This window comes from Pelophylax lessonae, assembly GCF_965119305.1.
Source record: "Pelophylax lessonae genome assembly, chromosome: 11".
Classification (NCBI taxonomy): Eukaryota; Metazoa; Chordata; class Amphibia; order Anura; family Ranidae; genus Pelophylax; species Pelophylax lessonae.
In genome coordinates this window covers 168,655,998-168,766,310 of record NC_138778.1, presented here as the reverse complement: position 1 = coordinate 168,766,310, position 110,313 = coordinate 168,655,998, and the positions used below count along the sequence as shown (strand labels likewise).

The window sequence follows — 110,313 nt, the reverse complement described above, 5'->3', positions numbered from 1 at the left end:
ATCTCCTGCAGCAGAGGGAGAAAGACAGACGGCTGTTGTAAAAACAGCCATCTGTTATTCTCACTGAAGTGATCACAGAGGCTATGTGATCCTGCTATATAGGATCACATGTCTCTGTGGTTACTTCACTAGCCACGCCCCCCGCAGTTAGAATCACGTCCCTAGGGATACACTTAACTCCTTGATCACCAGTAAAGTTAACCCCTTCCCTGCCAGTGTCATTTTTACAGTAACAGTGCATATTTATAGCACGGATCACTGTAGCAATGTCACTGGTACCCCCAAAAGTGTCAAAAATGTCAGTTAGGGGACTGATCTGTCCGCTGCAATGTCGCAGTCCTGCAAAAAAAAAAAAAACGCAGATCGCCGCCATTACTAGTAAAAAAAAAAAAAAAAATTACATAAATCTTTCCTGTAGTTCGTAAACGCAATAAATTTTGCACAAACCAATCAAAATATGCGTATTGCTATTTTTTTTACCAAAAAAAAGTAGCAGAAAACAAATTGGCCTAAAATGTTAAAAAATTTAGATTTTTGAAATTTTTTTGAGAATTTCATATAAAAAAATGTGAAAAATATTGTGATTTTTTCAAAATTGTCGCTATTTTTTTGTTTATAGCACAAAAAATAAAAAATGCACAGGTGATCAAATACCACCAAAGGAAAGCTCTGTTTGTGGGGAAAAAAAGGACGTCAATTTTATTTGGGTACACCGTCGCACGACAGCGCAATTCTCCGTTAAATTCACACAGTGCCGAATCGCGAAATAGGGCCTGGTCATTGAGCAGCCAAAACCTCCGGGGCTAAAGTGGTTAACATACCAACGTAATAAATACATTGTTTTTTTTATAAAGACAAACAAGGCTTTCTGTTTGTGAAAAATTGTCTTGCAACAATAATTTTTTCCCTTCCGGGTCACAGACGCCGAGATAATTGGCGGCACGCATTGCACTATATAGAGGGCTAACCAACCACACACAACAGGCAGCAGAGCGGTCCGCACGGGCACACAGAGGTATGGAACCAATCATTTTCTATATACTTCACAAATGTTAATAGGTCTTTATGGCTGGATACCAGAGGTAATAATATTATATATCTTTATACTTCTCAAGGATTGTCCCCTGAAAGGAGCTCATAATTACTCCCCATGACATCCTCTGTTTTCCTCTCCCTTCCCCACTATGACTAAGGGATTGGGTGCTTGCCCAGGAGCATTATCCAGATAAATACCTGCCTGGTTAATTACACAAGATCCTTAATGAGGTAATCCATTCTCTGCTATTGTAATGCAATGTGTGCTACATCCTTTACATCCATATAATGCCATTTTGTGCTTCCCTTCCCTTTTTCTTTTTTTCCACTAGGATGAAATACATCATCTTATTGATGTGGATATGGTGATTTAATGCTAATATTGTTATAGCATTGGGGCATGACAAATCTATATTAATACAGCGTGTGCTCTACATATGCATGCACATGCACCCTAATACTTTCTTTGTACATACACAATATAAAGAGATGTATACACTATCCCATCATTACTGCATTTATACATAAAGTCAACGCCTGCTATACAACTTGAGTCTACTCACGGAACTGTCTTCCGCCCCATGATTTTACACACGAGGGGTCAGTATACTTATCGATATTTATCGATCATTATGATTTGTTATATATATTACACAGCATGACGCCATATATTTTGTTATACGATAATTATATACTGTATATTTATTGCATTATTTTCTCATATACCTTATAGAACACTAGTTGGTTTCTTGGTCTCTTAAGCCCTGAAAAAGCAAAACCAAGCGAAACGCGTTGGATGCACTGGGACCATTTTCCACCTTCTCTTGTTGAGACCCACCACTTGGTTATCCTAATTTGTGTTCTTGTTTTTTATATTATATGTTATATGTATGTATGTCTTTAGAGCATGCTTGCACATGCCTTTTTATGAGAAAGAATTTGACTAATAAACATGCGTTTTTTAACAAACTTGCTGTGTACCATATTATGATCATCTCATTCTGGCCTACAAAACCCCACTTTTTTCTTTCCTTTATTTATTTTTTTGATACACTTAACCCCTTGATCACCAGTAAAGTTAACCCCTTCCCTGCCATTTTTACAGTAACAGTGCATATTTATAGCAATTATACTAAACAAATGGCTTTTTTTTTTTTTTTTGAGCAGTGTTCATTTAAACATAAATCAGGTTTAAAAAGTGTGCATTTTATTCTGCACTTATATATCAAAAAGGTGCCAACCGCTATTTAAACTCCAAACCTATCAATAACTGCTGCCCCTTTAAATGTGGTTCACACAAAAAATAGATGTCTAGTAAAGTAAGGAGCGGTTATAAGCAAATACGTATGTAATATCTTACTACGTGCTCCCCAAAAAACATAATTCCCTTAGATATTAATGGGAATACCAAAAAAGATTAAATAAACTTCATGCCAGCATACCTATTATAATCAATGTAAATATTTGAAATATTAAACTTATTCCTTAACACAAGTGATTTTAAAAATTTATACATGCCATAATCATGGCCTCAGTTGAGATCAATAACATATATACGGTGAATCAAAATAAAGTGGATCCAAATAAAACAAGAAAAACCAAAAAACCCCAAGAAATCTAAAAAAAAAAAAAAAAAAAACACAGTATAGTTCACTGTAAAATTGTGACAGTCTTTGAAGCCATTCTCTGTGCTGTACAATATACATGCTCTTCTTCATATCTATTCAGTGCTTTACCACGGGCAAATATATTGAATGCACTCACCAGAACCCCCAGGTCGCAAGGACCAATCTCGCCTTTTATAAATTCAAAAATGTATGGGTTTTTGGACTCTTCCGCAGGTAATGGCAATACTCCTTTAGAGGCATAACCCCCTCAGGCAATAGATGGCAACTGGCATAAAAAAAAAAAAATGAAATAAAAGTTAACAACTCAATATTTATGCTTACATTAAAAAGTGCCCCAGCCCGATAAACCTGCACAATGCCCCTGGCAATCTGGACCTGGTAAAACTCAGGACTTACTCTCTCTCTCTCCCTGCTAGCTATGGTTCCCCAGCTCGCGTACATTTCAATGCTATTTGGAAATTATGTCAATGAATATTCACAAAGTTTAGGCAGCAACCCGATCTCTATGCATTTCGCCTATAAAAGCATCATTAGGAAATCGGGTTGCCGCCATTTTTCCAAAGACCTAAACAGCTGCTGCCCTCTTCCTATTGGTGGATAACCATTTACCCATGATGCCATAAGAATTAATAATAAACTTCTCATATTTTATTCTGTAATTTGTCCTGTTTAAAACAACACTAAAATTATGATTTTGGTACAAAGCATTGCAAAGTTCTTTACAAATGAAGTGAAGTGGATCTTTTTAATTTTGCCTTTTTTTCAGTGTGATATGTGTAAATATATGTAAAAATGTGTAAAAGTATGAATGAATAAAGCAAACAAAAACAGAAAAAAATTTAATTATTAATTAATAAAATAGAAAAAAAAATACCAGGAAAATTACACTTGAATGGGGAAGGAGAATATGGAGTTAATTAGTGCTGATTAGAGTAAACTAAGGGGTTAATAAAGGGCTCAACAGAAGAACATTTAATTAGAAAAAACATTTTTCTTTTGCTTGTCAAGGTTGCTTTAACGCTCTTCATTTGCAGATTGAAGTTCATCTCTTTGATCTGTAAATGAATAAACAGGAAGTCACAATGTATCAATGTAACTTTCTGTATTCCCATCTGAGCAATGTTGTTGATAAAAATTGCCAGACTGCTTTTTTTTTTTTTTTACAGTTCTTGCTGCCAACCTTCTCTGTGTACTTTGCAATGCAGCTGTGCTTAATCACAGCTTAAAGAGAATGTAAAGTCAATTTTTTTTCTATTAAAATAACAAACATACTATACTTACCTGCTCTGTGCAAACGATTTTGCACAGAGTGGCCCGCATCCTCCTCTTCTTGGGACCCCCTTCTGTGTTCCTGGCCCCTCCCTCCTGTTGAGTGACCCCACAGCAAGCAGCTTGCTGCTGTTCGGACAACACCCGCTCTCTCTCCTGATTGGCTAATTGAGTTTGAGTGACAGCAGCGGGAGCCAATGGCGCCGCTGCTGTGTCTCAGCCAATCAGGAGAGAGAGAGTCCCAGATGGCTGAAACACTTGTGGACATCGCTGAATAGAGAGGGGGCTCAGGTAAGTATTAGAGGGACTGCAAGAATGCATTAGGATAAAAAATCTTCTGACTTTACAACCCCTTTTTATTGCATTGTACTGGGACAAGGGAAATCCCAGCAGCAGAGCAGAAGAACTGGATATATTAGACACGCCCTGTGTATGATGACATGTTTTTGGGCATGTCTAGTGCGCCCAGAGTCTGCAGAGTTCCGGCCTCGGAAACGTTTTTTCAATAAAAATCCCCCCGGGACAGTCAGGGCTAGTACATTCATAATGGATAGCCTCTAAACTGTCCCAGGTCGCACTTACCTTTTAGAAGAAATACTTACCTTGAAAATTTCTTGTCCAGCGCTGCCATATCAGGTGTGGGCAGCTGAAGCCAGGGCATCCTCTTCCATGTCCTCTTTGTCCCAGAATGCCCTGCACCGGCCCTGCTCGTCACTTCTGAGGCAGGCGTGTCATTCCCTGCTTAACAGCTTCTGGGCATGCCTGCCTTGGAACTGACGAGCAGGGCCGGTGCAGGCGCATTGACTCCTGGGAGCGATGACGTTCAGCTCCCAGGAGTCAATGCAAGCAGGAAGTGACGGCGCGGGCCGCGGCCGCAGAGGGAAGAAGTAGAAGAAAGGGGAGTATATTTTCTTCCATATCAAGGTAAATAATTGAAAAAAAAAATCTGGACTATCCATTTCTTTTTTAGGCGACACTGAACAAGCGGATGGCCCAAAGTGGATTTTGAGGCCGGAACTCCGCTTTAAGGGGACATGGTAGGGGTGTGGCATATGTCAACATACTTTTGAGAATAGGTGTTCCTCGTTCCTATCTCAAAAAGTTAGGAAGTATGTAAATGGTATGTCTCTTTCTTCTGAAAAGATGCATCTTGCAGCTAATCTACCGAGGAAATTACCCCCAGTTTAGGCAAACTGGATTTCCCATTTTCAAAAACTAGATCCAGATGCATAGATAACAGAATTTTTTTATCCTGCGCAGAGGAGAAATGTTTTATTGCGGTTGCTGTAAAAATGTGATGTTACTAGAGTTGCTGCCTCCCCGTCTTCTTCCCCGAAGAGAAGTATGGGTGTGTATGGTGTGTTATGGGGTTATGGAACTACTCTGTATAGACTAATGAGAGGTGAATAAAAAAATAATAGTTAAAAAAAATATATATATAAAAATAAAATATAATAAAAAAAAATATAAAAATAAAATATAATAAAAAATATTTTTTTTAAATATTAAAAAATGTGTATGTGTTTCCCAATGCTATGTGTATAAAAATGTTGAAAAAATCACAATATAACCATAAATATCACAATTTTGTGACCAGTGCTATATTTACCATCCAGTGCTTATGCGGTGCTGTGAATTGTGTCAAATAAAGAGATATGCCAATCCACCACTAGAGGGAGTGCTATATCTTTTAAAATGCACTCCTATAATAAATTATGCAGTGATGGTATAAGAATCCAAACTCATAGAAGTGCAAAATTAATATGAAGTGCCAAGTGTTAAATACATAGATAAAAATTATATAGATCAATAAATAAAGTGCCAGGCGTTGAATATCCTCGATATTGATGCTCAGTCCAATGACACCTGTGTGCCAGTGGCAATAAACAATGCAGACAAATTTAAGAAAATATAAGGTGCTCTGTGCTGTTTTGTGCTCCTCAGTGCTCAAAAGGCTGTGCTGTGCTCTCCCCCAATGGTGTTGCACTAACCACAGATCCATCCCCATTAAGGGGTATCAGGCTTTTCAGCAATAGGTAGTTCCTGGGTCTCTGCATGTCCCCAATGAAGCAGCAGTAAAGATCTCAATGGCGTTCGCGCTGGATTTCCGGGTTCCGTGCGTTCTGTAAACCAAGCAACCAAAAGGGGCGCAATGAAGCACAAGTCCCGCCCTATGGGTCGTCAGTCTGACATCATCAGGAGCGGTGTATTTAACCACTTAAGGGCCGAGCCCATTTTTGACACATGTTGTTCACAAGTTAAAATCAGTATTTTTTTTCTAGAAAACTACTTAGAACCCCCAACCATTATATATATTTTTTTAGCAAAGACTCTGAGGAATAAAATGGCGTTCATTGCAATATTTTTTATCATGCGATATTTGCGCAGCGGTCTTTCAAACGCCATTTTTTTAAAAAAAATTACATTTCACTGCATTTAAAAAAAACAGTAAAGTTTGCCCATTTTTTGTATATTTCGAAAGATGATGTCACGTCAAGTAAATAAATACCCAACATGTTATGGTTTAAAATTGCGCACACCCGGGGAATGGCGACAAACTACGGTCAATAAAAATCTCCATAGGCGACGCTTTAAAATTTTTTAACGGTTATCAGTTTAGAGTTAGAGAGTAGCTTTTTTTTTTAATTATTGCTCTCGCTCTGGAGATCGCAGAGATACCTCACATGTTTGGTTTGAACAGTGATTTCATTTGCGGGTGTGACTTCCGTATACGTTTTCTTTCGTGCGCAAGCTCACGGCGACGGGGGGTGGCTAAATTTTTTTTTTCCTATTTATTTTTTTTTCTTTTTCCCCATTATAGCACAGGATTTAAAAAAAATAAAAAATCTGATCACTTTTATTGCTGTCACAAGCAATGTAAACATCCCTTGTGACAGCAATAGGCAGTGACAGATACTCTTTATGGAGGGATCGGTGGTCTAAGGACCCCAGACCCCTCCACTACACTTCCATGTATTCAAAATGCCGAAAATTGCATTTTTGAATACTGTCACTATTAAAATTCAGCGCCTTTAGCAGCTGAGTAACCCGGACGTGACGTCATGGATGTTACGCCATCAGAGACCCGATCAAAGCTTCATCCGGCTGGTTGCTCGGGTCTCCCGGTGGGTCGGGAGACCCAGGCAGAACTGTAGGAGGGGGGGGGGCGTCCCCTCCCGCTCGCTGGGGTAACGATCGAGCAGGTCCCGAGCCACGTCGGTCATTACCGCCTGAAAGCCAACCATCGGCTCTAAAAAATGGTACCAGGATGATGCCTCTAGCTGCAGGCATCACCCCGGTACAACAAATGCAGCTGACGTGAAGTCAGTTTGCGTTAAGTGGATAACACTTGGCACTTTATATTAATTTTGCACTTCTATGAGTTTGGATTCTTATACCATCACTGCATAATTTATTATAGAAGTGCATTAAAAGATATAGCGCTCCCACTAGTGGTGGGTTGGTATACTTGTTTTTTTTTTATACAATTCACAGTACCGCATAAGCACTTTAGGGTGGATGGATGGTAAATATAGCACTGGTCACCTTGTTTTCACATTGTGATATTTATGGTTATATTGTGATTTGTCAACATTTTTAAACACATAGCATTGGGAAACACATACACATTTTTTAATATTTAAAAAAAATATTTTTTATTATTATAATATATATATATTTTTTTTTTATTATTTACTATTATTTTATTCACCTCTCATCGCATTAGTCTATACAGAGTAGCGCCATAACCCCATAACGCACCATATATATCCAGATGCAAGTTAAAAGAAACAGGTAACACACATCTATAATATAACATATTACTACTCTGGATATGTGGCCAACCTTCTCTGTGTATTTTGCAATGCAGCTGTGATTAATCACAGCTTAATTGCACTGTACTGGGATGGGAAATCCAGGTAGCAAAACAGAAGAACTGTATATATTAGACATACCCTGTGTACAATGATGACATGTTTTTGGTTATGTCTAATACGGGTGTGGCTTGTGTTAACACACTTTTGCTAATTAGTGTCCCTGGTTCCCATCTCAAAAAGTTGGCAAGTATGTAAATGGTATGTCTCTGTCTTCTGAAAGGTGCTTCTTGCAGCTAATCCACAGATTACAGGCCGGAAGAAATTAACCCCAGTTTAGGCAAACTGATTCCCATTTCTAAAAACGATATCCAGATGCAAGTTAAAAAACAGGTAACACACATCTAGAATTTAAAATATTATTACTCTGGATGCCACTAAGTGCATATAACCGCCTTGTGTATCTCCCCATATCAGCACAATCAAACAATGGAAAATAATAGTCACAGTTACTTACAATGGTCACAGTCATAAAGGTGTCACGGGGAAGGCTGCTATTTACTTTATGTCTGGGAAAGAATTCGATGTTGACATATAACTACAAAGTGTGCAAAAAGACATCAGTGGGGGACATCTTGTGATTTCCAGAGGTTATAGAAAGTGCAAAATGTAGTAACCCATAGAACCCAACCAATATAGTGTACATCTTTCAGTCATATTACTTTTTTAACCACTTCCGGACTGCTTACGTTATATTTATTGCGGCAGGCTGGTTAGTACAGGCAAAACGACGTAGGTCCTGGAGGCAGCTAGGGGGCAAGCACACGCCGCCGCCAGCGTGCTCCTGCCCCCCTTCATCAGCGGGGAAGCCGATGCGGGTGTAAGGTGGCTCCGATTGCCGCCTGACACCCGCGATCGTTCCCCGCTGAGAAAGAAGGATGGTCGGCTGTTGTAAACACTCCCTTGAATGATCACAGAGCCCATCTGATCCTTCTATATAGGATCGCATGTCTCTATGATCATTTCACAAGCCACGCCCCCCCCAACATTTAGAATCACTCCCCTAGGCTCACACTTAACCCCTTGATCACCCACAGGGTTAACCCCTTCCCTGCCAGTGTCATTATTACAGTAACAGTGCATATTTGCAGCACTGATTACTGTAGTAATGTCACTGGTCCCCCCAAAAGTGTCAAAAATGTCAGTTAGGGGTCTGTCGCATTCCCGCAAAAAATCACAGATTGCCGCTATTACTAGTAAAAAAAAAACAATAAAAATGACATAAATCTTTCCCGTAGTTAGTAGATAAATTTTGCGCAAACCAATCAAAATATGCTTATTGTGATTTTTTTTTACCACAAATATGTAGCATAAAACAAATTGGCCTAAAATGTTAAAAAATTTTGATTTTTAAATATTTTTTTGGGGAATGTCATATAGTAGAATGTGAAAAATATTGTTTTTTTTTTTTCCAAATTGTCGTTCTTTTTTTGTTTATAGCACAAAAAATAAAAATTGCACAGGTGATCAAATACCACCAAAAGAAAGCTCTATTTGTGGGGAAAAAAAAGGCAAAAAAATTTGTTTGGGTGCAGTGTTGCACGACTGCGAAATTGTCCGTTAAATAACGCAGCGCCGAATAGCAAAATAAGGCCTGGTCATTAAGGGGGCAAATCCTTCTGGTCTTAAAGTGGTTAGAGCAAACCAAATGACCGACTTTGCTCTATTGCTCTTTGCTTGTCTGTCTCTTGGTTTAATATTTTCTGAGTCACTGACCAGGAACAAGTCTGTAGGAAGCATTTTGCCGTCATAGTTGGCACTGTTATGGTATAGTTGCTATTGGTGTGCTTCATGGTGTAGTGAAATGTCAAAGTATGGGGATGTCAAAATGGGTTGGAAGATGCAGAAGTCAGGATAATGTCATGATAAAAGGGAAGATAAGCAGCCTCATCTGAGTGTAGTAGGTCTAAAAAGCAGTTTATCACCACAAAATTGGCAACCCATAGAGAGAGAGCTTGTACAGTGCTCACCAAGCATGTAATCACAGCGGTAATGGACACTGTCCCGCTGTGTGTCAGGCCTAATGAAGGAGCACGCTTGCTACAAACACGTGCCATGCCCACCGCCAGGACTTTCGAGGAGTGAGGTCATAGCCACTAGTGGAGAGTACTCGCACCAACTGGGTTGTTCTGGAGCCACTACAATGGCCAAGGCTGGGAATCGTTTCATGAAGACACACAGCGGGACCGGACTTGTCCATTAGAGCTGTGATTACATGCTTGGTGAGCACTGTACAAGCTCTCTTTATGTGAGTTTCCTATTTTGTGATAATAAACTGTTATTTAGATCTACTACACTCAGATGGCGCTGCTTGTTTTCCCTTTGTTTTGAGTGCAGAGTTGCTTCTATCGCTTTCATTCGGCAGCCATTGAACTGTGCATTTGGATCTTATCCTATCGGATTACTTTGAGGACTTTTTTTTAGGACGGTTTTGTACCATCATATATTTTATTGCCATAAAAGCTCCCCCTTCTCAGTGCGCCACAGTCTCTAGTCAGTTGATAATGTCATGTTGAGTATTATGATGCAACAGAATTTTGAAGTCATAGCAAGAAAATATCAAGGTCAGTATTGTAAGGACATATGAAACATTGCTATGTCAAAGCAAGAATTGTAACGTTATTTACTACTAAGATGACATTTTATGTAAAACGACACATCAACATGTTCCAGGCATAATATACAAAGAGAAGAACCATAATGCATGGATTCCTCAAAGAGCATTAACTGTTAACTAAACAATAACCACAATTTAGTTAGAGCTTGTACCTCGGCATGAATTCTTTAGGCAAGATGCGCCAGTAGACCCCATGTAGCTTGATAAAGAACCTACAATTTTGAGATCCAAACCAATTTCTTTTCCACAGCCACTATCTAAACATAAAGGGATGCCTCTCTAAGTGTATCCCTTTATTGGAACAAAAGGTGGTTTCCCCACAACAGAGAGAACTGATCTAGATAGGATGTTGGATCATACATTTATACACAGCGGCATTTAAGGTTTAGTGATTAAAGCTTACACGGTTTTCCAGGGTCATTTCTGAATAAAAGAAGAAAAAAAAAAAGGAAAAAAGGTTTAAAAAATGTAATTAAAGAAGAAAAAAAAAAAAGGAAAAAAGGTTTAAAAAATGTAATTAAAAAATGTTTTTATTTTTATTTTCATGCTGTTAGCAGTCAGTATCCCTGAACACTTCCACACCAGTCATATGATAATGCTGTATTGCACAGAAAGAAAAATCCAAAGTTTATTTCATTTTGGTTTCCTAAAAATTGTGACGAAAAAAATTACAACTTCAAAATACTCACCATACATAGTTGCATAGTTAGTTGGGTTGAAAAAAGACACAAGTCAATCTAGCTCAACTAATAACAAAACAAGAAAGAAAAAAGAAACAAACAATGCCATTTACACAATCCTATACCCACTGTTGATCCAGAGGAAGGCGAAAAACCCCAGCAAAGCATGATCCAATTTGCTCCAGCAGGGGGGAAAAAATTCCTTCCTGATCCCCCGAGAGACAATCGGATATTCCCTGGATAAACTTTACCTATAAATATTTTTACTTAGTTATGTTATGTACACCTAGGAAATAATCCAGACCTTTTTTAAGCAACCTACTGAGCTGGCCAGAACCACCTCTGGAGGGAGTCTACTCCACATTTTCACAGCTCTTATGGTGAAAAAGCCTTTCCGTATTTGGAGACTAAATCTCTTTTCCTCCAGACCAAGGGTCTTCAAACTATGGCCCTCCAGTTGTTTAGGAACTAGAATTTGTATCATGCCTAGTCATGTTTTGAATGTAAGAGATTTACAATGCCTCATGGGATGTATAGTTCTGCAACAGCTGGAGGGCCGCAAAAAGTGCCCCCCTTGTCCTCTGTGATGACCTTAAAGTGAATAAATCAACCCCAAGTTCACTATATGGACCCCTTATGTATTTATACATGTTGATCATATCCACCCTTAACCTCTTCTTCTCAAGAGAGAATAAATTCAGTACCTCTTACTAAATACCTTGGACTGTCTACTTTCCAAAAAGGGGTAATTTGGGGGGCATTTGTACCGTCCTGGCATTAAAGGGCTTCAAGAAATTAGAAAAGCCATTAGTACGTTGATCAGGATTGATCAGTTTCCAAGTATCTATACCATAGTTTGTAGATTCTGTAACTTTCACACGGACTAAATAAAACACTAATTTGGGTTATTTTTTCACCAAAGAAATGTAGCAGAATACATTTTGGCCTAAATGTATGAAGAAATAATATTCATTTGCAAAATTTTAAAATAGAAACTAAGAAAAACTTGATTTATTTTCAAAATTTTTGGTATTCGGTTTATATACCAAAACATAAAAAAACCCAGTGGTGCTTAAAAACCAACAAAAGAAAGTTCTGATACAAATTTGATTTGGTTACAGTGTTTCATGCCTGAGTAATTGGCATTCAAAGTGTGACAATGCTGAAAGCTAAAAAAATGGCCTGGGCAGCAGGGGGTGGTGAAAGTGTCCAATATTAAAGTGATTAAAGCGGGTCTTCACTGTATCTCAGTAACACAAACCAAAAATACTATTTAATTCATTTTTATTATTCAAAACAAAATCCCCCATCCATCCATGTCTCCATGCTTTATTTTGGTGAGAAATGACTTTGGAAAAACATCCCTAGCATTTCAGGCTGTGGCCATGTTGAGTAAGGGCAAATGATACATGTAGCATTTACTTCCTGCCCTTAGCTTAAGTATGCATGCAGGAGAGTGTGCTTAGCTGAGAAAACCCCTCCTCCCCTCCTGAAGACTATGACATCATTCGCCTAGGCAGGAAACCAGGAAGTAATGGAAGACAATTGAAAAAAGAAAGTTTAAAAACAAGCAAATATGATTTACTTTCCTATCTATTTATGAATGCCAACAGCAATAGGATAATAGTCAATGTTGGTTGGGAGAGTGAAGACTAATATAATTTCCTGTACAGTAGATTTCAATGTGGGAAGTGGAAGGGCAACAAGACAAACCATTTGGGAGTGCTGAAAGCACATATACTGACATGGAACATGCTGATAACAGAAGAGGGCAGAGTTAGGAGGAGAAGGCCATCCTGTCTGATGATGTCCCTTCATTGTCCAATCACAGGCAGGGGCAGTAACGTGACCAAACTGTAGTGCATATCTGTAGTAGAGAAAACTGATTTCACCAACCTTGCTCCCCTGTCTCACAGGGCTTTGTAAATCGAGAATGCCTAGGTAAAAACACAAATCCTATAGCAGATAAAAGCCATATACTGTACAAACTATGTAAGTGTGTTTGTCAGGAATTCAACTTTAAATATAAAAACAATTCATATGAAAAGTACAACATATGTAAAAAAATATTTAAACTCGAAGTATGGCCATAGTTTTTGTTCACTGTACTTCTCTTTAGAGTCACATGAGTATATTCACTTTTGTTCTCCTGTAATCCCAAGTAAGCTTATAGCGGGCGGTTCCCGCCCAGAGTTGAGCAGGCTTAGGAAGGATCCCGACAATTTGGTAAAGATTCACATTGCTGTCTGATTGACATCTGGCTCTACTTTTCATCCCACAGCTCAGCTGCACCCACCTCCTCCCCAGCCTGGTGTCCTTGTAAACTCTGGAGGAGCACAGCAGACAGCGGTGACTGACTGCTCTGCCAATGCACTCTACACATCCCATAGTCCATCTCGGGGGTGAGCAGGAAAAGGTTCCTGCATACAGTGGGACCATGGAGAATGAACATAGCCACCCTCTAACAGGAGATCAGATCAAAGAAAAAAATAAATAAAATAAATATGGAGATTTGGAGGAGGCTGAGAGCAATGGAAGGTTTTTTGAGGTGAGAATACATACTTGAATAGAATATAAAAAATTTTTTAACCACTTGCCGACTACCTCATAGCACATTTACTGCTACAGGGCAGCCGCTATATATATATATATATATATATATATATATATATATATATATATATATATGTAGCACCCTCCTAGACAGGCATCTATTTTGCTCCTGCTGCTTATCAGGGGAGCTGATCTGTTAGTTTTGCCTGTCACATGTTTCCAGGTGTGATTCACTGGGTCTGAGGGAGTGTCCCCACTATATCCAATGAGGGAGCTTGTTAGACAGTGGAGGAAACCCAGCCAGTGATACATGCTGTTTCATGGCAGTCCCAGTGGGAGGGCATGTGGCAATGCATCCTGGGATTGGCCATAAATAGGGCGTGAGCATGTTACAGGGCGTCTTTTAGCGGGAGCAAAGTCTCAGGAGGAGGTGGACGGCTGTCTCTCCTCCTGCAGAGTGAGGAAGGTGGTCCAGGCGAGCGGCCTAGGGACCAGGAGTGTAACTGGGCTGCAGAGGATCCAGTGTGCTGACCAGTGGAGCTGCTGGGCAGAGGACTTTGGGAAAAACAGTATCGTGAGTACCAGGGGATCTGCCTAGGGGTCTGCCTAAGAGGGGGGACCACTCCAGAGAAGTCAGTGGATTAAGGTGCCTGCTCACTCAGAGTGTTACAGTAAAGGGGGTGCCGTGTAGTGAACCTTGAAGATTAGGAACAAAGGGGGTGCCAGGAAGGGCCCTGAAGTTGTTCAGAAGTACAGTTCAGTTGCTTCAGAGTACAGATTACTTCAGAGTACAGATTACTTCAGAGTACAGATTACCTCAGAGAATTACTTCAGTTCTGCGACACAGCTAGTGACAGACTGAAACCAGCGGCCTAGCCGTGACTACTGACTAGCTCAATTTCAGTGTTACTCAGCGTTGCTCAGCGTTAACCAGCATTAACCAGCATTTACTCAAGTCGTCCCTGCCTATTGTGCATAGTTCTGTTCAGTTGAAGTATCCCACTCATCCCTTCTCCTATCCAAGTTCCTAATAAAACATAAAAACCAAAGAAACTGGACTGATTCTTGTCTGAGGTAAAAACACTTGGAAAATGCCAGATTGTTCTACTGTTGCTAATGGTAACCCAGGGGGACCCGTAACCAGCAGCTCCCTTGGGAGTAGTGCTATATATATATGTGATTCTGCATTTCCAGGTATCGGGCGCACATGCGCACTACTGGAGGCTCGTTCCCGCTGTGTTTGTGCCCAGCAGGAGCAGATCAGTCGATGTCCACCAGCACCCCGCAATCCTATGTAAACAAGCCCGAATGCTGTTCTGTCAGTATGGAAAGTATCAGTTCTGTGTTCCTGTAAACTTGGATCAATGGAAAAATGCAAGAAATGTTGGACCCGGCGCTACCACTTTAAAATAGTATTTGTGCAAATATGTGCTATAAAAGTGCATGTGTTGCAATAAACAAAGTAAAAAAGTGCTACGTGCCGTTTAAAACCATCAATAGGTATTAACCTGGGCTGTGCACAGTGTACCACATTAAAATGTCATATATCATATATTTATACAAAGTGCCAAGTGCTGATAATACCAAGTGCCACGTGTTGTGATCCGTGCTAAAACAATATATGGCGCCGGCGGATGGTCCACCAAAAAGCACCGCTGCTTACCGCACTCTTAAGCCTTTGACTCGACACTTCTTGGTCACTACAACTCCAGATGACGTCGTATGACGAAACGCGTAGGACGTGGCTTGTGTACGTCAATACGTCACTTCCGGTAATGGTGGTTTGAGCCAGTGGAACGCGGAAGCGACCCGGCGAACACCATTCAAGCTGACAGTGAACTCCCCAAACTGTGAGTGGATGCTAAATATTTTCGCTTTACACAACAAATGCTACGCAGTGGAGGTTTATTCTTTGTTGTAGTGACCAAGAAGTGTCGAGTCAAAGGCTTAAGAGTGCGGTAAGCAGCGGTGCTTTTTGGTGGACCATCCGCCGGCGCCATATATTGTTTTAGCACGGATCACAACACGTGGCACTTGGTATTATCAGCACTTGGCACTTTGTATAAATATATGATGTATGACATTTTAATGTGGTACACTGTGCACAGCCCAGGTTAATACCTATTGATGGTTTTAAACGGCACGTAGCACTTTTCACTTTGTTTATTGCAACACATGCACTTTTATAGCACATATTTGCACAAATACTATTTTAAAGTGGTAGCGCCGGGTCCAACATTTCTTGCATTTTTCCTAACTCTACTACCTCAGAGGTAGGTTGGAGGCAGCTTACACCACAAAAATTGATTTTGTATTGAAACTCCATAGCGCTGGTATATAACCCCCTTTTTTAAACTTGGATCAATGCCTTCCATTAGTAAAAGCACCTCCCACACAGTAGTAAAACACTGATCAGAGACACAGTTAACCCTTTTTATTGCCCCTGATGTTAACCCCTTCCCATCCAGTGTCATTAGTGCAGTGACAGTGCATATTTTTAGCACTAATCTTTGTATCAGTGTCACTGGTTCCCAAAAAAAGTGTCAAAAGAGTCAGTTAGTGTCCGATTTGCCCTTCGCAATATCGCAGTCCCACTAAAAGTCGCTGATCGCCGCCATAAGTAGTTAAAAAAAATTCCATAAATCTATCTGATAGTTTGTAGACACTATAGATTTTGCGCAAACCAATCAATATACGCTTATTGAGATTTTTGTTACCAAAAATATGTAGCAGGATATAGATAGTGATTTTTGGGACTTTTGAGGCGCTGATAAAATAGTACCAACTGATGGAGAAGAACTCATGAATTATATGTAAAAAAACTTAAATCTTTTATTTAAACAATGTAACAAACATTTAAAAACATATAAAAGCAATCAAACACTTGTGGTGGTATCAGCTCTACATGTTTCGCCATGTGACCATAGCTTCTTCGGGAGACTTAAGAACCCCTTAGTTACAAGTGATATTCTAAATATAATGAAAAAGATACATATAAGAATTTTAGGTTTGATTTCAATTATACAAAATAGCAAACAGATATTACAACACTTTAGGAAGGTATACAATACAAAAGAAGGAGCAAATGCATACCTCAATTCAAATTCTAAATTCAATATTGTGCTTTGTGTCAGTGAAAAAGCTGCAAGGTCTGGACTTGGGGATCTCCTAGGCTGTTCCATTTTTTTGTGAGACTCCTTCCATCTTGCAGCTTTTTCACTGACACAGAGCACAATATTGAATTTTCTGAGGTATGCATTTGCTCCTTCTTTTGTATTGTATACCTTCCTAAAGTGTTGTAATAAAATCTGTTTGCTATTTTGTATAATTTAAATCAAACATAAATTTTTTATATGCATCTTTTTCATTATATTTAGAATATCACTTATAAATAAAGGGTTCTTAAGTGTCCCGAAGAAGCTATGGTCACATGGCGAAACATGTAGAGCTGATACCACCACAAGTGTTTGATTGTTTTTATATGTTTTTAAATGTTTGTTACATTGTTTAAATAAAAGAGTTAAGTTTTTTTACATATAATTCATGAGTTTTTTTTACATATAATTCATGATTTCTTCTCCATCAGTTGGTTCTATTTTATCAGCACCTCAAAAGTCCCAAAAATCCCTATCAATATTGTATTCACATATAGGGGATGTGGTGCCCGTTCTTTTTCACTCTCTGGCAAAGGAAAATTAAAAAATGTAGCAGAATGTATATTGGCCTAAATTCATGAATATATTTGATATTTCAAATTTTTTCATTGGATATGTTTTATAGCAGAAAGTAAAAAAAAATGTTTTTTCTTCAAAATTGTCATTTTTTTGTGTATAGCACAAAAAATAAAAACAGCAGGGGTGATCAAATACCACCAAAAGAAAGATTTATTTGTGGGAAAAAGGAAATAAATTATATTTGGGTACAGCGCCGCACGACTCCTCAATTGTCAGTTAAAGCAACGCAGTGCCGTATCGCAAAAATTGGGCTGGTTGGTAAATCTTCCTGAGGTCAAATGGTTAAACCAGAGTTTAGTGTCACTTTAACTCTCCACCTGATCTAACACCTGTAACATCTAGCTTTATCTCGCTTCGTAATGCTTAACCTTAACCTTTAAGAGCCACTGTCACGATGCAAGGGTCCACCCAGCTGCCTGCTTGACAACTGGCTCTGCCTTGCAGCCCACAGCTGAAAAAAAGAGCGCTCCTCCTTCCTACCCTGGCACTCCAGTGAGCTCTGAAGAAGCAGAGTGGACAGTGGTGACTGACAGTACCTGCAAGCAGACCTGAGGGCTGAGTGGTCAGCGATCATTTGATCACGGAGAGGTGGCATTGGACAGTTGCCGTGTAACATGGATGCTGCAGCATAGAGGCGAGTATGCATTTTTTTTTCTTTTTAACTGAGCCAAAACTTCTATTTTAACAGATATAAGACAAAAACAAGTTGATCTGACTCTTAACCACAGGCTCCGGTGGATGGGGGTTTCTAGAGTCAAATGCTGTGGTCATGTCCCAAGCGTCTATCATCCCAACATTAAGTCCACTAAAAATGTCCTTTAATAAGAGGTATTGAATATAACCATGAAAGTTACTGAATCGCTCCACAAAGTCCACATCGCGATTAAACTCCCTGGTATTCTCAGTCTTTATGACAACTTTTGTATCAGGACTTCGTAAAAACAGGCTCTCTATGGCCCTTCGTATGTTGAGAAGCCTTTTAATGAAAAGGGGAAAAGGAAACGGGCGGAAGTGCTGTCCTACACCTATCACAATGATTGTGTTGGAGCCACCAGCAAGCCGGTCAAGTTCATTGCTAATGTAGGAGTGATCTCTGACGTTGTAGAAGGTGGGAGCTACAAACGGATGTCCATGTTTCTTCCACTGAATGTAGATGTTGTTTTGTAAGTCGAATGCCATGTGGGTCTTGTGCCAACCAGGTCTGTGGGTGTTAAAAAATGCCAGGTCTGAAAGATATCAAAAAGCATTTTTTTGGTTTTACATAATACCAGTATTAAACATCAACAAGAACAATAATAATCTGAAGTAAAAAAAAAAAAGAAAATTCAGTTCGATTGGGATGAACTTGCATTTATTTAAATAAAAAAATTCAACTTATAATTTGCTATTTTGACCATTCTGTTAATGGTACATTGCACTTTAAAATTACTAATGTTTGGCACGGGGTTTTAGAGTCAATAAAAAAGCACTCCAATCTCACCTCGAATCTACCTTTTATGACCTGACATAGTCCTTAACCTAACCCCTAAAATTATCCCTCACCTCTTCCCCCTGACATTCTCGTCTTGACCCTTACACTTAATGCTTAACCTGATCTAACACCTAACCTTACATCTAACTTAGGCTCACTCCCTAAAGCCCAAACCTAACCTCTTAAGCTTTAGGAGATGCCATCACCTTGCCCATGCAGGACCCCCCCCCCCCCTCCCAATCTGGCTCCCTTATACTCCTATAGGTTACCACACCAGACTCATGCACTTCCTCTCCACTCCTTCCTCCATTGCAGCCAGCAACACTACCCTGGTTCTTCTGGGTATGTGGGGGCATAGAACTTCCTTCCCATGACAGTGTTCACACGTAGCAGCCAAGTGCATAATGGCACTGCTCCCTCTGGCAATGCAAATTTCAGTATTGGCTGCAACGGTGGAAGGAGTGTTGAAGGGTGCAGGTAAGATAAATATACAGCTTCCCTAATTATGTGTATACACCGGATTCCACACTGGATTCCAGTGGCAAGAGTCGAAACAGCTGGATGCGCAAATACATGTAAACAGCGATGTCATCTCGGCCGCTAGAATCCACTGATTCTTGCCTCTGGAATCCCATGTATGTATAGTGCCTTAAATAAAGTATTCATACCTCATGAAATGTATAACATTTTGTCATGTTACAACCAAAAACGTAAATGTATTTTATTGGGATTTTATGCGATAGATCAAAAAGTGGCACATAATTGTGACGTGGAAGGAAAATGATAAATGGTTTTCAAAATTTTTGACAAATAAATATCTGAAAAGTGTGGCATGCATTTATATTCAGCCCCCTTTACTCTGATACCCCTAACTAAAATCTAGTGAAACCGAGCGTCCATCTGTGTGTAACTTACCGGTAGTCAGAGTATAAATACGGCTGTTCAGTGAAGCCCTCAGAAGGTTTGTTAGAGAACCTTTGTGAACAAACACCATCATGAAGGCCAAGGAACACACCAGACAGGTCAGGGATAAAGTTGTGGAGACATAAAAAGCAGGTTTAGGTTATAAAAGAATATCCCAAGCTTTGAACATCTCATGGAGCAATGTTCAATCCATCATTCGAAAATTGGAAAGAGTATGGTACAACTGCAAACCTATCAAGACATGGCCGTCCACCAAAACTGACAGGCTGGGCAAGGAGAACATTATTCAGAGAAGCAGCCAAGAGGCCCATGGTAACTCTGGAGGAGTTTCAGAGATCCACAGCTCATGTGGGAGAATCTGTCCACAGGGAAACTAATAGTTATGCACTCCACAAATCTGGCCTTTATGGAAGAGTGGCAAGAAGAAAGCCATTGTTGAAAAAAAGCCATAAGAAGTCCCATTTGCAGTTTTCGAGAAGCCATGTGGGGTACACAGCAAACATGTGGAAGAAGGTGCTCTGGTCAGACGAGACCACAATTGAACTTTTTGGCCTAAAAGCAAAATGATATGTGTGGCTGGAAACTAACACTGCACATCACCCTGTACACACCATCCCCACTGTGAAACATGGTGGTGGCAGCATCATATTGTTGGGATGCTTTTCTTCAGCAGGGACAGGGAAGCTGGTCAGAGTTGATGGGAAGATGGATAGAGCCAAATACAGGGCAATCTTAGAAGAAATACTGTAAAGCCCCGTACACACGTACCAATCGTCGGCCGAATGATCGGCCGTCTTTTGTCCAGGGCTGTCGTGTCTGTTGAAAACTGGAAAAGACTGCACACTAATTTTGTCGGCCAACAACAGCCGACTGCAGAAGTGATGTCATGTGATGGTTAACTTTCCTTGTCTTTTTTCTTTTCTGAGCATGCCCAGTCTTGCAAATCTGCTGTCTGTCGGTCGAAATCTGTACTGACTGGCGAACAATCGGCCGTTCTGGTTTTGGCCAACAAAAATTTTAATGCCTGCACGACAGATTCTGTTCGGCCGAAAATGCGCTGTCGGCTGTCGGAAGCATCATACTAACAAGCCTACAATCGGCCGATCGGTCGTTGGCCGAATATTTACTTCCGACAATCGGTACGTGTGTACGGGGCTTTAGAGTCTGCAAAAGACTTGACACTGGAGCGGAGGTTTACCTTCCAGCAGGACAACTATAAACATACAGCCAGAGCTACAATGGAATGGTTTAGATCAAAGCATATTCATGTGTTAGAATGACCCAGTCAAAGTCCGGACCTAAATCCAATTGAGAATCTGTGGCAAGACATGAAAATTGCCATTTTGCAAAGAAGAATGGGCAAAGATGTCAGTCTCTAGATGTGTAAAGCTGGTAGAGACATTCTCAAAAAGACTTGCAGCTGTAATTGCAGTGAAAGGTGGTTCTACAAAGTATTGACTCAGGGGGGCTGAATACAATTGCATGCCACACTTTTCAGATATTTGTAAAAAAATTTGGAAACCATTTATCACTTTCCTTTCACTTCACAATTATGTGCCACTTTGTGTTGGTCTATCACATAGAATCCCAATTAAACATATTTACATTTTTTGGCTGTAACATGACAAAATGTGGAAAATGTCAAGGGGTATGAATACTTTTCTGAAGGCACTGTACATAATGTGCAATATAACAAGCCTTTGTTGGTAAGCATGCCTTTTTTTTTAAGGTTGCTGTTTAATATTGTTTTATATACTGTAAGTGATAAATTCATGTTCTTGTAAGGCAATTAGACTAGAGAACCTGCCAAAACCCCTTAAGGTTAAACTACAAACATAAATTAAGAATTACAGTTCTTGCAAATAGTGACTTGCAGAACAAGATTATGCAAAATAAGGGATGCGAGGTGTGAGATGCTCATTATTATTAATGAGTGAGCTGTCCTTCATAAATATATCTTAACAAAAGGTTTGGCATTCCCTTTCCAATGGAAGGTGGCTTTGGCAACTGATAAGTAGGCAATCTGACTGGACATTGGAATAGAAATTATCAGGGGCCGGGCTTTAAGCCATGAAGACAAGGAAAGACAGGTTTCAACAAAGTCAAGAGAAAAATTCAGTGAGAATCCAAAAGGGTTTTTCTGGCCAAAAAAAGCAGTAGCTGCAATGTTGTTTACTCTTAGGCAGATAGACTTTTAAAATGGATTAAAACGTTCACTTTAATTGAGCAATTCTTTTTAATCTCAAAAAATAAGAGGAAAAACCTTGTATTAATTTACTAGAATTTAAAATGTTTTTGGAGCCAGTTAATGGATAGTGCTTTCCCTTTCCTTATTGTTAATACAGGGTAAGTCATTTAGCGTAATGTAAAAAAAAAGAAAATCAGAAATCAGGATAAGGATCAGCATGATCTTCCCAAGATGTCTACCTCTCCTCTGGTCACAGTGAGTACTCCCCCCACTGCCATTAGATGCTGTCATAGAAGATCCTGAAGCAGAATCTACGGAGTCTACACTGAAAGATACCTCAACTGCTGTTCACACTGATGGATCTTCTCTTACACACTTGTCCATGGAAGTTAAAAGCATGAAGGAAGATGTGCTTCACCTTAGGGAAGGCATGCAAAAGGTTAGGGAGAGGGCCACAGCTCTGGAGGGTAGAATGAGCATGGTTGAGGATGAACTACCTCCACTAGCACAAGATGTCCACGTGGTCTCTGCTAAAGCATCTAACAATGTGACCAGGGTTGAGGACATGGAAAATAGATATCCTACGCATAGTAGGCATGCCTGAAAAAGCTGAGGGTAAGAGCCTTGTTGGTTTTATTAAGCACTGGTTAGCAGAAACTTTTGGGAAGGATAACCTTGCAGCTTTTTTCTCTGTGGAGAGGGCCCATAGAGTGCAGTCTCGCTCCCCACCACCAAGGAGCCTTTTTTACTGAAACTTCTGCACTACAAAGACAGATAATATTCTACGTCTTGTGTAGAGTGGGCGCCAGTGGTTGGGCCCTGAAGAGCTAAGTGTACAGTGTTAAGAGTTGCAGCAGCACAAGCAGTTACAAGGAGTTACCTCAGTCAGTGAAGGGCTGGAGGGAGCCGTTTGCAGGACTTTTGAGCTAAACAGAGTGCCAAGAGTCAAGAGTTACTACAGTCCTGGATCTTCTGATTTAACCCAGGAGTTAAAGTCGAAGTTTCAGCACGGTTCAGCAAAGCAGTATTTTCAAGCACCAGGAAGCGTTGGTCGGCATTCAGCTGCCGTCAGGACAGCGCTAACAGGCATTTTCTACAAAGTGTCCCAGTTAAACCCAGTTGAGCCAAAGGAGTATCCCACTCATTCCCTTCTCCCATCCCCATCACAAAATAAACAAAACAAAACAAAGATGTCGGAATGGTCATTGTCTCAGCTCTCACACTTGGGTTTTCAACTTAAATGTGTTGGAAGTGTTACCGGTAACAATGGCAGACCCACATCAGGCCCAATGCCTGGAAATCCTGCTACTTTTGTTTCCTTGGAAAGCAGGGAATAAAAACCAGCACATGCAGCGTCCCACTCATGACACGTGGGAACTGCAAATGTATTATTTCTTTGTCATCGCTGTATTGCATGTCATTTTGCATTTGACATTTGTTAATCCCTGTTCATAGGTTGGTCAAGTGTGCTTCATACTTCCCACCACAAGATGGGGATAGCACCACTTTGGGATATCTATCCCAGCTCAGGTGTATCTGTGGTCAGTGTTGAGTTCAGGAAGTGAGTGTACAGAGAAGAATGCAGAATGTAGAGGTTAGTGAAGGTCAGTCCAGAGAAGGGACAAATTGGAACTGCTAAAATCAAAGGGTAAAAGCCACCAAACGGCAAAAGACCTTTGAGAATAAAGGTGAAGGATTTCCTTAGCCACTGGCAACCTCACCAAAATTTCACTGGATTCTAAAGGGACCAGGAACAAGCATTATACTGAACCACAGCCTGAGACAAGACCTACCAAAACCTATTAACAGTGGATCAGCAGAATTCCTCTATTTACCCAGAGACTGTATTCTATCTGGATGTTTGTACTGCAATCAAAACCAGTCACAGTAAAAGTTGTGAGTTGTATTCTACCACTGTCTACCTCATTCTTCACTATTGCTATTACAACTGGTTGTACCACCATTAACGGTACTGGCGTCACGACAAATACCATCAAGGGACCCAGCCACCACAAGCACTCTAAACACCCCTGTCATCACGGGCACCTCAACCACCATCTTGGCTGGCGTTTCCCTATCACAGAGCGTGCCCCGGAGGATTTCGTGCTGTCTTCCTCTTCACTGTGCGACCAGCCCAGGGAGGCTTTCTGCTAACCGTGAGTAAACCGATGAACTGTATTATTGCTGTCTCTCATCGGCCCACCGTGCACCTCACGTGTCGCCCCTGCGGTTCTGGCTCGTCGCATAAAAATTTGGCGTCACGAACAGGATATTAACCCCTGCGCCTTATCTAAAAGACTGTTGCATCAGAATAAGCCCCTTTGCTTTATTGAGAGACTGTTTACTTGTTGCACACTGTGTGGGGCCACAGAACTGTTTAAACTGTTTCAAAGTCGCATGGAAGTGTTTTCCCAGTTATCAGCATAAAAATCGCAGCATCCAAAGTGAGAAAGTCAGACGTTTGTGTGTCAACAAAACTGCTTGCTGTATTTGAATTGACTGTTTCTATTCACTTAAAATGGCTGCCGGAGACCTTCTTGTTCAAAAATTTCTGCGCCATCACTGTGGATAAGTTAGTGACACCCCCTGAAGAGCGGGAAAGTTTGGTGCCACCCATTTATGCAAAATTGTCCAGCCAGCCCGCCTTACCTTTGCTGTGTCAATCCTGGGAGGAGAGTGCGACAAGCGCACGCCCCAGAAGTCGCGAGACTTCGCATGCGAGCAAAAGAAGAGAAAATAATCGCATTGCTTGCTGTCCAAGCAGTAATCACAACTTGTCAGCTGCCTCTACTAACTATAAGGAGCACTAATAGCAGGAACTCTGCCAGAGACCCAAAATCAACATTGCTGCAGCATTGTATTCAGCTGACATTAAATTCTTAAAGGGCCATACACCCGCAAGACAGCGGTTGCCCATAGCAACACTGCACAAAAAGTGTCTAAAAACGCATTTGACTTACCTAACTAGAATTCACCTACTGTTACCATGTCTGTGCATGAAGATGACGTGCAGCCTGACCTCAGCAGACCCCCTGCAGCAGCCGCAGTCGGTCCCAGTACAATCCCAACCGCTGCAGCACCAAGCTTAATGCCTTTAACCATGCCTTATTATTTTGGGGCCCCCTGGTTCCCACGATATTCTGGAGAAATTCATACTTTAAGGGACTTTAAAGAAAAAATTCTTGCTGTGTTCAGATTGTACCCTGTATCCCCAGAGCAACAGATGGAGATTCTTCTGGCGCAATTGGAAGGAGCTGCTCTCAGAGAAGTGAAATCTTGGCCGAGCTCAGAGAGAAAGACCATGGAGCAGATTTTTGAACGTCTCTACACCACCTTTGAACCCAGAACCGTGTCAGAGGTCAAGATGAGGTTCTTCAGCAAGAAACAGCAATCTGGTGAGTCACTCAGAGACTTTGCATTATCTTTGCAGGAATCCCTTAGAGCTGTTGTCCAAGTAGACCCCCGTGAGGCAGAGAATCAGGACAAAACCCTGAAAGAACAATTTATTGAAGGCGTCCATACAGACAATCTAAAGAGCCAACTAAGAATGTTAGCCGCCCAACATCCAGGAGCTACCTTCTTAGATTTTAAAGAATTAGCTATCAGCATACTGGGAAAAAGCCCACCAACAGAACCTGTTAGATCTGTTGAAGTGCCTGTATCACAGCTGGTTACCCCTGCAAAGTCTTTACCTATAGTCAGTCAGGCAACCCAAGCTCCAGTTCCTGATGCAGTTGCCGCCTTGACTGAGCAAGTCCATTTCCTGACTAAAAGTCTGGAGAAAGTCCACCAAAAGTTGGAACAATGGGAGAAACCATTAATGCTAGAGGATGAGAAACCTGTGTCCAGAAGACTCTTCCCCTCTAATTATGGAGAGACTTATTCCAGAAATTCTGGCGGACGCCCCCCTGACCGCACTAGTACCCCTAAGCGGCCAATCTGCATGTACTGTCACAAACCAGGCCATACAGAAGCAACCTGCTGGCAGTTAAATAGGGAAACCCCCGAGGCCAAGGACCACCCCTCGGGAGGTAAACCAATAGGTCCAGAAGATCCCCACTGGATGCCAAGGTACGTTGGATCCCGTCCTGAAGTGGCACTTCAAATAAATGGAGTTCCTTTTGTTGCCCTAGTTGACACCGGATCCCAAGTCACCACCATTCAACAAGCAGCCTTTGAAAAATACTGGGATCAAAATCAGCTTACCCAGCCTCCAGAATCCTGGCTGAGTCTCATAGCCAGTAACGGCAAACCCGTACCAGTCCATGGTTATTGGGAACCTACCATTCAAGTAGGAGGAACTACACTACCTCGACAAGGCCTTATTGTGGTACGAGTCAAAAGCAATAACCCTAACCCTCCAATAGTCCTAGGAATGAATGTCCTCAGGAACTGTTATGTTGAGATGCTAGAAGCCTTGAACCAGTTAGTGCCTACTGCCTCTCCTGATTCTAAGAAGGTGATCCAACAAACCATCCGTGTACTAAATGCGCAACAGAGATTCACCAACGAAAAAGGAGAAATTTGCTGTGCCCGCATCCGGGATAAGCAACCTGTGATCCTCAAACCCAACACCGAAACTCTCTTGTGGTGCCGAGCCGTAGTCGGAATTCAAGGTCAAGACTACCAAGCCCTGGTAGAGCCAGTTGTTTTGGAAGACTATCCTCTAGTTAGAGCTGCAAGAAGCCTAGTAACCGTCTCTGAAGGTAAAGTGCCTATACGACTCCTAAACTTGAGTGATAGCAGTGTAACACTAACAAAACACCGTCCTATTGCACAGCTAATCCAAGTCACTTTTCAAGATGTCATCAGTGTGGCTACAGCTACCACAGAAGAAATTACCAAGAGACAGAACCCACAGGACCAAAATGTAAACACATCCTGGTGGAAAGAACTTCATGTGGGAGATGCTTCTACACCGGCAAACCAAATTGAGGGAGTACTAAAAATTGTGAAGGAGCTTCACCGTGCCTTCAGTAAGCATTCCACAGACTATGGAGAAGTGGATATCATCAAGCACTCCATCCCTACAGGTTCACACCCACCGATCAAGGAAAGGTATCGGCCTATACCACCAACTATGTACCAATCAGTAAAGCAAATGATCCAAGAGATGAAGGACTCCAATGTCATTAGAGACAGCCATAGTCCATGGGCTGCACCTCTAGTCCTTGTCCGTAAAAAGGATGGTAACATCAGATTCTGTGTGGATTACAGAAAAATTAACCAAATCACCCACAAGGATGCTTACCCTTTACCACGCATAGAGGAATCTTTGACCGCTTTAGGATCTTCAGCCTACTTCTCTACCCTTGATTTAACCAGTGGATACTGGCAAGTACCAATGGCACCTGAAGATCGTGAGAAGACTGCATTTACCACCCCTATGGGCCTATTTGAGTTCAACTGCATGCCTTTTGGACTTTGCAATGCGCCCGGAACTTTTCAAAGATTAATGGAGCGTTGTTTAGGACACAAAAATTTTGAAACCGTCCTGTTGTACTTAGACGATGTCATCATCTACTCCAAATCTTATGAAGATCACTTGAAACATTTGGCCGAAGTTTTTCAAGTCCTCATTAAACATGGACTCAAAGTCAAACCATCTAAGTGCTATCTACTGAAGTCAGAAGTCAAATACTTAGGGCATATTGTAAGCTCTGAAGGTGTTAAACCGGATCCAGAGAAGATAGCCGCAGTTCGAAATTGGCCTACTCCTACTACAGTGAAAGAAGTGAGGAGTTTTCTCAGTTTCGCAGGATACTACAGACGCTTTATTCCTCATTTTGCCCAAATTGCGGGGCCAATACTAGAACTTCTGAGAGGACATCCTAAGAGGTACCAAAAGTCTCCAATACCAGTTGATTGGAACACAGAAAGAGAAATTGCCTTCCAGCTCCTGAAGAAGAAGTTAACAGAACCACCAATCCTAGGCTATCCAGATTACCAGCAGCCATTTCATCTTTACACAGATGCTAGTAAGAAAGGTCTGGGAGCTGTCCTGTCGCAAGTACAAGAAGGAAAAGAAAGAGTTATTTCCTACGCTAGTAGATCTCTTAGAGGTACTGAAAGAAACGACCAAAACTATAGTTCCTTCAAATTGGAATTCCTCGCACTCGTGTGGGCTGTTACAGAAAAATTTAAAGATTACCTTGCCGCAACACCATTTGTGGCCTTCACAGATAACAACCCGCTAGCACATCTTAATACCGCCAAGTTGGGAGCATTGGAACAAAGATGGGCCTCACGCCTAGCTAACTACGATTTCACCATAAAATACAGAACAGGAAAAGCAAATGAAAATGCGGATGCATTATCCCGTCTGCCTACCCAAGAAGACCCTACTACACAGGAAGATGTTTGGGAAGAGGTAGAAATGCCAGCTTTTTACAAAAATTTTGCCAAACAAGACATTATCACCATCAAAGGAAGAAAAGTCCTTAACCTTCAACAACAAGTGGATCTAAGATCCCAAGTGGACAAAGAAAAGTGGATCAAGCTGCAAAATGAAAGCAGAGTGTTGGGAGAACTGCAAGATTTCTTCACCAGCGGAAGAACCCCTGAAAGAATTCGCAGAAGAAATGCTGATCCAGAATTGTCAAAACTTTGGAGACACAGAAAACATCTCTTCCTACAGAAGGGCCTACTATTAAGAAGAACTTTAGACCCAATTACCTGGGATCGTCTATACCAAATCTTAATACCACGCCGAGATGCAAGAATCATTCTTGAAATGTACCATGACCAATCGGGACACTTTGGTGTGCAGAAGACAGAAGCTACCATCCGTAGAAGATTCTATTGGATTGGGATGAGAGGAGACATTGAACAGTGGTGTCGAGAATGTTCCACCTGTGCTGTTGGAAGAAATGAAAAACATGACCAAAAAGCACCCTTACACCCTATTGTAAGCCGAACACCGCTAGAAATAGTTGCAATTGACCATGTGAAGCTGGAACCAAGTCGCTCAGGTTACACATACGCCATGACCATCATTGATCATTATACCAAATTTGTTGTAGCCGTACCTGTCAAGGACTTGACTGCTAAGACAACTGCAAATGCCTTCTGGAAACATTTCCTATTGCCATATGGATGCCCAGAAAAAATCCTTACAGATCAGGGATCTGCCTTTGAGTCACAACTCTTCAAAGAACTGTGTACACTTCACAATTGTCAGAAAATCAGGACCACAGCCTACCACCCCCAAGGGAATGGACTTTGTGAGAAAATGAACCAAACTTTAATTGAGATGTTAAGAGCAGTACCGCCTGCTACAAGAAGTGATTGGCCTACTCTATTGCCTCAATTGATGTACACCTACAATAACACCATTCACTGTTCTACTGGGTATACACCTTACTATCTCATGTTTGGCCGACAAGGTAAACTACCTGCTGACCATACTTTGGGCGTACAAGTGCCTGATGCAATCAACCCTCTACCAAAGACTGATTGGGTGAGTGAACACCAAAGACGTTTAATTGATGCACAAGAAATTGTCCAACATCGCATGGAACATGCTCATGAAAAGCAACAAAAAGATTATAACCAATCTGCCAAAGCAGAACCTCTCAAAATAGATGACCATGTATGGTTAAAAAATGACCATCGCACCAGCAAGTTAGATAGCAAATGGGAGAGAGAACCTTACACCATTACAGCTATTCTCAATCCAGAGACTCATACTTATGAGATCACTAAAGAGAACAAATCACGTGTAGTACATCGCAATCGCCTTAAGTTATGTCTCAAGGAAAGTACTCAAGAAGAAACTCTTCAGGAAGAAGCTGTCCAAGAGGAAACACAATCCATAGAACCAGAGCCTACAAAATCATCTGATTCAGAGGGTCCACTACAGTCTTTTGGAAAAGCATTATTAGACTCTGATCCTTTACAATGGTTCCTTACACCGTGGCTCAATATCTTAGTGCCTGCCAAGACCAATACAACCGCACTTCAACCAGAGGAGCTATCTCAAGAAGTGTCTACTACAGCTCAAGAGACACCAAATTCCCTTGAAACAAGACCTGTAGAAACTCAGCCACTACGAAGATCTGACAGGACTACAAGAGGACAACCACCTGTCCGTTTTAAGGATTTCCTACACCAGCAGCCGAGAAGACAACTACCAGCCCTGCCATCTCATCGTTGAGTGCATCCTTACATCGTCGGAAGTTCCAGAGTGAGAAGAAGACTTACTTGTGATATGTTCATTATCTTTAAAGGACTTTTTAAAAGGACTACTTACCTACTGTTTTGCAACGTTCAAGCCTGCACCCGGAGATAGACTTTCACGTACCTGAGCCTCCGTGATATTCATCTGTTGACATTTTCCTGTGCCCAGGGAACGGACTCATACCCTGTGAGCCTCCTGAGATGTTATTTTTGTTTTGTTTTCCTTTTTCCATCTCATCACGGACTATTCTGGTTTTGCCATACATCACCAGCCTTCAGAGGAAAAACTACACCCCTTTTTGACACATTTCGTGGTTGCCTGAGATATGTTTGCCTAACCCATTTTACTTTCAGATACAAGAAGTACAAGAATGGGGTTATGTTGTTATTTCCTATGCATGCATGCTTTTCCCTTTCTCTTATATCTTACAGGAAGACACAACATCGAGTCAAAAATGTGTCGAGGTCGACACACGTTTTACCATGGGGGTATGCAGCGTCCCACTCATGACACGTGGGAACTGCAAATGTATTATTTCTTTGTCATCGCTGTATTGCATGTCATTTTGCATTTGACATTTGTTAATCCCTGTTCATAGGTTGGTCAAGTGTGCTTCATACTTCCCACCACAAGATGGGGATAGCACCACTTTGGGATATCTATCCCAGCTCAGGTGTATCTGTGGTCAGTGTTGAGTTCAGGAAGTGAGTGTACAGAGAAGAATGCAGAATGTAGAGGTTAGTGAAGGTCAGTCCAGAGAAGGGACAAATTGGAACTGCTAAAATCAAAGGGTAAAAGCCACCAAACGGCAAAAGACCTTTGAGAATAAAGGTGAAGGATTTCCTTAGCCACTGGCAACCTCACCAAAATTTCACTGGATTCTAAAGGGACCAGGAACAAGCATTATACTGAACCACAGCCTGAGACAAGACCTACCAAAACCTATTAACAGTGGATCAGCAGAATTCCTCTATTTACCCAGAGACTGTATTCTATCTGGATGTTTGTACTGCAATCAAAACCAGTCACAGTAAAAGTTGTGAGTTGTATTCTACCACTGTCTACCTCATTCTTCACTATTGCTATTACAACTGGTTGTACCACCATTAACGGTACTGGCGTCACGACAAATACCATCAAGGGACCCAGCCACCACAAGCACTCTAAACACCCCTGTCATCACGGGCACCTCAACCACCATCTTGGCTGGCGTTTCCCTATCACAGAGCGTGCCCCGGAGGATTTCGTGCTGTCTTCCTCTTCACTGTGCGACCAGCCCAGGGAGGCTTTCTGCTAACCGTGAGTAAACCGATGAACTGTATTATTGCTGTCTCTCATCGGCCCACCGTGCACCTCACGTGTCGCCCCTGCGGTTCTGGCTCGTCGCACACATCCCTTAGTAAAAGCAACACACTGTAAACATAGTTAGGCACACATTTAACCCTTTGATTGCCCTAGATGTTAACCCCTTTCCTTTCACTAGTACAGGGTCAGTGTATATGATTAGCACTGATCACTTTATAAGGCCTGGTTCACACCTATGCAGGTTGCAGTTTGCTTATTCCAGGTTTATTTTGCATTTTTCAATTCAAGTTTTTGATCCATTGAAGTCTATGGAACCAAAAACCAGAAAAAAGTCCCTGGCCCTTTCCATAAAATGGACAGACGTGAACGTGACCCATAGGAAACCATGTTAAATGGACTAAAGTGTGTTTCTGCAAAAAGGAAAATGCACTAAAAAATGCATAGGTGTGAACCAGGCCTTAGTGTCACTGGAGATGTCAGTGGCAGTTAGCCAGTTCCCACAAAGGGCCAGCTAGTGTCAGCTTGCCCACCGTCCTGCTAAATGTTGCTGATCCCCGCCATTACTAGTATAAAATAAAAAAATAAAAATTCCAGTATATATCTCATAGTTTGTAGATGCTATAACTTTAATGCATACCAATCAATGTACTCTTATTGGGATTTAGGTTTTTACCAAGGTCATGTAGCAGAATACATTTTGGCCTAAATGTATGAAGAAATTTGATTTTTAATGTTTTTGTTATTGGTATAACACAAAGTAAAAAATATTGTTTTTTTGATCAAAATGTATGCGCTTTTTTTGTTTGTAGCGCGCAAAAAATAAAAAACCTAGTGGTGATCAAATATCACCAAAAATAAAGGTCTATTTGTGGGAAAAAATTGTATATATTTTTAATTTTTTTTTTGTACAGCATTGCATGACTGCTCAATTGCTAGTTAAAGTAACTGTATCAGTTGTGGATTTTTTACAAATGTTCCCAATACATGTGTAATAATAATAATCTCTCACCCACAGGTGGTTCTAAAATGGCTGCCGCATATTTAATGAACCATGTGCTTGTGGGGGGGGAGGTGCAGCCATGTGTGGATGACCTCACTCAAAATGACCTGTGAGTGGACAAGAGGTATGACCACATCCTGTGGGCGGTCTCTTGTGCACAGTACTATAAAAAAAGGGTTAATTTGCATGAGAAAGCTCTCTTTTCCATCACCCTCACTCCTTGGAGGGTCACACAGAGAAAACATCCATGATGTAGCCTTGCTTGTTTGTTCGTTTGGAAGGTTGGCTGTTGGGAAACATGCGGCCAAGACCCCTTTTTGTTGCAGAGATCTATTGGACGCTATTACAACTACCAAAGCTAAGTATTCAATATTCTTGGGAAAGAGGGTTGTATGTTTAAAGTGTATTTGTTCATGGTAACATTTATGTGTAAGGAAGCTTTATGTATTATGATGTCCAGTAATGGTAACTTTTAAGATGTTTAAGGAAGCTTTGTGTTTATGATGTCCAGTAAAGTTTTGTTTTATGCTTTTTAATCAAAACTGCTCTTGGTGCCTGCTTTCATTCTAAATATTCACGAGATATGTCAGTGGCTGTCCAGTATACCTGAATCATAAATTTTGTTGTTATCCACCATTTGATACAACTGGCGTAGTCGGCAGGATACTGCATGGTCACTAAATATAGAATATTTGGATGAAATACAATGTTATATAAGGGTGTATGAGTAGTGTCCATTAAATTGCTGCTAGTGTGAGCAGTTTAGTGGATAAGCCCCTAAGGACAGTGTTATAGAGGGTGTGTGAGCATCCATCAAATTGCTGCTAGAGTGAGCAGTTTAGTGGATGAGCCCTAAGCACAGTGTTATTCATTGGATTGCTGCTAGAGTGAGCAGTTTAGTGAATAAGCCCTAAAAACAGTGTAATAAGAGGGTGTATGAGTAGTGTCCATTAAATTGCTGCTAGTGTGAGCAGTTTAGTGGATAAGCCTTGAGCACAGTCACCTTGAGCCAGGACAATACACTAAGATTGTGATTGATTTTGCATTTGTGTTCCCCCTGAGAGTAGAGATGCATAGTCTTTTTAAGAAAAGCAAGAAAACAGGAGGGAAGGAATCAGTTTCTAAATACGGGGAGATTCCTACCTGGGTCTGTTCTGGGTACTGGAAACCCATTGCAGAGGAATTGATTAAATATGCTGCTCCAATCTATCCAGACCTTGGTACTGAACTGGGTACACAGGCTTTGCGTTTAGATTTGAGCGTATATTCAAAAAAGGAGCGGAAAGCCGCTGCCACTACGGGGTGGCTGGTCCTGCAGGCCTTTTGCAGCGAGGTGCAGAAGAATGAAGCGCTTGAGAAAGAGTTGCAGGAAGTGAAAGAGATGTTGGTTCAAAGTAATGCACGTTGAGTAGTTGCTAGAGAGGATGTGTCCTGTTCTGATGGTAGTGGTGATCTGAATGAGTGTCATGCACGTCCGATAATCACACATCCGAGAGGGGGAAAGTGAATTGTGAGCATGGTGGAGAGAATGGTTTGCGGAATAGTGCTTGTGATGAACTGAATGAAGTGGAAAAGGGACCTACTCAAATTGAGCCCAAGGAGCAGCTTGCAGTGGTGACCTAAGAAACTGCAAGCGAGGTAAAGTATTTAGGTAAAGTTAAACCTGCAGTGGCTTTGAAGTGTGTTCAAACTTCTTTAGGCAGAGATGCCACAAAGGACAAAGGCCCTAAGCCTGCAAGGAAGACAAGGCCTATGGTCTCCAGAAGAAACATGTGGACTGATTTACTTAAGGCGGGGGTTCCTAGAGAGAAAATAGATGGGCTCCCTACACAAGTAAATGGGAATGGTTTATTCAGCCACATTAAGTGTTTCTGCTGTCATAGAATGGGGCATTTTGCTAGGTACTGCCATGCTGTGACGATTGGACAACAGCAGGCTAGTATTCGCAGGACAGCACGGAGAGACACGCAAGTTTATTCCTTTCGTTGGAAGTCAAAGCCTTTCAGTGAAAATGTAACCAGGCAACAGTGGGCACCCTATAACAGTTTTGCAGTTAAATGTGAGCAGTGAGCTATGTTTTTTGGCACAGGTGGAAGGAACATATAATCCGCTTTGTCTCTAATTCTATTAAGGTACCGAGCATCAAGAGGTGGACCAGGACCAAACCGGATGGGATGGGACAGACCAGAAGATGAGAGCCGGAGGAAGATGCAGATGATTTCCTGATGGTGGCTTAATTGGAGTGGACTTACATCTGAGCATTTACCAGGAGGACAAGGAACTTTCATCATTTACCAGGAGAAGGACAAGGAACTTTCATCATTTACCAGGAGGAGGACAAGGAACTTTCATCATTTGGGATTTTCTTTCCACAGACTGCCAAGGACATTGCTAACCCTATTTAAAGTTTGAAGATTCACATGCTATAGTCAACAGGTGGTATGTGCTGCCATGGTCTATTTGTAGTGACTTTATTGCCATAATATTTTCAGGCCATAGATTCTTGCAAGCTATGGCCCTCCCCATTGATATGCAAATAAACCAGTCTGATTGGTTTAGGAGCAAAAGGAAAAGTCTAGTTTTACTTTCAATAAATTTTTATTAAAGCAAGTTATTCACATGCACAAATATAATTAGCATAAATCAAAAATAGAAATACAGACATCAGGCAACCACTCACAGGGGCGTTAGCCCGCACCCGATGCCATTAATACACAGAGTTGTACATACATCGCACAAGAAAGTATAGAGTACCTTAGTAATCTAACAGTTAACTTACTTCAACCATAAACTGGGGGGTATAGGGGGAACTGGGGAGAGTCGAGTCTGGGAAGCACCACCAGTAGATACCGTGAACTAATATCAGCACAGCTACGCTATCTTGTAAGCCATTCCAACCATGGGGCCCACATCCCCTCGGCTGTCTCCAGTCTGTTATTGGCAGAGGCAAACATTCTCTCATACGTACAATATTCCGCACTTCATCCATAGTCGGGATGAGAGGAGACTTCCATTTCCTCAGCACCAGCAAACGAGCCGCTAGAAGGAGATTAGTCGTCACATTTCTGAAAGGATGAGGGGTTTTATCTATCCCCAGATTTAGCAAGGCCAAACCCGGATCTGGGGTCGTAGGGGTTGACATGATTTGACTAAGGAGACTAAATAATGTGCGCCAGAAAGGGGAAATCATCTTACATGCCCATAAGATATGGTACAGAGTACCTACCTGGCCACAGCCTCTCCAACATAGGCCAGAGGTGTGGGGGTAGAATGTGGATAACCTAAAAGGGGTTAGGTACCATCTATGCGTAATTTTATACATCATCTCCCAATGGTTGGCATTCCTTGTGTATTTATGAACAGAGGAAGCTGCCTCTCTCCACTGGTCCAAAGAGTAGGTCACCCCCATGTCCAACTCCCATGCAAGCATGGTTTTGGCCTTGACAAAATCTAATTTACTGCCCAGTAGCGAGTAAGCCAGGGAAATACCCCCCTTCGCCACACCAGGGCGCCGGAGGTATTGCCAGAGCCTGGACGGGAGTTTATATGTTGTGGGTGTGGGGTAACGCAGAAGGGAAGTTAATCGCAAATAAGCAAAGAGTTCCCCATCAGGTAGGTTAAATTCATTTTGGAGGGTTGTGAAGGGTTTAAGTCGGCCTTTGGAAAACAATTGCCGAAGCCAATGAACTCCCCTCATATTCCATTGGAGCAGGGATAGGTCAGGTGTAAAGACATTACATACTGCCAAAGGAATGGGAATATCACTCAAAGGACCTGTTTGCTGGTGTAGGAGTACATGTTTCCACGCGTGCAAGGTGGCCGCGACCGTGGAGGGGACAGTCCCCAGCACTGCTTGCGGCAGAGCCTGCGATGCGAGGAGAGCCAATAAGTCTTTCCCAGGGATCGCCGCCGCTTCCAAAGAGGGCCAGCGGTGTGGTTGCATAGGAAGGAACCAAAGCCTAACCTGCGCTAGTAGGGAGGCGAAATAATAGTCCTGGAGGACAACATGTCCCAGGCCACCTGCTTTATGTTTGACTAATTTGGTAAAAGCACACCTGGACCTCCTATTTTTCCATAAAAATGCGTTAACCAAGGACTGAGCTTTTCTAAAGAAATGGGCAGGGATAGGAATGGGAAGGGTTCTAAACAAGTATATCAACTTTGGGAGAACCACCATTTTGAAGGCGGCCAGCCTACCTAACCACAAGAATTCTGTTTTAGATATTGCCGCCAAAGCAGAAGGTAGGGACTGCAGAAACGGGGCATAATTTGATCTGTAAAGATCTACGGCACTGCTCGTAAGCGTAATGCCCAGATATCTAATTCCGCCGTCCCACCATGTGAAGGGAAATGTACTCGACAGTGCCCTGCAGGTGCGATCCGCTACCCCCAAATCCAAGACATAGGACTTAGTGGCATTCACCTTATAGTATGATACAGCTTGAAACATGGACAACAACTTGCAGACAAATCAAAAAACGTGCTGCGCCAGAAGTGCACAAAAATAATTAGTGATTACATGAATCAACAAGTGTTATCAACAAAATATGGTGTCCATCATATGTGCTCTGATGAAACATAAATGTTCATATAAAGTGCTCCAAAGTAATGATTAGTATATCCAGGTGATGACAGGACAGCCTCAATCCCTTGTGAATCAAGCAGGAACCACACTGGTGGTTCCTGCTTGATTCACAAGGGATTGAGGCTGTCCTGTCATCACCTGGATATACTAATCATTACTTTGGAGCACTTTATATGAACATTTATGTTTCATCAGAGCACATATGATGGACACCATATTTTGTTGATAACACTTGTTGATTCATGTAATCACTAATTATTTTTGTGCACTTCTGGCGCAGCACGTTTTTTGATTTTTATGTTTTTGTTGTGAGGTGTGGACACAATTTGTGTATGCAGCCGGATTTATATATTGATTTATTCTAGCACATTTTATACACATTTGAATTTCACTTAGTCTTGCGCTGATAGTTTTTTCACTATAACAACTTGCAGACAGCCGGAAGGGAGGAGGCCACATTGGATAACATCAAGATAATATCATCAGCAAAAAGACTTATAACATGTCGGGAGCCCTCCACCTCCACCCCCGAAATGGCTGGGTGCATGCGGACGGACGCCGCTAGCGGCTCCACTGCCAGGTTGAATATTAGTGGGGACAAAGGACACCCCTGCCTGGTGCCATTCGTAATCTGGAATGGTTGTGAGAGCAAGCCGTCCACATACACCCTGGCCGAGGGACCGGAGTACAGGGCCATGATTGCAGACAATATGTTACCCTGGAAGCCAAACCTCCGAAGCACCGCAGATATGTAGTCCCAATGTACCCGGTCGAACGCCTTCTCCGCATCCAGAGCCAGAAGCAGAGAAGGTTGGCCCGACCGGGCCGCATGGTGAACAACGTTCAGCACCCTCCTGGTCGCATCAGAGGTCTGTCTGCCTTTTGTAAATCCTGACTGATCTGCATGAATCAACGTAGGCAATATATCCATTAAGCGCATAGCAAGTAATTTGGCATATATCTTCAGATCGATATTAAGCAGGGATATCGGCCGAAAATTTTGCGGGACATCTGGGTCCTTCCCCGGCTTCGGGGGGGTGACAACCAAAGCATCTAACATCTCTTTGGGGAAAGAGGAGGAGGCAGCCGCAGCACTGAAAACATCCAACATGAAGGGAGCTAGAGTATCACTGAATTGTCTATAATACTCTCCGCAGAAACCATCAGGGCCAGGAGCCTTATTATGAGGTAGGGTTCGAATAACCGATTGAATTTCAGGGATGGAGAACGGGGAATTGGGAAAAGCAAGTTGGTCTCCAGATAGCTTAGGTAAGGAGACCGCATCTAAAAATTTGTCTATTGCGCTTGAACTAGGTTGTTCTGTGGATGGGTCTTCTTGCAAATTATACAGCGCACCATAATAGGAGCTAAAAGCGTCGGCTATGGCCTGTGGGTTGAGGAGCTTTTCTGCCGTGCAAGGGTGAAAAATATGGGGAATTTTAGATTTAGTTCTAGGGCCCCTCAATCTGCTAGCCAGGAGTTTCCCCGCCTTGTTACCACACGTATAGTAGTGCATTTTAGTTCTTCTAAGGACCCTTTCGTGTATCTCCAAGAGCAAAGCTCGTAATTCTGCCCGTAGAGATAGTAGCTGAGCGCCCAGGGAAGGGGATGGGTTAGCCTTGTTCTCCGTTTCCAATGCCCGTATCTCAGAGAGCAAGGCATCTATGCGTTGCTGCCTCCTCCTCTTAAAACTGGCCCCCTGCTGAATAAAAATACCTCTGATAAAGGATTTGTGGGCATTCCATAAAGTATGTGGGTCAGATACCGAACCCGAATTTAGCTCAAAGAAGTCCTGTAAGTGTTTTTCCAGTAGGGCTTTTGTCTCCGGGTTTTGTAGCAAAGCTGCATTCGACCTCCAAATGTGGGACGATCGGGGAGCCAGAGAGTCCGCAATAGACATAAGCACAGGAGCGTGGTCCGACCACGTAATATCCTTGATTTCCATGGCTTTAACTTTTGGCAAGAGCCATTGGTCAGAGAGGAATAAGTCTATTCTCGTGTACGTTCCATGGGGAGCTAAAAAGAAGGTATAACCCCTCTCCGAGGGGTGTAGGCACCTCCAGGAATCAAACAGATGGTTGGCGTGCAAGAAGGGTTGCAAGGCCGGAGAGGATCTTTGACGTGTAGTCGTAGAGTCCATGTCAGGGTCTGGGACCAAGTTGAAATCTCCGCAGATTAAGAGCATACCCTGTTTGAGGGCATCTAGTTTCCTGGCAAGTTTGTGGAGGAACTTGGTGGCAGTTAGGTGCATACACGTTAACCAGCGTGAATCTAGTAGAGTTAATGTTGCAAATAATAATCAGGAATCTACCCGCAGGATCTGCAATTTCTTGGATCAGTTGAAAACGCCAGAGTGTCCCTGAATGCCAACCATCACTCCGCGTTTCTTTTTGGTGAACGATGCCTTAAAAATATGCGGAAACTTAGGATGAGAACACTGCGGGGCCTGTAGGTCAGCGAAATGAGTCTCCTGGACGCAGACCACATCTGCGTGAAATTGCAAAGCATCGCGCCATAGAGAGCGGCGTTTCGCTGGGTGGTTCAGGCCTTTCACATTATAGGACAGAACATTAATGGCCATGGTAAGTATGGTACTGAAGCTTGATGTTGTGTAGCCGCCACAAGACAGTGGCACAGAGTGCCGAGTTCCCTCGAGGCGGGTCAGTAGAGGAACAGCTGAATGATAGCAAGTTGGTACAAGGTATAAGTATCATCATGTGTGGGGGTAGGCCTCCAGACTCAACAAATTCAACAATTGTCCTTGACTGGTATAATCACAGTATATCTTAATGTACTGCAATTGATCATAATACTATGCTATTAGAATCTTCCCCAGCAAATTGTTTCTGTTCCGGTTGGTGCCCCTCCTTCCCTGGACGTCCCGGCACGGGGAGACATACACCGCGCTTCGCGTGTGGTAATTTGGTCCCTTCCTTCCATCGTCTGTCCCCATGTGGTTCAGCCTGGACCAATCAGCAGCCGCAGTGTGTTTTCACTTCCGGCTCTGATCTCCGTGCCGGTGGAGCGCAGATGCCGCTCCCGCCCACACCGCCCACACCGTGTCACGTGTGGCACACGTCGTTTGGGGGCGGGTCCGGCACCAGCGTTCCGGGAAGCCCTCCCCATGAAGCCAGCTGACAGGTATCTTTTCATCAATCGGCCAGCACTCTTATAGTGCACCTCTCGCAACACACAGCCAGCGCTAGTGTTTGCTGGCTGTGGTGCAGAGAGGACGCCGATTACTACATCATCTCCAATATACAGGTATTGTCCTTCTTCTTCCCTAATAGACTTTCCTATTGTGTAGCAAGCTCAGGTGATCCTCCTGGCTCTTATGTAGCCGTTATGATATATACCTTTTCTAAATCCCCTCCTCTTGTTGGGCCATTCACGGCATACTTTCCTGCTAAATGCTACAAATAAAATTCCCCTCTGTTCCCAAATATATACTAATTAGCCCTGATCTGCCTATTGTTTTAGATCGGTGATACCTATGTTTCTGACATATACCTATGGTAAAAGACTGTCCCTGGCTTCTTCAATTTGAGGACTTCAGATGCCCAGTGATTGCAGGTCGCACATCTAACCTAAACAGCTGTGGTCTACTAACCAGTACATTTTACTTACCATCTACATTGCATTTTGTCGCAAGGACACTCGCACCCATCAGATGTTTTTAAACTGTGCAGGCTACCTAAGTACAGTCATGTTTCAACCCTGTGAGTACTCGCCAATGTTATTGTATTTATTATGTGAACTTTTATAGTCACTCTGTAATGTTTAAAACCTTTAAAAAATTCATGGTTTTTTACATGTTAATTTATCTATTCACTAGAGTACCGTTTGAACCATCCCCTGAAGAAGAAGCAAATTTCTCTGGCTTCGAAACATGTCGGGTTTATAGTTCAGACTATATGTGGTTGATCTACCTGTCTGTATTTGCTTGCACTCTGATTTTAACTTAATCATTTGTGTTGATAAAATAAAAAATATTTTTCTAAATTATTATTTTTCATATAATTTTATGTGCCTATAAAGTCCCAATAAGGGGAACCTCATTTTCTGTACATTGTTACTAGGGATGTGGCACACAAAGTGCTAGGCTTAAGCACCTTTCATAAGGTGGTAAATAGATCCAAGGCATATGTGCGCAACTCCGCTGGCTGAACGCTTTCAGGGACGCCTCTGATTTTTAAATTATTGCGCCTGGAGCGGTCCTCCAGGTCTGCCAATTTCGCCTTTATCCAATTCAGATCGTCCGATTTTTCCTCATGGGCATCCACCAGATCGTTGATTGTCCCTGCAAATTCCCCCATTTTGTTCTCCACATGATCTATCCTGGTTCCCAGGGAGTGAACTTCTTCCCTAAATTGCCTGGTCAAATGCTGGATATCTGAGTGTATGGTACTGCGGAGAGACACCAGCATGTCCTTCATAGTAGTCCCCAGCAGGGGCTGATCAGTGGCAGGGAAAGCTAGGATCGATTCAGGCAGCTCTCTGGTTATGTTAAGGGAGTCTATGCTGGAATAGGACTCACCATGAGATGTCAGGACATCCAGTCGAGGCTTGGACTTCACTGGGCTTCTGCTCTGTGGCGTGGATGTTTCCTGCCCGGGAGACGGTGCAGGGTAGCCCCGAGGTGTTTCCCCCCCCCACCGGGAGAGTCAGAGCTGCTGTGCTTCGTCCCGCGCGAGCGGGATGGACCGGCGCCATCTTGCCTGTCCCCGCCGGCCGACTGGAAGAAAGACGTTAATTTCTGTGGACGGGTGTTGTCTTTCCTGCGCCGGGACATGATGCTCCGAGGTGTAGGGAAGCTGTGGAGGTAAGAAGCGGCTCAATCCGGTGCCTTGATCTGTAGCTTGGGACCTTTGAAACCCGCGGCGTGGAGGAGCCCTGAGATTAAGCTACCATCCGATGTGCGCGCAAACCACGCCCCCCAACAAGTCTAGTTTTAGATTTGATAGAATTTTAAGAAGTTTTTTTTTATTGCATACACATTGTACATGCTTAAGATAATTAGCTTGTGCATGTTGTAGGCATATTTTTTGTAAAGAAGTAGAAATGTATGTAATTGTTTGTAATGTTGGTAATTATTGCAAATGTATGGGATCAACAGGTGGATTGTATCAGTTGTGGATTTTTTACAAATGTTCCCAATACATGTGTAATAATAATAATCTCTCACCCACAGGTGGTTCTAAAATGGCTGCCGCATATTTAATGAACCATGTGCTTGTGGGGGGGAGGTGCAGCCATGTGTGGAGGACCTCACTCAAAATGACCTGTGAGTGGACAAGAGGTATGACCACATCCTGTGGGCGGTCTCTTGTGCACAGTACTATAAAAAAGGGTTAATTTGCATGAGAAAGCTCTCTTTTCCATCACCCTCACTCCTTGGAGGGTCACACAGAGAAAACATCCATGATGTAGCCTTGCTTGTTTGTTCGTTTGGAAGGTTGGCTGTTTGGAAACATGCGGCCAAGACCCCTTTTTGTTGCAGAGATCTATTGGACGCTGTTACAACTACCAAAGCTAAGTATTCAATATTCTTGGGAAAGAGGGTTGTATGCTTAAAGTGTATTTGTTCATGGTAACTTTTATGTGTAAGGAAGCTTTATGTATTATGATGTCCAGTAATGGTAACTTTTAAGATGTTTAAGGAAGCTTTGTGTTTATGATGTCCAGTAAAGTTTTGTTTTATGCTTTTTAATCAAAACTGCTCTTGGTGCCTGCTTTCATTCTAAATATTCATGAGATATGTCAGTGGCTGTCCAGTATACCTGAATCATAAATTTTGTTGTTATCCACCATTTGATACAGTAACACAGTGCCGAATAGCAAAAAATGGCCTGGTCATGAAGGGGGTAAAATCTTCCGGAGCTGAAGTGGTTATACTCCTCTAACAAACAGGAGGGTGACACTACTTTCACTGTTAGAATTATGAATTACAGTGTCCTCACCTCCTTCCCAGAACTAGCTAGTGAAGCAACAATACACCAGAATTATCTTGGCCCATGCTACTCTCTCCACCTGTCAGCATGTTCCCTGTCAGCACATGTGCATGCAGCAGAGTCTGATTGGCTCCTTAGGCTGCCACTTTCCCTTCCCAGTCTGAGTGCTACTTTGCAGAAGATGACATGCTGTAGGTTGACTTCATGACAAATTTAGGTAGTTTTACTGGTTGTAAGCAAAATGCATATAACTACTTCTACTGTAATGCAAAATTTTTATTTTTTTTCCTAATTTGCTTGGAATTCAGCTTTAACCACTTGCCGACCGCCGCAAGTACATTTACTGCGGCAGTCAGCCCCTCCTGGGCAAAGCGACGTAGTACTACGTCGCTCGCCCAGGAACCTGTAGGGGGCGAGCGCGTGCCGCCGGAGGCGCACTCCCGCCCCCGCTCGTTCACGGCCATCCCCGCGCGAGTGACTGGCAGCTCCGATGTCCGCCAGCCACTTGCAATCTCCCGCTGGAGAGGGAGAAAGGCAGGCGGCTGATGTAAACAAAGCCGTCTGTCATTCTCCCTGGTGTAACAGCAGAGATCATATGATCCTGCTATGTAGGATCATATGTCTCAGTGGTTACATCAAAAGCCATGCCCCTTGACAGTTAGAAGCATGCCCCTAGGGACACACTTGACCCCTGGATCTATAATAAAGTTAACCCCTTCCCTGCCAGTGTCATTTTTACAGTAACAGTGCATATTTATAGCACTGATTACTGTAGTAATGTCACTGGTACCCATAAAAGTGTCAAAAATGTCAGTCAGGGGTCCGATCTGTCCGCCGCAATGTCGCAGATCGCCGCCATTACTAGTTAAAAAAAAAAAAACAATAAAAATGACATAAATCTTTCCCTTAGTTAGTAAACACAATAACTTTTGCAGAAACCAATCAAAATACGCTTAGTGATTTTTTTACCAAAAATATGTAGCAGAAAACAAATTGGCCTAAAATGTTAAAACATTTTGATTTTTAAATTTTTTTGGGGGGGAATTTCATATAAAAAAAAAAATGCGAAAAATAGTTATTTTTTCAAAATGTATGCTCTTTTTTTGTTTATAGCGCAAAAAATAAAAAAAAAATTGCACAGGTGATCAAATACCACCAAAAGAAAGCCCTATTTGTGGTAAATAAAGGACGTCATTTTAATTTGTGTACAGCATCGGACGGCCGCGCAATTGTCCGTTAAAGTCACGCAGTGCCGAATCGCAAAATAGGCCCTGGTCTTTGAGCAGCCAAATCCTCCGGGGCTTAAGTGGTTAAGGGCTTGTTAACACTTGTGGCTGTCATTTTCAGCCAACTGAAAAGTGATCAGTGATGGATTGCTTTTTCAGAGGGCAGTTGACAGGCAGCAGGGAGGCAATACGTTGCCTCTTCAATGCATGTTTTATTCCGCGAAAGCCCACGTCACTGCTCCAGAACTGCATGCATTACAACAGTTGAGGGTGATTGCAGTGCTGCTCCATTCATGTGAATGGATCATGTTTGGCAGTTGCTCACTGAGTGCAATCTGTGGTATACATTTTGCCGTGAAGCAAAGCATCCTGGCCCTACCATGTATGCAATCTCCTCCAGCTGCCATATTAGATTCACAGTTACCAGACTACCCCCCTGTTCACAATTACCCGTCTGTCAGTATGCTGGTGCTCTGGGGGCCCATTTACTCTGTTGTATTTTAACCATTTCAGTTCCAGAAGGTTTTACCCCCTTAATGACCAGGCCATTTTTTTTATGCGATTACTTTAACTAACAATTGCGCAGTCATGCAACACTGTACCCAAATACTAAAGGTGTCCTTTTTTTGCGCTATAAAACAAAAAAAGAGCGACAATTTTGAAAAAAAAAAAATACATTTTTTACTTTCTGCTATAAAACATTCCCAATAAATAAAATTAAAAAAATCTAATTTTTTTTATCAGTTTAGGCCAATTTGTATTCTGCTGACAGGAGAGCCGCCTGCTTTGTTTACATAGGCAGACGGCTCTCCTGTCAGTTTCCGCGAAGATTGTGGGAAGCTGTCGGCGATCGACCCCGCTCCTCCCTCTGGCTTCCGCTGTGTCTAATCATAGATCTACGTGATTATGCGCAGCCGAACCGCCCTGCTGCAGTAGATCTGCGTGGGTCGGTCAGCAACTGAGCAATGCATGTGTTACAATTCCCTTAAATACCTATGTCTTGGTTCTCTATAATATTTTGCCTAGAGACCATTACAAGCTTACTATTTAAGTCGCATGTTCTCTGGAGTTATGCTTTCAAATTCCCATCCCCAACACAACATGATACTTACTCTTTAGGACTTTTGGGAAGAACTCTATCCATTGGCGAATTGTTGAATCGCCCATCAAATATATCATTTTGCCAGCCAAACATTTATTTATGTTTAACAAGGGCTCAAAGGAAGAAAGACTGCAATGTGAAGGAAACCATTGGTTCTTCAAGAAATAACCACTAGGGAAGGGAAGAGAGGTCCCAATTTGGCATTTTGAAGTCACATTCATAGGAGTTTCTGAAAAAGAATTGCGTTAACATAAGTTTTTAGGTTCAAAAAGTGCTTTTCTTTTTTTTGTTTCTTTTTTAGTACACCTTAATATCACTATGAATTTTAACAAGGGAATCTATAAAGAAATATGAAAGTGGAATTGCAGCAACATTTTTTGGTTGTTTTGAATAGCGTAGAGCAGGGGTCTCCAATCTTTCACGTATAAAGGCCATATAGTATATTTTACAAATATTCGCTTGTCGAAAAAAAAAGAAACATTTTTTTTTATAAATAAATCCCCCCTTTTATATCTGGTTCCCTCTTTCATCAGGGCCCTCACCAGAGTCCCCCCTTACATCAAGGGTCCCCATTAGAGTCACAAGTTACATCAGGGTCTCCCATTACATCAGGGTTCCCATCAGGGTCCCTCTTATATTTGGGTCTCCATCAGAATCCCCATTACATCAGTGTCCCCTCTTACATCAGGGTCCTCATTAGGAGTCTCGCCTTGCATCAGGGTCTCCCATTAGACCCAGCACGCCGGACCCTACGCGTTCGTCACAAATGTTCTGTTCTGGTAGCAAATGTGCAATTTTTAGATTTTTCACCCATTTTCCATCCTGGAACAATGTCCACAAGAAAAAATAGTGATGGTGAATCTTTCTGCAGTGAACATGGACAGAAATTAACACCTGACAAGGGTTTTTGACACTTTCACCAACTATTTTTAAGGTTTTCTTTTTTAGCAAGGGACATGTGAATTGATACAATTACACAATACAGAATAGCTCAATATCAGTATTTATATCAACATGCAGAAGTTACATGGATTTATCCGACGTGTTTCAGAGTCACTTGGCTCCTTCCTCAGGGATATCTCTGCATCTGCATTTCTGCAAGTGTCCCCAAACTATAGCACAGCAAATCACGCCAAATAAAAATAACAGAGTTGTTAAACTGTATAACACCAGTGTATAACCGCGCTAATGGGGCCAGAGATCATACAGCAGCAGCTTATAGTGAGATTCCACCAAACATAAGTAAAGAAAAAGCTGCGCTTATCTGAGGTGAAACAACCAAATGTCCCAAAAAATGAATAATTGGAAAACTGTAATCAATCATGGACAATAACCACAAATTGTCACAGATAAATATAAATCACAAATAAAGTGAGAAAATATTAACAAATATTTAAGTGAAATCTCTCTTCAATGAAGTGTGAATTATCCCAATTATTTGCACGGAATAGATACAGGTCACAAAAAACAAATATATTGAATAAATCACAAAGGTTATAACAAAAAAGAATGAAATATTGAACAAATAACTCAATTGAGTGAAAGTCCCTTGTAATTGAGAGTCCCAAGATGGTGAATTGTAGAAATAAAGGTGAATAATGATTTTCAGCAATACTGGCTTCACCACGGTGCTCCAGTTAAATTATCATATTCATGAGCTTACCAGAAATCAGAGGAAATAGGCTTGTGTAGAGCAAAATATCATCCTTAGGAGAGATCGTTTTCTCTAGCCAACCAACTGGGACAGTGATGTTCCAAGGCACTACTCCTTAATGATATGTCCGGTAATCTCAAAAAAACATGATAGGCTCCATAGTGTTAAACCGTAAACAATTTATTAAAATATATGGTAAAAAACTCACATTATGCAGGAAATAAAACCGCATGAAACAAATAAGCCGGCCGGCGGCTCATAGACTAGCCCGTCCTTCCGGGAAGCGAGGCGACGTCAGCACGCTGGACCCTACTCGCTCGTCACAAATTACCTTTATTGCGGGTGGCGTGCTGACTCCACCAATAAATACATGACAATCAAAGCCCCGCCTCAGTCTGACCTGCAGTTCAGACTGAGGCGGGACTTTGATTGTCATGTATCCCCAATAGAAGTAATTTGTGACTAGCGCGTAGGGTCCGGCGTGCTGACGTTGCCTCGCTTCCCGGAAGGACGGGCTAGTCTATGAGCCGGCCAGCTTATTTGTTTCATGTGGTTTTATTTACTGCATAATGTGAGTTATTTACCATATATTTTAATAAATTGTTTACGGTTTAACACTATGGAGCCTATCATGTTTATTTGAGATTACCAGACATATCATTAAGGATTAGTGCCTTGGAACATCGTTGTCCCAGTTGGTTGGCTGAAGAAAATGATCTCTCCTAAGGATGATATGAGCTTTTGCTCTACACAAGCCTATTTCCTCTGATTTCTGGTAAGGTCATGAATATGATAATTTAACCGGAGCACCGTGGTGAAGCCAGTATTGCTGAAAATCATTATTCACCATCTTGGGACTCTCAACTGCAAGGGACTTTCACTCAATTGAGTTATTTGTTCAATATTTCATTCTTTTTGTTATAACCTTTGTGATTTATTCACTATATTTGTTTTTTGTGACCTGTATCTATTGCATGCAAATAATTGAGATAATTCACACTTCATTGACAAGAGATTTCACTTTAATATTTTTTAGTATTTGCTCACTTTATTTGTGATTTATATTTATCTGTGACAATTTGTGGTTATTTTCCATGATTGATTACAGTTTTCCAATTATTCATTTTTTGGGTCATTTGGTTGTTCCACCTCAGATTAGCGCAGCTTTTTCTTTTTCTTTAGAGTTGTTAAACTACCATCACAACCAAAAAAGAAACTCCTTACCACCTACTGGAACCTCGGGAGCCTCAAACCAAATGGAAAGTCTGTCAGCATGCACTGAGACCACCCAGTATAGCTGTGCCTGCAATGTCCAGATAAAAAACTGGTCGTAGTATCCAAGTGCCTACACCCAATATGGCTAGGTCTATAATATCTAGATAGGGAACTACTCAGAAACAGGGTTGATCATTTATTGTTGCCCACTAGTCAGCAGGGGTATGTTGGTACACCAAAATTTATCTAGCACAGCTCTGTTACGCGGGCTCCATATTATACCATGCATGTAATGGACAGTCTAACAGATCTCTGCTTGGTTTTAGGCTCCTGCTCACTTCACAACTTCGCCTGTCTTCCAGTAGGATTGGAAGAAGTTTCTTTTTTGGACATGATGGCAGTTTAACAACTGTGATGTTTTTATTTTTTGAAAATTTTTATTTAAATTTTCACAATAAAGTTACGAGACAGATTCTACATTCAGCACTACAACGCATTAGCACCAATAAACAAAGCGGTTCCCAGACCAATAATATTGACAATTTTTTTGTAAAAAGGCACAAGAAAAGTAATAAAGTAAAATTTACAAAGGCAATACCACATCACCCCAGAAATACCAACAGTAACTGAGTCAGGTGCCCATCAAGGCCTACATATATTCAGCATCTTACCCACAATACAAACCTTTAACCAAGGAACAATTACTGATGTTTTATTTGGCGTTACTTGCTGTGCTATAGTTTGGGGGCATAGGAGATATGCCTCAGCAAGGAGCCAAGTCATGGGTGTCCGCAAGGGGGGGGCAAGTGCCTCCCCGGAAATCTGAACTTCTGCTTTAAAGTGGTTGTTAAGCTGCTTTATACCATCCTGTCTGGTCTGTTTAATAATCCTGTGTGCCCTGCCCTGTGTCTGTGAATGCATTTTAAAAAAATAAGCCATTCTATACCGGTTTTCAGAGCGACGATCACCACTCACGTGAACCACCAGCTCTCTCCTCTCCCTGTTTGACAGCTGCCTGCAGCAGGCGGGGCTGAGAATTCCCCGCTGTCGTCAGTCGGGAGGAAGGGCTGAGAGGAGGAGAGAGGCGGCGGGTCACGTGAGCGGCAAATGGCGCTCTGAAAACTGGTAAAGAAAGGTTTATTTTTAAAACACATACACAGGGGCACACAGGATTATTAAACAGACTGTAGACAGGATATGTAACTTTAAATGAAACTACAGCAGCAGGAGGGGAGGGGTCGGGCACTGACACAGGAGTAGACAGGCAGGGAGGAAGGGAGGAGAGAGGACAGAGGAGGACAGGAGGGCTGCGGATAACAGAGGCACGTAGACTGACCACGGTGTTAGGGCTCAGCAGCCGAGGTATACCGTGGTCAGTTTACAGAGGAGAGGACATAGCCAGGCAGGATCAACCAGGTATTTTAGGTGATAGAAGGGGCCAAATTACACAGCACAAGCACTGTGCTCTATAACATGCAGCACAGGGAACAGGATAATTTTTTTTTTTTTTTAGGTTAACAAACGCTTTAAAAAAACAATTCTGACGTTTCCCCTTTAAAAATAAATACTTGCAAGTCGCGGCTCGCACGGTGACTGACGTTGCCTTCATGACATTGTCAAAAAGGGGCGGAACATGGGTGAACTTAAAATTATGCCCCCGCCTGTGAAAAAAATTCTGTGGACGCCCATGAGCCAAGTGACTCCAAAACGTGTCAGATAAATCCATGTAACCTCTGCATGTGGATATAAATACAAATATATTGTGTGATTCTGTTTTGTGGATTTGTGTACCACTTATTTTTAGTGCCGGTTCACACTACTCCGACTTGTCTGGCGACTTGATCGCCTGACAAGTCGTGCTCCATTCTGTGTAATGGGAACCGTTCTAATAGGAGCGACTCAAGTCGCTCAGACTTAGAAAAAGGTTCCTGCACTACTTTTGGCCGAAGTCGGAGCGACTTGCATTGACTTCCATTATGTGAAGTCAGTGCAAGCCGCGCCGAAGTTGCGGTGCACGGCGACTTGTTCAAGTTGCCCCGAAGTCGTGTCGCCATAGTGTGAACCGACTCTTACTGTGAACCACTTTTGCTACATTTATTGCTTTTTTTGTATGTAACTGTTTTTAAAACTAACATTTTTAAATATACGTTTACTCTCTGAGCCTTTAAAGAGAAGTAAACTCTAAGCTATAATTTCTACCTATAGGTAAGCCTATACTGAGGCTTACCTATAGGTATTGTAAATATCTTGTGTACCTTTTAGGAGATATTTACATAATAATCGTAATTGGCTCGTGCGTTCCTTCAGATTCCTGTCCTGTGAATGGCGGCTTCCCCTCGCATGCATGGGAGTGACTTCATCGCTGCTCCAGCCTGTCACACAGCCCGAGTCTGCGGACCCCGAATGAAGACCAGGAGAAAATGGATGCTGCCTCCAGCAATTACATTGCATCGCTGGAGGGCTTTGTTTTCAGGTAAATGTCACGAAATTTGCTAGTTTGCAATGGAAAGCCTTTACCTTGCAGGTCCAAAAAATAAAAAAATAAAGAAAGCAACCAGCAGTTTACAATGGCTTTAAAGTCTCATTGAATGGGGGGAAAAACCTCTTTTCCATAGTTATATAGGGATGTGGCTATATGTAGCAAAATTGAACCGGTTATCTATAACGTGAAATGCTAGGTATGGTTATTTAATAGCTATCACTTGTAGCCAGCAAAAGGGCCATGCATAGTTTGTTAGACAGAGACAGCTAAGGCCTTTTACGCACAGGACTGTCTAGGAGCATTGTGTCCCTCTCATCATTTTATTGCGCCCGGTTGGACATATGCACTGTCCAGCTCTGCTGCAGACAGCCTTTAAAAGTCTATGTCAGGCAACAGTTGGATGGGGCTGAATGCTGCACCGAGTAGTACCAGCATATAGGGCCCTGTGTGCTCAGGGACAAAGGTCCAGGATGCAAGGGACCTGATAAAAAAGGGAAAAGGTTGTAGCCTTTTCCCACTCTATGGCCAAAAAATACAATAGCTTTGGTTGGTGTCCCCCTAACCACTTCTCGCGAATTGTCGTACCTATACGTCGGCTCGGAGAAGTGGTTGTACCAGGATGATGCCTGCAGCTGCAGCCATCAACCAAATACCGTTCTTTAGATCTCGGGAGCCACTTGGCCATTATACCAGCGAGCGGGAGGGGACGCTCCTCCCGCCGCCTTCCACGGCTCTGACCGGGTCTCCTGTCCCACTGGGAGACCCCGAGCAACCAGCCGGCACATCCGCTGACTGGTTGGAGTCCCGAACAAAGCCGGATTCAGCTTTGATCGGGTCTCTGATGTATTAACCCCAGAAGCGTCGTCATGACGCCCATTCCTGTTTACTCGGCAGCTAACGGTGCTGAATTTAAAAAAACTGTCAGTATTCAAAAATGCAGAAGTGCAGTGGAGGGGTCTGGGGTCTTTTAGACTCCCGATCCCTCCCTAAAGAGTGCTTGTCACCGCCTATTACTGTCACAAGGGATGTTTAAGTTCCTTGTGATGGCAATAAAAGTGATCAGATTTTTTTTTTTTTTTAAACAGTGCTAAAAATAAAAAATATAATAAATAAATAGAACATTTTTTTTTTAAAGCACCCCAGTTGCAGTGAGCTTGCGCTCGAAAGAAAACGCATAAGTAAGTTAAGCCTGCAAATGAAAACGGTGTTCAAACCACACATGTGGGGTATCGCCACGATCGGCAGAGTGAGAGCAATAATTCTAAAAAAAGACCTCCTCTGTAACTCTAAACTGTTAACCGTTAAATTGCTTAAAGTGTCGCCTATGGAGATTTTCAAGCACCGTAGTTTGTCGCCATTCCACAAGTGTGCGCAATTTTAAACCATAACACCGCTGCGCAAATACCACGTGACACAAAATATTGCAACGACCGCCATTTTATTCTCCAGAGTCTTTGCAAAAAATATATATATTTTGTTTGGGACTTCCAAGTAGTAGTAGGTGTAAAGCTGGCCGCAGACATTACATCTGACTATACAATCTCTTTTCGATTTACCAACAATAAAAAATAATATAAAAATGCAGACTTACTTTGGCATTTTAAAACGTCAATACTTCCAAATCGTTTGGGAATTTCAATGCCAATGTTTGACCTTTAATTAAAAATAATGAAAAAATACAGTTACTATTTCAGTGGTGCTGATATGTTTTCAATGTATGTTCATACAATGGGTCCTCCCAGCCCCACCCCCTAAAAATAAAAATGGTGGCTACATTTCTTGCAGTTTTCTTTTACTTTCAATGCACTGCCTGTCCTAGGGTCAAAATGCTTACCCTCTGTACTGTATATATGGAAGAGCAGTGTTGTCGCCCTAGACCAGTGAAGGCAAACCTTGGCACCCCCAGATGTTTTGGAACTACATTTCCCATGATTCTCAACTATGATGCAGAGTGCATGAGCATCATGAGAAATATGGTTCGAAAAAATCTGAGGTGCCAAGGTTCGCCATCACTGCGGGCCTAGACCAACCATTCTCAACCGTTTTACCCCAGAGGAACTAAATAAGGTATCGGAGAACCCTTGCTCAAACCAGTTCATTGGGGGTCAATGAGAAAAAGGCTCCTTTAGGGATCATGCACACTGCAGCTAAAAAAAAAAAAAAAAAAAAAAAAAAGCTTGTACTTTTTGGGCTCTTTTGCACGTTTTTATTGAGCTTCTTTAACCGCTTGCCGACTGCGCACAGTATATTTACTGCGGCAGTCGGCCCCGGCCAGGCAGAGTGACGTAGGTCTACGTCGCTCGCCTGTCACTCCTTCCAGAGCCAATAGCGGGCGGGCGCGCGCCCGCCGAGGCGCGCGCCCGCCTCGGCTCGTTCACGGAGGAGTGCGGGAGTGTGACTGGCGGACCCGATGTCCGCCGGTCACACTACGATCGCCGCTACAGCGGGAGAAAGACAGAGCGGCTTGTGTAAACAAGCCACCTGTCAGTTCTCCCTGTGTAAAAGTGAAGATCAAACAGTTCTACTATGTAGAACTGTTGATCTTTGTTTTTACACTAGTAGACCTGTCCCTGCACAGTTAGAATCACGCCCCTAGGACACACTTAACCCCTCCCTGTCCAATACTGTTAACCCCTTCCCTGCCAGTGTCATTTTTGCAGTAACAGTGCATATATATAGCACTGATTACTGCAGTAATGTCACTGGTACCCCCAAAAGTGTCAAAAATGTCAGTCAAGGGTCCGATCTGTCCGCCGCAATGTCGCAGTACCGCAAAAAAAAAATCGCAGATCGCCGCCATTACTCGTTAAAAAAAAAAACACCAAAAATGACAAAAATCTTTCCCTTTGTTAGTAAACGCGATAACTTTTGCGCAAACCAATCAAAATACGCTTTTTGCGATTTTTTTTACCAAACATAGGTAGCGTAAAACAAATTGGCCGAAAATTTTAAAAAATTTTGATTTTTACATTTTTTTTTGGGGGAATTTCATATAAAAAAAAGTGAAAAATATTGTTGTTTTTTCAAAAATTACGCTCTTTTTTTGTTTATAGCGCGTGATCAAAAAATCGCACAGGTGATCAAATACCACCAAAAGAAAGCTCTGTTTGTGGGAAAAAAAGGACGTGAAATTCGTTTAGGTACAGCGTCGCACGACCGCGCGATTGTCCGTTAAAGTCACGCAGTAAAAAATCGCAAAATAACCCCTGGTCTTTTAGCAGGAAAATCCTCCGGTGGTAAAGTGGTTAAGCTTTTTTGAGTATAAGCGTTTTTTTTTCCCCACAAACCCTTCAGTACACCCTGACACTATTCTTTTGTGTGGTTTTTGGGCTTCTTTGAGCTTTTTCATGCTCATTCGCTCTTTTTCGCACATTTTTGAGCACTTAGGCATCTTTTCTGCTCAAAAACTGCTCTCAAAAACGCTAGTTTGGTGGGGTTTTTTTCTGTTTGTAAGAGAATTCACCTGTAAACTCCTGAAAAAGCCATAGTGTGCATGGGCACATTGGCTAACATGGAGGGGAGTTTCCAGGCAGAAACAAATAGGAGCTCAAAAAAGCTCAAAAGCCTGCAGGAGCCACTTCCTTTGAGCTGCAGTGTGCATGAGCCCTTACCTGTGGTGCTCAGAACCCTACCCTTACAGACAGCCAAAAAGGTCAATGTAATTTGCTCTTCAAGTGGAATTGACACTTGAACTATTCAGACACCATCAAATGGAAGGTCAATCAGCCACAGCTTAAGGAACCCCTAGCAACATTTATAAGAACCCTATTTGAGAATAGCTGCCCTAGACTAATCTTCTAGACTAGGTAGAAATCTAAGGACTACATACATTTCCTTATCTCCATAACAGAGGGGAGGGGTTTTGTAGTTTACAGGGGAGAATTGGTGATCAGATTTCTATTCATTGCATAGGATGTTATAAGCACAATGGATTTCTGGTAGGATAAACAAATATATCTGTACTTGCAGAAAATGCTTTTAGCCTAAAAAAAAAAAAAAGAAATCTAAGGCAGTCGCAGGATCAGAGTACTGGTAAGCTGCAATATATTCCATTTTGGTATTGGATTTAGAAAGGCTTTAAAGAAGTTGTAAACTTTGCGAAAAAAAAAAAAAAACCCTGTAAGACAAAGGCATAATGAGCTAGTATGCATTGCATACTAGCTCATTATGAAATACTTACCTTAGAACAAAGCTGTCTCAGTGGTGCCCGCACACTGCTGAGGCGGTTGACAGCTTCCCTGGTGTTTCTTCGAGGTTTGCAGGCTCTGGCTCTGTGAGAGGCAGGAGCCACAATGACGTTACTCCCGCGCATGCACACCGGACCTGCGATGACATTACTTCCGTGCATGCGCACCGGAGCCACTATTTGCGGCACAGGCTCTGAAGGTCCCGGCACAGTAAGCCAGACCTTCAGAGCGCATGCACCAAGACCTTATCAGCTGCATGCACTCGCAACATCTTCTAAACTTGCACCGTTTAGGAGATATTCACAGTACCTACAGGTAAGCCTTATTATAGCTTACCTATAGGTACAAGTACAGGAGAAGACTTTACTTCCTTTTAAAGGACAGGTTCGGTTTAGGAATACATTTTCTCTTCCCTCATCCATAGTCTCCTAACCAGTGGCAAAACTATTGCCATATATGGCTGTACACATGTCTGCCACCATTATTTGCGTGACTGCTAGTGTTGTTCTTGTAGCCTCTCTCTCCCTCCTCCTTGGTTCGTGCAGGGCTTAGGCTCTGTTCACATACTGGCGTCCCGGATCCAGAATCACAGCTACCCCAAGTGGGGTGCGATTTTGCTGCGATTGTCACCCGACAAATCACAGTAAAATCACAGGATCACGGGGCGCCTGTCACCCAAAAGAAGTTCTATTTGCGTGATTTTACATTGAATAGTTGGGCGTCAATCGCGGCAAAATCGTGCCAGGTTTGGGGTGCCATTGGAAATGACGGGAATTGCATGGTCCCGCAATATGTGGTGATTTGGGATTGCAGGCAGAATCGCAGCGATTCTGCCCACGATCCGGGCGCCAAAATGAAATTGAAGCCTGAGAATGATATGGATTGATCTCCTTATTACTTGCTTGATAGTTCCAGCTCTCATGTCAGAGCCAGCAAATGCCAAAGAGGAGAGGAGGGAGCGCAGGCATAAAGCCTGCCTTTGAGGTACTGCCAGTATATTTGCCACCAATTACCCTATGCTTGGGACAGCAGGGGGCCCAGTGGGGGGTGGGGGGGGGGCAAAGAGTGAACTGTGACACAGTGCCCAACTTCACTGAATCTGGGAGTATAATCGTTAACACTGCACTGAACTGAAGCTAAATAGTTGGTGGTAAATTAAATTGCTGCTTTCACCGATGAAGCTGGGGAAAATGGGGGTTCTAATCAGGGCTGGAGAGGGCAGGAGCATTAGGACAGTTTTTCTCTGTTTTAGGCGGTGGTGGGGGGTGGGGTTGAAACCTTTTGTCACATGTCTCGGCCATCCTGGGACTCTCCCTCCTGATTGGCTGAGATACAGCCGCCGTGCCATTGGATCCCGTGGCTGTCAAAGCCTGTGAGCCAATCAGGTGAGACAGGAGGCGGGGGCCGAATTGAAGCTCCATGTCTGAATGGACACACGGAGCAGCTGCTTGCTGTGGGGGCACTCGATTGGAGGGAGGGGCCAGGAGCTGCAACCAGGGACCCGAATAGAGAAGGATTGGGGCTGCCCTGTGCAAAACCAACTATTAAGTATAACATGTTTGTTATTTATTTATTTATTTTTTTAAGAACCCAAGACTTTACGATCACTTTAAATATACTAAAAAAAAAAAAAAAAAAAAAAACAGTAATATGTCAGCTCCTTAATTATAACAGCAGCATGCGAACAGTGTGCATATACAAACACCAACGTAATACAGTATAAATAAATGAGGTTGCAATGCCATATAAATGACTTATAATGTAAACTTGATCAAAACCACATATGTGAAATAGCTAAATCAATCAAGTCCACAAAAGATTGTGAGTCCATCAAAGTAAATCCATAAGGTGAATCCAAAAAGCGTGATAATAATCAGTGTTAATGTGGATTAAACTGTCACCGCCATGTGATCCTCCACCAAAGAAAGAATGCACATTCACCAGACCAATATGCTGTCTTTATTAGGACAGCTAAAGCGTATTGGGTATAAGTGTCAGATACTGAACCATGCCAGACTGATCAAGCTGAATGCGATCGATATTCACAAGAAGGATGACCACTCTTCAGGTATTCCACTCAATTGGGTGTAGTAATTTTTGTGAGATACTGTATGACTAATCAAACCAGGTAAATTGAGGAGCGAGACTTTGGCATCTTCACCTTTGTTTATAGAGGACCTCACAGTTAGCAGGGCACAGGGACAGGACCTGCTGTTAAAAATTACATACGGCATTTAAATTATATGCACCTGTCATACAAGTGCAGAAAAATTAGGCCTTGGGCGTTGGTAGTGACCTAAACCAAAAACATTGTTGGAAACTAGCAGAATCAAGGTAGAGGAATAGGATAGGCAGCATATGCAGTCTTCAAGGGATGACAGACCCCTAGCAAATTCAATCTGTTACATCAGCATCAAGGGCCTGATAGCGCTTGTTGATCCAGGACTTCATTTTGATGAAAGTCAGCCGGTCAACAGAGTCTGCAGACAGACCCACTCTTTTGTCCGTCATAAAACCTCCAGCAGCACTGAACGTCCGTTCAGAAAGCACGCTGGAAGCAGGACAGGCCAGTAGCTCCATTGCATATTGAGCAAGTTCTGGCCAGTGGTCCATCCTCAAGACTCGGTAAGCCAGTGGATGCGCAGCTGGAAAGGTCTCCAAGTCTGCTCTTGCGCCTAGATAATCATGCACCATATGATGGAGACGCTGCCGGTGGTTGCTTAAACCTAACAGCCCTGGGTGCTGCTGAGGACAAAAGAAATGTTTAAAGGCATCGGTTAGCCGCCCGCCTAGTGTCTGGAAAGGTGGTATACAAATTTTTTTTCAAGGCCTCCTCAAGATGTTTCATCCTCGGCTCCCTCTGCGAAGGAAGGATGAGCTCTGCAACTTTACCCTTGTAACGTGGATCAAGAACGGTTGCCAACCAGCAATTATCCCTCTCCTTGATCACACAAATCCTAGGGTCCTTTTGCAGGCTTGCAGAATCAAGGAGCCCATGCAACGTAAGTTGGAGGAGGAATGAGCTTCTGAGTCCTCTGGATCACTAAGGATGACATTGTCAGCAGAAGCAACCTCTCCCCAACCACGTACAACTCCTGGGGTTTCTGGAGAATCAAAACCATCCCTTGAAGACTGCTGTATGCTATCCTCTTCCTCTACATCCATGCTGCCAACATCCTCCTCCTCCTCCTCCTCCTCTTCCTCCTGTGTGTTTTATGGCCCTGCAGGAATGATATCTGCTTAAATGGGGGCCTTGTGAGGAAAGGAAGTTCTGCCTCAAGTGCCCTGTCCATGATTCCACGCAGCGTGTGCTCCAGCAGGTAGACTAGCGGGATAGTGTCACTGATGCATGCAGCGTCCCGGCTCACCATCCTTGTGGCCTCCTCAAATGGTGAAAGGACGATGCATGCATCCTTAATCAAAAGCCACTGGCGTGGTGAAAAAAAGCCAAGCTCCCCTGACCCTGTCCTTGTGCCATACTTACACAGGTACTCATTGATGGCCCTCTGCTTTGATGGCCCTCTGCTGCGTGTGCAGCCGCTGCAGCATTGCCAACGTTGAGTTCCGCCTGGTGGGCATGTCACAAATGAGGCGGTTGGTGGGCAGGTTGAATTCCCCTTGTATGACAGATAAGCGAGCACTGGCATTGAACGAATGGCGGAAATGGCCACAGACTTTTCTGGCCTGCCTCAGGAGATCTTGGAAGCCCAGGTATCTGGTCAAGAAATGCTGTATCACCAGATTCAGAACATGTGCCAAGCATGGAACATGTGTCAAGTGTCCCTGTCGGAGGGCGGAGAGAAGGTTGGTGCCATTGTCGCATACAACCATTCCTGGCTCAAGCTGTCGTGGCATTAACCATCTCTGAGCCTGCCCCTGCAGAGCTAACAGAATCTCTGCACCGGTGCGACTCCTATCCCCTAGACAGACCAACTGAGGCACAGCATGGCATCTTTTAGCCTGACTGCTTGCGTAGCCCCTTGAACACTTAGGGAGCACTGCTGCTGCAGAGGAGAATTGAGCAGAAGAGGACATGGAGGAGGAGGTGGTGGAGTAGCCAGATGTGGCAGAACCTGCACAAGCTTTTTGGAGGCGTGGTGGCAAAACAAGCTGCAACACCAAACTCTGTCCTGCATCCTTTCCAGCTGCCAGCAGAGTTACCCAGTGCGCCGTGAAAGAAATGTAACGTCCCTGTCCATGCCTGCTGGACCAAGAGTCAGCAGTAATGTGCACCTTCCTGCTGACCGCTTTGTCCAACAAGGCCAAAACACTACCTTCCACTTGACGGTAGACAGCCGGAATGGCCTTATGCAAAAAGAAATGCCTTTTTGGGACCTGCCACTGTGGTGCAGCACATTCCACAAATTCGCAAAAGGGAGCCAAGTCTACCAGCTAAAAAGGCAGCAACTGTAATACTAGCAATTTGGCCAAGCTAGCATTAGGACAATGAACATGTGGATGGCTGGGACAGTGTTTCTTTCCTCAGTTCAGCAACTGGGGTAGTGAAATTTTCCTGCTGCTCAAGTCAAGTGGTGGTGTACTTCTAGCAGATTGGGTGCAAGTCTCTGTGCCACTCATTGCTATACCATCATCCCTCTCAATGCTGGTATTTGAGAAGGCATGAGGTATAGTAGGGTTAGAGATCGTAGATGAGGAGCAAGGTGATGTATGCTTTTTTGATCTGGTGCCTCTTTCAGGAGCTGTTGCCAACGGACTGCATGGCAGGTCCTCTAATGCCTTGTCAAGCAAGTGCTGCCCAAGCAGCTGGTGTTCTGGCCACGTTTGATCTGCTTTAGACAGATGTTGCAAACAGCAACACTGTGATCTACTGCACAGATGCTGAAAAAAGCCCACACTAATGAACTTTTTGGAGTCCACTGGGATTTTGCAGCACCCTGCACCTGTGGAGCTCTGTGCTGTGACGCAATAGGTTGGCTACTGCTATGATGGCCCCTGGAGCACATCCTGCCTCATTGGAGTTGTGCTTCCTCCTCATCCTCCCCCTCCTCTATCCTGTCAGGCACCCAAGTACAACAAAATAAGGCAGATCTCTGTGACAAAGATGGATGTATGGAGTCCCTCACTTTGATGGCAAGGTCTATGATATGGCCAATACATATGGATATATAAAGTGTACTCTGTGAAGCATCTGCCTCATGTATACAGTGGTTTTAACAGAGACCCCATTTACGTTGATTTAATATTAGACGAGGAACGTGTCTGGTGCCTGTAATTTTGGGGTTCCCGTGATAATTTTGAGAGGATACTGACTGTGAATTCTTCCCCAAAATCTACATATTTACAGTTATTCTATTGCATATAACCCCTTGCATATATCTGCCTGCACTGATCTGCCCCTCAATGCATGTGTCTGCCAAGGTCTCTATTGCAGCTGGAAATATCGGTCTGCCTTGGTCTCTCTGGCCCTGAGGAAGCCCTGTTGCGAAATGCGACGGCTTGCTGGGGACCCTAGACCATGCTATCTAGAGACCGTAACATATAATGAGATACACTGTATCAGCATTCCCCATGGGAATATATTTCTACATATGCGTTTTTCTTTTATCCAGTCTTTCTATGTAGTTATAGTATATTTTGTGTTTTGTCTTTTTTATCTATATATGTCTGTTCAATAAAGAGAGCAATTTTAATTAATTATATGGTGTGATAATTGTGATCATCCTCTCTCCAATTACCCATACAAAGCACCATCTTTCTCTTAGTATTTTTTTGGTACACTATAATATAATAGGGGTTTGGGCACATTATCACTGCAACTGTTATTCGCACCCAAGTACAGTAAGTGACCTCATCATCAACGTCCTCCTCGTCACTGGAGCAAACTTGGCAATATGCTTCAGCTGTGGCAACATGACTGCTGATTTCTTTTTTTTTTTTTGAATATTATTTTTTATTGAGAAATTCAACATACAGGAAAGGTAAGTAGAACACAGTAGGCAAACTGTACCCATAAAAACAGGTTACATAAGAAACCAATGCATATATCAAGAGGGGAGGGAACGGGAGGGAGTGGGGGGGGGGGGGGGGGAATGTTCCGACTGCAAAAAAGTTGAAGGTATGCAAACATACAAAAAGCAAGCATCAACCACAAACAACAACTTTGACTTTAGCAGTACAGATCCACGGGGAGAACCAGGTCAGGACCAGTGAGTGTCTGGCAATTAGAGATAAACGAGAGAGAGAGAGGAGGGGGGAGGAGCGAGCCGGCACCCCTGCAGCTCCCAGTGGGAACATATTGCCACAGGGGTGTCGTTCCCATCCCCACCCTCATCCCCCCGCATACAATATCGAATCAAATTATCAGGAGGAGTATGTCCATTTATCCCAGGCAGACCTGAATTTCGGGTATGAAAGGGAGGCAAACGCCAAAGCTCTCTCCATAGTATAATTGTCATTAACCAATTTAACCACATCTGAGAAACTAGGGATGTCAATAGACCGCCAACGGCGCAAGATCAACACTCTGGAGGCTAGGAGAATATGTAGAACCATTTGTCTGTATTGAACCGGATAATCATCTAGGCCCAAGTTTAACAGAGCCAACCCTTTCTTAGGGGGGTTCAAAATACCCGTAACTTCAGCTATACATCTGAACACCCTATGCCAATAACTCGTTAGGGAGGGACAATCCCATAGTATGTGGGCCAGCGTTCCTCTGTGACCACAGTTCCTCCAACAGAGATCCTCTACAGTGGGGAAGAACTTAGCTAGCCTATCGGGAGTGTGATACCACCTATTAGCTATTTTCAGCATCATTTCCCAGTGTGCGGAACAGTGGGAATATTGGAAAGTGTAGGACAACGCTCGAGACCATTGCTCTGGGGTAAAATATTGACGCAGATCTTCTTCCCACTTCAGCATGGACCGCGTCTTGGAGGAGGCAGGTGTGTGGAGGAGGAGATCGTAAAACACAGAAATACCCTTAGCAGACCTCTGACTGGAATGGTAATGGGTCCAGACTGCAAGCGGGACCTTCCTAGTAAGCAAGGGGTGTCGTTTAAGAAAACTATAGATTTGAAGCACGGTCAGGAAAAGAGCATTAGGTATGTGAAACCTACACATCAAATCCGATGGGGACATCAGAGATTCCCCCATAAAAAAGTGGGCGAGCTCAGTGATACCTAGACGTGACAGATCCGACGTCCGAAGCTCAGGGAGAAAAGAAGATAAAAAGCTTAGGGGCAAAGAGGAAGAACGGTGTGGGGCCACTACGTACTGCTTCCCCCGGGCGTCCTCCAGAAGCCGCCATGCCATCAAGGAAACCTGAAGGGTCGGAGGGAGTTCAGGCAGAGACCAGGGGATCCAGAGGTCACCTAAGAGAAGCAACTGCAGATCCTTTGTAGGGGACAGGTTGGATTCAATAGAGACCCAAGGAGAGTCCTTGACTGGGAAGAACCAACGTTTCAACTGGTCCAGTCTAGTGGACCAGTAGTAAACCCGCAAGTCCGGTAGTTTGGCACCACCCAAGGCTTTCGGAAAAGCGAGAGTGGAGGTAGAGATCCTCGCCCGTTTACCACCCCAGATAAACTTGCGCATACCTGCGGAGAGAGCCTCCAAGTATTTGCCGGGGAAGGGGACAGGAAGCGCCCTAAACACATACAGCACTTGGGGAAGAATTGACATCTTATAGGCCGCCATCCGTCCAACCCAGGAAAGTTCAACTTTAGACATAGCAGCCATGGTGTGATCTAATTTTTTAATAAGGGGATCCAGATTAGAAGAGAGCAACCGGGACACACTGGAGGTGACATTTATCCCCAGGTAGGGAACACTCTCGTCAGTCCAGGTATAGGGGTAAAGAGACTTCAACCGGGACACCACCTGCCGGCTGATGCCCAGGTTGAGCGCCAGGGATTTGGAAGCATTAACCTTATGGTAGGTAGAGATGTATAGAACTGTTCGCCGGCGAACAGTTCCCGGTGAACTTAGCATGTTCGCGTTCGCCGCTGCCGGCGAACATATGCGATGTTCGGTCCGCCCCCCATAAGACATCATTGAGGCAAACTTTGACCCTGAACTTTACAGTCAGCAGGCACATTTCCAGCCAATCAGCATACCTCCCTCCCACACCCTCCCACCTCCTATAAATAAGCCAGGGCAGCATCCATCTTAGATCATTCTGAAGCAGTGTGTGTAGTGAGAGTAGGGAGAGAGCTGCTGCTGCTGCTGCTGTTAAGCTAGGGACAGTTAGTCAGTGTTCCTGGTCTTGCAGTGTTCTTGGTCCACTACTGCTGTAAGGACAGCACCCCAAAAAGCCCTTCTAAGGGCTGGTATTTGTGTAATTTTTTTTTTATATATTATATATATATATATATCTATCTAGTGTCCCCAAAAGCCCTTTTAAGGGCTGGTAATTGAGGTTTTTTTTTTATTTATATATATACATATATATATATATATATATAGCGTCCCCAAAAGCCCTTTTAAGGGCTGGTAAGGTAATAGAGTTTTTTCTATATATATATATATATATATATATATATATATATATATATATATATATATATATATATATATATATATATATTGTACACTGTGACTGCAGTTGCCTGCCCACTGTTTGTGAGAGGCCACAGACCTACCACAGACTGTACTGTGTGCACACCACACTCATTTCAGGTGGCACAGGCACAGTACCTGGCATTTTAAAAAATATTTTTTTTTTCCTCTGTCATAATTGCAGTGAGTGCTGTGTCAGGTCCACAGAGTGTACTGTACCCACTGCAGTGCACTGCCCACCACTGATATATATATATACGGTGGCACAGCATCTTGTTGCAATAAATTGAAAAAAAAAAAATATTTTTTATTATTGCAGTTGCCTGGGCTGCCAGTGACTGTCAGGTCCACAGAGTGTACTTTGCCCACTGCAGTGCCACTGTGTGCCCACCCACCACTGATATATAAGGTGGCACAGCAGCTTGCAAAGTAAAAAAAAAAATATATATTTTTTTTAAAATTGCAGTTGCCTGGGTGCCAGTGACTGCTGTCAGGTCCACAGAGAGTGTACTGTGCCACTGCCCACCCACCACTGATATATAAGGTGGCACAGCAGCTTGCAAAGTAAAAAAAAAATATATATTTTTTTAAATTGCAGTTGCCTGGGTGCCAGTGACTGCTGTCAGGTCCACAGAGAGTGTACTGTGCCACTGCCCACCCACCACTGATATATAAGGTGGCACAGCAGCTTGCAAAGTAAAAAAAGAAAAAGCCAGCCGCAGAGAAGCCATATTCCTGAAAATATAAGAAAAATGCTGTTTTTTAGGGGTTCTGAACATGCTACAGAGCTGAAACTTGACAGGTACACTTTTTAGACCCCCCAGACACTAAATACAAAAAATGACATGCCTGCCTTAAAAAATGCCCGCTAAATGCCTGCAAGAGAAAAAGCCAGCCGCAGAGAAGCCGTATTCCTGAAAATATAAGAAAAATGCTGTTTTTTTAGGGGTTCTGGACATGCTACAGAGCTGAAACTTGGCAGGTACACTTTTTAGACCCTCCAGACACTAAATACAAAAAATGACATGCCTGCCTAAAAAAATGCCCGCTAAATGCCTGCAAGAGAAAAAGCCAGCCGCAGAGAAGCCGTATTCCTGAAAATATAAGAAAAATGCTGTTTTTTAGGGGTTCTGGACATGCTACAGAGCTGAAACTTGACAGGTACACTTTTTAGACCCCCCAAACACTAAATACAAAAAATGACATGCCTGCCTAAAAAAATGCCCGCTAAATGCCTGCAAGAGAAAAAGCCAGCCGCAGAGAAGCCGTATTCCTGAAAATATAAGAAAAATGCTGTTTTTTAGGGGTTCTGGACATGCTACAGAGCTGAAACTTGACAGGTACACTTTTTAGACCCCCCAGATGCTAAATCCAAAGAAATTTTTTATTTTTATTTTTTTTAAATTTTTCCAATAATTGGCTCTCTATCAAAAAATTATAATTTTTAAGAACTTTTTTTTGCGTGATCCCTCTCCGGCATGCCACAGTCCAGGTGTTAGTCCCCTTGAAACAACTTTTCCATCACTATTGTGGCCAGAAAGAGTCCCTGTGTGTTTTAAAATTCGCCTGCCTATTGAAGTCTATGGCGGTTCGCCGGTTCGCGAACATTTGCCGATGTTCGCGTTCGCCGTTCACGAACGGCGAATTTTAGGTTCGCGACATCACTAATGGTAGGAGATTTCCCCAAAAGCCTGTAGTATGCGCTGCACGGAAGAGAGCGAACGAACCGGGTTCGTCAGGATAACAATGATATCGTCCGCAAAAAGGTTCTTGTGGACGGTATCACCCAGACAGAAACCCTCCACCGACTCGTCTGAACGAATGGCCTCCGCCAGGGGTTCAATCATCAGATTGAAAATTGTCGGCGACAGTGGACACCCCTGACGGGTACCATTCGTAATGTCGAACGGAGTCGAGGCGACACCAGAGTTAAGGACCTGAGCAGAGGGACAGGAGTAGAGTGCCAACACGGCCTCGAGAATACCACCAGTGAAGCCAAACTTCTCAAGAGCCATACGCATATACAGCCAGTTGACCCTATCAAACGCCTTCTCCGCATCCAATGTAAGGAGCAGAGAAGGCGTTCGGGTACGTTCTGCCAGATGCACCAGGTTAATGATGCGTCTAGTGGCATCCGATGTCTGCCTACCCGGCATAAAGCCCATCTGGTCACCCTGAATCAGACAGGGGAGAAGGGGTTGAAGACGGGCAGCAAGCACTTTGGCGTAGAGCTTTATATCACTATTGAGAAGGGAGATAGGCCTATAGTTGGCGGGGAGGGCAGGGTCCTTCCCAGGTTTGGGAATAGTTGAAATATAGGCGCTTAGCATGTCCCAGGGAAATGCAGACTTCTGGGCAGCTTGATTAAACACATCCGCAAGGTAGGGACTAAGGGTTTCATTGAACAATTTATAGTATTCGTTACACAAACCATCCGGGCCAGGGGATTTCCCAATCGGCAGGGAACGGATAGCTTTAGAGACCTCTGCACTAGAAAACTGAGAGGACAGGGTTTTTACTTGGTCATCCGATAGGGAAGGAAGGGTCAACTTATCCAAAAAGCTTCTAATAGCCTCAGGGCCAGGCTGCACAGTGGAAGGGTCATGGGCCAGGTTGTACAGCGAGCCGTAGAAGGTCGCAAACTCATTTGCTATATCTCTGGGGTGCGAGAGTTTAGCTCCCGTCTCGTGGTGAGATAAATGGGAAATCCTAGTAGAAGTCCTCCTTTGCTTAATCTTGGACGCTAGCCATTTGCCCGCTTTATTGGCGTGGGAGTAGTAACGGAGGCGCAGAGCCTTAAAATGGCGATCATAGCGCTCCATCAAATGGGACCTAAGGGATTCCCTCTTTAGGGATAGATCTGCGGTCACAGAGGAATCAGGAGAACGCTTATGGGCAGCCTCCAGAGTGTTGATCTCAGAGAGAAGGTTGACCAATTTTTGAGTATATGCTTTCCGTAGCCTAGCCGTTTGCTGGATGCAGATTCCCCTAATAAATGCCTTATGCGCTCCCCAGAGCGACCAGGGGTCAGAGACCGATGGGGCATTGTATTTAAAAAACTCACTCAGATGATCTGCAATTACCTTGCTAGTGGCAGGGTCTTGAAGTACCTTAGCGTCACAACGCCATATAGACGTCCGTTCCCTGGGACCGCCCTCCTCCACCACCATCTCCACAGCTGCGTGGTCTGACCACGTAATGTTACCGATGGCCGAGGAGGAGACCTTACCCAGCAAAGGGAGAGCCACCAAGAAAAGGTCTATACGGGAGTACGAACGATGTCTGGAGGAAAAATGGGAGTAGTCCTTCTCCGAGCCATGCAGGCACCTCCAGACATAAAGTTGCTCCTGGTGTAACAAGTGCTTGAGAGAAAGTCGTCGACCACGGGCGGGCACCGAAGTGTCAAGCCCGGGATCGACCACTGCATTAAAATCACCAAACATTACCAAACTACCATACACAAGTGGGGAGACTTTCCGAAGCAACCTGTGGAGAAAACGGTGCTGATGACTGTTCGGAGCGTACACCGCCACCAATGTTAGAGGCAAGCCGTTAAAGTCCCCCTGGAGGATCAGGAACCGTCCATCCGGGTCACTAAACTGGTTCTTCAAGGAGAAAGCGACCGTATCTCTGATTGCAATCAAAACGCCCCTTTTCTTTTCCTGGGCGCTTGCAAAGAAGAGGTTGGGGAAACTCTTGTGAGAGAAACGGGGTTGCCGGGAAGCCATAAAGTGGGTCTCCTGGATGGACGCGATGTCCGCCCGATTGTTACACAGTTCAGTCCATAGAGAGTACCGCTTTGCTGGATGGTTCAGACCGTTCACGTTCAAGGAGAGGAATTTGATGGTCATGGTGTGTAGAAGAAAAACAGTAAATCCTGGATGGAAGCAGGGTAGAGCAACGATGAGCAGAGCAAGTCAAAGTTGAGTGATAGTCCAGAGGTGGGAATCAACTGAGGACCATAGTGTGCAGTAGAACCGGAACAAGAAAGGTAGAGTAAAACAACAACTGCCAAAAGAGGCGTAAAAAGAAGTCTACGAGCAGGCAAAACCTGCAACCAAAAAAGGAGGGCCATAGGGGAAAATCACATCCTAGGCCAGGGACTGTGAAGGATACTGTGAGGAGACACGTTCTCCGCCACTGGAGCGTTGCCTGGAGTTGGAGCGCTTGCGGGACACCACCTGCCATTCCCCCTGAAGGGACAGGGGAGTAGGTAGAGCAGGGGCGACAGGTGAGCGGGGGGCATCTGTGATAATACCCCATCTGCGCAGTAGCGCCATACCCTCCTCCATGGTGGAAATGGTGACCGTAGATCCATTATGAGTGATAGACAAGTGGGCAGGGTGTTTCCACTTGTGCAAGATATCATGGTTTCTGAGAGCCTTCGTAATGGTGGCCAGGTTCCTGCGTTTCTGAAGTGTATGCCTGGACAGATCCGGGAGGATCTGAATGTGAGGGAACTCCCCCGGCATGGCTTGCAGTCGCCTCGACGCCATGAGTACCTTGTCCTTCGCCTGAAAAAAATGGACTCTGAGCAGGACGTCACGGGGTAGATCTTGGGCGATGAAGTTCGGCTTAGGGATCCTGTGGATCCTGTCTATCGTCAGGTCCGAAGCCGAAAGAGAGGGCACCAGGGCAGCAAATAAATCGGTAGCCAACTTTTCCAGTTGCTGAGGTTGTACGGACTCTGGCACACCCCTAAGCTTCAGATTATTCCGGCGTGACCGGTCCTCAAGGTCCGCAACCTTGTCCTTGAGCCAGGTTATGTCCTCTGCATGCCCATTGTGTGCGGCAACTAAGGTGTTAAGGGAGAGCGAGCATTCAGTCATGGACCGCTCCACAGAATCCACCCTGTCCCCCAACTGCTGAACCTCACGCCTGGTCTGTGTCATTCCTTGGACCATATCAGCATGCAGGGAAGCCCATAACGAGTGCATCATGTCCTTCATAAGGGTTGCAGATATCGGGTGGTCGCCCACTGGAAAGGCTGCAAAGGGGTCCGCAGCTGGCGGGGCCTGGGAAGGTGGACCACCAGATGCTGCCAGACAGTCCATCTGCTCTGTGGGGGCAGGAAAGGAGGGGGGAGACCCCCTCCGTTGCTTCTGCTTAGCAGGACTCCTGGATGAGGGTGAAGGGGGTGTAGAGGATCCTGAAGAGTTGCCACTGTCGGGGTTCGCCACTTGCCTGAGAATAGGTGCACAGCCAGCCTGTCCATGAGCTCCGTGAGAGGAGGGAGGAGGAGTCCTCTGCTGCAGACCGGCGCCATGTTGTGGAAGGCCGGCCGCGTGGGAGATCAGAAAGCCGTCCATCCGCGTGAGCTGCTGGGAGCCCTTCTTCCCTTTCGCCATCGGGGAGGTCACCGGTGTCAGTGGAGGAAGATGCGCCGAAGAACGGATCGTCCTGGCGGTCAGTGGAGGCTGAAGTCCCGGGTGGCCGATCGGAGCGCCGGAGCTAAGCTGCCATCCGCCGCGCCGTACGCCACGCCCCCCCATGACTGCTGATTTCTTGTCCGTCATTGTCACCCCCTCTCTCTAGGCTCACGTTATTCCCTTCAATAACCTGGGAGCCAACATCATAGCTTTCAAATTGCTGCGCATGCTCCAGAAGCATGTCACTGACACTATGATCGAATAGTTCAGGTGACTCCTTAATGCATGATGGTGGGGCAACTGAAGGAGTAGCTGTGGAGAAGGAGCCTGTGGAATGGACCGCTTTGGCAGCTGCGGTGGAAGGCAAACTACTGGGAGCGTGGGTGTCAGAGGAAGAGGAGGATGAAGACGGCTTATTGATCCACTCCACCAACTCTTCCATATGTTGTGGCTGAATAGCACGGGCAGCACCGGAAATAAAGGACGGTTGTGCCCCGCCTGCAGAGGATGCACTATGTCAACTGTGACCACCACTTTTCACAATGGACATAGAGGCTGCCTGCCCTTTTTTCATGGCCTGTGAGCATCGGCCTCTCCTTGTCGGCCTTTCGGACATGATGTGGATACAGATCAATATAGGGTATACGCAACTGACCAATAGATACTCAATGACCTGATATGATGTAATTGATAGCCCTATAGATGAGCTGTGGTGGTTATAGATGTACGCAAGTGACCGATTATAAATACTCTCACTGATATCTGATGTAATCTATAATCCTATAGATGGATGATCTGTGATGTCTATAGAAAGTTCCACAACTGAGCAATGGTTACTGTGGCTGATATCTGAAGTGATCTCTACTCCTAGAGGTCTGTGATCCCTATAGAAAGTTCCACAACTGAACAATGGTTACTGTGGCTGATATCTGAAGTGATCTCTATTCCTAGAGGTCTGTGATCCCTATAGAAAATTCCACAACTGAGCAAAGGTTACTCTGGCTGATATCTGAAGTGATCTCTATTCCTATAGGTCTGTGAATATTAAAGAAAGTTGCAGAAACTGACCGATGAACAATACTGTGACTGGTATCTGATGTAAAGAAAGACAGCTCTTGCTACCTCACAGAGGGACCTTGGCTACCTTGCTAGGAATGTCTCTCTGCACTGTCTGACTCAAAAAAAAAAAAAGACTCTCTGCCTGCCTGAATCGCGTGTCTGTCCCTGTCTCATCGCCCGCACAATGACACTACAAGCTGCGACTGTGCGAGCAGCCTTTATGTAGTGTGGGGCATGTACTTGGCCCCTGAGCCATGATTCACTAAAGGCAGCCTGCCTTTAGTCCAATCATGGCAGAGATCATTTGATTGGCCAAAGCATGAGGTCAGGGTGCATGCTTTGGCCAATCACATAATGCGTTGCATGCGTGGCGCACGTGCAGTGCATTATGGGAAACTCAAATTTCCCGCGAAGAAGCACATTTGTTCGTCATTCGATGAACGATCGAACGACTGATGTTCAAGTCGAACATAGCCTCGACTCGAACTCAAATCTCATCCCTATTCTACACAATCTGGCAATCGGTTTCATCTTAGGCCCCTTAAACACTTGTGTAACTTGTCCTACCACTTGGGACTGCAAAGTTGCATGACAAATCATACTCCATGACTTTCAATGAGTACCATTCATATCTGTGTGACTTAAAGTCACAACAACTTCAAAGTCATTCCTGCACTACTTTGGTCCAACTTTGATGCGTTTTGAGGCCTATAGTCATCCAGATTACACAGGTATTGCTTCAAGTCCAGACAAAATCGTGTGAAAGGGGCCTAAGTTTGCTTTACTCTTTGTTTGTTCTCCAGAAACCCCTTTAAGGGTCCTTTCACATGGGCTTTTCAGCCCAGCATGCTCCGTTTTGTTCAGCAGGGATCGATCCGCCAATCCCCGCTGAGTAGACAGATGACAGGTCTCTGCTTACTTTGCAGAGACAGACCTGTCAGATCCCCGCTTTCCTCTATGGGAGATCGGATGAAAAGGGACACCTTCTGGGTGTGCTCTCACCTTTATGCCAGTGACCTCACCTAAAATGTCAACAAATCAATACTCCCATATTCAGGGTACTAGTAGTGCACCACTCTGACTTTGCTTGATAAATCAATGCAATATGTTGCCTCCATGACACCAGCTGCTCATCTGCAAATCCTCCCTCTAGGGGTACCCACAGTACCGTCCTCCTTTCTCCTCCCCTACTCGTTATGCCACAGGGTTACCTGGCTTCCCTAAGGAAGCCAGGTGACCCTGTGGCGTAATGCATAGGGGAGGGGCAGATGAGTGGCTGGTTTTACAGAGGAAACCTACTGCAGTGATTTATCAAGCAAGGTCAGGGTGGTGCACTACAAGCACCCTAAATATGTGAGTAGTGATTTGTTGACATTTTAATAAAGTGTTGGCTTTAAATGATATAAGCACTATAGGAGTCATTTTCTTGCATACATGAATCCTATGGTAAGAGACATCGCCACAGCCAAAGAGGATTGAAGGGAGACAGAACATCCTTACTCATTAGTCCTCTTGTGACTAAAAGCGAGCACTTACTAAACTTAATTGTGAGGTCACTGGCATAGAGGCAAGAGCACACCCAGAAGGGGAGCACGAGTCGGGTGTTATCACTTGTAGTAGATGAGCACTTTTAAGAATTGCACAGAAGAAGGAGTGGTGACCACTAAGGATGATCGAACGGTTCGGGTCGACCATCGGTTCGACCCGAACATTGGATGTTCGATATTCGGCCGAATACCAAACTTTTTGCGGTAAAAGTTCGGTATTCGGCCACCAGAACCGCCCAAAATGCACTGGGACAGGAACTGGGCTATAAAAGCCCGTGATTGGCCCAGAAACGTCTGCAAAAGCCAATGAGGGGGCAGAAGACTCCTAGGAACGTGATTGGAGTGACTACGGGGACCAGAGGCCAATCAGGAGTGAATACGCCCCACACTATATAAGATGGCCCCGCCTAACCCCTAGCACAGTGATCCAGAGCCTGTTGAGAGTTGAAGCAGTTCTCTGACTCCTGCTTTGCTACACTACATTTTCTACATATCGAGTGGTTCTAAAGTTCCATATAGCAGAATTGTATTTAGCTTACAGCCAGTGTAGTTAGATACAGCGATTGTGCTGGTTCTTAGAGTTACAAAAAAAAAAAAAAAAAAAAAACTTAAGGGACAGTGTCAGTCTTCTGCTGTATGGAGCTTTCTATTTAGTGGAAAGGGATATCTAGTGTAGTTAGGGAACTTTGTACTACATTAGTTATATTTAATAATTGAGTTTCTGTAGGGAAAGTGTGAGGGTTCTGTTTAGTGAGCACGTTGCACAGTGCTGCTGTATCACAGCAGGTATACGTGCTTGCTAGGCAGCAAAATACAGTGACAACTTAACGCCTGTTGTTCAAAGCGTTAGGTGCACTGTACAAAAGCCTTTGCAACTGTGCGTGACACGCATCTGCTGTGCTGTATCCAGCGACAACTGTGGGTCGCATAGCAGTGTGCGTTTTTCACCGCACACAGTTGCCAACGCCTCAGTGACAACCTAACGCCTGTTGTTCAAAGCGTTAGGTCCACTGTGCAAAAGGCTTTGCAACTGTGCGTGACACGCATCTGCTGTGCTGTATCCAGCGACAACTGTGGGTCGCATAGCAGTGTGCGTTTTTCACCGCACACAGTTGCCAACACATCAGTGACTAATATGCCTGATAGACCAAGAAAAGGCATACGTGGCCCTGCTGCGGAAAGGGGCACAGCTTCTAGGGTGTCTAGAGGCAGGGATGGACGTGGTGGTCAGTCCTCAGCCAGGCCACCATTTGGATTGTTCTCCGGCAGTGGCCAAGCTATACGTCCACAGTATGTACAGGAGGTGGTGGACTATATGACCAAACCCTCATCATCGGCATCATCTGCAACTACAGTGACCCAGGCAGAGAAAAGTGGTCAGTCTTCTGCAGTTGGCAGAACAAATACAGATGAGTCCATGTCCACCTCACGTCCTCCCTTAGACCCAACTTCAGACATGACAGAGGAGTCAGCTGAGCTGTTTGACCACAGTGTCGGCCATCTACTCCAGCCTGATGCTCAGTCCTTTATGGAGTTTGATGTTGGGTCTGAGTTTGAGGAGGAGGCAGAGCAAGCAAGAGGGGAAAGCAGACGGCCCGCTCCATCTAAGGCTGCACCTGTTGTCTCCCGGGCCAGGCCTGATGCTCAGTCTTTGATGGAGTCAGATGTTGGGTCTGAGGTTGAGGAGGAGGCAGAGCAAACAAGAGGGGAGAGCAGACGGCCCGCTCCATCTAAGGCCGCACCTGTTGTCTCCCGGGCCAGGCCTGATGCTCAGTCTTTGATGGAGTCAGATGTTGGGTCTGAGGAGGAGGCAGAGCAAGCAAGAGGGGAGAGCAGACGGCCCGCTCCATCTAAGGCCGCACCTGTTGTCTCCCGGGCCACTATACACACCTCATCTTGCTGGGACTTTTTTGAGACATCCCATGCAGACAAAACAGTTGCGATCTGCAAGATTTGTAAGAAGGGTATAAAACGTGGCAGAAATGTCAACCACCTGGGTACAAGCTGCCTAAACAGGCATTTGACAACCCACCACTCGGCCCGTTGGCAGGAGCATTTAAAGAACCCACAAAAGGGCCAAAGATCGGTCAGTCGGCCTCCTAGTCCTCCTCGCGATCCTCCTCATGCTCCACCTGCTCCACCTGCACATCAGTCTGTTCCTGGCCCTGCTATAGTCACTCGTCACCTGTTGGCAGCCTCCACTGACAGGGATGATGATATAGCAGGCAGTGTCGCATCTACCTCCAGCACACCACCAGCTGTAACATCTAGACGCCAAATTTCGATTCCACACATGCTGGAACGAAAAAAAATGTATACTCCCCGCCACCCACATGCCCAGCGTCTAAACAGTAGTTTGGCTAAACTACTGGCTCTGCAACTATTACCATTTAACCTGGTAGAGTCTGCTCCCTTCCGTGACTTCGCAAAATGTGCAGTTCCACAGTGGCAGGTGCCAAGTCGGCATTACTTTGCCCGTAAGGCCCTGCCATCCCTATACCAACATGTGGAAGGCAATGTAGTGTCGTCCCTGGCCAAGTCAGTCAGCCATAAGATACACTTGACGGCTGACACTTGGTCAAGCAAACATGGGCAGGGACGGTACATTTCTGTCACTGCTCACTGGGTCACACTGCTTGCCAGCGGAAGGGATTGTAGCCAGGGCTCGGTGCTGCAGCCAGTGTTGCCCCCACGTCTGCAAACAGCTGGTGGTGTTGCTGATCCGGGTAGATCGATCACTTCTACCCCCTCCTGCTCCTCCTCCTCTACCTCCTCCATGCCCTCCTCTGCAGAATGGTCCTTTGAATATGATGAGGTACCACGTAAACGTTCAAAGGGCTATTCTATGTCTCAGGCCAAAAGGTGTCACGCAGTGCTGCAGCTTGTGTGTCTAGGGGACAGGCAGCACACTGCCCCTCAGATTCTTGGGGCTCTGCAGGCACAGGCCCAGAGGTGGTTGACACCACGCCAGCTGCAGCCAGGGATGGTGGTTACTGATAATGGGTCAAACCTCCTGGCCGCCCTTCGTCAGGGAAAGTTAACCCATGTGCCATGCCTGGCGCATGTCCTGAATCTCGTGGTACAGCGGTTTTTGAACTCGTACCCGGGAATGCAGGATGTGCTAAGGATGGCAAGAAGGGTGTGCAGTCACTTCAGGCGGTCGTACAGTGCCACTGCACGTTTGGCCGAAGTGCAGCATGAGTTTCACCTGCTGGTACACCGCCTCATCTGTGACATGCCCACCCGCTGGAACTCCACCTTGGCTATGCTGCAGCGCCTGTACACGCAGCAGAGGGCCCTCAATGAATACCTATGCGAGTACGGCACCAGCACTGGCTCTGCGCGCCTGGGCTTCTTTTCACCATGGTAGTGGCTTTTGATTAAGGATGCATGCGCTGTCCTCTCGCCATTTGAGGAGGCCACAAGGATGGTCAGCCGGGACAGCGCATGCATCAGTGACACCCTACTGGTACTGTTTTTGTTGGAGCACACTCTGCGTGGCATTATGGACAGGGCACTGGAGGCAGAGCAGCAGGAGGAAGAGGAGGACTTCCTTGCCTCTCAAGGCCCCCTTTATCCTGAGAATCCTGACCCCATTATGCCTAGCTCCCAGAGGCCCGAGCAGGATCCAGGGGTGGAAGAGGAGGAGAAGGAGGACGATTCTGCGGGAACTTTTGCAGGGTTTGAGGAGGAGGAGGAGGAAGACATGCGGCAATCTGCAAGGCCTAGTTTGACTCCCTCGGGACACTTTGGAGTAGTGCGTGGCTGGGAGGAGGAGGAGCCCGTTCAAGATAATGTCGTTTTGAGTGATCCCGAGGAGTCAGCTTCTCAGGCCTTTGCTAATTTGCGACGCATGGGAAACATCATGCCTCAGAGCCTGCGAAAGGACACCAGAATCAAGGCCATTAAAGAGACTAACCACTATTGGTTGGCCACCCTACTTGACCCCCGGTACAAGTCTAAAGTCTCGGAGCTTTTCCCATCCACCCAGAGAGTCCACAGGATCAAATCCCTTGAGGACAGTCTCAAGAGGATTCTGGTGAACACGTTCCCCGACTCCCGTAGGGTGCAGGGGCGGGGGCAACCTACCATGGATTCTACTGGTGGTCACGAGAGGAGCGTTGGAGAAGGCGTGTGGTTGACGGATGCCTTTCAGTCTTTTTTTAGTCCTCACCGCCCAGGCCTCTCAGCTGCCACATCGCATCGACAGCGTCTGCACCACATGGTGGACGATTACGTGAGGGCACAAAGTGACACAGAGGGCTTTTCATGTGACGATGCTGATCCACTGGCATACTGGGTCTTAAGATTAGACCACTGGCCAGAACTGGCCCAGTATGCCATGGAGTTGTTGGCCTGCCCTGCTTCCAGTGTCCTATCGGAACGGGCATTCAGCGCAGCAGGAGGATTCGTCACAGACCATCGAACAAGACTCTCCACCGACTCAGTCGACCGTTTGACATTCATTAAAATGAATCAGTCGTGGATATCAAGCTTTGATGCACCTGATGCAGACCTTGTAGACTAGGCTATCGTTGTGATGTGGCAGCTGAGCCTCAGTTTAAGCCTGGACCATGGTGCCACCCTCAAACCCTGCAAGTACACCATTGCAAGTACAACATTTTAAGTACAGTGAAGAGATATTGCAGGAAATTGAATTGATTGAAGAGATACTGAAAGAGATTGGCTTGGAGTTTGCAACTGACTCATCTGTGTGTTTTGCTGACCATTGCTTGAGAAGGGGAAAGGAATTTGGTCAGGTGTTTGCTATTTGCATTTGCTAATGAGACTAGCCCATTAAGGTGTTACAATTGTTGCTGGGGGAGGTGCTGTGAAGGAGTGTGTATATATAGAGAAATACTAATTAGCTGGCCTAATTTCATTAGCTGCAAGTACAACATTTTAAGTACAGTGAAGAGATATTGCAGGAGATAGTCAGGAGGTAGGCTGGAAGGTGGAAAAAGAAAGAAAAGGTAAGATTTGTTTGACTTAAATTTACAAATTTATTTATTTTATTTTATTTTTTTTCTCTCCTCTTTAAAATGGCAGACTTGGTTCAGTGCAGGAATTGTTGTGCATTTATTTCATGTTCCACTCTTTGGAGATTCGGATGCTGTCAGATCTGTAGGCAATTCTCCTTACTGCAGCAGGAAATTGCATTTTTGAAATCAGAGATATTTAAATTATCTGTTAAACAAACTCCAGCTGGGACTGCTGCAATGCCACTGCCACAGAGGACCCCCAGAAATGGCAGATGGGTTACTGCAGGTTCTGGAAGACTTAGAGTGGTGGATAGAAGACATGTCCCACAGTCGGTGGTTCTCCAAAATTCATTTGCAGCACTCTCAGAATGTAAGGACAACATGGATATGGACTCAAGCACAGAGGGTGAGAAACCATCGACTCCTATGTCTAATGTATGCAAGACTGCAGCCAAGGACAAAAAAGATAAAGTGAAGTCTCAAAGGAAGCAGCTGTTGCTGGGTGATTCAATCATAAGAAGTGTGGAGCTTAAAGAAAATGGTTTTGTGAGATGTCTCCCTGGTGCTACTGCTAGGCGAGATAGAAGACGTATTATTAATATTGTTAAGCAAGCAAAGCAGGAAGGGGACGTGGACGTTCTTGTCCATCTAGGGACAAATGACCTGGCTTGCAATGAAGTGTCAGAGGTGAAAAAATCTTTTATCACACTTGGAAATGACATACAGGATTTTGCATCCACCATCTCATTTTCTGAAGTTCTGCCTGTGCATAATGTTCAGAATGATAGGCAGAGGCGCATAAAGGAGTTCAACATATGGCTTAGTAAATGGTGTCAAGAGCAAGGATTTGGCTTTGTTTCTCATGATAGCTCTACTTGGAATAGAAAGGAACTGTACAAAAAAGATGGTTTGCATCTTTCTCTCAAAGGAACAAATATACTTAGTGAACAACTCCAAGAATTTGCGAAAGAGTATTTAAACTAGGAAGGGGGGGCAAAAGAGTGAAAATACAAGAGTCCAATTGCCCCCCGAAACAATGCCAGAACAGGTCAGAAGCACAGAGGTTAAGAAATGATAAGCTCAGAGTCCTGTCTACAAATGCTCGCAGTTTAGGTAAAAAAATCAATGAACTTGGGTCAATAATGGCATCTGAGAATGTAGATTTAGTGGCTGTTACGGAAACATGGTTTAATGAAAGAAATGACTGGGACATAACCATACCAGGATACTCTTTATACAGAAGAGACAGAGAAGGCAAGAAAGGAGGAGGAGTGGCCCTGTATGTGAAAGATAGCATTAAATCTAACCTAATACAAGTTGGTGAGGCCAACATAGAGTCAGTTTGGGTTACGTTGCAGTTTGCTAATCATGCAGTAACTCGTGTAGGTGTGATATATAGACCACCTGGTCAAGTTAAAGAACTAGATGATCTACTAGTTGAAGAAATAGCTAAAATGACAATGAAAGGAGAAGTTATCATTATGGGAGATTTCAATCTTCCAGATATAAACTGGAAAACCAAAATAGCAAGTTCTACCAGGAGTACAGATATTCTAAATTCCCTACTGGGGTTGTCTCTGCAACAAGTGGTTGAGGAGCCAACCCGGAGGGAGGCCATTTTGGATTTGGTATTCACAAATGGGGATTCGGTATATGATGTCATTGTAGGCGAAACCTTGGGATCTAGTGATCACCAGTCAGTGTGGTTTAATATAAGAACTGTGAAAGAATCACACCACACAAAAACAAAAGTTTTAGATTTTAGAAAAACAGACTTTTCAAAAATGAAATTAGTCATAAATGAGTCCTTATCAGACTGGAACGGATTACATGGAGTCCAGGAGAAATGGGACTACTTAAAAGGTGCACTATTGAAGGCAACAGAAAATTGCATTAGACTTGTCAGTAAAAGCAAAAAAAGGAAGAGACCACTGTGGTACTCAGCAGAAGTGGCCCAAATCATTAAAAATAAAAAGCTAGCATTTTGTAATTATAAAAAAACCCAGAGCAATGAAGATAAGGAAATCTACAAGATTAGGCAGAAAAAGGCCAAGCAAGTTATAAGAACTTCTAAAGCGCAGGCAGAAGAAAAACTAGCTCAGTCTATGAAAAAGGGGGATAAGACATTCTTCAGATATATAAATGAAAAAAGGAAATTAAAACAAGGAATAACTAAATTAAAAACAAAGGACGGAAGGTATGTAGAAGAGAATAAAGGGCTAGCCGACTGCCTTAATGAATACTTCTGTTCAGTTTTTACAGAAGAAAAAGAAGGAGAAGGACCTCCACTTGAAAGGATGACTAATGAATCGTTTGATGCATGTGTCTTTACAGAGGAAGACGTTCTAAGATTGCTGTTTAAAGTGAAGACAAATAAGTCACAGGGTCCTGATGAGATACACCCAAAATTATTAAAAGAGCTTAGTGGTGAGCTGGCAAAACCATTAACAGATTTATTTAACCAATCATTAGTAACAGGAGTTGTCCCGGAAGATTGGAAATTGGCAAATGTCGTGCCCATTCACAAAAAAGGTAGTAGGGAGGAATCGAGCAACTATAGACCAGTGAGTCTGACATCAATAGTAGGCAAATTAATGGAAACCCTATTAAAGGATAGAATTGTGGAACATCTTAAATCCCATGGATTGCAAGATGAAAAACAACATGGGTTTACTTCAGGGAGATCATGTCAAACAAATCTTATAGATTTTTTTGACTGGGTGACTAAAATAATAGACGGTGGAGGTGCAGTAGACATTGCATATCTAGATTTTAGTAAGGCTTTTGACACTGTCCCACATAGAAGACTTATCAATAAACTACAGTCATTGAACATGGACTCCCATATTGTTGAGTGGATTAGGCAGTGGCTGAGTGACAGACAACAGAGGGTTGTAGTCAATGGAGAACATTCAGAACAAGGTCATGTTACCAGTGGGGTACCTCAGGGATCTGTACTGGGACCAATTTTGTTTAATATCTTCATAAGTGATATTGCAAAAGGCCTCGATGGTAAGGTTTGTCTTTTTGCTGATGACACAAATATATGTAACAGGGTTGATGTTCCTGGAGGGAAATGGAAAAGGATTTAGGAAAACTAGAAGAATGGTCAGAACTCTGGCAACTGAAATTTAATGTGGATAAGTGCAAGATAATGCACCTGGGGCGTAAAAACCCAAGGGCAGAATATAGAATATTTGACACAGTCCTGACCTCAGTATCTGAGGAAAGGGATTTAGGAGTAATTATTTCAGAAGACTTAAAGGTGGGAAGACAATGTAATAGAGCAGCACGAAATGCCAGCAGAATGCTTGGATGTATAGGGAGAGGTATAGGCAGTAGAAAGAGGGAAGTGCTTATGCCGCTGTACAGAACACTGGTGAGACCTCACTTGGAGTATTGTGCGCAGTACTGGAGGCCATATCTCCAGAAGGATATAGATACTCTAGAGAGAGTTCAGAGAAGAGCTACTAAACTAGTACATGGATTACAGGAAAAAACTTACCAGGAAAGGTTAAAGGACCTTAACATGTATAGCTTGGAAGAAAGAAGAGACAGAGGGGATATGATAGAAACCTTTAAATACATAAAGGGAATCAACTCGGTAAAGGAGGAGAGCATATTTAAAAGAAGAAATACTACCACAAGAGGACACCGTTTTAAACTAGAGGGGCAAAGGTTTAAAAGTAATATGAGGAAGTATTACTTTACTGAGAGAGTAGTGGATGCATGGAATAACCTTCCTGCAGAAGTGGTAGCTGCAAATACAGTGAAGGAGTTTAAGCATGCATGGGATAGGCATAAGGCTATCCTTCATATAAGATAGGGCCAAGGACTATTCATAGGATTCAGATATATTGGGCAGACTAGATGGGCCAAATGGTTCTTATCTGCCGACACATTCTATGTTTCTATGTTTCTCTCATTCTCTTTACGTTCACAGAACCTCATTTTGGTTATAACAAAAACTACCAAGTTAGCGCACCTGTTCCACAGGTGCACACCTTTACAATTTTTGGGCCTCCTTCAACACCAGCTCTTTGGGGTTAAGGTGGGGAGGCTATGCTAAACAAAAACTACCATGTTTGCGAACCAGTTCCACAGGTGCACACCTTTACAATATTTGGGCCTCCTTCAACACCAGCTCTTTGGGGTTATGGTGGGGAGGATATGCTAAACAAAAACTACCATGTTTGCGAACCTGTTCCACAGGTGCACACCTTTACAATTTTTGGGCCTCCTTCAAAGCCAGCTCTTTGGGGTTATGGTGGGGAGGCTCCGCCAACACCAAAACTACCATGTTTGCGCACCTGTTCCACATGTGCACACCTTCATAATTTTTACGCCTTCTTCAACACCAGCTCTTTGGGCTTACAGTGGTATGGCTCCGCCAACACCCAAACAACAATTTTTGCGCACCTGTCACACAGATGCATATCATTGTAATTTTTTTCCTTACAAAGGCAATTATTGCCTTCATTACCAGCACTTTCATAGGGATATGGTGTCAAGGCATCGTCGGCACCACCAAAGGCCAAATTTTTAAGCATCCTTTACTTCTATTAAAAGTCAAGAGACAACAGTATTCATCCAAAACATCTCTAATCTTGTTCACTCTGCACTACATTGTGGCCCCTACCCCTAACCCTAACCCTCAATGTATCCGTGCATATATGTCTGTTTCTTGTGAGAATTCAAGTTAAAGTGCACCAAACACCATTTTACATGAAATAAAGTGCAATTACATACATCTTTGGACTTCTTGAAAACATTTGGTAATAATAGCCCCATTGTGGAAATACACCCGTTAATTATATGCACATTTAAAGAGACAGCACCTTTTTCCAAAAAAAACTCTAATCTTGTTCCCAATGCACTGCATTATGTCCCCATCATACACATTGGCTGTGCCGTTGATTAGGAGCAAAAGAAAGGTGCGGTTAAGCAAAAAAGTCATTTTTGAAGGTTTGGTATGCTATAATTCTGGTTCTGGACATGCTACAGAGCTGAAACTTCACAGGTACACCTTTTAGACCCCCCAGACACTAAATCCAAAGAAATCTCTTTTTTTTTTTTTTTTAATAATTGGCTCTCTATCAAAAACGACAATTTTTAAGAACTTTTTTTTGTGTGATTAATAGTCCCTGGGGCATGACCCAGAACCCTAGGCACTTTTTAGGGGCATTTGTTGGGTTTTAGGGCTTCAAATGGGTTTTTTTGATTCCAGAAGTTTGGGTCCCATTGATTTCAATGGGGTTCTGGAATCCGAACCGAACTTTCCTGAAATTCGGGTGTTCTGGTCGAACCGAACTTTTCAAAAGTTCGATCATCCCAAGACTGACCACATACTGTACACAACAATTTAAATTGGACCGTTTTTTTTTTTTTTTAAAGAGGAAGTAAAACCTGGGGAAAAATTTTTATTTTTGGTTACCTGCGAAGTAAATGCATAATGTTCTAGTATGCAACACATACTAGCACATTATGTGGCACTTACCTGCAAACGAAGCCAGCGTCATCGTCCCCGCTGGAGGCCGCATCCATCTTCAGCCGTCTTCCTTCTGGGTCTGCGGACTCCCGCTGTGCTACTGGCCGGAGCCCGTGATGGGGGCTTTGAAGAAACAGCACGGGCGGCCGTTTCTTCAGAGCCCATGCACCGATGACGTCATCGGCTGCATGCAATGTAAATATCTACTAAACGGTGCAAGAGATATTTACAGTACCTATAGGTAAGCCTATAACAAGGTATAAACAGTACTTGGGGGTTTACAACCTCTTTAAGGATTTCATAGGAGTGATGAGCACATACTGTACACAACTATTTAAGTTGGACAATTTTTTACATTTTTTAATGGATCTATTTTTCTTTTGAGGATATACCATGTAACAAGGACTGTATGGTGCATATATATTCACTTGTCAGTTTATTAATGAACACTGATATTGGGATTGTTGTTATTAAATGTGAGATAAGAAGTTGTCAATATTGTACATTATATATATAATTTTTTTTTTTTTTTTTGCACACACGGATTTATTATTACAGAAGCATTTGATGTTATGTGTGCATTATAGGGTGATACATACCGTATCTGTTTAGAAGGTAGAGTATTGGAGTGCGAGAAGTGCCAGCCGTGGATAATATCAGGTGATAAAGCATTCATTAGCTAAAGATTGCTCTGAAGGGTGTTTGATAGCTTTTATATTTTGTATATAAAGTGTTTGGCACACCTGTACCAGGTGTGTTAACCCTATCTGTTTTATTTTGTGACTATTGTCCCTGGGACAGAATAAAAAATTAAAAGTTTTAGGGTTGTAAAAAAAAAAACAAAAAAAACACAGGACCTGAATGGAAACCTTCCAATGGGGACACTGGTTCAGGTGACAACTCTCCAAGACAGGGGTCTCCAAACTGTGGCCCTCCAGTTGTTCAGGAACTAAAATTCCCATCATGCCTAGTCATATCTGTGAATGTCAGAGTTTTACTATACCTCATAGTTACATAGTTACATATAGTTACATAGTAGGTGAGGTTGAATAAAGACAATAGTCCATCCAGTTCAACCTGTGTAGGCATGTGTGGCTGTAATCATCTCCCATACCCCTGAATGTTCTGATCCTCATGGAACATGTAGTTCCACAACAGCTGGAGGGCCGTAGTTTGAAGATCCCTGGTCTAAGAGATAATTTCCTCTCACTTTAGAAAGATTTCTTCTTACTTCCTGTTCTGAGGATCTGAAAGGAAATCTCTCTGAAGATAGATAGACTTAAAAAAAAAAAGGGAGTCTTAAAAATTTCTTACTCTATAAGAAGAAGAAAAAAAAAAAAAAAAATGTTTGATTTACATGCACTTTAAACCACCTGCTGCACACTCAAAACAGTTTTAGGGTAAAATGCTTTAGAAAAAAACTGTATGTTGTTATATGATTCTATAAAAGGTATAATTTTGCACTGAAAATCCTCTAATTCCCCTACCCGCAGCTGTGGAAATCTATGGTTAATTCAGTGCTTCCCCTGTAAAAGGCTCCCTATGACACAAGAGGTTGTCCAACTAAATTTAACAAGATCTGGAATCCATGGTTAGAGCGCCCCGAAACTATTACAGGACCGTCAGTGTGACCGTCCCCCCAAGGTCCTTTTACTGGTGTCCCAAGCCCACTTTGGTATAGCCTCTATAATATATAATATATACAGTATTTTCCGGCGTATAAGACGACTGGGCGTATAAGACGACCCCCCTAATTTTCAAGTTAACATAGGTTTTGGGCTATACTCACCGTATAAGACTACCCCCCTTTCGAAGCAAGGCAACACCATTGAAAAACATCAGATTTCTCATAGATCTCCAAGGTTCCCCAAGTACTGTAATACATGTAATCTCTCATAATATCTCCAAGGTACCCTAAGTATAAGTATTACCAGTAGATGTGTGTGGGGGATTTTTTTGAGCTTCAAAAGTAGTCTTATACGCCAGAAAATACAGCACTTTGTAGAAAGCATATTATAGTGGATTAGTAGTATCATTGTGCACTGTGCAGCATTGTGACAGGTGTGGTGACTGAGCGTTGCTGCAGCAATACTACACACAGTGACAAAAGCACTTATAATGTATTATAACTGGTGTGATAGACCAATGCCACCCCCCCCCCCCAATACCACATATTGAAGTGGGGTGTTATCTGAGTATACTTTTACATGTTTATTTTTGTCCTGCAACAATATTGCCTCTTTTGCTGAGGTAAGTCTGGTACACACAGTGCCAAACTCACTGGCCAATTTTTTGGAACTGCTGTGATAGACCAGTGGCCCCCCCAATACCACATATTTAAGTGGGGTGTTATTTAACAGTATAATTTTCTAAGAGTGTATTTTAGTCCTGCAAAAATTTGGCCTCTTGCTGTGTAAACTGTGCTAAAAACAGTGACAACAGTTACTGGCCAATTATTTGTAGAACTGTTGTAATAAACCTGTGGCCCTCCAATACCACATATTGAAGTGGGGTGCTATCTGAATAAAATTTTACAAGTGTATTTGTGTCCTGCAACAATATTGCCTCTTTTGCGGAGTTAAGTCTGGTACACACAGTGCCAAACTCACTGGCCAATTTTTTGAACTGGTGTGATACACCAATGGCCCCCCAATACCACATATTGAAGTGGGGTGTTATCTGAGTAAACTTTTACAAGTGTATTTTTGTCCTGCAACAATATTGCCTCATTTGCTGAGTTAAGTCTGGTACACACAGTGACAACAGTTCCTGGCCAATTATTTGTAGAACTGGCGAACTGACGGACCGGCAGATAGGGAGGAGAGGCAGGCAGAACTGGCATTGCACAAGAGGTACAAAGCAGACTGCAAATGTATCAGGAGCGAGCCATCAACCATGTACAGTCACATATGGCAGCCCCAGGACCCTGTCACATGGCTCTGCAGTGTGGGCTTTTTTTAATGTGTCCGTTGCGGACAACAGTGTTGCCATCTGCAGCCTTTGCAGTCAACGCATAAGTCGCGATAAGCCCAACACTCACCTAGGGACAACCGCCTTAAGAAGGCACCTGAAATCCCATCACCGAGCCCAGTGGGAGCAACACCGTCAGAACCCACAAAGCCACACTCCAGGCTCTCACCGTCTAGCCTCTTCTCCTTCTCCTTTTCCTGTCTCCTCACAGTTGTCCAACACTCCACCTTCCATGATGCCGTCGTCACGTTGTTCTGGAAAAAGGCAGGCTTCTGTGGCTCAAATGTTGGAGCATAAAAAAAGGTGTCCGACAGGTGTCCGACTACCTTGGGTTAACGGCCGATGTGGACGCTCTGAGGAGTGATGAACCCCTGGACTACTGGGTGGGCAGGCTTGACCTCTGGCCAGAGCTTGCACAATTTGCAATGGAACTGTTGGCTTGCCCCCCGTCCAGTGTCCTGTCCGAAAGGACGTATCTCTCTCTTCTATTCAGAGAAAGAAAACAAGGGGGAGGGCTTCACAGTGATTGATCACTGTGATAGCCAATCAGAGGCTATCACAGCAATCAGGTGACCCGGAATCCTGGTCCCAATAGTCAGTATGGGGCTCTCCCTGAGACTCCAGCCTCTGTGCTGTGGGAAGATACGCAAATATGCAGCCCCATGGAAAAAAGCCCAGCCCAGTGGGGCCAAATATTTGCGTATGGTCGTCTTAAAGGGGTTAAATCCCAATCAAGGCTACATATACAGCAATACATAGAGAGGATGGCTATGTTCCTACATACAGTAGGACCATGAAGAATCAATTTGGCATCTTCTAACAGGAAATCATATCACAACACCAAAAAACTGAAGAGATTTTTGAACATTTGGAAGAGTCTGAGCGCAAAAGAAGGTACTTTTTTGAGCTTCGCAGTTCTGGCACCCCCAGCACTGAATGTATGCAGTGGCAGGGAATAGTGGGGTGTGGCAAAGGATCCAATGATGCCAGCTGCAGGGGGATCTATTGTTGAGGGAGGGGTCTACTGTTGCTGGCTGCTGGAGGATCTATAAATGCTAGCTGCTGGGGGATTGTGTCTGGCTGCTAAGGTAACTATTGTTGCTGGGGAATTTATTGTTGAGGGAGGGGTCTATTGCTGCTGGGGGGTATATTGTTGCTGCCCCCCAGCAACAATTGAATCACTAGCAGCATAAGACCCCGTCTTATGTTGCTAGCAGGTCAATTGTTGTTGGGAGGGATCTACTGTTGAGAGAGGGGTCTATTGTTCCTGGCTGCTGGAGGGTCAGTAAATGCTGGCTTCTGTGGGATTTATTGTTGCTGGCTGCTAGGGGATCTATTGTTGCTGGGGGATTTATTGTTGAGGGGTAGGGGGGGGGGGGGAGTCTTATCTTGTCGGTGGTCAATTGTTGCTGGGAGCAATCTACTGTTGAGGAGAGGACTATTGTTGCTGGCTTGCTGGGGGGTTTCTTGTTGAGGGATGGGTCTATTGTTGCTGGGGGGTATATTGTTGCTGCCCCTTAGCAAGAATTTACCCACTAGCAACATAAGACCCCCCCCCATCTTATGTTGCTAGTGGGTCAATTGTTGCTGGGTGGTATCTACCTTTGAGGGAGGGGTCTATTGTTGCCAGCTGCTGGAGGGTCTATAAATGTTGGCTGCTGGGGGATTTATTGTTGCTGGCTGCTAGGGAATCTATTGTTGCTGGGGAATTTATTGTTGAGGGAGGGGTTGATTGTTGCTAGGGGGGGTCTTATGTTGTTGGTGGTCAGTTGTTGCTGGGAGCGATCTACTGTTGAGGAGAGGTCTATCGTTGCTGGCTTCTGGGGGTCTATAATTGCTGGCTGTTGGGAGATCTACTGCTGCTGTTGGGGTCTATTATTCCTGGGGTGGGTGTGTTGTTGTGAGATGGTACTTTGTAGCAAGTGGTCTATTGTTGATAGGGGATATTTTATTGTTGGGGGTGTCTATTATGGCGGGGGAATCTATTTTTGTTTGGGGGAGGCTATTTTTGCTGGCTTCATGGGATCCATTTTACTGCTTTTCTTATTATAATTTCCAAATTCCATACAGATTACTTTGCACCACAAAAACTACACTTGTTTCTGTTTTCTCTAAAAGAGGTGGAACTGGGAGGTGGGTATAGGGTAGAAGCAAGGGACAGTACTTGGAGGCAGGGCTGCTGTTAGAAATTGCGGGGCCCAGTACAGACTACCTGGCAGGGCCCCCCCAAGAAAATATTAAAGATATATTTAGCTAAAATTACAACAAAATCACTATTATCAGACACACCTGGGTGTTTGCTTACCTGGCGTGGTCATCTTTCTACCCCTGTTCTTTTTTTCTCCCTTCCCTTCCTTTTTCATTTGCCCCTAGGCAACTATTAATGGAATCATATTTGTATCATATAAAGCCTAGTATATACCCATGTGTTGACTCTATGCCTCTTTGATAGTCAGGAGATCCTGATTCATGGAAACATAATCTTCAAATTGAGTTTGTCCAATTATTAAAAGTCTTTGTGGGGAGTGCCTCTAATCTCGGGCATAATTGCCCTAGTCTTTCCATATATCAAACACCAACTATTTCGGGTGTTAGATACATTGTTTTTTTATTAATATCCTTTATATAATGTAGTATAAAATTATTCTTTTCTTTTTTTTGTATTTTTGCAAGTTTTTGATATTTAATAATGCATATATTTACCATATCATGTTTTTTTGTAATGATTATTTATATTAAATTTTTGTTGGTTTTGTATATATATGTTTGCAGATGATCGGTATTGAAGTTTGTAATAAAAGAAGCCTTTGGGGGCGCTGTGGGACGCTAGAGGCATCAGCCAATCAGGTGATACATGTGCGGCCAGGTAAGCCGCAGTGGACTTCCGCTCCTAGGAGCGGAGCTTCCTGTGGCACCAGAGCGGACTTTCCGGAGCTTGCTAGCTCTGTGAGTCCAATCTACCCCTACGGACGTACGTGAGTGGCTGTGGCGGAGGAACTTCCACCTGTGCCGCATCATCACGTCCGGGGGGAGTGGCCGGGGCGGCGACGTCACATGACGAACCGCCCGGGATACACGCCATAAAAGGACGCCATACAAGCGTCCTGGTATGGCGGCGGTTCCCCATCCGGGGAGGACTCTTATGACGCGACACAGCTCAACAGGGTAAGCCTAAATTTCTATCCTTGCTACACCATGGAGTACACATATTCCTCTATTCATAATTTCGCTTTTTATTCCTTTTGATTCAATAGTGTCTGCCATCTACAATGCAGGTTCACTAACCTCTTATCTAAATAGATTTTTCTGTAGGATCGGTGAGCATATTCATTTATTAAGGTCCCTAATACAATTGCATGTAATCTTTGGTGATTCCATTCTAAATGTTTTGGGGTATGCATGGACATCCACTGGTGGGCATATGGGGCTGTGTGTTGTACTATCAGTTAAACTCCAATCCATCACATACCTAAATCTAATAGCGTTTGTACCATATACATGGGGGAATTAAATACCCCGTGATCTCCCGTATGGAAATCTAGTACTATATATTGCCCTGACAAACATAAGTCTAAAATTATTTCTGAGTACTACAACATAAAAACACACAATAAAAACATCCTAACCCCAGTGGTATAAATCCATGCATACGCAATACAATCCTCCTTTTGGGTCAATGGGTTTTTTATCCCTCTTCCCTAACAATGCAATTTAATGAGGGTTGGCCTCTTCTTATATAAACATTGTATATTTTTCTCATCTCATCTTCTTTTTTTAATAAAATATAATTTTATGAAAACTCAGTGCCCGAAATCCTTGTCTCCCAACCCTTCCATATCTAATGATTCAATGTAGGATAGGGGCACCTCCAGGTGCTACGTATAATGACCTAGATTGCTGCTATCTGGGGATTCATTTGCTTGGAAAATCCCAGAGGAGAAGGTGGCACTGGGATCCTGTTGGGGGGGGGGGGGGGGGCAGGACTTGGCTGCTAATGGGAACGGCATTCCAGCTGTAGAAAAAGTACAGGAACACTGTTGCCATGCGTTCCTGCAAGACTCGAGCCCTGCTCCTGCCCATAACAGGAATGAACAATGAAGGTAAAAAAAAAAAAAAATTGACTTGCTTATGGGACTGACTACAAACATATGTTAGTCTTCCATAATAAAGTGGGGTTTACAAGCTATTTAAAGTGAACCTATGGCAAGGTCATTTGCTTACTTACATATTTTCATCAAGCTGTAAATTAAAAACAAGCTTTTACTGTCCTCTGTAACTGCAGTCTCTGTGGAGCAATTAATTCTTATATTTCACAAAAGATGTGCTGAAGTTATTCAAATGGTTGTTTCAGTAACTCAGATTACCCCAAACCCCTTATTTGGAAGTGAGTCCGCAGCTTTCAAGGTTTCTATTGTCCAATGCCCAGATGTAGGGAGTAGGGTGAGCTGAGCTCATGAGAGATACCGTAAGTAATAAAATGCATCTTTAATTCTGTTGTGAACTTAGAGAACAAATTGCTCCAGAGTGCCTGCAGCTACAAATGTTAATGAGTTTTAAATACAGTATTTGAACGTCATTAGCCTGGTCACAGGCTTACTTTAAAGTTACTCCTTCTTATGCATTTTTTTACCATGTGATCAGTTTTAATTGCCAACTTTTGCAGCAGGTTTAACTAAAAAAAAAAAAAAAATTCTACTTTTAATGAATAATCACCTTTCCAAAACACAGAAATACCAATATTTAGCAACATCTTCTCTAAACAGGTTTGGAACCTCAAACTAAAAAGCAACCTATGCCAGTAATAAAAAGTAATCTTAGGAAGTACTTACAGGGATACTAGAGTCTTGTTTGCGTTGCTGAAGTATGTATAATTTCTGTGCCAACTTTTTAATGCTGTCAAAGCCTCACAAGGTACCGCTGGTAACTTGATACAGTGGAAAACTTCTCTATACTTCCTGTCTGTATATTCACATTCTTCTTTTTGGGAATTCAAGTACAATCCACATTCTGTATATACCTCTTGGTTTTTAATAATAAATGTTCCTGTGTAGCGAATATAATTGTATCCCATGTTCCTTCCTTTCCACAACAGAGATACCCCTTCACTTGGATGCATTAGGAGAATAGATATTTGTACTTGTCCTTCCCAAAATAATGTGTAATAAATATTGTAAGATCCATTATTGAAATCCTCGATTCTTCCAGAAGCTCCAGCTCCAAGATTTGGGGAAAAGATCCGGGCCAGTAAGAAGTCTCCTCCATAAGTCTTCCTTTTCCCCAAATAATTGAACATCTCAACCTGAACAATCAAGGTGTCTCCAACACAGTATTTAGGTTTATAGGTCAATATTATTGCTGTGCTATTCATTGCACTGGTGGTTGCATTAAAATGCATGGTATCATTTTGGGGGATTGCAAAGTTTATCATAGTCATTATCTTGGTTATTTGTTGGTCAATGGTTCTGTTTTTTATTGCTGTGACAACGTACCCAATATTTCCACTGGCTGGTGCCGGATGATTCTTTAGACTGAGAAAGTAAAAGTCTGAAAGCTGATGGGAAACGGTCAACATTTCTACTGTTACACTCTTAGCCTTATCCACAGACACAATTTAAGGTCTACAACAATGAACCTACCTGACTGAAGTTTAGACGAATGATGTAGATAAACACCAGGAAAACTGTACAACACAAAATTATCATAAAACCTTTTCTAGTTGATTTGAACATTTTATTGGTCTCCTGAAACAGAAGGGAGGTGAAATCAATCATAAATGTGATCCATGATCTATAGCATAATTCAAGGGAGGTCTAAAAACAATAGGTAGCCCAAACTAGTTTTCATGCTCATTGCCTTGTTTTTGTTAATGTACCATTGTGCTCTTTTGCGCTTTATAGATTTGCCTAATAGGCAAGTAACCATGGGCATACCGTATGTTTGCGTTTACATTGTGAGGTTAATTCATAGTGATCAAAAAAAATAATTATGAGATGGATGGTCACTGAGGGTCCCCACCAACATTTGCTAATCCAAATGCACATATTCAACCATCTTATAAGATAAGCTTTTAGAACTTATAAGACCCATCTTGATACATTCCAGACCTTCCCCAAATCACACCCTATGTACTCTAAAGCCCCGTACACACGCACAGATTGTTGGCCGTAAATTGTCGGCCAACGTCCGATCGGCCGATTGTAGGCTTGTTAGTATGATGCTTCCGACAACCAACTGCGACTTTTCGGCCGAAAAAAAATCTGGTGTGCATGCTATAAAATTTTTGTTGGCCAACAACAGAACGGCCGATGCCAACAACAGAACGGCCGATTGTTCCTCAGTCACTACAGATTTCGGCAGACAAAAATCAGATGAGCAAGACTGGGCATGCTCAGAGAAGAAAAAACACATGAAAAGTCAACCATCACATGACATCACTTCTGAAGTTGGTTTTTGTTGGCCAACAAAAGTCCAGTGCAAGTCTAGAGCACATTTCAACCAACAAACAACACTGGACAAAAGACGGCCGATCGGTCGGCCAACAATCTGTGTGTGTGTACGAGGCTTAAGTTGTGCAATTAATCTTTGTCTTTAGCTGGTAGACCCTATCGAAGGAAACTCATGTGATATGTAAAAGTTGTGCTATATTACTGTAAAAAGGGAGAGGTGAGGGGTAGTCACAAATCTGACACACCATAGAGACAAATCAAAAGGAGGAGGGAGTGTCGTGAAACTAAAGTCTCAAACTTTAATTTATGAACTCATCATGATTTTATTGATAAATAATGTGTGTGTGAATATGCAGTCAATGCAGGTTTCTCCCTCTTCTTCAGGGCTACAAAATAGAGGACTTTGATAAAATATCAATAGTTTTATTATACACATTTTAAAACCATATACACTGCTCAAAAAAATTAAAGGAACACTTTGAAAACACATCAAATTTCAATGGAGAACATATCATGCTCAATATCTATACTGATATGGACTGGGAAATGTGTTAGTTAGGAATGAAATGATGCCACATTGTTTGATGGAAATTAAAATTATAAATCTACAGAGGGCTGAATTCAATGACAACCCGGAAATCAGAGTGAAAAAATAATGCAGCAGACTAGTCCATTTTGCTGAAATTTAATTGCAGCAACTCAAAATGGTGCCCAGTAGTTTGTATGGCCCCTGCGACCTTGTATGCATGCCTGACAACATGTAGGGCATGCTCTTAATGAGATAACGGATGGTGTTCTGGGGTGTTTCCTTCCAGATCTGAACCAGAGCATCACTGAGCTCCTGAACAGACTGAGGTGCAACCTTGCGGTGTCAGATGGACAGAAACATAATATCCCAGAGGTGTTCTATTGGATTTAGGTCAGGGAGACGTGGAGGCCATTCAATGGTGTCAATTCCTTCATCCTCCAGGAACTGGCTGTATACTCTCACCACATAAGGCTGGGTATAGTCATATACTAGGAGGAACCCAGGACCCACTGCACCAGTGTAGTGTCTGACAATGGGTCCAAGGATTTCATCCCGATACCTAATGGCAGTGAGGGTGCCATTGTCTAGCCTGTGAAGGTCTGCAAACCCCTCCATGGATATGCCTCCCCAGACCATCACTGACCCACCACCAAACCAGTCATGCTGAATGATGTTAGAGGTGGCATAATGTTCTGCATGGCTTTTCTAGACCCTTTCACATCGGTTATGTGCTCAGGGTGAACCTGCTCTCATCTGTGAAAAGCACAGGGCTCCAGTGGCAGACCTGCTAAATCTGGTGTTCAATGGCAAATGCAAATTGAGCTCCATGGCGCCAGACAGTAAACACATGGCCCACTAGAGGACATTGGGCCCTCAGGCCATCCTCATGAAGTCTGTTTCTGACTGTTTGATCAGAGACATTCACAACAGTGACCTGCAGGGGGGTCATTTTGTAGGGCTCTGGCAGTGCTCACCCTGTTCCTCCTTGCACAAAGGAGCAGATAATGGTCCTGCTGATGGGTTAAGGACCTTCTATGACCTTGTACAGCTCTCCTAGTGTAATTTTCTGTCTCCTGGAATTTCCTCCATGCTCTTGGGACTGTGCTGGGAGATACAGCAAACTTTCTGGCAATGGCACGTATTAATGTGCTATCCTGGAGGAGTGGGACTGCCTTTGCACCCTCCATAGGGTCCAGGCATCGCCTCATGCTGCCAGTAGTGACACTGACCCTATCCAAATGCAAAACTAGTGAAAAACAGTCAGAAAAGATGAATAGGGAATGTCAAAGGCCTTTACCTGTAAAACCTTTCCCCTTTTACATAAAACCAAAATTAATATTTTTGTAGATCTCCTTACATGACCTCTATATCTAATTTTATGTATGTACATCCAATACACATTACTTTCTTCCTAGGTCCTATCTCATCAATTCTTCTTCACATATTACACACATATAGACTCACTTGTCATGAGTACAATGAACTGAAAATTTAAATGAGGATTGGTACAAACATAACAATAAGGCTCCGTTCACATCTAGGCGTTTTGGGGCGTTTTTGGGGAGTTTTTCTGCTCTAGGATCAGCTCTCAAAACGCCCAACAAGACAAATCCTATTCATTTCAATGGCCCCTGTTCACATCTGAGCGTTTTGACGCTGTAAGCAAAACGCCCAACGCTCAAAAAAGTACATGAGCTTCTTTTTGGGAAGATTACAGGCGTTTTCCATTGGTTTCTATTCAATCTAAAAACGCCTACACAAAAAACGCCTGTAAAAACGCCTGTAAATCGCGGTAAAAATCACGGTAAAAATCGCGGTAAAAAACGCACGAAAACGCTACGCTCAGGTGTGACTGTAGCCTAAGGCTCCGTTCACATGTAGGCGTTTTGGGGCGTTTTTGGGGAGTTTTTCTGCTCTAGGATCAGCTCTTAAAACGCCCAACAAGACAAATCCTATTTATTTCAATGGCCCCTGTTCACATCTGAGCGTTTTGACGCTGTAAGCAAAACGCCCAACGCTCAAAAAAGTACATGAGCTTCTTTTTGGGCAGATTACAGGCGTTTTCCATTGGTTTCTATTCAATCTAAAAACGCCTACACAAAAAACGCCTGTAAAAACGCCTGTAAATCGCGGTAAAAATCGCGGTAAAAATCGCGGTTAGATCGCGGTAAAAACCGTGCGAAAATGCTAAGCTCAGGTGTGACTGTAGCCTAAGGCTCCGTTCACATGTAGGCGTTTTGTGGCGTTTTTGGGGAGTTTTTCTGCTCTAGGATCAGCTCTCAAAACGCGCAACAAGACAAATCCTATTCATTTCAATGGCCCCTGTTCACATCTGAGCGTTTTGACGCTGTGAGCAAAACGCCCAACGCTACATTCACACCTGTGCGTAGCGTTTTCGCGCGTTTTTTTACCACGATTTTTACCGTGATTTACAGGCGTTTTTACAGGCGTTTTTATGTGCAGGCCTTTTTAGATTGAATAGAAACCAATGGAAAACGCCTGTAATCTGCCCAAAAAGAAGCTCGTGTACTTTTTTGAGCGTTGGGCGTCAAAACGCTCAGATGTGAACAGGGGCCATTGAAATGAATAGGATTTGTCTTGTTGGGTGTTTTGAGAGCTGATCCTAGAGCAGAAAAACTCCCCAAAAACGCCACAAAACGCCTACATGTGAACGGAGCCTCAAAAAAGTACATGAGCTTCTTTTTGGGCAGATTACAGGCGTTTTCCATTGGTCTCTATTCAATCTAAAAACACATGCACAAAAATCGCGGTAAAATCGCGGCAAAAAAATTTGCGAAAACGCTACGCTCAGGTGTGAATGTAGCCTAATATATTATAATGTAGCAATCACAATAAAAAACAGTGTCGTCCGGGTTCATTAGACCAGTGGTGCAAATATGGGGGGGGGGGGGGCACGTTTTAAAAATAAATAAAATGAAAAACATAAAAAGCAAATATAATAACTCTGCGCTACGTCATACACTCAATAAAAATATAAATAAGAATAAATCAAATAAAAGCTAAAAACTTTTCCTTAACCGAAAGCGGTTACCATCCAACTGTGATATCACTACACTGTATATAGAAACTAAACCAAATAATAGTGAAGCGCTTTCAGCCTGATTACTCATAAAGTGACATGTGCAATAAATAGGAAATCTCACATATACAGTACATCAACCAAATTTATAAATCCATAGAATCATATAAACGTGTGTTAAATCAAACATATTACATCTCAGAATTGTGTACAGATATCAAAAAATCAGTAATTAGTAAATAAATGTGTAGTCCCATAAAAAAGTCCCATACACCATGCAATCGCTGTACGATATTTGTGCAATCACTCTACGAAGATCCAAAAGCAAACATTCGATCCATGTGCTTTCCTCACATAAAGAACACACCACCGCAGTGCCCTTCACCACTCCTTCAGGGTATTTCCTCACCTGATATTGTGGACCCCAGGGTTTGCCCCTGTACAAATCATTAGTAAGACCTCATCTGTGCAGTTCAGTTTTGGGCACCAGTTCTCAAAAAGGATATCGGGGAACTGGAGAAAGTGCAGAGAAGGACAGCCAAACTGATAAGAGGCATGGAGGAGCTCAGCTATGAGGAAAGATTAGTGGAACTGAATTGATTCTCTCTTGAGAATAGACAATTAAGGGGGATATGATCAACATGTATAAATAAGTAAAGGGGTCCATATAGAGAACTTGGTGTTGAGTTATTCACTTTAAGGTCATCACAGAGGACAAGGGGGCACTCTTTAACCTTCCTAGCAGTATTCCCGAGCGTGACTCGGGGTTAGATTTTAGAGCCAAAAGCGGTAACCCCGAGCCACACTCGGGGTACCGCTAGGAAGATCGCTGGATCCTGGAAGAGGTTTTACTTACCTTTTCTCCGGGATCCAGCGAAGAATACGGGCGGTATGCGACGGCGGAGCTTCCTCCCAATCGTCTGCGAGCCCCAGCTTCCGTCTCCAGCGACGTGACGTCCGCCGGGGGGTGGAACCGGCGGCGAATTCAAATGTAAAACACACCAAACACACTGATACCATTCAAAATAAAAAAAAATCACATTACATTGCCCCCCAGTGCCCTTTCCTGCAGTTTTACTGTACTTTTTATGTATATATATATATATATATATATATATATATACATACATACATACATACATACATACATACACACACACACACATATATATATATATATATATATATATATATACGTAATTCTTGTGGATGAGCAGCCCAAACCAACTGTATACATGTATATATATATATATATATATATATATATATATATATATATATATATATTAATAAATGTATACAGTTGGTTTGGGCTGCTCATTCACAAGAATTACATGCAAAATAATGGTACCGCTTTCAGCACCTAAAATCCAAAAGAATCATACCGCCAGGGAGGTTAAATCTAGAGGAAAAGAGATTTTGTCTCCTAATACGGTTTCTTCACAAGATCTGTAAAAATGTGGAAAAGACTTCCTTCAGAGGTGGTTCTGGCAATCTCAGCAGATTGCATTAAAAAAGACCTGAATTCTTTCCTAGGTGTACGTATTATAACTGGGTACTAATATTTTTAGGTATAGTTAATCCAGGGAATATCCTCTTGGGGGATCAGGAAGGAATTTTTTCCCATGCTGTATCAAATTGGATCATACTTTGCTGGGGTTTTTCACCTTCCCCTGGATCAACTGTGGGTATAGGATTATGTATATGGGTTTGTATGGTTGGGTTTTGTTTTTTTATTGGTTGAGTTAGATGGACTTGTGTCTTTTTTCAACCTGACTAACTATGTAACTATGTATGTGTAGATCAGACTGAAAAGGAAAGCACAGACAACCAATATAAAATAAATAAATAAGTATTGCACTTACATGTATTCTTTAACAAACAGGCATAGCATAAACCGGCAGAAGCCATTCTCAAAGATGGCATCTCAATCCCGCCCAGCGCAATGACGTCACTGCCCATCTCACGCGTTGCGCCCTGATTGGCTTACTCAAAGGAAGAGGCTACACATTTAATTACTAATTACTAATTGTTTTATATTTGTACACAATTCTGAAATGCATTATGGTTTATTTAACACGCATGTTCATATGATTCCATGGATTTATTATTTGATTGATGTATATGTGATATTTATTATTTCTTATTTTTTGCAAGTCACTTTATGAGTAAATAACCACTACAGCCCCGGAAAGTTTTACACCCTTAATGGCCAGGCCATTTTTGCGACACAGCACTGAGCTATTTTAACTGACAATTGCGCGGTTGTGCGATGCTGTACCCATATAAAATTTATGCCTTTTTTTCCCCACAAATAGAGCTTCCTTTTGGTGATATTTGATCACCTCTGCAGTTTTTATTTTTTGCTCTATAAACAAAAAAAAATACGGACAATTTTGAAAAAAAAAAAATGGCAGAGTTGCACTGTGTGTATGCATGTAAGTCGTTATGGTAGTTACAAAATTGAAGGGTAAGTCGTTTTTAACCCAGGGGGTCCAAAGCTTCTCATAGTCAGACACTTTATCCAATAGTACGGCTTCCATTTTGGCGTGGATCATAGCTTGTGTAATCATATTGTGAGCCGCTCGTGCGCTACGGGTTGGAAATACACATGCTTTTAACCATATATGTTAACAACAACACTATTGAACAAGTGTTTTTTTTATCCATATTTATGGTTATATTCTAAGAATTAAAATTAATACCAACTGAAACGTATATCTAAATTACCTAATGTGATCCTTTTGTATACCCCAGTAGTTACATTTATTTTGTCCTCTTCTGACTTTTTATTATCCTTTCGTAGCTTTGCAGAAGAGAACCATGAAATTAATTGGCTGTAAATTTGCATACATTCTTACCAATAAATTCATAATGTCTTTATCACTTAAAGAGGAGCTCCACCCAAAAGAAGGATTCTCTGCTTCTCTGCCTCCTCCCCCCTCCGCTGCACCATTTAGCACCTGTGGGGGGATGCAGGTATGTGGTTTTGACAGGTACCCACCCCTACTTTTGGTTTAAGTGAGCCAGAAGTTCGGCAACTCTCCTTATCCCCGCAGTCAACCCATTAACAGAGCGCAGCAGGATACCGGCTATGAAGCCACAAGGCCTTACTCCCAGTTTCCCTTAGCCAAGATGGTGGCGCCAGCACCCGAGAGCTGACTTAAGAATAGGCTCGGGTGAGAACACCGCTTGATGTCTGGACAGGTAAGTGCCCTAATAGTAAAAGTCAGCAGCTACAGTATTTGTAGTTGTTGATTTTTTTTTTTTTTTTTTTGAAGGGGGGGGGGGGCAGAAAACTTCTCTTTAACCACTTCCAGATCCACCAAGACCTGTCGATCGTTCCTGAAGCAGACAGAACTGCAGTCTGCCTATGTAAACAAGGCAGATCGCCGTTCTGTCAGGGGAGAAGATAGAGATCTTGTGTTCCTGCTAAACAGGAACACCGATCTCTGTCTTCATCCAGTCAGACCATTCCCCACACAGTTAGCAAGCGCCCCCTAGGGACACATTTAACCCTTTGATTGCCCCCGATGTTAACCCCTTACCTTCCAGTGTCATAGTACAGTGACAGTACATTTTTTTTAGTAATGATCACTGTATTAACTGGTCCCCAAAAAAAGTGTTAGTTAGGTGACCAATTTGTCGCAGTCCTGCTAAAAATCGCTGATTTTACATTACTAGTAAAAATAAAAATAAATTGTAAAATAAAAAGAAATAAAAACAAAATAAAAATAGTAAAAAATATCCCATAGTTTGTAGAAGCGATAACTTTTGTGCAAATCAATCAATATACACTTTTTTTTTTTTACTTTTTTTTACATTTTTTTAGTGGATATGTTTTATAGCATAAAGCAAAAAATACTGTATTTTTTCTCAAAATTGTCGCTCTTTTTTTGCTTTGGGTACAGCATTGCACGACCACGCAATTGTCAGTTAAAATAACACAGTGCCGTATTGCAAAAAAATGGCCTGGTCATTAAGAGGGTAAAACCTTCCGGGGCTGAAGTGGTTAAAGTGGAGCTCCACCCAAAAGGGGAATCTCCGCTTGTTCCTATACTTTCAGTTTAAACCAACATACAAGGAAAATATGGAATTTAACCACTTGCCGACCAGCCACCATAGTTCTACTGCGGCAGGTCACCTCGGTTAGGCAAAATGACATATCTGTAGGTCACTTTGTGTAGCAGATAGTGGGAACTCGTGCGCGCCACCGGAGACGGGCATACGCACAGATTGGCTAGAGGGGGAGCCAATCAGTGGGCCCAGCGGACGCGAATTCTGCCGGGCACCCGCGATCACTCCCCATGGAGACAGAACGGCGGTTTGCCGACGTAAACATGGCAGACCGCTGTTCTGTCAGTGATGAACACAGGCATCCTGTGTTTCTCTTATTTAGGACACTGTGTATTATTTAGGTCTCTGTGTTCATCCAGTGATTACAACCCCCACACAGTTAGAAAGCATCCCCTAGGGACACATGTAACCCTTTGATTTCCCCTGGTGTTAGCTTCTTCCCTGCCAGTGTCATTAGTGCAGTAACAGTGCTATTTTCAGCATTGATTACTGTAGTAATGTCACTGGTCCCCCCAAAGTGTCAAAAATGTCAGTTAAGTGTCGATCTGTTCGCCACAATGTTGCAGTCCCACTAAAAATCGCTGATCCCTGCCATTACTAGTATTAAATAAAAATGACATACATTTTTCCCCTAGTTTGTAGAGGTGATAACTTTTGCGCAAACCAATCATAATTCACTTATTGGAATTTTTTTTGCCAAAAATATGTAGCAGAATACAAATTAGCCTAGAAGGATGAAAAAATTTGACCCTTAAGTGGTTAAGAAAGGCAATGGCTAATTAGTAAAAACTGATAGAAATCATGTTACAAACTAAAAAAGGGCAACAATAAGGAAAGCAATAACATTGCTGAAAACTGCTGGCATTTCTCCCTGAAAACCTACCGAACAGGTAAAGTTACCTAATAAAGTATGTAAACCAGTTAACCACTTGAACTCTGGAGGATTCACCCCCCTTTATGACCAGGCCATTTTTTTTGATACGGCACTGCATTACTATAACTAACATTTGTCGGTTTGTCGGTGCGACACTGTACCCAAATAAAAATTGATGTCCTTTTCTCCCCACAAATAGAGCTACTATTTCACCTCTGCTTTTTTTATTTTAGGTGCTATAAACAAAAAAATGCAGACAATTTAAAAAAAAAAAAAACTAATAATAAATTACTTTCTGCTTTAAAACATACCCAATACATTTAAAAAAAAAAAAAAAAATCTAATTTCTTCATAAATTTAGAGCAATGCAGTATCTCACAAAAGTGAGTACACCCCTCACATTTTTGTAAATATTTTATTATATCTTTTCATGTGACAACACTGAAGAAATGACACTTTGCTACAATGTAAAGTAGTGAGTGTACAGCTTGTATAACTGTAAATTTGCTGTCCCCTCAAAATAACTCAACACACAGCCATTAATGTCTAAACAGCTGGCAACAAAAGTGAGTACACTTCCAAGTTAAAATGTCCAAATTGGGCCCAAAGGGTCAATATTTTGTGTGGCCACCATTATTTTCCAGCACTGCCTTAACCCTCTTGGGCATGGAGTTCACCAGAGCTTCACAGGTTGCCACTGGAGTCCTCTTCCACTCCTCCATGAAGACATCACGGAACTGGTGGATGTTAGAGACCTTGTGCTCCTCCACCTTCCATTTGAGAATGCCCCACAGATGCTCAATGGGGTTTAGGTCTGGAGACATGCTTGGCCAGTCCATCACCTTTACCCTCAGCTTCTTTAGCAAGGCAGTGGTCGTCTTGGAGGTGTGTTTGGGGTCTTTATGTTAGAATACTGCCCTGTGGCCCAGTCTCTGAAGGAAGGGGATCATGCTCTGCTTCAGTATGTCACAGTACATGTTGGCATTCGTGGTTCCCTCAATGAGCTGTAGCTCCCCAGTGCCGGCAGCACTCATGCAGCCCCAGACCATCGCCATGCTTGACTGTAGGCAAGACACACTTGTCTTTGTACTCCTCACCCGGTTGCCGCCACACACACTTGACACCATCTGACGTAAGACGTCACTTCTGCCTAACGGCCCTAAAGGCTGATATAAAATTTCTTTTTTTTTTTTTTGCTTTTAAGTTTAAATGTAAGATCTGAGTTCTTTTTGACCCCATATCTCACAACAAAAGGAGGACCTGTCATGCTTATTTCTATTACAAGGGATGTTTACATTCCTTGTAATAAAATAAAACTGATCAAAAAATAAACATTTTTTTAAAGGGAGAGTGTAAAAATAAAAAGTAGAATGAATAAGAAAAAAATGAAAAATTGAGCTACGTCACTCCGAGCTCGCGCACAGAAGCGAATGCATACACAAGGTATCACCGTGATCGTTAGAGAAAAAACAATAATTCTAGCACAAGACCTCCTCTAACTCTATACAGGTAACCTGAAATTTTTTTTTGAAGTGACGCCTATGGAGATTTTTAAGTACTGAAGTTTGTCACCATTCCACGAGCGTGCGCAATTTTAAAGCATGACATGTTAGGTATCAATTTACTCGGCGTAACATCTTTCACATTATACAAAAAATTGGGCTAACTTTACTGGTTTCTTATTTTTAATTTAAAAAAAAATGTGTAAAATTGTGTTTGTAAGATCGCTGCGCAAATACAGTGTGACATAAAGTATTGAAACGATCTCCATTTTATTCTCTAGGGTCTCTGCTAAAAAATATATAATGTTTGGGGGTTCTAAGTAATTTTCTAGCAAAAATTACTAGTTTTTAACTTGTTAACAACAAATGTCAGAACAAGGCCTGGTCAAATAAAGAACACCCAATCACGTGCAAGGAAAAAAAAAAAAAAAAGCAATCATTTTGCTAGCACATGATTGATAAAAAAAAGGGAAGGGAGCAGAGCTTTATCTCATTCATTCACTTGAACAGTATATTTGCTTTTAGTAAATCAGTTCCAAGAAGTGCATACACAGCTTTATTGCTTATGTGCAATGAAAAAGTAAAAGGGAGCTACAGCATGATATATTTCCAAACTTGAAATAGTACATTTATTAAACAGTTTAACAAAAATAAAATAATTGATGCTTGTACCCCAAGTGCCCATTTACACTACCACGACTTGTCAGGCGACTGGTCAGCCTGACAAGTAGCGGTCCATGCAGTGCTACGGGAACCGTTCTAATAGGAGCGACTCAAGTCGCTCCGACTTAGAAAGTAGTTCCGGTACTACTTCGGGGCGACATCGGAGTGACTTGCATTGACATTCATTATATGAAGTCCGTGCAAGTCTCGCCGAAGTCGCAGTGCACGCAACTTCACAGGTCGCCCCCGAGGTCGTGCCACGGTAGTGTGAACCGGCACTTAAAATATCTACATGTATTCATTTTTTTCTGGGTATTTAGTTATACTTAAACCCAGAAGATTCTATCCAATCTATTGCTTGTCTAAACAAATAGCTTTGCAATTATTGGCCTTGGCAGGCTTTAAAGTATAATTAAAGGCAAAACTTGTTTTTCGTTTTGGATAAAGTGGAGAAGGATTAGAACACGTGTCAGTTTCTATTACCGTCTGTGCCCCGGTTAAAGAGATCCATTCTATTTACCATTATCACTAAAGGTGAAAGTAAAAAAATCCCAAATTTGGGATGTCGCCAGAAAAATCATAGGGGAAATCTACCAATGGGGACACTAGTTCTGGTGTCCTGGGGGTCCCAGAGGAAATCAATTATTTTGCAGGAATTTCCTATCACTTTCGGTTTGGCTATGGGACAGGAAATGAAGGGAAATCTCCATAATGGGACACCAATGTCGAAAAAAAAAAATCGGATAGGGGTTATACCCCTCCCTTGCTCTATCCAAAAAGAAAAAAAAAAAAAGTTTTGCCTATATGTAGCAATATTTTTAGGCCTTGGGTTTGTGAACCCAGGTGTGAGAACTGAGACAATGACCATTCCTGCATCTTTGGTTTGTTATGTTTATTGTATATTGGGGATGGGAGAAGGGAATGAGTGTGATACTCCTCCGGCTCTTCAAGATTTAACTAGGACTTTGTACAAAAATGCTCACTAGCGCTGTCTTGGCGCCAGCTAAATGCTGACCAACGCTTCCTGACGCTTCAAATACTGCTTAGCTGAATTAGTGTTGGAACCTCGACTTTAACTTGTTTGTTAACTCAGAAGATCCAGGACTGTAGAACTCTTGACTCCTGACACTCGATTTAGCTCAAAAGTCACTGAACAGCTCCCTCCAACCCTTCACTGGCTGAGGTAGCTCCCTGTCACTACTTGTGCTGCTGCAACTCTTAACTCTGTACACTGCACACTGTACAAATTAGCTCTTCAGGGCCCAAGCACTGGTACCCCCTTTCCACTTCAGGGTCCTCTGACTAGGCACCCCCTTCACACTAGCTGACTCCTGGATCCCTAGAACCTTCTCCGGAGTGGTCCCCTCTGACACTAGGCAGACCCCCAGGGGCATTTCACAGTACTCATGACCTTTGTAGACTTTCCTGGAACTGGACCCCTCTCTCTCTCTCCGCTGGTTATCGGCACACCGGATCCCCTCTGCAGCTCAGCTCCGCACTCTTTGGATTCCCAGGCCGCCTCCAGAGACACCCCCTTCCTCTGACAGGAGGAGAGACAGCCGTACTCTCCCTCCTGGGACTCTGCTTCCCACCAAAGACACTGCGTCATGCATTCATTCAGAACTTATACCCACTCCCAGAATCCTCTGCAGCAGAATCTGCCTTCCGGGGTATATACAGGCCTGAGTGTGTCTCTGATTGGGTTTCCTCCCTGTCCAATGAGAATCCTCTCATGGAGCTAGTGGGGAGACTCCCCTCTCAGCAGACACACCTGGGAGACATGAAAGCCAGCTGAAATCATGGCCCTGCTGTTAGGCAGCCAAGGCCCATTATACTTTAACTCAGCACCTACCTGTAGGGTGCTACATATAATTCTACTTTAAAAGGCAGAACTCAGTACATATAACAAGACCTAGTGAGCAAGGTTATATTAAGGCACATGGTTTAGCATCTACAATGAATATTTTGATTTGCTTTGTGGGCAAATCCTACAGTTTAGCCGGTGCGCCACAAGCCCATTCACAACCCAATACTCCCTCTGCCCAGATAGCAAGGATAACTTGCTACACATTTGTGGCAATGTTTAATTGAAAGTCTGTTAACTTTCTGCACATTTCCACTGGCAAGTTGTATACCCACAGAGCACTAGAAGCACAAGTTCTAGTTGACACTATTCCAATTTATAGCAAATTTGCATTGCAAGTCTCTGGCAAGAGCAAAGTTGCAGTGGTGAGTCTACAGCATGAAAATTCCGCCACAATGACCCCTGTGGTGGGATGACTATTGCACAACATAACTGCACCAAAACTTGCAGCAGACTTGCAGAATGGTTGCAAAGAAAGTTGATCTGGAGTCATGCAATGCGGACTTGCTGCAATTGTGTAACAAACTTGTGAAGCCTGGCAAGTCTAGCAATAGCGTAGCAAGTCCTTTTCAAACTTGCAAGCGTGGAGGGTGACTTTGGGCATGGGGCTCAGGTGCTGGAGGGACCCTCTACAACAAATGTAGGATATCCTTCCTGGAGGCATGGAAGAAAGTGTGAGGACAGCAGGAGCAGGTCAGCACCTCCAGGAGAAGTCAGACAGGTGGGCTGGTAAGTGTCCAGTCTTGGAGGACTGTGGGAAGAGTGTCAGTCTAGGTGGACTGTGCTGGCAGTGCCTGAAGACATGGTGCGGAGATCAGTAGCCACAGGGATGTAAGCTGGACACTGGACTTTGCTACACTACCAAAAGGGGCCCGCGGTCCCTGCCTGTAAAGGGCTATTGCTATAATATGGCTCAGTGTTTGGGCAGCTTTACCTGTGTCCCAGCTGAGTCTATATTTTTCTGCAAGCAAGTGGAGTGCTGTAGGAATAGAAAGGAGTGTATACAGACTGTATATAGGAGAGTTGTCCTTGAAAAGTTTAAGAAGTCAAGTGGGCCTCCTATAATACCAATATTCCTTATCCAATTTCTATCCCCTCAATAAAATAAAAAAAAAAAAACAAAGTGCTGGACCGTTTCCTGTCCCAATTGTGCATGTGAAAATGTGGTGTGCCTGGCTGTGCAGGGTGGGGGATCCCATCTCTACTTGTGGCTCCTATGTGGGGTATGCTACAACAAATAAAAATACATAGACATACAAATCACATGTCTTCAACTCTTTCATGCTCTACCCCCCAAATATGCTGTTGTTAGGCTTTAACCACTTCAATACAAGCCTGTAAGATCCGTCATTGCCAGGCCATTTTTCAGTTTTTGGTGCTGTGATAGTTTGACTAACAATTACCTGTGCATTATAATAACATATCAAATAAAAAAGCTAGGACAGTATGAAAACCCCCAAAGTTTTGGAAAGTAGACACCCAAGGTGATTTCATGTTTGTTACAATTCTTTGGAAATGAGAAAACATGCTGGTATTGAGGGGTAAAACATGGAGCATTCTAATGGTGCGCTAGATGCATTAAGTGTACAGGTCATACAGGGTACAGGATAAAGGAGATGAAGGGGTTTGCATACAGGTCACTGCAGAAACATGGATTTGGAAACATGGAAGGATGGGGATGGTTGAAAGGGTTAAAAACTATCAACAATCTTAATATCTGGTGCAGCTGCCATTGATCCAAAACTAATGAATGAATGAGTCATTCATTCATCCTGTTGTTACTCCTTCCGCCGTTTAAAAGGAAGATGCGCTGTATGGTCAAAAGTATTGGGACGCCTGCCTTTACACGCACATGAACTTTAATGGCATCCCAGTCTTAGTCCGCAGGGTTCAATGTTGAGTTGGCCCACCCTATGCAGCTATAACAACTTCAACTCTTCTGGGAAGCACTGGTCCATAAAGACATGTATGAGCGAGTTTGGGGGTGGAAGAACTTGACTGGCTTGACCTCAGCTCAATAGAACACCTTTGGGATGAAGTAGAGCGGAGACTACAAGCCAGGCCTTCTCTTCAACATCGGTGCCTGACTTCACAAATGTGCTTCTGGAAGAATGGTCAAACATTCCCATAGACACACTCCTAAACCTTGTGAACAGCCTACCCAGAAGAGTTGAACCCGTTATAGCTGCAAAGGGTGTGCCAACTCAATATTAAACCCTACGGACTAAGACTGGGATTCCATTAAATTCATGTACGTGTAGAGGCAGGTGTCCCAATACTTTTGAAAATATAGGGTTTGTGCTCACCAATGTAAATCTTACACTATTTATATTTGTGATTGCTCATCACAGTGTTCACATGGCACAAAGCTGGTCAGATTGGCCCTGTACACTGTGTACAGATTTTTTTTTTCAGCTGGATGCTTTAAAGATAAGCAAAATGAAAAATAATTTAAAGCACTGGGATTCATTAAAAAAAAAAAAAAACGCTGCAAAAAAATGCATTCATTTGTACATTTTTCATAGGCTTTTAACATTGATGTCTGTATTTAAAGATATACCATGCTGAAGACGTTTCTGGTTTAAGGATAAAGACCTAATCACACTGACCTACCTGATGCCTACACTGACCTACCTGACCACTACACTGACCTCCCTGAGTCCTACACTGACCTCCCTGAGTCCTACACTGACCTCCCTGACCACTACACTGACCTCCCTGAGTCCTACACTGACCTACCTGACCACTACACTGACCTCCCTGAGTCCTACACTGACCTACGCAAATGCTACACTGACCGCTACACTGACCTCCCTGATTTCTACACTGACCTACCCGATTCATACATGGACCAAACTGACCACTACATCAACCTACCTGACCACTACACTGATTCCTACTAACTCTGACTGGAGAGTCCTGCACATCCTGCTGGGGAGTAAACTCCAGCCCTCACTGCTCACATTCCACATCCCCCCCCCCAACACACACAGGACAATGCAGATCGATGGATCCTCCTGACCTTTCCATTGCCTCCATCTTCAGGCTGATCAGGGCTCTCCCCAGTACTGGGCAGTACTATTTTGGGGTCCCGCCACCCAGCCACTCCCCGGTATCCCCCGCCGGGAGATCCATACCTTCGCCATCCGCACCGAGCACCACCCCTCCTCCATTCTCACACACACACGCAGGCCGCATCAGAGGGCTCTTAGGGGACAGGCTGGCCAAAAGGAGTCCCAGGGCAGGGAGAGGAGGAATAGGGTGCTGCAGAAGAACATGCCTCATTAGAGGTGTAGGGGAAGGCAATAGGCCACAGCACAGCACACTCAGGACAATGCAGAGATAATTCCCCCCCACGATACGCCACTCGTGTGGTTGGAACTGATAAGCACCTGAGTGACACCTTAAAGTAGGAAGTGATATCTGACCACAGTGGTGGTACCCTATCCATAACAGCGCACAGTTTAGAGCACTGGCACCGACTGCATCATTTACATCATTTACAGGGGCCGGATTGGGGTGCGCACCATGACCATGGCCTGAAAGTAGCCTGCCCAGCGCCCTACAGGGCACTGTGGCAGGCTAGACAGGAGATAGCCTGATGGGGGGGGGGGGGGGGGGGTGACACCATATTTTAACACACCAGGTGACACCAACCCTAGTGAAGCTACTGAGACAATGACTCTATAAAGGGGCTAGCCCAAATTTCCAAAAAAACAAAAAAAAAAAAACAAACAAACAGCACAAAAGAAAGATCCTGTGATAGGAAAAGTATGGAACTACAAAAGTCAAAACAAGTTTTCATGAAAATGTGTGTGTCAAAGTGAACTTTCTCGTTTTTTTCCATACTTATCTATACTCAAAGACTAACCTTTATCTCTACAATGAAGGCATTTTGAAAACAAAAACATCATCTGGTTCCCAGCTACACTTTAAAGAACTGCATGAAGAGTTTGGACACTTAGAAGCTGGAAGGACTATACAGTACATATAGAGATAATATATTTCGGCCACATATGCAAAGTTACGCTGAACATTACAATACTCGCCAATGTACTTGTTTGAAGGATAACCTCCCAGAGGTTTCCATTGATTTTCTTCATCTTGAAGCATGCAAAAGGTGGATATCTAGTGTTAGTAGACCATTTTACAAGATTTTATCAGGCATATGCAACCAGGAACAACTCAGCAAAAACTACTGCAGACAGAATATTCACTGGCTTTGTCTTAAAAATGTTAATTCCCTACCAAAATTAACCAACATTTTTGGCATTAGGCAAGCAATGTCACATCCAAAACTCTCACACTACTCCATACCACCTAAAAGACAATGGACAAGTTGAAAGGTTAAATTATACCCTTCTGTCCATGCTTTGTACCTTGTCATCTGAAGTAAAAAAGACCAGAAAATGTCACTTGCACAAGTAATACATGTATAGATTTGTGAAGCTACAGGATGTTCTCCTTTCCTCCTAATTTTTGGAAGATCTCCAAGACTACCCATTGGCAGCAGCGGCATACACACAGGGTTCGCAATTGTGACCCAGACCCATGCCCCCCTGAAACATCAGGGATCTGTACCGATCACTGACTCGGTTCATTCACGTCTGAAGCATAGTAAACAGTTTACTATGCCTCAGTTTGGGAGTGAACAGGAAGCTCTGCACAGAGTTATTTCTGTCCATTTATTCTGTGCAGCTGAGGCTGCAGAGATGGAGATTGAGGGCCTTTACCACTTGCCAACCACCCCACGCAGATTTACTGCAGCAGGGCAGCTCGGATGCACATAATCACGTAGATCTACATGGTTATGTGCATGATTAGACACAGCGGGAGGCAGACCACCGGAGGAGCGGGCTCGAACGCCGCCGGCCTCCCGCAATCTTCGGCAATACTGACAGGAGAGCTGTCTGGAATGTAAACAATGCAAGACGGCTCTCCTGTCAGAGAGGCATGGAAGGATCGTGTTATCCCCTTCCCTGTTAGTGTCATTTATACAGTAACAGTGCATATTATTTAGCACTGATCACTGTATTAATGTCACTTGTCCCCAAAAAGTGTCAGTGTCAGATTTGTCTGCCGCAATCCCGATAAAAAAAAAAATCGCTGATCGCCGCCATAACCAAAAATAAAAAAATATATAAAAAGTCCATAAATCTATCCCGTAATTTGTAAACGCTATAACTTATGCGCAGACCAATTATTATATGCTTTTTGAGATTTTTTTTTCCAAAAATATGTAGCATAAGACAAATTGGCCTAAAACTGATAAAAAAAAAAATAGATTTTTTTACATTTTTTTATTGGGAATGTTTTATAGCAGAAAGTAGAAAATACTGTTGTTTTTTTAAAAATGGACACTGTTTTTTTGTTTATAGCACAAAACCGCAGAGGTGATCAAATACCACCAAAAGAAAGCTCCATTTGTAGGGGAAAAAGGATGTCAATTGTATTAGTGTATGGCATCGCAGGACAGTGCAATTGTCAGTTAAGTCAACGCAATCGCAAAAAACGGCCTGGTCATTGGGGGGTAAAACCTTCTGGGGCTGAAGTGGTTAATCTCCTTTCTCTGTCTCAAAGGCAAAACATCAGAGGTCTGTTTAGACCCCTGATATTTCACCAAAGCCCCCTAACAGAGCTTCTAAAACATTGTAAAAAATATAAAAAAAAACATAAAATAGTAAAAAATAAATAAATAAAATAGTAAAAAATAATAAAAAAAATAAACAAAAAACTTCTGACACCAGTGGCTGAACAACTAGGGTCACAAAGGTTGCAATTTCCAACAAGCCCTGGCGTTCCACCACCGTGGGGAGGCCCCAGCCGGGGGTCAGGGATGCCCTTCATGGCTTCCTGCACTGGGGACCTGAAGGTTCTAGTTATGCCTCTGATTGACAGCATGTTTGATACTCCAGTACAGGAAACAAAAAGACCTGAAGAAGGAGGCCATGCCTCCGAAACGCGTTGTCCTTAGCAACCCCAGCAGTGTCATGTTCAGGGTCCCGATCGGTGATCTCTCCTCTGTATCGCCACATCGCCAGTTCTACTTGCGGAGAGTGTGCGGCGACGGCTGGACCATGCGCAGTCGCACCACACTTAGTCACCATTAGGCGGTAGGCTTAGCCGGATGTTACGATCCGACATTGTAGGACGCACAGCCGAGCCGCCGGGAGCGAGGAGGAGAGCGCTCTGTATACACAAGATCGGGGGATTAATTTCCATGCATGACTTCTGGTTTGTGAGTACCTGTTTTTATGGCTTCATCTATTCCTAATAAATGGGGTTACACTAGGGCGGTGTGCGCTCTGTCTTTTGGGTTTCCCGTTTAGTTTTTCTGCCTCACATCCCAAGGAGGGTTAGGAGAGCTGCCACGCTTTATCTTGTGTGTTTCACCACTGGCCATATTATAAGATTTCCCCAGCTTGAGAACTGATCTCCATGATCTGCACACGGACTGGTAATGTTTTTTCTTGTGCTTGGATACTCCAGTAAATGCACTCGGAATATGAATACCTGGACAACA

At 43.3% G+C, this 110,313-nt stretch overlaps 1 protein-coding gene across 1 annotated transcript; it reads right to left on the bottom strand.

Annotated features, from left to right (window-relative positions):
* Positions 1 to 17,783: 17,783 nt before the first annotated feature.
* Positions 17,784 to 90,297, bottom strand: LOC309566434 (NXPE family member 2-like). Its single transcript, XM_082271576.1, has 4 exons — positions 89,625 to 90,297; positions 52,265 to 52,326; positions 45,333 to 45,551; positions 17,784 to 18,617 (listed from the first exon to the last, which is right to left on the bottom strand). Exons 1-4 carry the CDS (start codon positions 90,227 to 90,229, stop codon positions 18,073 to 18,075), a joined length of 1,431 nt encoding a protein of 476 aa, XP_082127702.1. The 5' UTR covers positions 90,230 to 90,297; the 3' UTR covers positions 17,784 to 18,072.
* Between the last annotated feature and the right edge of the window lie 20,016 nt (positions 90,298 to 110,313).

Coding starts and splice junctions, on each gene's coding strand:
- LOC309566434 (XM_082271576.1), bottom strand. CDS start 90,229: ATGACTATGATAAACTTTGCAATCCCCCAAAATGATACCATGCATTTT. Junction 52,327..89,624: donor AACAAGACTCTAGTATCCCT/GTAAGTACTTCC, acceptor TTTTAATTAAAG/GTCAAACATTGGCATTGAAA. Junction 18,618..45,332: donor CTTCCCAAAAGTCCTAAAGA/GTAAGTATCATG, acceptor GATATCTTTCAG/ACCTGGCATTTTTTAACACC.